The following is a 144179-nucleotide window of genomic DNA, read 5'->3' as shown; positions in this document are numbered from 1 at the left end:
AGGTGTAAAAGGAGGTCGGCTATGATTAGAGGGTAGGTAGAAGAAATAATAAAATAATGAAAAAGGTAGGTAGTGTATGAATTAAGAGATGAATGACATGTGTCATAGGTAGAAAAGGCTAATGAATTAATTAAATAAATAAAGATTTATTTAATTAATAGAAGAAGTGGGATCAATTAAATAAATAAGATATTTATTTAATTTAGGAAAATGATAATTTAAATAAATAAATGTATTTATTTAAATGAGAAATAAGGCTAGAAGAGGATAAATGAATTAATTAAATAAATAAAGATTTATTTAATTAATAGAAGAATTAAGCTCAGATAATTAAATAAATAAAATATTTATTTAATTAGACATGACAATTTTAGGTGTCTACAGTAGGATCAGCAGGTTGAAGAATAGGAGGATTGGCCAAATAATTTTTTAGGTCCTCAAATTCTTGACGATAATCCTCATTCCATTGGAAAGTGATATTCCATTTAAGAAATTGTGTGAAGGGAAAGGTGCGGTCCCCAAGTTGAGAGATGAACCTACGAATAGCTTGGATCTTTCCTTGCAAACTTTTGAGTTGGGAAACATTCTTAGGAGGTGGCATGTTAACAATAGCATCTATCTTCTTCGTATCCACCTCAATGCCATGATGTGAAACTATGAATCCTAATAGTTTTCCACTATCCACACCAAAAACACATTTTTCGGGGATTCAAATGCATGTTGTACTTATGAATTCTCTCAAAGATTTGACAAAGGATCTTAACATGATTTGTATGAAGGACGGATTTGGCTAAGATGTCATCAATGTAATATTATAAGGTCTTATGCATATAGTCATGGAAAATGAGAGTCATAGCATGTTGATAGGTTGTGCCTACGTTTTTCAATCCAAAAGGCATCACAATCCAACAGAACGTACCCCAAGGAGTTCTGAAAGCAGTTTTATATTGATCTTGGGGATTGATGAAGATTTGATTCTATCTTGAGAGACCATCCATAAAGGATAATAAAGAATGCCCTGCTACCGAATCCACTATCATATCGATATTTGGGAGAGGAAAGTCATCCTTTAAAGAGGCCTTGTTTAAATCACAAAAAATATGTACACATCCTAATCTTATTTTCAGCTTTAGCCACAACCACAATATTTGAAATTCATGGGGAATAATCGATAGGACGGATGAATCCAGCATCCAACAATTTTTTAATCTCAGCTTTAACAAGTAATGCCACCTTAGGGTGAATCTTTCGAATCTTCTACTTCACAAGTTTAGCATCAGGAATTAGGACAATGTCATGCATGACAATCTTAGGATCTATGCCAGGCATGTCAGAATATATCCAAGAAAAAACTCAGGGAATTCATGTAACAACTCAACATATTGTTTTTGCTCTTCCTCGTCAAGACATTTCCCTATCTTGATGATCTTATCTTCAACACAACGATCCATCTTGATATCAATGGTGTCATTTATTAGGATATTTCTTTGTTGAGGAGTGTCTTTCAGTTGAGGGAATTCTTTAACTATCTCATCATTATTTATTTCTTTCCCAAAGTAGGCTTACGCATTAGACAATAGGGAAAACTGGGGTTATGGTGAAATGAGGAAGGTTGTCATAAGCTCCCAAGAATTCAACTAAGGAATCATCGGTAGAAAAAACATCCAAAGCGAAGACACAAAAGGGTCACAGTTAATATATTCTGGATATTTTAGCGAGAGAGAAGAAGAAATGACATTAACACTAATAGATGGTCTCTTAGAGGCTTTAGTACACTTGAAAGGATCATAACCAAGCCTAAATGTCATATCACAAAAGTTATTTTCCAAGGGAACTTTAATCCCTTGTTCTTGAGCACCACATCCATTTCCATTATATCCAAACCTAGCCAAGATGTGAAAACCAGGACCATAAAGGTTAGTCATTTCTGAAGAAGAAGGAGGATTTTCAAAAAGTGAAGGATCAAAATCCTCTAGACCAGAAACTAAGGGAGATGAAATCTGAGAAGCCACCTCAAAGTTATTACTCAATGGCCCAGACAAAGTAGATTTCTTTTTAGGTTCTTCTTCTTCTTTCTTCTTTTCGACCTTAGGTTCTCTAGGGGGAATTTTGTATTCCCCTATGAAAGTAGGATTGAAATCAAGGGATCCCCAATCATCTTCTGCAAGAATCTATTTAGGAGAGAAAGTATTATCAATCGTAGAGTCAGGTTGAGAAGATTCTTTCTCAAGAACCTTAGGTCCACTTGAGAATGTATCGGGGATCGATATAGATATAGGAGACAGGTTTGATGAACTAGTCACACTAATCGGAGTAGAAGCTTAAGAGGAACTATCTAAGATAGTTGGGGAAGAATTGATTGAAGAGGATTTAGAACTTGATGTTTGTAAACAAGCCTAAAATCTTGTGTCACCTAACAAGGTGTATCTTGTGTTGTTGTGACTAAACTTGATTTTCCTATACATTATAGAGCAAACAACTTGCATGATATGAATCCAAGGTCTCCCTAGCAATAAGTTGTAGGTCAACTCTCTAGACATAACATGGATAGGAGTAGGTAAAGTAATAGGACCTACCTTAACAGGCAAGGTGATACCTAGTGAAGATTTAGCCACATTATCAAAGCCATGGATAGTGAGAGAATCGGGCTTAATAAGAGATGCATCAACATTGATCTTATGCAGCAAGTTAAAAATACAAACATTAAGGCCATAACCATTATCCACTAATGTTTGTCTTATCGCACTATCATTTATTATATCCACAATCATTAAGGGATCATATTATTGTTGAAATTCACTAGAAGGCAGCTCATCTTGTGTAAACACAATCTGAGCCTTAGGTGATGTAATAGAGTGAATCAAAGAAGCCATATTATTGGATGTCACTGTGGGTGGGACATTCAATGTTTTCAAGGCATCTTGTAGCATTCCATGATGAGTCGAGAAAGTTTGAAGAAAATCCCAAAGGGATATCTTGGTAGGAGTAGCTTTAAGTTGTTCGACAAGATCATATTCCTTACCAAGGGTTTGTGAAATGTGAGGTTCTTGAGGAAGAATGAGTTGAGGATCAGGTAGAGGAGTCAGAACAGCCGAAGGAGGATTAGGTTTCCTATTGTTTCTTATGTTATAGGTATGGGCAACTACATTATAACTATCCTTGGTTAGTTGTCTAGCATAGCTATAAGGACTCTTAGTGGGATTCCTTCCTTGAACTATAATGATAGGTTTGTTTGGAGTGCTAAATGAATCATGACCATATCCACCTTGAACCGTGAAAAGAGGTTGATTCGGAAGAGGTGAAGTTGGATAAGGACAAGCACCTTAGACAACAAAAAGTGGCTTTCTATGTTCATTCACATTGATCATATTGATTAACCTTTTAGATGCATTATTCTTGTTTGAAAGTTTAGGCATGGACATAAATTCATCAAGGGCATCATCCAATAAAGCATGATCGTAGTGATTGAAAGGCTTATCTTTCGACTCAAAATGAGACATAACATCATAGAGGGAATCATGGGAATCAACTATGTTGCTAGATCTAGTGGAGGAGTTGAAAGGAATGTACCCATGAGAGGGATCATTCAACTTATCTTTCTCATCACCACACGAAATGGCATAGTAACAAGGTTGATTAACTTTTCGCAAAATGAGGGTTTAGAAGGTTTAGGGTTCAAAAACTCATCTAGAGCTTCATCTAATTAATCCTTACTAAACTCATAATCAACAAAATTGCATACATCATCAAAAGCATGAACTTCTTGCAAATAGAAATCTGACATTTTGAAATGAAAATTGCATGAAACTTAAACACACAATGCAAGGAAAATGAAAGAAACCTCTCTCTTTTTTTTTTTCTTTTTCTCTTTTTTCCTATTTTTTTTCTTTTATGTTTTGAAAGAAAATGAAATAAACTAGATCTAGATCTAATAATGCAATGCAAATGAAATTGGATTCATGTCAGGCTCACCAAAGATGTGTAGGGGAAAAAGTGAGACTAAGTATGGAAACCCTAATCCCACTCTCATACACACTCATGGAATACGAAAGAGCCTAGGGAGATAACACATGACGAATACTTCTTATGAGAAAGGGAGAGTCGTGGATTACCTCTTAGTTTTTCTATTCCTTTATTGTAAATGAGAGAGAGCAATGATGTACAATGCAATCTAACCTAGAAAGCAAGTAAGAAAGAAAATCCTAATATGAGAATGCAGATCTAAGAACAACTGATATACTGTTGAAAAGTACAGATTAGAAGGCAAAATCAGAGGTGCACCTGTGTTTGAAATCTAAGCAGAAATGTTTGGGACTAGGGTGCCACCCCACTATCCTGATTCTGCAATTCTGGAGTTGCAACTGATAGGAGGGATTCTGAGATCTGCAAAGTATTGTTCCTTCAAGCCCTGCTGACAGAGGGCAGGACCATGGCGCCACGCCACTATCCTGGGCAGGACGAGGGTACCACGCCCCTGTCCTTGACAAATTTCTGCACTTCTAAGACTTCTGGGTGGTGTTGATGCCTTTTCCAAATCTGAAACTTCCTCTGGATGTTTGTTTATGCACCTGCAACCAACCCCAAGGGAGACGTACAAGTCAATCGTCATTCGGTGATCTCCTATTGTTCTTCTACATTTTCAAAAGCCCCAATTGATCAAATGATTCTTGATGAATGTTTGATGGACGAATGTTGAATGTTTGTTGAAGACTTCAAAGATCTAATCTTTTGTTGCAAAGAAGGCTCTAATACTCCAAAAACTTGTTCTTAGATTCTTAGAAGAAAACCTCTTCAAATGAAGAAAGAGAGCTCTTAAGTATGAAACCCTAGATCTTAATTTCATGTTTAGGCCAACCTAGGATTTGAGTTTCTCCTTGATATTTTGGGGTTAAGCATTATTATATCATAGGATTGTGCTCCCGAAATTTCAAGGAAAAAGTCGCAGACCATGTGCATTACTGCCACGGTCCAACCAACTTTTCACCTAATTTTTGGGGTTGTTAGATATGATGATATTAGAGTGCATCCCAAAGTTACAACTGGTTTCAAGATGTTTTGATATGCAAAATTGGGCCTAAATAGTCAAAATAAGACATAATTAGGGTTTATGATTAAATGATTCATTGGAGAAATAAGATGAGAAGGGGCACACTTAGGGTAAAGGGTGTTAGACAGTACAAATAATCGGAAGACAACTGAGAGGGGGTGGTGAATCAGTTGTCTCAGATTATTGGAACCTTAAGCAATTAAAACTTTAATACTAAAATACTTAAACCAAATACCGAAATAGCAGTTAAACCAATTAAGAATAAACAATAATCACATAATAAATACCATCCAAATGACACCAAGATTTATACGTACTTGTAGGAAAGCCAACATCCTAGAGCACATTGCTCATCACAAAAGGAGTCTCGCTAACTACATAGAAATCCTTACTACAATCCAGAAAAAGTGTTTGAACTACAAAGATAGCATCTTCTATGCCTTAGTACACTTTTGGTTAAGCTCAATACCTGAGGACTAAATCCTCTTATATAAACCCAATTTGATCTCCAATGATCAACCAAATCATCTGCCTGCAAGATATTACAGTATTCGCACATTACATATCCTAACACATGATCTACAATGAGATCTTACATCATATATATGCAAACCCTCGACCATAAACAATCAAGACCAAACAATAAACAAAATACATAATTACAAAAAATGTCGGCCTTAGACCAAACAAATAATATCCAACACATAAGACATCTCGGAAACACATCGAGAGGTCCAATCCACATGTAACATTAAGTCGGTCCATAACCTAGATCAACTAGGACCCAATATAGTTCCACAGGCTAAAGCAATGATCTTCGTCTGCCAAGTCTCGAACATGATCACCATCAGCATCGTGAAACTCCACTAGAAGATGCACCAACACCACTTATGCATATCATCAAAGATCTTCATCAAAATATCTATCTGTGAAACCCTCGTCGGAACCATAAGCCAAGCTTCCAAGCAAACAGGATAGCATCTTATCACCAGACCAAAACCAACTGACTAAATATGAACATGAGTATCATGAATATGCCAATTCCATAACCAAACTATACCAGAGCCTACCGGATCATGCCGGATCCAAACCAACCAGAAACTACTCAACCTACCAGAACCAAAAGGGTGTCGGTAAAGTATCCAAACAACTAGTGTTGATGTCAATGACAAAACATCAATGCAACACATAATCAATTCCTCCAAATGGCCAACAATCTCCCCCTTTGGCATTGATGGCAACACTAGATGTGAAAAACATCTAAGTACCAAGAAATTTCAAACAAGTCTCCCCCAATGGAAGACAGTCAACAATCTCCCACATACAGGTGTAGTAATGAAGTTTTGAAACAAAGACCAAACTCCCCCTATGAATAATATCTTTGTAAAGCTCTGAATTATACATATATCTATCCCCCTAATGTATACAACTCCTTAAGATTTTCTTTTTCACATCAATATATCTCCCCCTTTGACATCGATGCTAGAAGTCTGACAAAAATATCAAAGCAAAAAACATAAACAACTAAAACACAAAGCTAACTACTCCCTCTGAGAAGTAGCATCCCCACATCAGTGTTGAAATGAAAAATATCTCTAATAATGCATATTGGATTGATGCCAAACTGCATCAATCAAGTCTCTACCGGAGGGGCAGAAACTCCCAATCTGACTCTAAAGTATTCAAATGATTCCTTAGGCAAATTTTTAGTGAATATATCTGCAATCTGCTCTTTAGTGTTCACATAAACTAGTTTAACTTCATTTGCTTCCACCTTTTCCTTCAAAAAGTTGTTCTTGATAGATATGTGTGGTGTCTTAGAATGAAATACTGAATTCTTTGATATATTAATAGCAGCAGAGTTATCACGGTGAATAACTACCGATCCATCACAATCCACCTTTATATCCTTCAACATTTGCTTCATCCATAAACTTGTGTACAGTTAGTAGCAACAACAACATACTCAACTTCAATAGTAGATAAACAAGTACATGATTTTTTCTTGTTGATCCATGAAATAAGTTTATTTCCAAGAAAGAAAGCTCAACCGGAAGTACTTTTCCGGTCATCAACATCTCCAGGCCAATCCGCATCTGTATATGTACATAATGTAAAGTCATCATCCTTAGGGTACCATAAACCATATTCAGTTGTACCTTGTAAGTATCTAAAAATCCTTTTCACCACACTCTCATGATTTTCTCTAGGATCATTCTGAAATATTGATACAATACAAACAACATTCATTATGTGAGGCCTAGTCTGAGTCAAATAAAGCAGACCTCCAATCATAGATTTGTATCTTGTAGGATTTACCAGTGCAAAAACATCTTTTCTTGTCAATTTCTCACTTGTAACCATAGGAGTACTTACTGGTTTAGATTCTCCCATACCAAATTTCTTCAACAATTCTCTAGCATACTTAGTTTGACAGATGAAAATACCTTTATCAGTTTGAGTAATCTGGAAACCTAAGAAAAAATTCATTTCCCCAATCATAGACATTTCAAATTCTTTCTCCATATTCTTATAAAATTCCATACATAACTTATCTTCACCTCCCAAAATAATGTCATCAACAAATACTTCAATAATCAGTATATCATCATCAGTGATCTTATAATATAAATTATTGTCAGCAATACCCTTAGTAAAATCGAGATTCAAAAGATATTTATCCAACCTTGCATACCAAGCTCTAGGTGCTTGTTTCAATCCATATAAATCTTTCTTTAACCTAAAAACCATGTTTGTATCATTTGATAGTGAAAAACCATCAGGTTGCTCAATATAAACTTCCTCATCAAGACCCCCATTAAAAAATGCACACTTAACATCCATCTGATAAACCTTGTAGTTTTTGTGATCAGCATAAGCAAGAAATAATCTCATAGCTTCAATCCTAGCTACAGGTGCAAAAGTTTCTCCATAATCAATTCCTTCCTTTTGAGAATATCCTTTACAAACCAATCTAGCCTTATTCCTTACAACTTCACCATCCACATTCAATTTATTCCTAAAAAACCATTTAGTTCCAATAACATTCTTATTTTTAGGTCAGGGAACCAAAGTCCATGTGTTATTTTTCTCAATCTAATCTAATTATTCTTCCATAGCTTTCAACTAATATACATCTTTACATGCCTCAATTACTAATGTCAATTCAACTTGAGAAATTAGACATACATCATTAGTTGTCAATCTTCTTCTTGTCATTACTCCATTGTTCTTATCCCCAATGATCTGATCTTCTGAATGATTTAATCTCACATACCTAGGAGTCTTCTGACTCTCTGTTCCTCTTCCTGGTTCTTCAGTTACTATATAATTTTCTAATACTATCGGAGTAACTGGTTCAACACTTTGTTTTAGTAAAGGTGCTACTGGTTCATATATAATCATTTCCTTTGTCGATTCCTTCTCATAAACTCTAATTTGACCTCTATTCAGCTCATCCACTTTGACATTAGCACTTTCCACAATTCTCTGCAATCTCTTGTTATAACATCTATATGCCTTGTTTTCATTAGAATAACCAATAAATATGCCTTCATCATATCTAGGATCAAATTTTTCAATGATATCATCTCTCCTGATATAACATTTACTACCAAAGGTTCTGAAATAGTTAACTGTAGGTATATTTCCAAACCATAACTGATAAGGTGTCTTATCGGTTTCTCCTTTGATATGTACTCTATTGAATGTATAAACCACTGTGCTCAATGCTTCTCTCCAATAGATATGGGGTAGACTAGCTTCCATCATCATTGTTCTAGCAGCATCCAAGATATTTTTGTTCTTCCATTCTACTACTCCATTCTGTTGAGGTGTTCGAGGAGCAGAAAATTGGCTTCTTATACCATGCTTCTCACAAAATTTATTAAACTCACCAGATCTAAATTCTCCACCATGATCTGACCTCAAACATTTAATCTTCAATCATGTCTCAGTTTCCACTTTAGTTTTAAAAAATTTAAACTTTTCAAATGCTTCATATTTTTCCTTAGAAAAGTAACCCACATCATTCTAGAATAATCATCAATGATTAGCATGAAATATCTATCACCTTGAAAACTTTTAACTCTAGCAGGGCCACACAAATCCGTATGAATAAGATCAAGAACAACATTATATTTATCTTGTATACTTCTAAAAGAGGTTCTGACCTGTTCCCCATTTGACATTCTTTACATACCATATTATAGGGCTTCATAATCTTAGGTATATCTCTAACTACCTTAGTTGAACAAATCTTCACGATGCAATCAAAATTCACATGACACAGCCTTTTGTGTCATAGCCTACTCTCATCAATCTATGTAATCAAACATATCTTCTCACCGGAATTCAAATGAAATAAATTACCTTTTGTCTATGTATTGGTTGCAATTTCTAAACCAGATCTGTTAATGATTTTGCATTTTCCATCCTTGAATTGTAATTGAAATCCTGTTAGAAATTAGGATATTAGGATACTAATCATTATAAACAAGATATAAAATAAATGAAATAAGAATCAAACATGCATAAATATAGACATTACACAAGATATACATGGGGAAAACCCTTCCAGGTAAAAAACCCCATAAAACATCATTTTATTAAAACACTTACAAATATAGTCTATCATAAAATAGACTTGAACCTAGGGATACTCCTTCAATACTTCCACATGGCCAATAATACCTCTTGTGCATAGTGATACAACTCCCCATAAAGCTCTAAATTGACAAACCTCTCAAATGAGAGGGAACCTCCTTAAATATAGGAGGAAGGGTGACTTCACTAGTCACACCTTTTCAATAACCCCCATTCATAAATAATTAATAATCCAATGATTATTAGATTGTAATTATTTCAAATGGGATATGCTTATAAAGCATATAATATATAAGGGTTAATAATCTTATATTAGAACATTATATATAAATGTTATAAGGATGTGATCCCTAATAACATTATGTTCTAACACTCCCCCTTAATGTTAATAGGGGATCACATGTCAATTTCCATAAAAGAAAAAATGAAGCACCCTAGTAACATAGGTCTTCTTTGACAGTGATAAACAAGGACACTAATATATGCCAACATCAAGATCATGCATTCTGGACTACATGAAAGTCATCTTGTCACAATTTATAATCCCAGTGTTTTAAAAATGATGCTATAAGGTCTTAAAAATTTATATTGGAGCCACGGTCCCCTCAAATTAGCCTCTCCCTAGGTTCATTACATAGTGCCTGTAGGTCTTAATACAATGCTTTTACAAGTAGAAGATCTACAAGGAGAATAATTTACAATATGCCCATAGGACTTAATACAATGTGCTCGTAGGACTTAAAAAAATCTACCCATAGGTCTTACGATAATGTGCCCATAGGACTTTAAAATAAAGTATTTAGCCACTAGGTGTGTCATTGACATGCACACTCCCCCTCAATGGCATCACCTAAGGCCAAGAATTATTTGAATTTGGAGCATATAATTCCTAAAGGTCTTATGCATATTAGGTCTTACATCTAAAATTTAGTCACTAGGTGGTGTCATGTACACTCCCCCTTAATGGCATCACCTAAAACCAATCATTGCACAGAGGATTTCAAAGTGATGGCTAAAATTCTAATATATAGCATGTGCCCATGGTCTTCAAAGTGTCTTTATTATAGAATGATTTCACTTGAGTGAGGTGCCCATGATCTTCATTTTGATCTTTTGAAATGATATTCTCCAGGAGTAAAGTAACTTCAAGTAAGATGGTACTTTTATATGTATCCAAATGGAACTCTTCCATAAATATTCAAGGCCATATTGATTCATCAGGAGGTAGTACATTCATATTTTGCCCATTTGATTCAAAGACATATAGAAGATAGTTTTCTTATTAAAGTACTGCACCATCCATGTAATAGCACTTGCACCATATGTTTTGAAGGCATAAACTCGCCATAGAAGAAACAATATAGTTAGTAACATAGTAATCAATTAAATTTTATTTTTGGTGCAAAGAAAGAACATAATAGTATGCATTTTCCATTTGCCAAAGATCATATAATATTCCTCATTAATGTAAAATATAGTCCAACAATTGGTAGCAAGGAGATCAACATTAAAAATTAGTTGTCTTGTTTAAAATACAAAATAGACATGCTACTACATATAGTAATGATCCATAGAAAATTTTAGGCAACGGGTGAGCTATCCTTTCTAGGTTTGCTCCCCAGACAGTTTATAAGGGCGATAGCCACCCATTATAAATAGTGTGAAAAATAGATCAAATACAAATTAAAACAATAGATCTCTTTGATCTACAAAAAAATGCTAGTGATAAATTTTTAATTTACTTATGAACTTTAATAGCCTTTATATTTCATAGATAAATATATTATGCTTTATCTATGGATAAATAGATGATCATTGTGATAGTTTGATAGTAGCTCATCAAATATACTACAAGTAGCAATATTCTCAATAGAATCCTCTGAAATATTATTGGGAGATAAATTATGATGTTTCTTCCCTTTGTCTCAGTTAGTGCACTAATGAGTCTTTTGTAATGCAACTTAGAACACTATTGTGCCAATTAATTTGGAAAAATAGTAATTGGCACTCAATGCACCAAACATATTATAGCATTATATGGAAGCATCAACACCGTTAGTTATGAGGTGCTTCCTTCTTTGTTCACGTCTCATCCACAAGTGATTTACAAGAAGATAGCATAAAAATGAAAAAGGGACATTATTATATCTACCCATACTAAATGACAATCAAAATTAATTCTAAAGTGCCTTTATATAGGGAATTATGAAGTATCAACACTTATAATGGATAATCTAGGAAAGTACAAGTCTAGGCCATCTCTTATAACATTGTGAAAGCATCACTCTTAAATCTTAAGGATATTCTTCATATATGCATGTATCTTCAATGATATGATTGACAACAACAACAACCAAAAAAAAAAAAAAAATTACATTAATCATAGACAATGTATTTTTCTTACATTGACCATTTTTAATGATAAGATTATTTACATGTATGTTAAATGTGCAAGTTTGTTGGAGACCTTTAAAATATTTGACAACGTAAAAGAATGAGACATCTCATAGAACACATGGAATTCCTCATGAGATAATCAAACCATTTTTTTATATGTATGTTGCAACCGATGTTTTATTGATAAAAAAATAAACTTTGATGTGCCATAAATAATCAACTCAAACCCTTTCTAAAATTGAAATGAGTTGATAACAAAAAAATATCTTTAATTTTGATGGTTGCTGAAACTCATAGCTTGACAACTAATTATGCTAAATAATCATTAAGATGCATTTGTTCAAACTCTTTGAGTGTGGCTACATAACAATTCATTATTCACTTGCTGGAAGTAAAAACAAAATGTAAATATATTTTATTGAATGCTCCAAGTTTATGTGTATATTCTCAGGAATAAGTTTTGTGCTCTCGTATTTGCCATTTACAGTGTGTGAGGAAGTTTTGCATTGTGGAGTCAAAGTGATTCTATCTCTGCCACTATATTCTTCTTCTTTGGGCGTGGTGATTTGGATATCCCGGACGCCTATATTAATGCAATCGGGATATAGTTGGGCGAATACATAATGATAATTTTAGTAGACGGTGTGACCTTTCTGAAGAGTTCAAAAATGCTCAAGTTTTGAGATTGGCTGCAGGTACTTCCAAGGGCATCAACATATTAAGGCAGCGAGTCCTTTGTGTTAGCGCCTTACCATATGTTGGCCGTGTGGAATAATGTTAAGTGTGGAGATACTCTTGGCATGAGAAGGCGTGGCTTTGTTTATGCCTTGAACTGAGACAAAGGCATGGCTTTGTTTATGGATTGAACTGAGACAAAGGTAATCTTAGTACTATTTACTAATAGGAATTTTGGAAGTGGGAAGTCCCAAGCTAAGGTGCATGTTATTTATATCGCAGCACATGGCAAAATTTTGTTCTAATGTATGATACTCCTAGACATCACTAGTAGCAAATTGAATTTGAATCAGCAAAAATGGTCACTACCTTGTATTTCTAATTATTTCACTATTATTGTTGAATCCTTGCCTCTATCATACAAACCTCTGAGCTATGTGTTGGACATAATTCTGAGTTAAAGAGCAAAATTTTTGGCAAGGTTTCTCTAGGGTTCTTCCAATATGCTAGCAGTCACTGTAGCACAGGAGAGATAAATGTTATGCACTGCCCAGGTTGTGAAGATGGTAGTTGACAATATAACTAAGGCCACAATGTTACATATGTTGAAAAATATTAACTAGTTGTCCCCAGTCAACTAATAAAAGTCAGAAAATGGAAGCCAGGAACATAAAATGTGAGAGGAAGATAGCCATAAGAAATGGCATTGGTAATTTGAATATTCATTTTATTTTTGCACGAATAGAGGTGTTAGAATGATGATGAAAACTGCCAATTATACCATTTTCTCTGTGCAAACTTATTTTGATTTGAGTCTCACAATCTAACATAATGAGTGAGGCAATTAGTTGTTTACTAGGATTCCACATAAGGGCATGCCAACCTATAGAGGCACAAGGTGTCCCATGTCATTTCTTGCTTCTCATCTCCTATAAATTCCACTTAGGAAGGTCGGTATAAATAAGTTGTATATCTATTCGTAGTTGTTAAGTATGGCCAGAAACAGTGCCTCATCAAGTTTGTGGAAGAGAGATCTGTGTAATATCAACAATGAGAATAGAGCATTTCATTTATTATCCCATTGATAGACTTCATATTAGGAAGTTGTGAGAATAGATCGTGACCAATATGTAAGGATTGCAACTTATGCTTTTTATGATAACTAGTTCAATATTAATTGATCATTGTGGTTGGCCCATAACAATGCACTATCAATATTAAAGGATAGTTACCTTTGTGAAAAGGCACATCATTTAGATTTAGATTCTGTATAGGGTTTTGATCTATTAAAGAGAACATACCTCTCAAAAATGTATAAAATCAGTAAGATTGATTGAAACATTAAACTATTTGATATGTGGTGAATTTAAAATGGTTGTGTTCACGTATTTGTTTTGAGATGGTGTAACTCATTTCATGAATTTTTTAATTGATTTAATCTCAAAAATCAATCAAGTGAAGACCTTTTAGCAAGAGAAGAAGTTGTGGGATGGATTTTCCTAAGGTTAGTAATATATATATATATATATATATATATATATATATATATATATATATATATATATATATATATATATATATATATATATATATATATATATATATATATATCATGGAGATATAGTTAGATATAGTATTATTAAATTGTATATATGCACTTTAGATCCTCTTGAAAATAAATCTAGTCTTGTTGGAAAGAATCATGATTAACTAATATCATTTAATTACCTAAGAAGGTGAAAAATGCATTCTAATCTTTCAAATGAATATGCACCTTTCACAAGTCTTAAATTTTTGTGTTAAAATAATTTGATGATACACGTAATTCAAAAAAGTAATTCGGTTTTTTCTACATTATACAAGATGCACATAAATTTTACGTATTCAATATTTCCAAAATTGGAGGAAAGTAAAAAAAAAAAATTAAAACTATTTGTCTATTATTCTCATAGAAAAACTTTCTATTTAAAAAAAAAAAATCACTCTTTACCTCTTGAAGTGCAATCCCAAATGGTAGCTCTTTTTTTTGGATAAGGTGACCTTGTAATCATGCTACTCAACCAATGCAATATATGATGCATCTCTTCCTCAAAAAAATAGCAATAAACAATTATGTCACTTACTTAAATTTGTGGCATGCATTGTAGGAAAATTCATAAGGAGATTTTTCATCAATCTTGACATATTTTTTTAATATAACCTGTAAAAATGATTAGTATAGCCTAACCTGCTCTGATACCATGTTAGAAATTAGGATATTAGGATACTAATCATTATAAACAAGAGATAAAATAAATGAAATAAGAATTAAACATGCATAAATATAGACATTACACAAGATATACATGGGGAAAACCCTTTTGGGTAAAAAACCCCATAAAGCATCATTTTATTAAAACACTTACAAATACAGTCTATCATAAAATAGACTTGAACCTGGGGATACTCCTCCAATACTTCCATATGGCCAATAATACCTCTTGTGCATAGTGATACAACTCACCATAAAGCTCCAAATTGACACACCTCTCAAATGAGAGAGAACCTCCTTAAATATAGGAGGAAGGGTGACTTCACTAGTCACACCTTTTCAATAACCCCATTCATAAATAATTAATAATCTAATAGTTATTAGATTGTAATTATTTCAAGTGGGATATGCTTATAAAGCATATAATATATAGGGTTTTATAACCTTATATTAGAACATTATATATATATGCTACAAGGATGTGATCCCTAATAACATTATGTTCTAACAAATCCCTTATCCACCAATTGTCCTACACTCAAAAGATTACGCCTTAAACGTTGAACATAATAAACATTGTCAATATTTTTCTTACCATCCAATGATAGAGTTCCTTTTCCTTTGATCATACATGCTTTGTCATCTCCAAATCTAACTAGACAGCCATCAAATTCTTGCAAAGATAGAAACTTCCCTTTATCTCTAGTCATATGATGTGAAAAACCACTATCAATTACCCATTCATCCTTGTCTTCAATTGTAGCAGCAAGTTCCTTCTCTTCAGGTACATTCTCTTCCAGTGTCGGAACATCTTCCTTGATAGCCAAGAACACCCATTCCTTCCCATTGTTGGAACCACTAGCAGAGTCTTTTGTCGATCCATCATCAGAATCAGTAATGTCTTCCTCATCTGCTATGTAGCATGATTTGTCTCTATTTTTCCTGTACTTATACTTGTTCTGATATCCAGGGTTAGGTTTAAAATATCTTCTAACTCTTTCTTCAAATCTTCGATTCCTTTCAGGACATCTAGATGCAAAATGACCAATCTTATTACATGCAAAGCATTTAAAAGGTGATTTTCCTTCATACTTACTTCGCACCGGTCCTTTAGGTACTCTTCTAGCAAATAGTGCTTCAAGTTGCTCAAACTCATCATCTTCTCTCTTCATATCATCCAATTCCTTTGCATACAAAGCTTTCCAATCTTGCTTACCAGTTGCTGATGCAGATGCATGAAAAGCAGGTTCAGTCTTCACAGCTCCAAAAGGTCCAAATTCTTCAAGCTCAAAAGTAGATAATTTCCCAACCAAGGTATATATGTTGACAGATGTATTATCCATTGTTCTCAATTCATTAATAGCAGTAGCCTTCATCTTGCAAGCCGGTGTAGGGCTCTCAAAACTTTAGAAACAATTTCATCTTCACTCAGAGTTCCACCACAACATTGAATTCTCATAACAATCTCATTTACCCTTTCCATGAATGCAGTAATCCTTTCATCTTCTTCCATCTTCAGGTTTTCATATCTCACCCGGTAACCATCAAGTTTAGCAATCTTCACTGTAGGTTCACCTTCATTAAGAGTCTCCAACTTATCCCATATAGCCTTTCCAGATGATTTGTTGGTCAATCCCATTATTTGTTGATCAGAAAGTGTGCACAAGAGGACTTCTCTTGCTCTACAATCATTCTCAAGCTCCTTGTCCAAGTTTGTCAGAGGAGGATTTCCAGATGCCGGATTATAACATGTAACACCATTCTATGTGATCTCCCAAATCTCCTTGCCAAGACATCTCAAATGAGTCTCCATATGAATCTTCCATACTGTGTAATTTGTTCCATCAAGCCTAGGGATATCCCTCTGAAAGATAGCTCCAGAAGAACTGGATGAACTTGAGTTGTTAGTCGCCATAGGATCTTCCTCAAGCGGCTAAGCTTTCTACAAAGAGGACCAATGCTCTAATACCAATTGTTAGACAGTTCAAATAACCAGAAGACAACTGAGAAGGGGGGTGAATCAGTTGTCTCAAATTACTGGAACCTTAAGCAATTAAAACTTTAATATCAGAATGCTTAAACCAAATACTGGAATAGCAGTTAAACCAATTAAGCATAAACAATAATCATAGAATAAATACCATCCACATGACACCAAGATTTATACGTGGAAAACCTGGTAAAGGGAAAAACCACGGTGGAAAGCCTACCCATAGTCAAATAATACTTCTGTCGTAAGTATGTGAATTCCAATTGAGGGGCCTACACTTGCAGGAAGGCCAATAGCCTGAGCGCACTGCTCATCACAAAAGGAGTCTCACTGACTACATAGAAATCCAGACTACAATCCAAATTAATAGATTTGTCACCTAACTCTATATTCTCACGCCCACGAAGATGACAAATGTAACAACAATTGAACTAGCCTAACAAAATATGAACTGGTTGATTCTCTGCTTATTTTGCAAGGTGGCAGTTGCCTTCTAATGATTTTCAATGAATAGACAAAAAACTCACATGCTTTTAACCCAAAAGCAAATAGGGAAAGAGCTTTTAACCAGAAAGCTTTATAAAGGCATTCACAATACTAACTACTATTTTTTGAATTTTTCAGATTTTAAAATAAAGCTACTACAAAACACCACTCACGGCTAATATTCTGCAGCAACTAAAATAACAAATCATCTACCATTTCAATATAAATTCACCAATTGACATCCATTTCAAAGAATAGAAAAGCATCCATACACCATAATTCAAAGCTTATAAATATATGAAAAACCACTAGTAGTTCTTCTATATTAAAAATAGCAGACAATCCCATGCATAAAAAATTTTGCTCTAATGAGAAAAACAAAGTTTGACCAAAAGATCTTGATTAGAAATACAGTCTAGATATTTAAAAAATGAAAGATAACGGTTTCTTGAAGGAAACCATTATTTTAAAAGTCTTTAGGCCTTCCCCGACCATCCAATGATCAAGAAAAGTAATTAAAACATAAAACAAGAGACTGCCCCCACCTATTCAGCTCTTGGTTCTTCATCTTAAACAATCTCCCCCTCATGTTCGACATATGTTGCCTCCTGTGCTTTGATCCTTTGCATGTATTCACGGTGCTTGTTCACAGTTGGCTCCATTTTCAGGTCCTCAGGTATAGTGGTGATCTGCAGCCTTGTTCTCCACTTTGCAACCAACCCATCAGTAGCTTCTATATTCTTGTGCATTTCATCCATCTTAGATTCAAAAGTAGAAGCGTGTGTTTGTAGGCTACCCAATATTTTAAAGGATTCCATGGGCATGCTCTGAGGATCTCTAACATTCTTTTGATAATTATCTCTGAATTGGTGTATCATTTCACTGATTTCCAATACATTTTCCTCGAAACTATCCATGAGCTCAACATCCAAAGTGCAGAGATTTTCTTTGATTTTCAGCAAGTCACTTAAGTAATGTCTCAGGGCATTATCAATATCATCAATATAATCACAATAGATCTTCTCTTTCCAATCTAGTGCATCACACCAAATAGGATTAATCTCATTTGGATGTTCAGCTATTTTCTTAATGGTCAATATGGTGTGGCCCAATGACATAAGCTCTGTGACTTCTCTTGAGAGCACAAAGATACTCTCATGTTTTTTCTGACCTGTTGTAGTTTTGTTAACAACTCCTTTCTTTTGTTCCATATATTTACATATAGCACCTTGACCTTAGTGACATAACCTACACCAACACCATACATTTCATCGATCTTATTAGTGGCAACTTTGGCATACCCCAAGTTACCTTTCACTTTCCTTACAGTGTCTGGTTCAATCCCCTGCACCTGTGAGCTCAAAGACTCTCCAATAGTAGAATTTATAAAAGATGAAATGAAATCCTTCAAAGATTATACCTAAGATTGGAGCTCAAGATTCTTCTTCTTTTGTTCATGTGCTCTTTTAATTAATGCATGAACAGAGTAGTCAACACAATAGACGTCCCCCTACAAGGTGGAGGGTCCCATATCTACATGATTGGTCTTATAATCCTTCTCAGTTACATCACTTGCATCCACATTCCCAACAGGATCATAAATCTCTAGGATTTTGTGGTCAAAAGCAAGATCAAAGACAATTCGAGACATCTGTTTAGCTTTCTTAGGCTTACGAGATCTTTGCAATAACAATGTAGTTGTGACAATTTCAATAGAGATAGGGGTCTAAACCTTTCTTTTCTTCTCAACCTTTAACATCAACCAAGTTGGAGAAGCCATCTCAAATTTTGATTCATTATTGGTAATACCAGGGGTGCTTTGCACAAGGGAGGAAGGGATTTCAAGTAGTGCAGAAAAAGACTAATCATCAATGATTTGTTGATATATACCCTCAGAATCAAAGAGGCATGATTTTCCTTTGAGTGTTGTAGCTCGGTCAACTTGTTCGCAAGTGGATTTAAGCCGAGCAGTGGTCTCTTCTGGCTTTTTTCCATCACCACCTAATTGAGATCTTATGCTCAAAGGTTTATTTGTTGACCTGGTTGCTGGTGTTTTAGAAGGGGTGGAAGAAACTATCCCATGCCCTCTGCAAGATGATGATTTTTGACCTTGAGAAGAACTAACATGTTGCTTCCATTTTCCATTTAGTCAATCGGAGGCTCTTCTTAACATCAGAGCAGTATGGACCATCAAGTCTGAAACTTCTTCTTTGGACTAGTCAACTTCCAAAGAGACCGCATTAGCAACAGTATGGTAGTCTGGGTCAATGATGACCTCATCTTCGGTAACATCATCTAAGAAATTGAAGGAAACACCAAGGGTGTGAATTTGTTGCAAGGAGAACCTCATGTAGCTTCTTCTGAACACTTCAGCATCATCTAAACAATCCTCCCAAAAATCTTCAAGCTCAGGACGATGCATGTAACCTTTAGCTCCATATAAATGGTGCCTCACATACCCTTTACAGTAGAAGCTGCCTTTGGTTGATGACAATGAAAAATGAAATTTCTCCAAAAGTGTTCCCATTGCCTTAGTAGCACCATTAGTTTTACAGAAAAAGACACTGGTGGACTATGGAAAGGGATATCCCCTCTTTCCCATATTTTGATACTTCACATTCACAACAGACATCTGGCGGAAGACTTCTAAAAACACAACATAATCAGAGGGAAAACGAGGCAGTTTCAGTAGCTCCTCAAAACCACCAATTAGATAAGATATGAGAATCGGTTGAATTGGGTGAAAAAGCTTCCAAATTTCATCACAAAGTCAGCAGAAACACGAGAAAACTATAAGTCAGGGTTTCCTTCCAATTTTCTGACCAAACTCATTGAGAATGCATCATTGACGCAGGAAAAAGCATGTGTGCTCTTCCGCAGGGTCAGCTAAGGAATTTTTTGATAAACAGGTGTCAAAACAAGGGAAGGGTGATGAAGCTCTAGACCTAGCCAAGCAGACTCTTGACTAGCAAGAATGTAAACAAGATATGAGCACATATGGAAAGCAAGGGACTAGCGGAAATTCCTCAATTGCTCATTCAGGTGAAAACTAATGATAGAGGCCCAATCAATGAAACTTTCGAGAGCACAGATAGTGAGGATGAAATGACACATCCAAAATTTGAAAAACTCAGTAGAATTACTACCCACGACGCGATGCAATAGGACTATGACTTCTGCAACTGCATCTTTAAAATGCATCCTTGTAAGTTTAGTGGGTATTTGAGACTTACCTCCTTTTTATGAATTAAGCCAGTTCATTGCTATACAAATCATGCAGAAGTCACCATGCACGTGAAAGTACTCTTCACCAGCCAACACAGACATGTTGTCAGCCGCTTCTTTTTCAGGGAGACACAAAGCATGAGAAATGCTTTAAGGGTTAATTCGCGCGATCACTCTACCACCTTTCACCCAAATTTCTTGAGTCTCAAGATGATATATCTCAGAGCAAGCAACAACCAAATCTATGCAAGGAACAGCAAATGGAAAACTAGTTACGAAGGCCAAACCACACTACACAATTTTCTCACGGAACGTAGTTCTCTTTCTTGTCTCTAGCTCTTGCAAAAAGGTTTCAAAATTTAATAGCTTTGTCACTGTGTCTTGCACATCCGCCAACTGATTTAGTATTATACCCTGTATGAGCCCAAGCTAGATGATACACTTAGAGAACTCAAAAAAATGGAGGCTAGTTCAAAAATCATTCGCCACCCTGTTCATGTACTTAATTGATGTGACATGCCTTAAATGTCGCATTTACTTTGCCTTTTTAAACGGTGCCTTGATTCGGCTTATTCTTGTTGACAAGGCAAGTAGTGTTAGTACATATAAAACCTGGCACAAAGATGTAGTGTTAGTACATATGAAACCTAGGAAAGATTTGACATGTCGCTTGGTTGGGGAAAGCACCAACTTATGAACCTAAGGTTGGGGCTTGTGAACTTTTTACAACCCGCGATAGAGCGACCAAACACAAGATAGGAGGCGTCGGGTGATCAGGGCTTTTTAGAACTCCCCAACTCCACGACTGACTTAGAAAAGGAGTGTGATGCACGACATGACTTCAGGAAATGACTAACTTCGTGACCAAAGGGGAGCGATTTCAAAATTAAAATAGAGGGGTAACAACTCTTTTGACCTTGAACAACTCTATGGACTATACTTTGGCAAAGATCTCTATGACTACAAATCATGCTACACTATTACTTGTATTAAGACTACCTTCATGGTTGTTTTTGATGCCAATCTAATCTCACAATCTTCATGAATCTTTGATGTCTTTGGTGCTCACTCTATCTTAGGGCTGAGATCTCCTTATACAGTCTTCTTTTGACTATCCCTAAACCACAAAGATGTCTTTTATTGAACAGTCATAACTCCCTTGTATGAACCGTTCTCTTCATGGAAGGGACTTTATCTTGCTTCCTCTCTATCATGTTTGGGTTGAGTTGTACAGGTTGTTGTATGTATCACATCTTTAGCATGGGCACAATGGAGTTTGGGATGCTCTAATATAACGAGATCTTCTCTTCTCTTCTTTGAATGTCTTCATTTGAATTTGTGAATGTCACTATATTGTGATAGTTTTCAAATGATTGCTCTGTATTTACTCCTTGAAATAAATAGAAACCCTCTTAACAGTTACCCATTACCATTCAAAGAACAAATAGAAAGAAAACATACAAAACAAAGTGGAAAGCATTTTGAAGAAATATGAATGCTTTTGATAAGGCAAATGAAGGAAGATAATCACTTCATATAGGGCACAACATATATCATATGAGAATCTGTCTTGAAAATATTTCATGAAGCAATCTGAGGATCTACGATAGCATTCATTGTATCTTTTTGAAGAATCCATGAAAATGCATTAAATAATAAAGGACCACAACAATGCATTAGAACCCGTAAGTTTTTTATTAAAACTCTACCTTCTTTCAAAAAACTCATTGCTATCTATCGTTGATGGCTGAGAACATGGCTATCTTTTTGTTGCTCTACTTCTTAAAATGAATGCAATTTCTCCTCATGTATTTAGAACTTCTTGTTGGTTTGTAAAATCATGGAGAAAAACTTCCAAAACTATTGCTTTCATTTGAGAGTTGTCCATCGTTGGAGGCCATGAAGAACCATTAACATGAAATTAGGGCTTTTCCTCTTTAAACATTCAATTAACTCTTTAAGAAACTTGAACATTTAGTCATTTAACCACGAGTTAGAGCTGATCTTAGGGTTTTTGAAAGGTTTTACAACATTTGGAATTCCCTCCCAAGTGAAAGCTCGTGTGATTTTACATTTCCTTGTTTTTTTTTTGGAAATTTTTTTCCAAGGAATATAATAAAGGCAACTTTGGCATTTGAAATTAAGACCAAGGGCCTTTAACACTTGGAATACATAAATCATATTGACATATAAGAAACTCTTAAAACCAAACACAAACATTTTTTACTTGACTTAACCAAGGGAGTGCCAATGATACTAAACTTAGTCCAGGATAAAAACAAAGTAAAAATGAAAGCCCTTAGATGCAATTTTGACCCAAGGACTAAATTGGATAACAGTATTCTTTAGCAAGATTCAACTAACATAACACCTCTCTCTCTCTCTCTCTCTCTCTCTCTCTCTCTCTCTCTCTCTCTCTCTCTCTCTCTCTCTCTCTCTCTCTCTCTCTCTCTCTCTCTCTCTCTCTCTCTCTCTCTCTCTCTCTCTCTCTCTCTCTCTCTCTCTGCTCCTAGTAAGCATCCCTTACTAGTCCTAGATGACATACCCTTAATTTTCATTGCATACTCCATGTGTATGTGTAGCCTATGTTGATCATGTTTCTTCTTTTATCTTGTTATTTTAGATAGATAAGATCCTAAGTCTTGGGGGCTTGGTGTTTTATTGTCTCTTTGATATCTTGGAGAAAGTATTTATATGTTGTACTTTATTAAGAGTATGAGTGTAAGGTCACACTCCCACTAGAGTGAGGGCTAAATGTAGTGTCATAAATTGTATCCCTCTACAATTTCACACTCATTTTGGGTTCTTTGGTGGTTGTCCCTCATATCTTGATTCATGACTAATTATGTTCAATCCATGGCCAAATTTGGAAGGCCGACACAATCCTAAGCTCACTGACCATGGTTTGGCTCATAAAACCAGGACTATGGTGCTTAGCACCTTAGTCTAACCTTTTCAAGCCCAAATTTAAATCTATAATGGTCGTGAAAATGTAGAGCAAAAAAATGCTCTTCGATGTTAGTCTTCTTCAAAATTTAAACCCAAAATGTGCATTTTCTATATAAATACAACTCCCTCCCCCTCAATTCAATATCTCTCTACAAGCATCCATTCTCTCATCACTCCAATTAAGAAATTCAATTAGGCATCTTCAAGGAATTCGAGAGATCTGAAATCAAGAATTCAAGTTGAGAAATCGTGATAAAGTTTATTTGTTCCTCCACAAATGAAGGCATGCATTAACCCTTATCAAGCAACATCAAGCTTTGTGAATGCTTTAAGGCAAGAAATTTATTTCAAGGGTATCACTTGTCAATTCAACATTTCCTTTCAGTCTTTCAGCCTTTTCCCTACAAGGTAATTTTTTTTCTAATCAGTCATTACTGTAGTGGAGGGTTAATTCCGACTCGGGGTTTTTTCCCTACCGAGTGTAAATTATTTTGTAATCAATCATTACTAGAGTGGAGGTTAATTCCTACTCAAGGTTTGACTTAGGCAAGCCCCTATACAACGTAGCATTGTTCTCTCTTTTATGGTCTGGGATTTAGATCCGACAATAAAAAATTATAGAGTTGTAGAGAGCAAACTAAGATGCACAATTTTGGATTCTGAACAGGAAAAAACACATGGACTAATTTGGTTAGCACACCTATCTAACACTTTTTAGCTAAATTTCAAAGGGAGTAATTTACAAAGCATCCTAATCCAAAATATGATGTTTTAGTTGATGAAGACACCCTCATGACTAAGGCACCTAGCACATCGCTCTAGAATTTTCTAGTGAAAATTTTCTTTTTGTAACTCATTTCCAGTTTTGTTTGTCTGTTTGTGTTGAATCTTGCCAATTTCCTAACATTTTACTTAGTTCTTGCATCATTTCTTATAATAATCATATCTAATCAATTAAATTTAAAAGGGAACAATCAATCAAAGTGCTTAGCTATCCTAAGGGACTAAATTTGAGCCTAATTGGTCATTCTCCAATGAAATAGAAAGGACTTGGAATGATTCCTAGTTTGCATCTTTAATCTAGTGAACAACCATCTTCATTACATTTCAATATGCTTATGTCAAGATGCCCTTCAGCCTTTGAATATTGGTGTTATTTTTCAACATCCAATAGACATAGCCTTCCAAGGTTTAGGGAATGGGATTATCCTTATTTACATAGATGATCTAATTACCTTTTCAAATTCAAAATAAGATCACTTCAATCATTTAGAAAGTGGTTTTGAGAGGTGTCGAGTTTGGGATGTTTTTGAACCCCAAGAAATGTGTTTTCAGAGTCTTACAAGTAAAATTGTTGGGACATGTAGTTTCCAAAGAGGAGATTTCTATTGATCTCGACAAAGTTAAAGCAATAAAAGAGTTGTCCCTACAGATAAACAAGAAGGGAATTCAATATTTCTTGGGAAAATTAACTTCATCGGCCTCTTCATATCATATTTTACAAGATTAACTAGACCAATCAGTTTGATGTTGAAGAAAAATTAACTTTCAAATGGACACATGAGGGTAGAAAAGATTTTGAATGCACAAAGAATGCAATTTCCTCATCTCTGGTACTAGTTAATCTAGATTTTTCTAAATATTTAATCATATACATTTATCGTAGTAAACACAGCTTGGCAATTGTGCTGACACAAAAAATATGATGCTAGAAAAAGTGAACATCCTATTGCTTTTTATTTAAGAACCTTGCAAGCTTATGAGACTAAATATAATTTTGTTGAAAAACAAGCTTTCACAATTGTAAATGGACTCAAGAAATTTAGACATTTAGGGGTCAGGAACAAAACTATGGTATATGTGGACCATTCCAACGTAGGAGAATACATTGTGGGAGATGAAATTACTGAGAAAATAGCAAATGGATCACTAAAATCCTAGAGTATGATGTCAAACTCAAGCTAACCAAATTGATCTACAGTAAAGGACACTACAAGTACTTGGCTCAAGGTTTGCAGCTCTTGATCGGAGAAGCGGATGCATCAAAAGTTGTGTTACTAAACCAAAATGAAGACATGGGCTTATAGATGACTAATAAGATGTGTTTCATGCAAACAGGCTAATATCTTGACCAACTTCCTTTACACAAGAGAAGGTTCTATAGGTTGTAAGGAGTGGGTTATTTTCTGGTATAGAGTGTCTTTTTCAAAGTGAATGTTAATAGTGTGTTACTCAAATGTGTAGAGGAAACTCAAGCCAATAAAATTATCAATGAGATGCATTATGAGACCTCAAATGGTCACTTTTATGCAAACATTACTACAATAAAGATCATGTACGTAGGATATTACTGGTCAACATTATTTTCAAATTGTCACAATAGTAATAAAAAAGTGCCAACAGTGTCATTTTTTGTCGACAAAAGGATGAATTCTTCCATGCCACTTAACTCTATCATGGTAGATCTGTCTTTCACACAATAGGGGTTGTACTTTATTGGGATTATTAATTCTATATAAAGTGTGGTCCATAATTGGATATAAGTACTACTACCAACTACTTCACAAGATGGTTTGAAGTTTTCCCTTTAAAATAGGCAATTGAAGGTGTCATACTCAATTTTTTGGTCCTCCAAGGACTATCATATTTGATAGTGCTAGAGCTCTTCTTGGCTCCAATATTTCTAAGTTTGCACTCAAGAATGGTATTTTCCTAAAAACATCTTCTAATTATTACCCATAGGGGAATGGACTAGTCGAGTCCACAAATAAGAACTTAACCAAGTTGATTAAGATAGTAGGGGTTGGCCATCAAAGCAAATGGCATAAGCACTTGAAAGCGACCCTATGGGCCAATTGCATAACTTCGAAGAAAATTCTTAAGACATCCCTTATGAGTTGGTATATGGGAAGCATGTTATCCTACCAACTTCAATGGAGATTCCCACCCTACAATTGCTAAAGGAATTTGAGATTGAGGAAAACTGAGCAATGCAAGTCAGGCTAGCTAAATTGTTGAACCTTCAAGAATCAAGAGGAATCAAGAGAGGATTCTCATGATGCAATGATAAGTCATCAATAGGTGGTTAAGAAGTGGTTCGATAAAAAGATTTCAAAACTCGGTTTTATAAAAGGAGATCTAATCCTCAAATATGAGGAAAGAGTAGCTAAACTAGGAGGAGCATGCCAAAGTTGATTTCTTGTGTAGAGGCACTTTTTGGGTCATAAATTGCAAGCAGCATAGAGCTTATGAGTTGGCCAATGAAGATGGAAATGTACCTAAAATCCTGGTAAATGGGACCTTCTTAAAACATTTCAAGTAAATGCTCAATAATCTACTTGTACAATAGTTAGCTGGTTTCCCTTTTTGCAAGTTTGTTTACCACTTTTGCTTCAATTAAATGTAGTAAGAACAGGATAAGTGAATAAAGTAATAGTTGGAGTTATCTTTTATTAGCTAATAATTATTTATTTAATTATTAGTCTATTATACTCCATGCTTAAGCTAAACTTAGGAATCTTATAATTCTTTAGGGTTTTCTCCTTTAGGGTTTCGAGTATCCTTTTATAAGGATTCTCTCTTTGTATTTTCATAACAATTGTAATTATTGAATTGCATTCTTGTTGCACAATCAATATGACTCATCTTTTCTGGATCTTTGAATTCTAGCCTCCATAGCTTTTTTGCTTCTCTCCTTTTGTGACAGGTTTGCATGCAAGTGATCTTTGGGAGTTGTAGAGTTGATTTTTCCTCAACTCCAATATGGTATCAGAGCTCCAGATCTGCATGCCCCTGTTCTCTTCATGAGAGTTTTTGGGCCTTGTTCTTCAGATCTGTGTATTCGAGGGTTTGAGCATTTGTTTTTTTTCATTTCTAGGGGTAGTTGATTTTTTGGTACATTTTGGTGCCAAAAGGACCTCACAGTTGGATTCAGAAGGTTGATTCCATGAATTTTGATATATAATTTGCCTATTTTCGGTGACAGGGATGCATGACATGATTTTTTATTGGCATGTTTTTCGAGGCAGGAAAATCCATATGACTGTGCCTGCAAATGCATCAAAAAAATTTCGTCGAAAAAATAAAAATAAAAAATTTTGAGGTGCTTTTTCAAAAACCTTATATCGTCGAAAAGCTCTTTCCAAACTATATCCAGATCTGGAGGTTTGCACTTTTGATTTTGCTTTTTTGATGGTGTTTTTTGCTGTCAAAGCTAGAGGTTCCTTTTTGCATTCCGCGAGACATCACTTGAGCATCCGAACTCCGTTTTTTAAAAACTTTATATTGTTGGAAATTTTGTTATGTGTACTTTCCAGTCATATGAGTGTTCTTTCTAGATTCTGCTCCAGGTATATTTTATTCAATTTTTTGCTTTTCAGCACTCTGGTGAATATCTTGGATGTTTCAGGTCTTGGGATCTCTTTCTTTGAGTAGGATGTCTTGTCTTTGGTTATTCTTTCTATTTCCAGTCTGGTAGCATTTTATTTATACAAATGCACTGAAATAAAGTGCCACCATGCATTGTATACTTGGGATCTTGCACATCTTGTGTCTTATTGTACTTGCACTACTTATAAAATGTCATGGGGGGGTTGATGTTTGCCTTTGTTTGTCATCTACCTTTGTCACGTGAGTGTTCCTTCCACGACATTAGCCTCATGATGTGTGTCAAGTGAGTGTTCCTTCCACGACACTATGTACTTTATCTGCACCTTCGATGTTCCTGGTTCTTTGTCATGCAGTTCTTGTTGGCCGTTCTTTTCAGTGTACCTGTCTCTCTCCCTTTTCAGCATTATGGGGAGGTTTGTCCTGTTGGTTCTAATGCTTCCTTGGTTTGATTGATCAGGTCTTCAAGCTTTGGTGTTTCATGTCATATGTATCTTCGAGTTCAATTGTTTGCCTTTGTTTGCCATCTAATTCGAGTAGTGTCATTTGAGGGCACTCATGCAGATTACAGAGTTCTCTACCTGGTCATGTTCTATTTCAATGGAGGTTCTTTAGATCAGCAATTACTCTTTGATAGTGTTTGCAGCTATTTCATGCTTCAGTGGTGTTCTTCATTCTCTTCTTTTTATTCCTATATTCTGGAACACTCTTGTTTGGAGGCTTCTTAGTCCTTCACTTGAGCTTTCATCTCTTCTTGGAGAGGAGTTTTGTTCCCATAGGGTTTTCTCCTTTTTCTCCACTTTACAGAGATTTTATTATACTTGGGTACCTCATCAGGCCTAGTTGTCGGGGCCCATTGTTGTTTTACTGCATTTTTTTACATGGCTTTTTAGTCCTTAGTTGTTTTTTAGCTACTCTCTAAGTTCATCTTAAGGGTGGGTGTTGGAGTTATTTTTTATTCGCTAATAATTATTTATTTAATTATTAGTCTATTATACTCCATGCTTAAGCTAAACTTAGGAATTTTATAATTCTTTAGGGTTTTCTCCTTTAGGGTTTCGAATATCCTTTTATAAGGATTCTCTCTTTGTATTTTCATAACAACTGTAATTATTGAATTGCATTCTTGTTGCACAATCAATATGACTCCTCTTTTCTAGATCTCTGAATTCTGGCCTCCATAGCTTTTTTGCTTCTCTCCTTTTGTGGCAGGTTCACATGCAGGTGATCTTTAGGAGCTGTAGAGTTGATTTTTCCTCAACTCCAATAGTAATCAATAGTAGCTAGTTTTCCTCTCCTTAGAGCCCCTTTCAAATCATTCATTCTAATGGACACTTAACAACCTAGTCTAATAGAATTAATGGCTTAATCGTGTGAATTGCATGATCCACATTGAATATCTACTAAAATATGTAGCAAAATGGCACTACGAGCTTGGGGAATGTCTCAGCATTAAAAGGACACAATGACTGAGGATTCAACATTAATTAAGAAGATATGTTTTCTTTCTTCTAACTACCTCTTACACCTAGCAGAATAATCATTTAGAACATTTGAGAATTGTAGTGTGTTGAAGAAGCTAGGGACTTTTGCAAATGATTGAAAGAGAGTTTTATCAAAGAAACCAGAGTTTTCGTGGATCAAAGACTTAACATAAAAAGAAAGCCATGAATCCTGCGAAGTCAACCTCAGGAAGTGAGCATACCAAGAGATGAAGGACTCAATCAATAGTAAAGCATTGAGAGTTCACTTTGGATTACCAAGGAAGCAAATCACATGCTTCGGCTCCTTCACAACCCAAGCCACAAGTCCTAAATGTAAGAAGTGTGGGTAAGGTTCGTTGCACAGATTCAACTTTGATTCTAGACTATGCAAAGGGAATTTTTGAGTCTAAATTGGCTAAGAACCCTAAGAATTAGAGAGAAGGTGGTCACGCCCACACACTACCCAAGGTTTTGAACAATGACTATGAATCTTTTGGATTCGAGTTGTGGAGCTCCACTTTAGCTCAGTATATGGTGTCTTTGGTTCATCTATGTTTAGAATTAATAGATGCTTATGTGTAGATGTGTATGATCCTCAAGTTGGTATCATAACTAGGAGGCACCTTAAAGTTGCAATCAATGTCACATTGGTGAGGGAAATGTTGTGGATCCCTCATGACACCAATGAAGATTTTTGAATTATTGAAAAATTGTAAAACGTATGGGATACAAGGATAAACAAATTTAGATTCATAAATTTGGCACTCACACAAGATCCAAAGAATACTAAGTTGCCTCCTCTGTCGATTGCTCTACCAAGTTTTGTATCACATGACATGCAAGATATTTTTTCTATGTTTGCCTTCATTTTTTGGCTTGATAATGATGCAAATGTCGTAACTTTCAATTGGAGGTGGCCTTCCATTTGAAGACTATCAAGAGAGAAAAATCCTATAAAATGGACCTCGCAAAAGTCATAGTAGATAACATTCACCGTCAGTTAATGAATTTCAAGACTGAAGAGGCATTTAGGTATTCATCTTTCTTGTTGCATCTAATGTTATTTTAAAATTCTAAGTTCTTTGCACAACATATAGCCTTGAATGCAACAGAGACGTCCACATACCTACATAGAATTGTTCCTATATCTATGTGAACTCATATTCTTTCAGTAATGCGAAATTACTATGAGTTTTATGAATGCCTTTCAGTAATGCGAGATTACTATGAGTTTCGTGAATGTTTTTTGGCCCCTACATTGATAGACCTTTGATATATCTTCCACACTTGTAGCACAATGACCAGCCCTTCCACTTCACAATCTACCTCCATTCTCTCCAACCATTCTTACTATTCACTCCCCTATACCCATGGAAAAAAAGTTAGTTGCTTTGTAGCAACAAGTGACCATTCCCTACAGATTGCCACAAGGATCTTCCTTTGGGAAAGAATTTATCCAGTCACCAACTCAATTCCACCAGTAAATGGAGACCACAAGGAAGGCCCGTGAGACTTGCCTTGAGAAACAAAGACGAAAATCAAATAAATCCATGGTCATGTCTTGGATGAGGTTCTTGTATGAGCCAGTTCAGTTTTCACTTGTGATTCTGCATATAATGCCCACAATAATAAAGCCTCAAAGAGCATATGAAGTCGGAGGATTTCTCAATTCATGTCGTTGGTTTGAACCTTAGTCAAGAAAGGCCTCAAGACAAGGTTGAATTAATAGAAGACTCATAAATTTGTAATAACAGAATTTCTCAATACTAGTTAGTGCCTAAAGAAGAAAAAGGAGGTCATGCAGGTCAAGAGTACCATGGCCTGCCTCACTGCAAAGAACAAGGTCAAAGATTCTGATATCACCAAGCTGAAAGAAAATCTCCAAGGCTGACTCACAAAGGAGGCTCTAAAGCTTGAGCAAGATCAAAGAGTCAAGTTGCAAAAAGAGATTATAGAAGTTAGAGCTCAGGTTGAAGAGTCAAAGAAGGAGGAGGTTGCTGATCAAAAGCTACAAGAAAGAGTGAATGAAATTACTCAAGTGCATAAGAGTGGGTGAAGCTAAGGATCAACAACAATAGTTACAACAAGAGCTACAGGCAAAGGATCAGGAAATTGCGTAGCTAAAGCAAGAATTGGTAAGGAGCACCCATGTTCTAAATTGCCTCTTGATGCTACAATAACTCTATTCTTCTTTCTAGAAGTGGATCAAGCAAATGGCCTCCATCTTGAAGCCCACACTCAAGTTCATCTTGGATTCTCAATCCTTGAGAATTGAGGTTAGCATGGCAGTGAACCAAACTCTCTCCTTTGTTGCGCGCAGATCGCCAACTCCCAATTGCTTGTGAAAAAATTATACATTGTTTTTTTATGAGACCTTGTAAGCAGCTAGTGTGAGCAATAGAAGGCAAGCAGTCACCAAAGTGAATGAATCCTTAAGCTACAACAAAATGGCCTCGAAAAATAAGGCCAACTTGGATGCATTGGAGCGTGTGGTGAAAGAAATGGACACATCGAACAGTTGATCCAATTAGGCCTCCTTTCCGTGCAGATAATACAATACTTTTGGAGATTCAAATCAGAGAGTTGCTCAAAAATAAATAGAAGGATGAGTGTCTTTCAAGGCCTTAGCCAAGCACCAAGCATACAAGTAAAGACAATCCTACATCCACTCGCATAGCTTGAATACCAGATGCAAGACATGGTCCACAGTTTGAACAGCTTCTCCTTCAAGGAGATTATCAATTTGGACTACATATTTGAAGCCCTAAGAAAGAAAGCTCAACTTTTTGAAGTCGACTAGTCATCCCTACAGCTTGCCCTTATAAAACTATAGTTTCCAAGATGCCATTTTGATCAGTGTTCCCTTTTGCCCTTATGTCTTCTAATACAAAACCAGATATTTTGGGTCCAACATCCACAGTGGAGGTTCCCTATGAGTTGTTACATCTGTAGATAACTTCTACATTTTGTGGATCAATGTTGAAGGCATTGATAGAAACAATGCAAATATTGCAACAAGGTGGGTACCTATTAGAATTAGCTAAGTAAAAGCTATTTTTTAAAGTGAGTCACGCGTTGCTTGGGCGCATGTTCTTTTCATTAAGATGTTCGATCTTCCTTCATGAAGCACTAGCGAGCCACATGGCAACTTCACGCACTAGCGATAAAAGCAAAAGAGAAGAAAGCTTTTGTAAAAGGTTCATTTCGCAATATGTTGTTTGTCACAAGGGTGGGAGTTCTGGAAGCTGCTTGCGGATGGTACATTTTAAAGTTGCGCAATTGGTCGCAATGAGCAAAGGAACTGACAAGTAGGAATAGCACAGAAGGAAGCATAGTGAAACACATTGTAGCACAAGGCTCCTTAGAGCAAATGATGATCTGAAATATTTTCTAAGGTGCACAATTGATTCTTTTTTGCCACAACTTTTATCTGACGCATGCCACCATCAGGGGGAGAGCAACTACTAGTTCAAGTCAACGGAACAGGTTGCATGCCTGTCAATCTCATTCAAGATCAACAACACCTCCAACAAGTTTCAGTTGTGCTTATAATTTCCACCATGACTAGAGATTCATCGGGTCTATAAAATGATTGTTTTCTTTGTAATGGGGCTTCGGGATCTTTTTAATTTTGCTAAGTAAATAGGAGCAATATTTTCCCAACAAGCCTTAGTGGATGCTTCTCGCGAAGGGATTTGAATAGTTTAAAATTGTGCCTTATTGGCCTTTTGTAATTTGTTATGCCACCAATAATGGAGAGTATGTGGTGCGTGTTCATCTAGGAATATTTGTTTTGTGTTTTCTTAGTTTCAAGCTTTTTTAATTCTTAATGTTGCATTATAATCTAGCTTTTTAAATCATGTGTTTGCTCTTTTAAAGTTTCCATGAATTCATCTAACCAATATGAGTTACTTTATGCTATAAGGAATGATAAGTTGGTTTAAACTTTGACGCATCACGTTAGACTAGGATCTAAGTTAATTTTTGTTTCCTCTAAAAGCATTTCTCCCTTTTCTTTCCACCAAAGATTAGAAGAGTCGGCTTCTCTAAAAGTCGAGGTTGTTTCATAGATCGCAGTCCCACATACTCATATCAGAGATCAACAATATCTAAGGAAGCAAATGAATCTACTTGTGTATGACACCAGCAATGGGTCATATGAATGAAAAAAGACTAAAGGTGCTAATAAATCATAAGTTACTTCCAGATTTAAAATCTTTAAACTTGAATTTTGTAAACGTTGCGTCTTTAAGAAGCAATGTAGAGAGAAGTTTAAAACTGATAGTCATACAAGGGTGTTCTAGACTATATTTATTCAGATGTTTGGGGACTATCCCCTACAATTTCTTTTGGGGGTGTATCATCTTTTATGACATTTATAGATGATTACTCTAGAAAGGTATGGGTCTTTGTTTTTAAAAATAAAGTTAATGTGTTCAGTGTAAAATTTTGGTTGAAAAGAGTACTAATGGATCAATTAATTGTTTAAAAACGGATAATGGAGGTGAGTTCGTATCGGAATGTGAAAATTATTGAAGGAAGTTGGGATCAAAAGCCACAAAACTAAATTTTACACACCTTTGCAAAATGGTGTTGTTGAATACATGAATAGGACTCTTCTAGAGAGAGCAAGGAGCATGTTCAATAATATCAAGTTGGAGCAAAAGTTGTGGATAGAAGTAGTTAATACATCATGCTATCTGGTAAACTAATCACCACCAGTTGCAATTGTAAGATTCCCAAAGAAGTATGGACAAGTCATTCTTATGATTATTCAAATTTGAAATTTTTTGGTTGTGATTAATATGGTTTTAATTCTAAGGATTGATGTTGTAAATAAAATATATTTTTGATGGTTACAATGATGGAATTAAAAGATACAAATTGTGGGACCCTACTACTGACAAAATCATCATTAGCATAGATATAGTATTTGATGAATCTTCTCTAATAAAATTAGACATTGTAGAAGTTGATATGAAATAAGAACAAGCACCACAATATCAGCAAGTTCAGTTGGAAAACGTCCATCTATAAAAAATAAGGAACAAGAAGAAGCTTTGTAAAAGCTGAAGATGTGGATGCAAAACATAAACAAGAAAATATGGAAATACCAAAACCATTTCCAAACACATCTATACGAGTCAGAAATCCTTCTTAAAGGTATGATGATTTTGCTTCATCTATTTGATATCTAATGATGGGGAACCAAATTGTTATCAAGAAGCAACAAATGGCACTAAAAGTGCTAAAATGGTAAATAACAATGAAAGAAAAAACGGTTGCCTTGAAGAAGAATAAAACATGGCACTAGTTAGAACTTATGAAGGGTAGGAAAGTTGTTAGTTGCAAGTGGGTCTACAAACTAAAGAAAGGTATTGATGGCAAAAATTGAAAGGAACAAAGAAAGATTGGTGATAAAAGGATTTTCTTGCAAGGTATTGATTTTCATGAATTTTTTACCAATTGCTAGTTTGTTTCTATTCGAGTTATATTAGCATAGTTGAATTACTTGGTCCTGAGTTAGAGCAGCTAGATATTAAAACAAAAAATTTAGATGCAGTTTGGATAAGGAGATACATATAGAACAACTAGAAGGGTTTGTTCAAGACCACAATAGAAAATTTGTTTGCCAACTCATGAAGTCATTGTATAGCCCGAAGCAGTCACCTAGATAATGGTACATGAAATTTGATTCCTTCATGGTGAGACAAAACTTTACAAGAAGTGAGTACGACCATAGTATTTACTTCAAAAGTTTGAAGAATGGTTTATTCACTATCTTGGTGTTTTATGTTGATGATATGCTTGTAACAAGCAAAATCATGGCTAAAATTAGCAAGTTAAAGCTTAGTTAGTTAGGATATTTAATATGAAGGATCTGAGATAACAAAACAAATTTTGGGCATAGAAATACATATAGACATGGCACATGGTAAGCTTTGGTTGTCACAACAGAAATATGTGGAAAAGATCCTCATAAGATTTCATATGCAAAATGTGAAACAGGTAAATATCCCTTTAGCTTCCCATTTTAGGCTTTCTTCAAATTATGTCCTAGTAATAATGAAGAAAATGATTATATGTCTCATGTACCATTATTAATGTGGTAAGAAGTTTAATGTATGTGATGCCATGTACAAGACCGGATATTTCACATACAGTTGGTGTTGTCAGTAGATGCATGGCAAGTTCAAGTAAAGAGCATTAGGTAGCAGTGAAATAGGTGTTTTGGTATCTTAGAAGCACAAGCGATTATTGTACAACCTATAATAGTTGCAGTGATTCAGTGTGTGGTTGTGTTGATTCAGATTTTGCATGTGATTTGGATAAAAAGAGATGTACTTCAAATTATGCCTTTACTCTTGCAAGAAGAGCTATTTGTTGGATGTCAAAGCTTTCCACAACTCAGGCAGAGTATATAGCTGTCTCAAATGCATGTAAAGAGACAATTTGGTTGAAGGGTTTTTTGGGTGAGTCTCAAAAAGTGTAGGACAAAGTGCTTGTATTTTATGATAGTCAAAGTGCTATCCATTTGACTAAAAATCCATCTTATTACAGTAGAACCAAGCATATTGAAATTAAGTATCATTTTATAGGACTAGTTATTGATGGAGATTGAGTAACCCTTGAGCAAGTTCATACACCAAAAAACTGTGTAGGTATGTTTACTAAACTAGTACTGCTAGAAAGCTGAGGTGGAGTTTGGCTTCTCTTGGCTTGCAGAAAAGGTGATGAATGGGCATGGGCAGGTATCAGGTAAATTGTTGTCAAGGTGGAGATAAAACTAGTTTTCTCTAAGTTTGATATTTAAAGACCAGCTTGCAATGGCATATTTAAATATTCCCAGTATAGAAGTAGAACAAATGTAACCAAATCCACATACTACAATGTTTCTTTAGCAGATATTTCCTCTTGTTAGTGGTTAGCTATTTCCTCTTGTTAGTGGTTAGCTTCTATAAAAGGTGCCATGAAATGTAGTTTACATGGCCACTCACAAAAGTAGACCTGAGTCAACTAATAAATTAATAATCAAAAGGTGATATACCGATTACATGTGCACAAGCAAAAAATTGACCCAAATCATATAATATTCTCAAGCAATTAAAAATACAAAGGCAATCTGAAGAGATATATTGTGTTGCTTCCAGAGGAAAACAATATACATTTTAGTTGTTTCCAAGGCAACTGGCCAAAAATGCAGACATATAGGTAATCAAAAAATGAATCCAATCATTTTAGGACACAACAGAATATGGTTGCATTGCTTGAATACTCAAACAACTGTTCATTTAACAGCATGACACCGGCTAATAAGAACATAATTAGAAAGATGTTGAATCTGGTAGCATGTCTTAGGTCCCAAACTTCTCTTACCTATCGAAATAAAAAAAATTTAAAAAAATATCATCTACTTCCCTACAGTCCAAAAACATTATTTCCATTCATTTTATGCATTCTTATTTGAGGTTGTCAGTCCATGTGATGAACAAGAGGACCCAGTCAAAAAAGGCAACCTTAATCCAATGCAACATGGCGCATTTTACAGACAAGCCGAGCAGTTGGTATGTCAAGCTGTCCTAAAGCATCTGATTTTACAAGTTCCCGGAGTTGTTCTCGAGAGGTAGCGAGACAGCTATGAAAAGTAGCTAAAACTGGAGGAGTCGGCTTGGAAAGAGCAGACAACACATTGCAAAGATATTCAATATCTGCTGATAGCTGTTGTGCACCACGATCACTTATTGACTGAATGCCTCGCAACTGCTCAATGTACAGTGCTGTAGCCCCTTCGGCAACCTTTTATAAATTGCAGCATGATTTCAATTAGTAAGCAGTGAGATAACAGAAACAACTAAAAAAATTGTAGAAAATTGACAAAAGAATACCCCCAAATTTACCTTAAACATCCACTCAGTAGCAAAAAATTGGGCTTCATCAGTGTTTGCATCAGCATTAGCATTCAATCCTGTTGTTCCGCTACCCAATGCTAGAGGCTCCAGTTGTTGAGGTAAAGTAAGAAGATATTCACCAATGCTTGTAATGTATGGTTGTGGATAGGCACTAAAACTGGGTAAAGCAAAAGCATTTTCTTCTTCAACTGATGTCCAGATTGCCATTCTAGAGACATCCTTCAGCCTGTGACGAATTTTTAATATTAAAACCTCATACACAAGTTCATTGACAGCATCTGAGAATGCTCCAACCCTTTGAGATGTATGTGGAAGAGCATGAAATCGAGGATCCTTTGCCTGCACAAACAGAGGTTAAGTATCATCACAACCTTATCTAATTTACCACACATTTAATAATTAAGAATGATAGTGCAATAATAGCTCATAAAAGTTGGATCTTATGAGCAGTTTAAGTAAAAACAACATTCAATGTTGAAAGAGAAATAAAATAATTATAGCTGGATGGTACTAAATGTAGAAAAATAAAATTGTCATTTGGTTGGTACTAAAATGGAAAATGCAATACGAGATAAGGAATACAAAACAACATTTTGGTATCACTGAATGGTAAAAATCTTAAGAAGATGCAACAGTACTCTATACCCAACAGAATATCCAGTTAATTTAGAAATTTGACATATTTTCTGATTTCTATCCTCCCCTCACAGAACACCAAAATCCCATCATCTAGTATAATTCATCTATACCCAACTCTGTTGGCAACAAGGAGACTTTAGTTGCCCACTGGATGCTAGAAGGGAGGAGTTTGAAGGGATCGGAAAAGTGGGGCACAAGGAATGCCAAGAACTCAAAATGGCAATCACCGTGGGAGCAAAGCCATTGGAAGTAAAACCTTTCCGATGAAATTTATCAAACCCATGTTTGTTTGGGTCTGTGCTAGTTTAATATAAGGGGCATTACCTTATAAGTATATGCTGTTTAAACTGAGCTTACAAACCCATAAACATGAACAGGAGATGTGTTTGTAAGAAAAGCACCATACCTGAGGAAGCCCTCCACATATCTTCCAGTAAAATTGGCTATATATTACAATGTATCCCCCAAACAACAATTAGTTATCTTAATCAGTTATATCTTTTTAAAACAGAAAGAATCTGTGTTTGATGATATATATTTTATAGCTAGATAGATGGATAGATAAAGATTCTTTTTGCTTTTAAAAAATTGCAATATATATGAAGAGAGAGAGAGAGAGAGAGAGAGAGAGAGAGAGAGAGAGAGAGAGATTTTTACAAGTTTCGCTATACATGACATTAGGATTCAAGTTTAGATGACTGTATAATGCATCGAATTCACTATTCAATGTTAAATGTTCATTTATCCAAGTATAGCAGCAATAAAAATTAAAAAAAATCACACTTGTTGTTTTTAGGCAAATGCTACTGTAGGGGGTAGCTCCCTGTATTAAATTACAAAATAAAGGATACATAATAAGTTCATTACAGATGGTGCAGAAAAAATTCACATTTTCAGCAATAGACATTTTTTTGTTTTACCAAAAAAGAATCACTACTTCTTTTGAACCAAAATAAAAAGAAAATGGGGACGTCTGGACAGCCCAAGAGGATCAAGGAACATCACAGATGTCTCAGGCATGGCCAGATATCCTGACTTGTAGGGCATCTAGAACATGAGTTTCAGGTACAAATCCCCAAAAATCTCAAGGACAGGGGATGTCCTCTGCTGTCCGTGTGTCCCAGATCTATAGGGTTTAAGGAGACGGTGGGATACAGGTCCCCTTGTAACATAGGAAAGAACTATTTTTACAATGATAAAATTCTTTTATTCTCAATTGATTACTAATTTGTAACGATAATATAATGTTACTTGTGAACTTTAATTGTTGATAAATAAAAACAGCTGCACACATGAGTAGATCCTGTAGATTGCTAGTCTAATGCAACCTAATCATATCTTATCCAAGATAGCACCATTCACTACCATCAATGAGTAAAAAGAACCACAAATGAAAATATCATGTGCAATGATAAGAAGAAATTTCAATTCTTAAAATGGACCAATCATGGTTATAATATGTATGTACCACTCTAGCACTTGTTTCTACTTCATTGCACAAATCAACCAGAAGCAGGCAATCCAACATAAAATCACATCCTTATAGAAAACAATTAAAATTATTGGAAAGAGAGACAAAGAAGAAGTACAAGCTGAATAGGTAGCATACGCTCTAAGTCCAACAAATGGATAAGACTGCAGGTATTTTGCATCTTTTGTTCTGTTCTGGAATTAAAAGAATGTCTTATACAAACAAAATTATCAAGAACTAAAGAAGGGAACCAGTAGTCAAAACTGAAGCAATTTTTGATAGATGTAAAACAACCATAGATCTATTATAATCTTTACTGTATAGACTTATGTGTGTAATGAGGTCCAACATTGAAGAGACCACTATATTCAATGCAGTATTCTTTATTACAATACACTTGTAACCAGGCATTTGATAAAAAAGTGTCTAGTCATGCACCTCATTACAAGTTACCAACTTAGCAGACACACAATAGGGCAAAGATCATATTTTGGGTGCAATACAATCCATAGTCAATACAAAAGAAAAACATGGAAAGAAAAGATACCGCTAAATGCAGTAAACATATGGCACAGAAATATGGCATCCTCATAAATCAAGTGTACAGAAAAGTTGTAATCATCCACAAGTGAAATTTTATTCGTCGAGTATAGAATGTAGCATACAATTGACTTTCACATAAATTTTACCAAAAGCATTGATGGTGGTTGTTGAACCATCACAAAAATGAAATTCCAATATAAAACACATTTTGTACTGAATCTCTTGCACAGGAAATATCAAGCAAAAATGATGTAATATAAAAGAGAGTCACAAAAAGAACTTTGTTTTATCTTCTACCTCAAACCATAAAAGCAGATATCTTTGACTGCAACTGTGACCAAAATTTTCCCCACTATTTCACAATATTGTTAGCAATATATCACTGGTGATATCACAACAAATTAGTTTGGTTTTTGTTATATAAGCATTAGATCTACAATATTTTTTAACATTCTTCTCTGGAACTTCTATAAACAGGTTAAACACTTAGAATGGTGTAAGTAGGTGAAGATTTCTAGCTGTCTTTATTGAATAGCAGTTAGATCTGTTGCCAAGGGACTATGGCAGTCGCTGCTGTCATTATTTCAAAAATGGACGTAGTTATCTGCAACTGTGAAGATAGTATAATTGGGTTTGAAAACTTGTAAATGGGGAACGTGACTGTTCTTGTAAATGTGTCATAACCCTAATTCTTTCCCTCTATTTTAAATACATTTTTGATTTAGAAGTGCAAAATAGACTCTAGCAAAAAGAAATTGCAGTAGTTAGTTTTATATAATTATCAAGTTATTTTGAGATACAATTTTAAACTTATTACGATCATTTTATTTGTGATTTAAATATTGTTTGCAATAATACTAAATTAATAATTATATTTGCTAGGAAGAGGTCAAGGTGAGCGAGTTGGAAATTTCCCTTTTGGTGTCGATTTTCCACATTTTTGGAGATAAAATGAAGTGTTAAGCGATGAAGTTGTTTCAAGAAAATTTAAAAAATTGGAAATCTTCCTTCTACATGTCGAATTTCCACTCCTGGAAACTGAGTGCAAAATATGAAGGAATGAAATCTTCCTAGTGGAGATCAATTTTCCACTCTGAAAGGAAATTTTCAAGGCAAAATTTGGTGAAGGTAGAAATCTTCCTTGTGGGGTGCGAATTTCCACCCCTTGTGTTAGTTGATTTTCCACCCTTTGCAAGTAGAGCGAATTATCAAGAATTGAAGGGAAGTAAAGGAGATATCTTCCTCCTAGAGATTGAATTTCATTCTAGGCAAATTTTGCTAGTAAAATAGAACAAAGAAGTTGGAAAAACAAACAAAAACTAATCTTCCTTCTACCTTGCAAATTTCCACTCCTGCCTTCTAGGGGTCGAATTTCCACTCTTCAAGCAAATGATGAGCAATGCAAATCAAAAATGGAACAAGGTCGATCAAAAAACAAGGAAGCAAAATCTTCCTCTTAGGGGTCGATTTTCCACTCCCTCCTACATGACAAATTTCCATCCTTGCTAAGTTGAACGATGAATGGAAGAGGGTATAATTCTAAGGCATGAAAACAAAATCTTCCTTCTCCCAATCGAATTTTCACCCTTTCACTTATAATTCAAACTTAAGCACTACACATTATTTGATTTCAAAATTGCATGGAAGGAGAATGCCGACTTGATAAGGAGGAATGCGAAATTTATTTGCAAAATAAAAAAGTTTTTTAAGACAAAGTCGGCTGGAAGGAAACGATTGAAAGGGTGTGACTCATGTTGTGAGGCATATAAAATGAGGAAAGCGCTACTCATCCAAAAACAATTCAAAATCTGCTAAGCAAATTCGCTTTAAAGAAGAGCATTTCAAATTTGCATCAAGGGAGAAGATCTTCTCAAAATCGCAGCCAGCAAAGAGGAAATTCAAAATTCAATCAAATTTTCCAGCATTGAGATGCGAAGTTGAAATCAAATCATTGAAAGGAAGGAGAGGGCTGATCAAAGATCAAAGCCCAAATCGTTTCTTGCTAGGCAGAGCAACTGAATTTTAGAGCCTAATTCCATCATTCAGATTTAAAATCAGAACTTTATCAAGTATGGAATGCCTGATTTTGGATTAATTTGTGAGGAATTTCATTTTCAAATATTGTCAAGTGCATAATTCCATTCCTGGAATTGTCATTTAAAATGTGAAATTCTGATTTTATTTTAGATTTTATAAGTAGAGATCAAAACTCGAGCAATTCTGGAATTGATAACTTTGAGCATTTTCTTAATCATTATTCGTTTTAAAACCAAGTTTTTGACTTTGACCTTCATACAGGAACATGTCGAGATCGAAGACCAAAGGTAGTGTGAGGAAGATTCAGATGAAGACCGTGCTTAGACGTTTCTTCCCGGAGTCACAAATTTCATCAAGATCAAGGAAAGTTGAGGATACCAACTTGGAACAACTGGATCTAGTCAAGCTCAAGAGGAAAATGTTCGGCACCCAAGATCAAATGCCATCCACATTGGCAAGCAACATGTTTAAGAATGGAATCTACCAAGCCGCCAGTTTCTTGCCAGCAGTTCAATGCAATGAGTTGATGGTTGAATGTGCAAGACATTATGATCCTAAAACATGGACGATAGTGGCACCTAATGGAGTAGTCCTTGCATTCCTCTCGGAAATTCCTCTCGGAAGAAGCAATCAGGGAGACCTTTGGCATTCCTCATTATGATGGGATGTTGAACATAACAAAGCAAGAATCAATGGCATTATTTGAAAAAGCACCTGGAAGATATATGGGCTTTGTTACTTCAGACTTGAGGAGCAGATTGAAGAGACCACAGCAATATGGTGTTCATGCTAAACAGAATCATGGGCAGCCCACAAGGAGCAGTGTTTGAAATGTGGATGTTCTACTATATAGAAGAGATTTCTCTAGGTTTGAAGATGATAAATTGGGCTAAGATGATTAGCGACAACCTAGGTGTACAGTTGAGGAACCTAGAAAGAACAAGAGTATTCTACTTGAGTTCTTATGTGATATAGATGTTGGCCAGGAACATAAGATATAAAGGATTGATACGTAAAGCAGAAGTAGGACTTAAGAGAGGTCAACTCAAGGTGTACAACTACTATCCACACTTGCAATTGCATGCGAAAGAGCATTATAGAAGAGTAAACAATGCATTCTCGATGTGTCTCACTCGTTTACTACAAGGTGGAACACACAACAGGTTATCAAAGGAGGCTACAGCTCTAGTAGAGAAGTTTGGTTCGTGGTTCATCCAGTTTCCAACTTTCAAATACATAAGAATCCAGGGGTGCACATATCATCCGTACAAGCTTCCTAGATACCCGACTAACAAGATGGTGCTACTTGAGGTGGTGAGGCAATCAACCAAGTTTGATTTCATTCAAAAGGGGAAGCATCAACCTGGAATATCCTTTCCTATCTTAGTTGGTAAGATGGTAGAGGCATGTCCTACAGCCCAAGAAGCCAAGACAACCAATACAGAGTTGCAATTTTACCAACTTGATATATACGAGATTAGATCGTGCTTTGATCCCTATCATAGGATTCACAAAGTGGAAAGGAAAAGATACAAGCATAGAGTCGACATAGAGGATTATTGGGCTAAACTCACAAATGAATTTGTAGTTAGAAAAAAGTTGTGGTCCAGGATGTCAATTGATTTCATTCAAAGATGCAATATTTTCCCAGTTCTTGATCAAGTGAAAAATAATGGAGTATGTATTGCCTCAATACGAGCAAGAAAAGGATAAGCCTATCTTAGCACCAACTTGGTCACAACCTAAGCTAACAGATATAAACACATTGATGAAGGATGTGATCGATAATTCAAGATGGTGGATAGATCAACAAATTGACAAGTTGAGAAATCAAGGTGTATCACTTACATATTGCAAGATAGATGATGAGGAGTCTTCTTCCAATGAAGATGAAACAATGAAAAGTAATGAAGAAAGGAATAGTGAAGGAGAAGTTTGAGTTTCCAGAAAAAGGAAGGATACTAATGAAAGTCCTCAAGTAGAGGGAATTTTGGGAAAGTAGGTTGCTAGTGTGGAATCTTGGTGTAAGAAGTCAAGAACAAATGCTACTCAATCAATTATGAACACCTCATCAGTTAGAGAACTCGAAATGAATCAAGAGCAACGAACGCCTTCTTAGGATAGAGCATCTCCGATTTTGGATCATCTTGAAGTAGAAGAGACAATTGTAGTAGAAGATTTGGGAAATCCTAGCCCAAATACAAATGAAGGACAGGATGAAATCACCATTTCGGCCTTGAGAGGAATCAATGAGGATAGCTAGCTAGAGGATGGAATGGAGTTATCCATAGCACCTGATTGGTTGAAGGAAAGAATGAGTAAGAAGGTAGTCTAGGAAGTTCAACCCATTGAGGACATAGATGATTTCTTTGCAAGAATGACAAAGCTAAGGAGCAAAAGAAGGCAAAGAAGTTCTCCCACATCACAAGAGACAACTCAAGATCACACATTCTACATGTGGCAATCCCCATGGTTGATAAGCCAAGAGAGGAGATCACTCCAATGGACTATGTGGTTAAAACACTTGACCTTGGACCTACAACAAAAGAGCAAGAATTCCAAGAGTTAAATGATTTTGTCATGACAATCCAGCAAAGACTCAACAAAACAAAAGAGAAGAAAGATAATTTGGAAGCCGAAAATATGAGATTGAAGGAGTTCATACAACAGTTAATGAAATCAGTGAGGCAAGAAGATGATATGTTTGTCCCACCTATTTCCATTCCGCAGGAATCATTTGAAAGTCTTGAAGTCGTGAGAAGCACAAATCAAGAAGTGAGGAAGTGGATGGAAAATACCTCAAGGCAAGCGGAAGAGTTTCTACAAGGAATTGTTCAAATATATGATGACATAGTATTGTTTGAAGGGAGAGTCCAAAGTATGGAAATTCAGTGGGAAGACCTTCCGATGGCACAAGATAAGACAATTCCTCGTCTCAAGGTGTTGAAGGGGATTCCTATGCAAACATCAATACAAGAAAGTGTGGTTAAAGAAGGAAATATTTATGATTTCAACCATTGGTATAGTTCCTTGATGATGACTAAGGCAACACTTGATAGAGCGAAAGGAGAATTTGAAAAGATAGAAGGATACAATCAAAGATCCTTACATCCTTGGAGGAACTATTAGGCCAAGAAATAAGTGAGGATGATGGTTTGAACTTAACAGAATTGAAGGAGAAGATGAAAGCCACCTATTTTCAGGGGTTAGAGTCCATCAAAGAAAATCAGTTCAATGAAATCCTTTCCTTCATGATTTTCATGAATCATCTCTAGAGACAGCAAGCAAAGTGGGAAAAGATCTTCGAAGCATGCACAAAAGAATTGGACGTGATAGAATTGCAGCTTGATGCCTTTTTGAGTATCGCCATGGATGAGCTTGAATTAATCATGACCAAATTCATTGCACATGGAACCAAAGAAAGAGACAAGGGAAATCGAATTCTACAAGATAGTTTGTTAGATGATAAGGTGTCATCTAATTTTTCTCATTGGCTCTCGCTCCTCATGGTTTTTAATGAGGAGAATATTCCATTTTTAATGCATGGTGTTTTATGATTTTTTGTAAACCCTCATTAGGGCTTAGGTGGTTTAATCTTGGCCATTGATTATGGATCAATCTTTGGAGAATAGGAGCTCTATATAAGCTAGCTCATTTCATTTGTACCTCACAAGAGACTTTGGAGAATTGTTGCTATAGTGCTGCCAAATTGATATAAGACATTGGAGCTTGGTGATTTTATATTGTGTCATAGGGTTTGCCAAATTTTCGGCTTCAAGTTCGAAATTCTGCAAACTTATAAAAAAGGTTTTAAATTCATTAAAATTCGTCTAAAAAATCATGCAGAACAGGGCGACTATAGTTTTATTAAAATATATTTCTGCAAAGCATTGTTTTAGGGTTTTTAATAGCTTTTTCAATGAATAATGCCTCAACCTCGATGTAGCACAATATTTGACTGTTGACAACGAATTTTCTCTCGTTGGCAACTTGGGCACAACAAATCTCTCCATTTGAAAAGCACCAATCACGACGGTGGAGGAACATAGGGTGAGAAAAAAAAGGTTTGCAATTAACGTATGGAACAAGGCATGTTTTTGACCATAGGAAGGCCTCTACACAAAGCCGCATAGCTAACCTTCATCACCACCTCTGCTCAATTCCAAGTCTCCCTAAGAGGTCATCGCCTCATTTGTAGTTTAGGGATTTTTTTTAAAGAATTTCATTAACTTATTTTTATATTTAATTAAATTTTAAGCAATGATTTTGTATCACATTTGTTTCTTCTAATACTTTATTTATATTAATTTTTTATTAGAAGAATAGTATTTGATTTATTTAAATCTAGTATCATTTTAATTTACTTGTTAATCATTTGATTTTTACATGAAATTTAATCTTTTTTATTTTGAAAATAAGTTTTTTTAATTTAGTATTTATATAAATCTACTATGTTTTAGTTTTTATTTTTTAAAATAAAAATAAAAATAACTATGTAATATTTTTTAAAGAATATTTAATATTTTTTAAATTTAAAGTAAAATTAATATATTTTTATTTTATGTTTTTTAAAAATAATTTTACTGATTTTATTTTTTAAGTTAACAATATTAATATTATATTTTTATTTTTATGTTTTTTAAAATACAATTTAGTATTTTTTGGTTCAACTTTGATAACTTTATTATGATTTATAAATGTGTCATCTTTTTATAATGCTTTTAGATCTATTCACCAATGGTAACTATTTTGATAATTTTTTGGATATATTATTTAAATTTTAAAAAAATTAAATTTATTAAAGGCGACTTTAATGTCGAATTTTTCCCCTTGCCAAACTTTATCTGAATTTTATTGTTGCTGAACACGAACTCAAATTCAAACCTTGTGACTTAGATTTTATATGTTTTCTTGGAGTATTTGCATGGTTTTATATCTTCTCAAGTAATTTAAATTTGCTTAAGTTACTTTAGTTGAATGAAAGTTATTGTGGATGATTCATTATGAAACTCATATGTTCATACCATTTACAATTTGTTGATTATAAGTTGTAGCGCACGGTTAGTCTGAACCTTTAAAATAAGCTTAACCTTGATTGCTTCTCACTCATCAATATGCATACCTCTTATGGTGTTGATGATTATTAGTAGTAATTTGAATATCATTAGCTTATCTTAGAAGATCGCACCAGCTCTGCCTAGTTGTCCATTGCATGGAAGAACAAAGCATTGTTGAGTTTCACTAAGTCATTCATCATCTCTTACATTCTACAATAAGATTAGGAATTCTCAAACCTTATTCCTTTTTCGCTTTTTTTATAAGTCATTAGAAGTAGTAAGCAAGAAACATCATTGAAAATCATTCGAAAGAATAATCGGACTCATAGGGCATTTTCCTAGTTTTGAAGTGATCATCTCCTAGGAACAATTACGTAAGTCCCCTTGGATTACTAGCAATCACATCAACCATTGAGTCTATCCACACGCCAAGACCTGACAATATAAATCTTGGAATCATCTCAAGTGATCATTTAACTCAGCATTTGGGAGGATTTTGTTCAAGAGAGGGTACAGTATGTTGAGACATGGACCAGCTAGGACTCGAACCTAGGACCTTCCATACACTGCTGGATTGCTCTGGCCCCTCTTGGACCAGTGTATCGTTGGTCCGGGTGTGGCCTATTTCCAACACCAACACCCCCCCTTAAGCCACACCTGTCGTGTGCTTGGGGCTCCTAGCCTGGACCTGGCTCTGATACCATGTTGAGACATGGACCAGCTAGGACTCAAACCTAGGACCTTCCATATGCTATTGGAGTGCTCTAGCCCCTCTTGGACCAGTCTATCGTTGGTCCAGGTGTGGCTTATTTCCAACACCAACAAAGTATTCAATACTTTATTCTGTGTTCTAAGTGTCAGAAAACACACATCAACAATACTTTTTGTAGTTTGCTGATTGTCAGCTACAGTATAAAGTTATCCCAAACCTAATCATTGTGCTGAGTTCTATTGTGGATACTTGTTCAAGTTGCGTTAGCATTGGATATTTGGATGATGTATTCGCGATGTGAAAATATTCCATTTCCTTAGAAGACAGCATCAAGTTTGTGTAGGTGTTGTCATCATAGCAAAGCAAACCTTGGTTCGCGGGAATTTGTCTATCTAAGTAACATTCATCATCATCATTGATCTTATCAAGAGTAGCGTAGTCTTCCTAAATCCATTTCCCTTTTTATCTTTATTTTCAAAATCAAGTTAGTTTCCATGTTCCAAAGTTCAAGCAAAACGTAATTCCCCTTGTGATTCCAGCAATATCACATCATATATCACCAAGTCTATCCACAATGTAAAGCCAAGACCTGACTGTAGAAACCTTGGAGTTGCCTTATTTTATCACGAAATTTAGCACTTGAGGAGCCTTTGCTCAAGAGGGGATAAAATACTAAGTATTTTATTCTATGTTTGAGGTGCATAAAAAAAACATCAACACTATCGATAAAATTAAAAGACTTGAGAAATTCAAAGTTGAATGATCAAATTTGAGAAGACAGCGAAAAGTCTGAGAAAACATTTAGGGACTTAAAGACTAAGTTGAAGAATATCAATGCATTGAAGATGTGTTGAAAGAGCAGCTAAAGGCAAAAATATCGGAGTATGAAAAACTTGAATCAGAAATTGTTTCCATGAGGAAGGAGCTAGAAAAGACTAAACAACTCAACGGAATCATGAAATTTGACAAGTGTTTGGAAATGTTAGAAGAACTTATTAACTCACAAAGATCACCCTTTGTCAAAAGAGGTTTCGGTTTTGATGGTGAAAGTTCGCAAGCCACAAAGCAATTGGATAGTAAGAATTATGTTGCGGCCCTCAAAAGTTCCAACAAGGAAGTAAGAAAGAAGGTGAGCAAAGAAGAGAATTGTCATACACCCACCATAAGGAAGGTATCAACGCTCAAGAAAATGGTCTTAATAATAAGACTTCACCATTTTCTGCTTTCCTAAACTGTATCAAGCCATAAATACCAGCGACCCATATGCAAATCAACCACAGCGACTAAATTGAAAATGATTAAGGATTGCTACATTAGCATGTGTCACTAACAATGATTAATGAGGTGTGACTACACCAAACAGCCAAAACCTGGGCATTAGCAAGTAAAGCCGGCTACTATTAGAAATACAAATAATAATGGTTATTAGAAGAGCGCCAATTAAGCCCTGGAAAACAAATAAATATTGGCAGAAAAATGAATATCATACAATGTCTAACTAGGCTAAGGATAAAGCAATATTTAAATTAAAATTTCTTTTAGGCCAACTGAGTTAAGGCAGCGGTCAGTTTGAAGAGGCATCTTCATTCAAGAATAAGAAGACCCTTGGTAAACTCACACCCCTACATGTCCCTAAGGGATATAAGAGAAGAGTCTCCCATTGGAGAAGGGGCATCGAATAGGAGAAAGAAAGAAAAATCAAGGAAAAGATCAATCAAGCATCAGCACTCACAAGAGCAGATCAACCCCTAACATGTGCATAAGCAATAAGGCAGATAGAGATCAGATCAGTAAATCATTGTTTACTGTCGGCTGTAGCATTACTATTCAATTGTGGTATGCATAGATATGTGTTTGTTATGTATGCTTGATGTATGGGCTATAATATATGTATAATGATGTATTTAATGAATAATCCTTAATAAATTGATATTGGCAATTATGTGAAATGTCTAGACTCTCAATCTATTTGTCTAATTATTGCAATCAACCATAACAAGGTTAGTAAAGAAGTACAAGGAGAGAGAAACTGTTATGAGGTCCTCTTCTAAGTACACCACCTCATGGTGGCTGGCTAGTGGCTTGCCACATGAGGCCAAGGGGGGCAAGGTGTATCCCGACATCCTATTGTGACTTCCCCACCAATCTCAACAAGGGTTGATTATTGGAATGGATTCAAAGGGATCTCAATCATAGATGGCGAATAAGGTGGCATGCATAGGGAGAGCAGGTACAAGTGTCCTCACTTTGCGCCACCTATCATGTTCCCTTATCCAGGCTGTTATGGTTGAACCCAAACAATTAAAAAATATTATATGATTAAGATGATTGTGAATATGTGTTTTCTAACCCTAATAATAACCGATATTATGTATTCCATTCTTTCAATGATTGCAGGGTTTCAACCAAGATCTATCTTGCTTTATATTCTTCAGGTAAAGGTTAGGGTAATTCCCAAAAGGGGACGTTACAAGAATAAAAAGGAAAAAAGAAAAAGGAAACAAGCAAGATGGAGGATAGCGCCTTACAATCTCAAAGAACCAATCTTAGATGTTCATTCCCTAAAAGAAAGCGACGCACTACCAAGTTCAACTATTCCTTTCATGGCTATTGTTTTTCATGCAATCAATATGGTATTAGAGCATTGGAATGTAGAGTGCACACAAGTAATGACTTTGGAAACTTCAACTCATTTGCTCCTCTAATGGATTATAATATCATATGCTACAAGTATAACAATTTTGGACACGGCTAAGTTCTACAAATGCACTTTCACTGAGCCTCCAAGACAAGATAAGAAAGAAGATGTTTATGACAAGAAGAAGAATGAACCAAACAAAGTTTGGAAAAAGGAGCAAGAGATCAAGGAAAGTTCTATGCTTGTACAAGTTGCACTACATGCTCAAGATGAGAGAAATCAATGGTATGTTGGCAATGGATGCTCAATCCACGTGAATAGCGACAAGAGCAAATTTCTCTCTTTGAAAAAGGTGGATGAAGGAACGGTAAAACTCAGAGACAATGCTACACAAAACATAAAAGGCAAAGGTACACTCGATCGAGACAATGGAAGAACCAAAACTAAAGATGTTTTATATGTAGGACTAAAGTATAATCTACTGAGTGTTGTGTGACGAAGGGCACACCTTTACATTTCATTCCAAAGGATGCAAAATTATGAAAGATGGAAAACTAATAGCTGATGCCTACAAAACATATGGAAATCTCTACATTCTTAATAAGGTCAAAAGTGAAAATTGCTACATGGGGCAAGAAGATGAGAGTTGGCTATGGCACAAGAGGATGGGTCATCTAAACTTTGATAACATTGTAAAGATCAGCAAAAAGCAAGCCATAAGGGACATGCCAAAAACAGCAAAGCCTTCATATACCATTAGCAAACAGTGTCAAAATGGGAAACAAACAAGGACAAGCTTCAAATCGAAGCAATATTCTACATCAAAACATTTGGAATTTGTTTACACTAATTAGTGTGGGCCCACAAGGACAAAAAACTTGCAAGGCGAGTACTATTTCATGTTGTTAATTGATGATTATTCCAGGATGACGTGGGTAGCATTTCTTAAAGAAAAATCTGAAGCAATAGAGAAGTTTAAGGCATTCAAATCCTTAGTAGAAAATGAAACAAGACTGAAGGAAAACGCTTGAAGAATATTGTGTAAGGCATGGGATAAGGAGACAATATTTGGCAGCAAGGACTCCACAGGAATATGTAGTAGTCAAGAGAAAAAATAGAACTATCCAAGGTATGGCAAGAGAAATGCTCAATGAATCCAAGATAGTTGACACTTTTTGGAAAGAAGCAGTTCATAGAGCTGTATACATCTCCAACCAAGCACAAATCAAGGTAAATAACAAGAAAACTCCTTAAGAAATTAGAAGGAAGGGCTGCATCAATAAAGTATTTCAAGGTTTTTGGAAGAAAATGCTACATAAGAAGGGACAATGAAGATCTAGGAAATTCAATTCTAGAAGCGATGAAGGCGTTTTCCTTAGATATTCCACGAGGAAAAAAGCTTACAAGTGTTATAACAAGAAGTTACAAAAAGTTGTTAAAAGTGCAAGCATGAGGGTTAACAAAGAAAGGCATCAAAAGGAAATAGTACAAGAAATTGATTATCATAAGGAATAAAGTTGTAAAGAAGAAGAAATAGAAGAAACTGAAACTGAAGAAGTTAAGCAAGGAAATCCAAAATCATCAAAAGGAAATAGTACAAGAAATTGATTATCATAAGGAAGAAAGTTGTAAAGTAGAAGAAATAGAAGAAACTGAAACTGAAGAAGTTAAGCAAGGAAATCCAAAAGCACCAACCAAAAACCCATATAAATTTGTGATTTGATTATCGGAGGCAAAGACACGGAAACTCAAACAAGAAGAAGACTTGCCAATGCGATAGAACAAGCAAATCTATGTTTGCTTTCCAAAATTGAGCCAAAGAACTTTTTAGAAGCAAGTGAAGACAAACATTGGATCAAGGCTATGGGGGAAGAAATGGATAAAATAGAGAAGAATGAGGCTTGGAAGCTTGTCCCAAGACCTAAGGACAAGAATGTTATTGGAACCAAGTGGATGTTTTAACAAGTTGAATGAAGAAGGGGAAGTCAAAAGTAATAAGGCAACACTTGTCTGCAAAGGATATGCACAAGTTGAAGGAATAGACTTTGAAGAAACATTTGCTCTGGTTGCAAGATTAGAGGCTATCACAATGTTCTTAGCTCTAGCAATTTTCAAAAATTTCAAAGTTTACCAAATGGATGTCAATTCAACCTTTTTGAATGTACTAAAGCAAGCCCCAAGGGCTTGGTATTCAAGGTTAGACAAGTACCTCCAAGAGCAAGGCTTCAAAAAAGGAATAGCAGATAGCAACCTCTATATCAAGAGTGAAGGAAACAAATAACTGATTGATGTGGTATATGTCAGTGACATCATTTTTGGAGGTGACAATGATAAGATGTGCTAGGACTTCACGTCAAATGTGCATAAGGAATTTGAGATGTCAATGTTGGGTGAGCTATTTTCAATTTCTACTTATCAATGAAGATTGTTGTCATTACTTCATTTGTAAATATAGTTGTATTATTGACGTAATTGCTTGAGAATTTTCATTTTTACATATCAGTTGTAATGTCCCCTACCTGATCTATTTAAATATACTAAAATTGATAGATTTTCTTCAATAAGTTATTAACAAGTGCTTGTCTATTTTCCTCATTAGCTGATTAATTTCATTATTCATAGTTCTTAATATAGATATCAAACCTTGCTACTACTTCAGTTTTAAGGGAGAAGGGTTTACATATGTTACCAAAGTGCTTAGAGACCAACTACAATAGGTTCCCTCAAAGTTTACAGATCCAAGCCCTTACCTATCTTGGGTCTATACCCTCAAGGCTTATGGGTCGCCGATCCTCACCCTATCTTGGGACTTAACCTATTGCTTGGATTTAGACTGCCCCTCTTTGGAACATCTCAATCCCATCTTCTTAAATACGGAAAGTAATAACATGATTTAGACTATAAGTATATATATTTCTTATGTATTATGAATATATATATGAAATTAAGTATGACTGTCATACATATTGCAGTCCATATTAGCATTACTATTAATTCTGCATAAGAACATTATTGGGCTTCATATATTAAGCATACTTATTAAGCACATCCCCATGCATACCACCAAGAACACAAATGTTACTGTCTGTAACTTGATAACAATTCTGATCTAATCTGATCAATGGTGATCTTACTAGATGCTTTTGATTCCTTTCCCTTATATCTCTCAATGTGAGGGAGAGGTCACACCTCTTCATCATGTATACCCTTTGGCAAGAGATACACCCTTTCACCATTAGCACCCTTTGAAAGAGTGCAACTCTTCATTATTTCTGCCCTTTGAAAGGGATACAACCTCTCATAATCAGATCTGCACTTATCATTTAAATCAGATCTGCACTTCTCATTTCCAAATTATTCCCCCTCTCAAATGAGGTTCTCTTCTCCCTTTTATATCTCATTGTTGAGGGAGTCACAACCTTTCCTTTCATTTCTTTTGACTTTTCATTAACTTAATTATTTTTTAATTAATCATATTTAATTATATTTAATTATTTTATTTTATACTTTAATTTAATTTTAAATATTTTAATTTTATTATTATCATTTATTATTGAATTTTATTTCAAAGTGGGGACATTACATCAGTTGTTAATAACGTCATACCAATAGAGATTCATGTCATCATTATTGTCTTTTGACATAACTATCCTTCTGTGATTAATCCTCTTATGATGACTAATCAGTAGCATTCTGTCATTATTGTGATCTGTATCACTTTTTACCAGTTCCATGTTCAGTAGCATCGTTATTAGTATTATGATCAAACAATATGGACATCAATACTACTGCCAATAGTATAGTAAATATTGTTAATCAAAATGATTAGTATGAAGCGTTATTATGACAGGACATTGCCATCCTGAAATGCCAGGCATAATCATTGCCACTGCTGTAAACTTATGAGAGAGGTGAAGAGGTTAGGGAGACTGTTGTTGTCAACTGTAGTTACCATTTTCTGTATAGATTAGTCTCTTGGACTTGATAGTTAAAGATAATGGTAAGGTTACCAGGTCATAATTACTTTAGTTATGTTCTTTTGTATGAAGTATTCACTATCATTCTGATAGAGTTGTTTATTAACATTGTTAAAGAGATCTATATTACAATTATCTGTAATCAGCAATCTAAAAATCATTGAGGAAAATACATATTTCAGATTCATGGTGTGCACAGGTTTATTTACACTCTCACTTTTTATGTAATTAGGATGGCTTTAAAATTGAAAAACATCAGTTGTTTCTCATCTTTCTTTTTTTTGGATTTTACTGCATTTTTTGGGTCCCCAATATTTTTCCTAGTTATTTCCTAAGGAATTGAAAATGTCATTATCTTTTGGTATGCAAAGAATTTCCCGAGAAAGATATTTGCTTCTATGCCTCGAACATTCAAAATTGTTTAGCTTTCAAAATAAATGCCTGTTTATTTGACGGCAAAAGCTCCTTTATTTTAAAATTCCATTAAATCATAGTTCATAGACTTCGAGTCAAAGAGTGCTTGGCAAAACAAAAACAATGGACTCAAAGAGTACTTGGCAAAACTCAGTAATTTAAAAAACATTTAGGTTTTTGAAAAAACAAAATTTTAAAAATAAAACAAAAATGTATGCAACAGCCCCAATGGGGTCGAGAGGCAGCCCACATTAAGACCTCCAAAACCACACAGATCTTTATGGCATACACCATTTTCATTATTTCTTATCAGGAAAAAGACAGTTTTTGGAGTGTTTAACCCACATTTTTAATCACAATTTTGACATGGTGCTCGCTGGCACGGCAAGTCAACTGCAAAATCTCGGCAAAAATATTCGGCAAATAAACCTTGTGAGTAGTCACATAGCGAAAAAAGTAGAGAGTACTTACATAGTTTGCAAACCATGCTTTAAATATTAAGCCTGTTATGCAGAAATCGTGGTAAAGTAACTCTATTTATTGTTTTTTGATTATGAGGCGAGCTATGATGTCTATATACACAACATTTAAAATTAAATATTTTCCTGAATATCTGTGAAAAATAGCTATTATAGTGACAACACACTATTTTCATCAATTGGATCCATTTGGCTTCAACCAGTGCCTTCTAAGATGTTTAAAGAACTTCAATATCAACTTGCAACAGAAGTCAATTTAACAGTTTGGAGAAATTGAACTTAGTTTTTAGGTGTAATCAATGTCCTGTTGAATTTGATCAAAATTGAACAGTTCAGGGAAATCAATGTTGTTAACATAAAGAGGAACAGAAAATTCAAGGTTGGGTATGGCATTTTCAAATTTCCAAAATTTTCTCCTGAAGCAGAATTTCTACACTAAATCAGAACTATGAATTCTTTGAGACAAGATCTACAAAGACAAAGGAAGGAACTAAGATCTTATAAGACTGCAAATAACAGTGTATTTACAAAAAAATTAGAGGACTGATTTTTGCACAATTCCTATCTATACTATAGACTGACTTCATCAAACAGTTTGACATTAACCCCAAAATTTCATGATACCATTACTTCCATAGATGAGCTAAAATTAAAGTAAACCCATAGAGTGCATATAAATGCCTAACATGGACTCAGAATTGTCTCATACCTGCTCCAATAGACTAGAAAGCCTTCTGGTTTTTTCCGGTGCATCAATTAAGCGCAAAGCTGCCATATCTAATGTAGCTGTACTGCCCTTGGAGAGTTCTTCACTTCCAGCAACATCTGCACCAAAAATATGAGTTTGACTTATGCTTGCAAGAACATTTGAAATCTGCAGAGAGGTGATTAATCTTGCCAAAGAGGCACGCAAGGAAGCTTCAAAAACAGATGAACGGCTGCTTAGACTATCTGCAACAGTAAGAATCTGTAATGCTCCTTGGACTACTGACCACTCCTCTTCATCTGAAACCATGTCTAACAAGTTTGAGCCATGTAAACCTTCCCTCTTGTCAGGGCCACTTTCTTTTTTGGGACCAATTAAATCACCATGTGCTGATTGATCTACCCCACATACAGATCGCAATGACTTCAATGTTTCATGCAACATTGCTAGATATTGAAGCATTATATCATCTAATGTCCGAATAAGTGCCTCTGCCTCAGAACCACCTGTAAAGCTTATGCACCTCTCAACAGCTGCTTCAAGTAAGACCATAACTTGTGGAACAGATTCTTCCATCCTCCTGACTGTCTCACTAAGTTCAACTCCTTGAGCACCCACACCACGGTGTACAGCTCCTCGCAAATCTAGAGAAGATATCTCAGCTGAAAGGATAGTAAGTTCCAAATCCCCATATCTGCAGCAAACAAGTATTCATAAATCTTCCTAGTAACAACAAAAAAACAAATTGTTCTCAGCTTCCATATAAAACAAAAAAAAAATATAAAGGTTGTTCCAAAAAGTGGATGCACATAATGAACACAAAGACATTTTGACCGTGTCCAAGAATGATGGATGAGGACAAAATTGAGAACAAAAATAGAAGCCTCTAGCTTCTTGCACACAATTTCATTACATCTTTAACTATTTTTACCATTTTCACATGGCATCTGAATTTCTATAGCATATAAAAACCATGGCATACAAAAATGAAGAGGTAAGTACATGCTCCCTCTGTGACCATTTAACAATCCATCTATAGCATCAACTTGCCCAAAAATATGAGATGGAATTTCGAATTCCGGTCTACCAAATGACAAACTCGTATTGCTGTTTGATATTCAAGTAGCGAACAAGAAATAATATATTCAAAAAAATTTGATGCCAAAACAAAATGTTTTATTGTCATTAAATATACAGACAATGACTTCACATTTGCTACATCCATCTAATTGGAAATTCCCATTCTATAGGAAATTAGCAATATATTAATAAATTCTAATATTGAAATTGGTTATAATCTTTAAACACTTCACATAAAGACACATCATGATCTTACTTGATGCTTGTTCCATCATATTTGGAAATAAGGTTTAAATATATATTTGAAATGAAAATTGCGTTAATTAATAATTATAGAAGGCTTACACAGATATTGAAGTTGGAATTTTTAATTTTATGCATTTGACCTGTGCATGTTCTATGTCACCACCTCCATGAATAGTCATTATGCTAATCACCTTACATCATCCCCACTTACACAACAAACACCTCTAAGCATTTTTCCCAGAAAGGGGAAACAAGAGTAAATGTAATTCTCACTCTGGTTTTCTCACTCTCTAGCCTTTTTTGTATTTTTGGAAAGGATTTTGAAACATGTTATGCCTTATAAAACCCCCTTGTTTTACAATTCTCATTCATGGGACTAAACCTAGTCCAACACAATCATTTATATACACTAACTATTCAAGGCTTCCATGGGTATTTAAACTGGAATACAATATTTTGGGTTTTAACACATACGTATTAAGTAATTTCAAGATAGCATCCATGAGTATCATGGAGACAAAGAAAAATTGAGAGACAAAAAACATTTTTTTAATTGTTTTCTAAGAAAACAGGATCATTGAACCAAAAGAGCAGGAGCTTTCCAACAAATGCAGTGCAGTGTCGGGCAAATACAATTGTAAGAGTAATATAATGAATAGGGAATAGGGTTTAGGGTTTAGGTTTTAGGGTTTAAGGTTTAGGGTTTAGTGCTTGAAAAATTAGGGGGTGGTAAAAATACAAATACATATAGTGCTTGAAAAATTAGTTATAAAAAGATGATTTTAAAAATAAGTATAAGAATGACAAATTTACATAATAAACTTTGCCATACTAAGTAAAGTTTAAACTAATAAAAATTAAAAACATGGGAAACATGGCAATTTGGGGGGTTGTCATGTCCCCTCCTTGGTCCTTATATATATATATCCTAATAAAATAATTATTATTAATTATATAATAATTACCAGCAAAATATTATTACTTACATGAAACATAATTTATTATTTATTAATAATCTTAAATTAATATAATATTATTTATTTATTAATAATCCACCTTTTGCACATTCAAATTACTCGATGGTAATAATCAGGCATAGCTATTAATATTAGCTATTAATTAAAGCTGCCAGTTAATAATAACCAAAAGCTCTAGAGATATTATCATTGATGTCAAAGAATTGGCATCTACTTATAGCAGCAAATTTGAAGTAGACTAATGATCAATTACTATATCTGCTTGTAATATATAGAAGACTCAACCTACAGTATATACAGGTCATATTTTATATATATATATCTGAGTATAGAATACATACACATCTTGATGAAGATATATTCTACAGCACATATACACTTTGTTGAAGACTCAGATACATATTCTGAGCACACAGTATATGAATATAATCTGCGATGTATAAATAAATACAGTCCGAGTATTATACACTGATGCATGCGGTAACCCAGACATAGATATATGGTTCTGTGTGACAGCTACGTAGTAAATAATTAATACGTAGTTCACAAAGTTATTCACAACAGCAAATTAAATGACAGTCGACTATATGAATAAATGACCATAATACACAAGCGATATGTCAAAAGTAGTGGTTCTTCTCTACACGGAAAATAAATAGCAGATCATGAATATCGTATTTATAATATGGAAAGAGCAGTCAACGGATATTTTGGAGAGGACCAAGTCATTCTCTAGAGGGTGGGAATTCACGAATTTGTTTAGCATTAACAAATCAATATAATCAAGGCCGATTCCTTAGTAGTAATCAATTCACTTGGGTAAGGTGCGTCTCTTATAAAAGGATGTGTCTTTCTACATAGACACCAAGGTATAAATAACATTTGAAGATCGTAGGGAGAACATATTGGGGAAGGAATATGGGAAACGATGGAATAGATTGAGAATTATCATATCTAGTATGTGCTCATAAAAGGAGGTCAGATTGCATCCCTGTTGATCACCATCAATTAGATCAGACTAGAATTGTTATTAAGTTACATGCAGTAACATACTTGTCCTGAGTGGTATGCATAGAGAATGAGTTTTAAAGTAGGCTTAATATATGCAGCCCAATAATGTCTGCATGCAGAATATGATAATAATCCTAACATAGATTGCAATATGTATAATACTAATATTTAAACTCATAACAATGGCAGACCAGATCTGTTATGCGTCAGATCTGTCTGCCTTTCTCCAGCCACACGATATATTAATAACCAATACTTTTAACCAGTGATAGTATCAATAATTTATAGAATAGGTAATTAGCAAGTACATAAATTATTGGTAATATTATTTAATTCATTTATTTATTTATGTATATATATATTCCAATCAGAATAAGGAATAATATAAGGGTTATAAATATAGATATTGTTATGATATTACTATAATGATTATAATTAATATAAATCTTTTAGAAACTGCTCTGCAGTAACAAATAATAATATACCTAAATATGTAAATGACTTATAAATGAATCAGAATAAGATTAATTATCTAGTATGGTAAATTAGCAAGTATTTGATAGACTAAAGAAAAACAGGATATCACAGATTTGTTTCATGTTAAGATAGACATGACTCTTAATCAAGTTAGTTTAAGTCATAAGTACTTTGAAATAGATTAATTATGATTAAAATAGACCAAACCCTAGTAGGGGACGTTACAAGGGTGGGGTAGGGTGGAGTGGAGTGGGGTGGGGGATGCATCCCCATGGAACACTGATAATAATCATAATATTTAAATTTATTTTGGTCATTCAAAAAGTAAATAAGATAAAATTAAGGACCAAACAAGTTCTAAAATAAAGATTTTACTACATAAAAATAATACTAAATGTATTATTTTAAGTGAAAAATATTTAAATTAATTATTTTTCAGAGTTTTATTCTCACAAGGATAATAATAAAAATAGTTTTCTCTTATCTACTATTTATCTTTATTCTTATAAAAAGAGTTTATATATAATTTTGATTTCTCCATGATGCAAATGGATTGTGGTTTCATATCTAACTACACCACAATAATAATACCAGAAAATTACTGTCTATAAATAGGTAATAAGTTTTGAACAAAGCATCTTGTTTTCTCAACTTTCAGCATACCAAGATCATACCTCTGTTTATAACTTTCGTATGGAGAATAAATGGCCTTCAAAGTATTTGCCAGAACGGCCACATCAGCAACAGAAAACAAGTGGTGGATATTTTTTGCAAAAGCTCCAGTCATATTATGCAATTCAATTAGTGTCTCGATATGCTTTGTTTTAATCTTATTGCTTCTTAAAGTCTCTCCAACTGCCACATCCGATAAACCTGAAAATCATCACAAAAATGTATGTCAAGCCAATTCTAGTAAAAGAAAAAAAGCTATAATTAACAAGTAATCCCAGCAATGAATAAGGTGAGAAAACATTGGATACTAAGATCATTTTTTCTTACTAATCTCTAATTTGGTGAAATCAGATTTCTCTAAAAAGATGTCTCTCCATGATGTTACATCCTTATCGTATTCCAAGTGATAAAGGTGATGTGACTTGGTAACAACTAAAAGTAGCTTAATCTTTTAATTAATACATTACAAGTTTACAACTGAATGAAAAATTGCTTCCTTAAAATAATTCATACTTCTGTTGATTGCACTTAGATGCATTCTTTAATTTAAGAAAGGGATTGGAGCTATTTAAAAAATAAATTCATATCAAATTGGCAAAATGTGTGGACAAATCATAAGGTTACAATATGGAATGAAAAAACCATCCTTACAACAGAAATTTTCCATCTGTCATTGTACCGTCAACAAGAACAACATGAAATTCAGAATGAAGTGATGTAAACTTGAAGTTAATGTGCACCATATTCCAGGCCTAGATAACAGTGCACCTAGTGCAGCTAGATCTTGTACATGATCCAAGTGCATGCAATTTAACTTAACTAGGAAATGCCTAACATCAAGATGAAAGCAACACCACTGCCCACATTACCCTTTAAAGATTGCATGCAATGGCAGTTTTAGATCAACTAGGCCCTCAACAAAGCACATACTTGGAATAGCAATCAACAGGCTAAAGAATTCCAAAAACCTTGAATGAAGTATCATCACAGATTATAGACAAGCCCCTTCATACCTCTCCTAGTTACACATCCCATGCACATAGTCCTGCTATTGCAAATATATAAAATGCTCAAAAGATCTTTGAACACAAAAAACTGAATATCAATAATTAACTAGTGTCACTAGGGAGCTCATACGGAACTAAAATCGCATCCCTGAAAAACAAGGGACTACAGGGTGTTGATGTGTTTTTTAATGAAACCTCGAACACATAATAAAATACTAAGTATTGTATCCTCTCTTGAAGAAGGAAACCTCAAATGCTAAACTTCATGATCAAATAAGGCACCCCGAAGTTTACAATGTGAACAATCGACTTTATGTTAGATAGACTCAGTGAATATGATGTGATATTGTTGGTTAACACAAAGGAACTTACATTTTGATGGAACTAGAATACTAAACTAGCTTGGAAAATAAAGAGACAAAAGGATGAAAGGTTAAGGAAATCTAAGCTAAATCTAAGAATGCAAGAAATGATTGCTGACTTAGTGAAACCAAACCAAGCTTTGTTTCGCCATGAGGAAACAACTACACAAAGATGGTGCAATTTCCTAAGGTTACGCATATGATTTTCATATCACTTATGCACATCAACACCATGAACAACGAGCATAAAGCAATTCAAGTTAAGCTTTCAATTGAGTTCAAACTAACTGTTGATGTGTTTTTTATGCACAATCAAACAGAATAAAATACCAAGGTATCTTATCCTCTCTTGAGCAAAATCTTCCCAAATGCTAAACTATGTGATCAATTGGAAGACTCCAAGGTTCCTAATGTCAGGTCATGGCGTGTGGATAAGCACAGTTGATCGTTGTGATTGTTGTTAATCCAAGGGGCCTTACATATATGCTTCTTAAGAGATGGATATCTTGACTTCAAGGAATGCTTTGTGGATGATATGCAATGAAGCTCTTTCCTATTTACTACTTCTACTTCTAATGGTTGGATAAAAAAATGCAAAAGATGAGGGTTGAGAGAAACTAAGCTATGCCTAAGAATGCAAGAATGAAGGATGACTTTGATGAAACTCAATTAGTCTTTGCTTAGACATGCAAGAACAACTCCACAAAGGCTAATGCGATCTTCTAAGGGTATTAGATAATTTTCAGATTATTATCAAACATAGACACCATAAATCAAATGCATATCAATGATTGAGTAACAATTGAATTAAAGTGCTTTCAGGGATTCCAGTTGACCGCACAAGGCGAATTTGCAATCAACAAACTACTAGTGGTATGGATTAGGAATTTCACCATGAATCGACACAACATACTACCATTCAACTTAAATACTTAAACTAATTCCAAAGCTTGATTTGAGAAGATGAATAACCATGCAAAAGCTTCAAGGATTGAATAGAAACACAACAAATTCAATGTCTTTATTAACCCAATAGCAAAATAGCAACAATTCTTCAAGTCCTGTTATCATCTATTACTCTCTATATCTCTAATATCTCTCTAATGAGTACAAATGAAATGAGTGGGGTTTATAGCACTCCCCAAATACAACAAATGGCCAAGATTGAATGCAGATCAAGGGCCAAGATTTCGCCACCTAAACCCTAATTAGGGTTTGATTCACTCAAAACCTATTTAGATAAACATCATCAAAATATCAGCCAATGGGGAAGTGACATCAATTGGCGCAAATAACGAGAATACATCCTCCAATAAGAAAATGAATTGCCACATAGGATCACATCAAGCTGTCATCTAGAATTTTGTTCCCTTTTTCTTTTCCTTTTTTGGCATATTCAATGAACCTAGTCCTCATACATTCAATCTCAGTTGTCGGAGCTATTGGCAAGTTCATCAATTGCTCTTCTAGATGGATGACTTCTTCAAAAGCAATAACGATGGTAGTATCCCATCCAGGCTCAAGATCTCTTGTTTTGCTAACAAGTACCTGTTGTGACCATTTCACACATCGCCCCATTAAAATGGGGACCCCCTCTTTTTGCTCGTTTTTGCTCGCCTTTCTCTCTGCTTTTTAGGGTTTTGGTTTAGTGTGTCGGGTGTCTGGATTAGGGTCAGGCCTTAGGGTTCCCATTTTAGTGTTTTCAGGCCAGGGTCCAGTTAATCTTGAGAGCTATTGAGCTTCCTCCCGTAGGATGCAATTTTGAATAGGGTGAATTCGTCAGGTGGTCAAGTGAATCTATCTAGTTTCAGTCGGAATTTTGAATGCAAAGTCCAATTTTTGCCTAAGTGTTAAATGATGGATCATGGAATTTTGTCTGATTGAATGATTTTGACCAAATTTTGAAAATTTTAATAATTGATCCCAAGTATTGGAAATGGCTTAATTGTACCTTGTCAAGTGATTAAACCCTTAAAATCATGATATTTTGGCCTGTGGAAGCAAAATCGCTCCTATCCCTCACTGAAGGACCGGAGCTTGTTTCTCAAAATTTTATTGTCCTTGCAGGATCAAGATGATTTTCGGATTGGAAGAGATAAAGGGAGGCATGTTCTTTCCGTTGAATATAATTTGAAGAATTTCGCGAACATGGAAATGTGCCAGGAGCAAAAATCGCTCCTGTCCCTCACTGAAGGACCGGAGCTTAAAATCCAACATTGCCTTGTCCTTGCAAGATTTCAACAATTTCGCGATTTGAGGAGAACCAAGGAGGTACATCCTGTCAGTTGAATATAACTTGGAAATGTCATCATAAGGAAAATTAGACTTAGAAGCAAAATCGCTCCTGTCCCTCTGCCAGGGACCAGGGCGAAATTTGATGTTAGCTCCCGTCCCTCTCCCAGGGACCAGAGCGAATTTCTTTATAGGGCAAAATTTGGGCGAAGATCAAATGAAGATTAAGTTTGAAGCAAGTAAAGAGGGTGTAATGAACCCATTGAAGATAATTTGAAGATTGTAAAACACCGAAGCGAGGCCCATATTTGCCTAGGCGCTCCTGTCCCTCAGTCAGGGACTAGAGCGATTTCTTCCTTAGACAAATTTCTCGCCAAGTTGAGACGAATTCCATGTCAAAGGTGAATGAAAGAGAACATAACGAGCCCATTGAAGATAAATTTGGAAGTTAGCAAAGCACGATTGAGCCTACAAGTGTAAGTTCGCTCCTGTCCCTCAGCCAGGGACCAGGGCGAAATATTAGTTATGTGGCTTTTCCTCCAAGTTTTAAATCACTCCAAGTCAGGGTACAAGGAAGCAATGATGTCTGGAACGCCTCGACAAAGAATGAAGTTACAAAGATCGCCAAAGATGAAGGATTTGCACTATATGCCCAAGTTCGCTCCTGTCCCTCAGTCAGGGACCAGGGCGAAATCTCTAGGTGTGCTTAAGTTTTGAATGTCAATCTCATTTCATACGTTCACAAAGGATCAAAGGACATTGTTTTACATTGTGAAGGCAATTAAGAGTTGATAGGAACAAGGATGAGCCCAAGACATCAAAAATCGCTCCTGTCCTTCAGGCAAGGACCAGGGCGATATTCACTACACTAGCCAGTTCTTTCAAAAATCACGTCAAGGCAAGGACGTACAAGGTTGCACAAGGGCAAAAGTGTTCTTGGGAAGGTGATATGCGAGAAATCAAACGTCAAAAAGTGATCAACTTGAGCAAGGAGACAATATCGCTCTTGTCCTTCAGTCAAGGACCAGGGCGATATTCACTAAATCTATCATTCGTCCCAAAAGATCATGTCAAGCAAGGGTACACAAGATCGAATATGTCATTTGAAAGGTCATGAACGAGAAGTTAAGGTTAAGAGATGACGAGTTTTGGCTAGAACACAAGGATCGCTCCTGTCCCTCACCAAGGGACCAGGGTGAAAATCATTCAAACATCAAATGTGCCTTGTAAAAGACAAGTAAATTATGCGTGCTATGAAGGGATAACGTTGTTACTTGCCTCGTGATGAAGATTGGTGATCGAAGAAACAAGGATCAAGGAGAAACACAAAGTTCGCTCCTATCCCTCACCCAGGGACCAGGGCGATATTGACCTTAAGAGGCATTTATCCACAAAGTTGAGTCAATCAAGCTCGAGGTACCCAACGAAGATGCCAGTTTCCACGTGGAGAAGGTTGTTTTGAACGTAAAAGGCGAGAGAATCAAGGCTAAAATGCTAATTCGCTCCTGTCCCTCTCCTAGGGACCAGAGCGATATGGTTTGTATTTTTCATCTCCCAAATTTTGGCGCTAATAACATTTTTGAATTTTATTAAATGCTAAAATCAATAAAATTTGAATATTCAATTAAAGTTAGCATGTAAAATTTGCGCATGGACATTTAATTAATTATTTTTTGCCTTTAAAAAATCGAATTAATTAAAAACGAAGGCATTAAATGAATTAATTATTATTTTAAATAAAAAGTGGGGTGAGCGCTTAAATTTCAAATCTTATATTTTATAAAGTCGGCCCTTAATTTTATTTAAAATTTGTTTTTAATTACCTTATTTTACCAAGTCGGCCTAGAGGTGAATGAGAGGGTGAGCGCCTATAAAGGGGAGGTAAATTATTTCATTTTCAAATCATCATTCAACCTTCATTTGCATGCGATTTGGAAAAGACAAGGAAGTGCGAAATTATCATTAGAGAGGAGTGCGAATTTCATCAAGGATACAAGGTGCGAACATCATCAAAAGGAGTGCGAAGTTTGGTTGGAGTTGAGCGAACTTGCCATCAAGACATCGAAGACCCCAAAGGTGGCGAAGTTGCCAAGGAGGACGTTCGTTTGAAGGGAATCACGTTGAAATCTTCCAAACTCCGATTTTTGCCTAGGTGAATTTCTTAATTTTGCATTTTAGAGTTAGCTCTCAAGTAAGGTATGGCGATGTGATCCCTTGCCTTAGTTTTGAATTTTGATCGTCATAGCCTTAAATTTTGAATTTTGAAATTTTGAATTTCAGTAGCTCGATCATATTTAGGAAATGATAACTCAAAGACTTATCATGAAGTTTCCTAAATTTAATCTCTAATCTATAGTTATACCTTGCAAAATCTAGTTACTTATTGTGAAATGTTGTGTAGGTGTTACAATGGCGACCCCGAAGGCGGGAGCATCCACCAGTCGTCCAGCTCTTATGAAGGAAGATCAAAAGACCGAAGAACTGGAGACCAAGATCGTGTCTAAGTGGAGCAACATTGGAGATACCAACTTGGGCAACTTCAGTACGAAGAAGTTTCGAGAGGTCCCTTACATTGGCAAGCCATCGCCTGTCGCCAGGAGGATAATCGAAAGTGGCATCATTAAGGCGGCCGGCTTCCCTCCAGCAGTCCAGTGCCATGAGTTGATGATCGAGTGTGCTCGCCATTATGATCCTCAGTCCAAAACGATCGTGTCCAAGGAAGGAGATACTTTTGCTTATCTTTCAGAGGAGGCTATAAGTGAAGCTTTTCACTTACCAGAACATAAAGATATGATTTATAAAAGCTTAGAAGGAGCCAAGTCCATGTACGAAGATGATCCAGATGCTTGCCTAAGCATCATCAACAAGAATTGGTTACTTAAGAGTCGTCCTCGCCTGAGCAAGATCCCGAACACACCACATAGGATCGATTTCCAGGAGGAGTACAGAGATTTGATAACAATGCTCAACCGAGTCACAAGAGCCCCTCAAGCCTTCTATTTCGAGAAGTGGATGTTCTACTTCATCCAAGTGATAGTTCACGGAAAAGGAACAATTCATTGGGCTAGAATGATTAGCCATTGCTTGGACGTACAGTTAAGGAGACTGAAGGCTACCAAGTCTTTCCACATGAGTTCATACGTCATATATGCCTTAATTAGGAGCTTTGAATATGCAGGACTACCTCACAGAGGAGTGATTGGAAGAGGACCCGGTGAGGTCAGAGTTTGTGATTCCTATGTCCACTTGCATCATCCACCAGGAAGTAACTACAAGTTAGTTAATGATACCTTCACGATGAACATCACCAGGACGTTGCAAAGCAGGATTCACAATAGGCTATCACAGGATGCACAAGAGCTAGTAAAGAGGTACGGTGCTTGGTTTATCCAATTTCCGAAATTTACTTATATTAGAGTTCATGGATGTCCTTCACCTCCATACATGTTGCCGAGATATCCGACAGACAGAATAGTGTTACTTGAAGTAACTAGACAGTTGGCAGCTTATGCGAAGGCATTCAGACACAGACATGGAAATGGAGTTCCTGTACCTATCATATTAGGAAATTCAGTTGAGGTATGTCCTAATGCTCTAGCCATGGAATTTGCAACAAGGATGATGTAGACCATTCACCGAGCTATTCAGGTTCTTGAGATTATCCACAACTTGATGATAACGATAGCCGCTTTTGCTCATACTAAAGATGTTATCATTCATGTCTTGCAAGTAATCAGACAAACATCAAGGAAGGTCCTAGCACAGGAAAAGATAATGGATGGAGGACCTCATAGTTTGCTTCAGTGGTCAACTTTACTCCAGATGAAGGAAGTTCTCTTCGAGGACATCAGTACTAGGTGCAATCATGTTGAGGAGGTTATCCACCCGATCCAGGACAGAGTATTTGAGGTACTGCGTACCATTCTTGGCAGGAGGATCGAAGTTGAGACAGATGTGGATTTGTAGGAATTGGAGGATAAAGTCAAAGTCATATTTTGCAAGGATGCTAATGTTATCACAGATGAGCAACGGGACCGGATGTTTGCTACCATGCTCCTGATTGAGAAGACTAAGGAACTTGAACCTGGTTGGGACACTGCTCTTCTCCAGGCATTTGATCAGGTCATCCACTTGGAAGAAAGAATGAAGAATCTTCTCGAGATTCCCATTGCTGAGATCAAAGGAATCGTGTCTAGATTCATTGCATATGCTAAAAAGGAGCATTGGAAAGGGAATAAGATTCTAGATGAGAGGTTATTATAGATGGCATGGCACCTTAATTGTCATTGGTCTATGTCTCCTAGATTTTCGTGCCAAATTTAATAATTGGCTATGCATTTAATGTTGTGCAATAAAAGGGGGACTTTTGTAATAAAACCCTAATTAGGGTTTAGGTGTCATAATCTTGGCCATTGATCTTCTTTCGATCTGGACCGTTCATTGTAATTGAGGATGCTATATATACCCTCATTTCTTTTCATTTTGAAATTAGAACTAGAACTAGAAAAATTAGAGATTAAGGAGAAATTAGAGAGATTAGAAGCAAGTTGTTTTTGTAGCAAGATTGAGCTTTGAGGGAGGAATTTCAAACAATTGTTGTACATGATGGCTTTGAGATCAATGAAATATTGAAGTTATGGTGTTTTGTTGCAATTCTCTTGGTTATCTTCATGGTTGTTCATTTTTCTTGAATCATTCTCAATCAAAGTAGTGTGTTAATTCGAAGGACAAAGTGTTGGACTTGATCTTTGGTAGGATTCGCTTTCCAAACCACTAGCTTCTTGCTGATTGTAGGAACGCCTTGCGTGGTCGACTGGAGATACTTGAATCGCTTAAACCTTCAATCGTTGTTGTATCTTGGATATGTACCTTCGTGGTAGTGTCCTTGATCTTTGATGTATTGAAAAATCATTTATTACCTTAGAAGATCGCATCAATTTCAATTGAGTTGTTAATTTATGGCAATATTGAAGTTGGTAGAATCTCACCAAGCCTTGTCCACATTAAGTCATTCTTAGGGTTAGATTAGATTAGACCTCTCGCAAACCCTACTCTTTTGGCATTTTTTTTTAAAGTTTGTTTAGTTTAGGAAAAATCTTCGGCAACGTAAGGCCCCTTGATGACACAGCAATCACAACGACCACTGGTGCTTATCCACACGTAGAGACCCTACTAAAAAGAACATTGGAGTCATCCTAACTGATCCTTCTTGCGATATCTTCAGCAGTTAGCGACTTTATTCAAGAGAGGATAAGATGCCTTTGGGTATTTTATTCTGTGTATGATTGTGTACAAAATACACGTCAACAGTACCATGAGTGCATGTATATCAACTAACTATTTTTCTGTGATCAACCTATTTGTTCCATGGAAGATGACCTTTACTCTTTCCTCCAACTCAGTGGTGTCTATGTGCATTCTAGGATCTATCTTCTTCTCAAGAATGATTCGTGATACTTCCACGATCTTATCATGAATGAGGTGAATGGTTTCTTCAACTTGATTGTGCCCATTACTGATATCTTCAAAAATGACCTTCCTCATGCGAAGCAAGCTTCCCCAATGTAGAAAGCTCGATGATGGCCCATCCTTCATTATCCCTTCCTTCACCAAAACTTGCCTAGATGTCTTCCTCATTTCTTGCAAGACTGGGATAGTGATGTCTTTAGTGTAGACAAACGTATCAAATGTTTCCATGAGAGCTTGAGTTCTCCCAAGAACCTTTATAACTCTATCAAGTGTCTTCATCATGTCTCTTATGAATCTGTTCGCCATCTTGAAGGATTTGTCTATCCATGCATCCATTAGTTGTGCTGAGTTCCTTATCTTCTCCGCATGATCCATTGATTTTGGAGGAAGCAATGGTGGTGGTGTAACTGATGGATCATGTTGCCTCAATGGTTCCTTGAATTGTTGGGAGTAGTTTCCCCATGCACTAACCTCTCTCTCCAATTTCTTGTTCTTCTCTACTTCCATCCTAAGCATATCATGAACTGTCTTCACTGGATCATTCATATCATCCAAGGCTTGCTCGGTAGCAGGCATACCTAAATCAATAGTTTCCATGTCACATTCTTCCACTGTGATCTCATCTTCAAACTTATCAACCATTGGAGTGGCGATTTGTATCATTCGAGAACTTGTACCATCCCTTATCACTTTGGGCATCTTTGTTGCTTTCTTCTTCTCAGTGATTCCTTGAGTCCAACCTAGGAGACTATCCAAGTCACCTACTGGTTCTTCATCCACTGCTATCACCTCTCTGGCAAGCCTCTCTATAAGCCATACAAGGATAGATGATCTTCCTTCTCCCACTTGTGTTTCCTCAGGTAACTACTCATCTCTAGGAGGGGAAGTTGTCTCATCGTTATCTTCTCCTTCATCTTCATCACTTACTTGAATGTGAGGAGCGGGATCTTCTTGATCTTGTGATAGCTTTCCATTATCTCGCCTTTCACTTTTGTCTTTTTGAACTGTGGATTCCATGTATTCATTCACCTCATGACTCAAACCCTTAACAAGTCCTTGGTTCTCATGGCCTTCATTTGGATTCATTTCCTCTTCATGCCTGGAAGAAGTACTAGAGGGATGACCGGAATTTAACTTATGCCTTTTTCTTGATGATTCCCTTTCTTCGTGATCTTCCTTTCTTTTGGAACCTTTTGAGTGGGTTGATTGAGAAGCGCCTCCACTTCCACTTGCGCTTGCATCTTCTTCATCATCCACTTTTGTTTCTAAGTCAAATGTCAATGGCACATTTTGTTCTTTCAACTTCTGATGCTAGACATCCACCCATTTGCGTGTATAAGTCAAGACTTGCTTCATTAAGTCTTTCAAATCTGTGACTTCCAACTCAACCCAATTGATCTTTATTTCCTTGTCTTCCTTTTCGTAAGTGGGTTGGAGACACTTGCCGCTATCTTGCGCTTGATCAGCCACACTAAGGACATTGAACTTCCGAATGAAGTCAAGAGGTAGCCTAGAATGCATCCTTTTCACTTCAAAATCATTTTGAGCATTCATCCAAAAGCCCTCCAACTGCCATATATGCTTGTATTTCTTCCCAGCAACTCCCCTTATATTATCACGAGGATCAAAGTTATCCCTAGGAGCAAATGTTGTGAGTGAGTAGAGAGATAATTCTTCTTCGGCACTGTCAACTGTGTTGATGTGTTTTTTACGCACATGCGAACACAGAATAAAATACTCAAGAGTATCTTATCCTCTCTTGAACAAAATCTCTCAAATAATGAAGAATAGCTTAAGGATCACTTGAGAAGATTCCAAGGTTCATGAATGTAGGGTCACTACGTGTTGATAAGCTCCGTTGGTTGATGTGATTATGCTGGAATCACAAGGGGACTTACATTTGAATGCCTGAATGCTTGATTTGTTGGAACTTGATCGTCTGATATTTCAATATGGTGATGCTTTTTGATCCTAAACTAACTTGAGTTTGAAAAAAATGGCAAAAGATGAGGGGATGAGAGAGTCTATTCTAATCCTAAGAATGCAGGAAGATGAGTGAATGATTAGATGGAATGTGATGAACCCTTGCTGGTTCAATTCTTTAATCTGCTGTAATTTAATATTTTTTTGTGTTTTTTATTATTAGAGATGGTCTTTCAGAAATAGACAAAAGTTGCGGAAGGGGTTTCTTTAATTTTCAATACATATTGAAAGAATACATGAAATTAGTCAGTTGAAACAAGAAATTGGAGAATTTAGAAACATTCCCAGAGGTCCTTAGCCAATTTATTGAAATTAAAAAGATTCAAACCAGCAACTTACAAAGTTTTGATTTTTATTCTGAAAACAATTCAGATCTGCTCTTATTTAATAATAAGACGCCCAAACAGTAAGAAGATGGCACCAATTAATGAGCAAGCACTATGTTTGGGAAAGAGACTTCCAAACCATAGAAAAATTATCAGCAATAACAGCAAATAGAAAACCTACAACAAAACTGCCCTGTAAGAAGCCAAATCTGCCTCCAATTCGATCCAATTTGACTTTTGAATAAAACCAACCAAGCTACAACAATTCGACTAATCTTTCACAATCTCAAAGCCACTGAATTCTGAATAATGCACGTTCTCCAAAACACGTCAAAACCCTAGCCGCCATAGCCAAGTGCTCAGAAGAAATGTCAAATGCTCAATATCCAATTAATGAAGTCTAATTTCATCTTGGCCGCCTAAATACCCAAATGGTGCGATTTTTAGCATTTAGGGTTTTAAAAATCATAACTTGCTTTTAGGGTTCCCAACTTAACCCTAAAAGGGATGCCCAACTTAGGAGATATGAAATTTTCACTTAAATAAATTTAAGTGATGCACTTTATGATTTTATTTTAATATTTCATTAAAACATTAGTAGCCTGCAAGAACCACTAAAAAATTCATATCTCCCTCATTATCGCTCAGAAACTGGATCCGTCAAAAGTTGGGGCCACAGTTCGCCATGCCAATGAAAATAGGACCATGTCTATTTTTAGCAGTTTTTCCCTAAAAAATAGGAAATCCTCATATGATGTCAGAAACTAATGAAACGAAGACTAGAACTGAACTCAACACTTAACTAGAACAAATAGACTGACTACTCGTCAAGATACTGCATCACTGACCCCCTTATCCATACCCTGTTAGCCTACAAGGGTCCAAAAATAGGCTAACTCCTCAAACCACTGTCTGTGACTAGGATGGGGACATTACATGCAATCCTACTGAACGAGGTCTCACCATCAAACTGAACAATTTGACACAAGCTCAGTGCAATCTTCTAAGGATGTTTCAAAGATGTTCGAATCAATACCATCAACATTGATCACCATTCAAATTAATGCATAAGCAATGAGTGTAGAATGATTCGAAGTTAAGCTCATATCATTTCAGTTGACCACACAAGGCTCACTTACAAGCAGCAAGAGTTTAGTATTATGGACTAGGCGGATTCCACATAAATACATTCAACAAATGCCTCCACTCAATTTAATCGACAAGAAAACAAATTGAGAAGCAAAGACCATGCGAGTTGTTGAAGTAACAAATCAAATTCACCATAACTTCAATGAAATCGATTGTCCTTTACATCAAAGTTTGGCAACAATCTTTGCCTTCTCCTACTCTAACTTATATTCTAATCTAGCTATTCTTCTAAGCTATCTATTATTTTATTCTATTCACTATTAGCTAACTATTCGCTATTCACTATTTGCTAACTATTAACCTTTACAAATGAGAGATTTGAGCTTTATATAGAGAGCTCATTTACAATGAACGGCCAGGATTGAATCTCCATCAATGGCCAAGATTTTACAATGAAACCCTAATTAGGGTTCGTTACAACAAACTCTTCTTAGCCAATGAGAAAATTACATTTAGAGAATGTGGACCAATAGATATTGAGGGTAATTACATCGGAGTTTGTGCCTTCATATATGAGCTTGATTCATTGAACTTGGACACGTTGATATGGACCCCTCGGATTGGTGGAGTAGCAACTGGGATGCCACCTCAATCTTGCACTTTGTAGACTTGATTTGATTCATCATCATGAAGAGATGTTGAGAGATATCTCTTGATACTCAACATTATCCAGTTTTCTTAAAGGGATGATGATGATGAGAAGCAAACTTTAATTAACTCTTCTGAAACTGCCCGCTTCTTCAATCATGCTCGATCTAGGTCTTGTGATGACTTTGGTTGATCCTCCTTTGTTTTTTGACATACTTGATGAATGATGCAACTGGTTGAATGTAGCTCTTCATCGTACTGACTTCAATTCTTGGATTCCTGAAGGGAATTCAAGATTGTAAAACATCCTTCCATCATGTAGGTTATCCTTCCTTTATGCTCTAGTGCCTTGAAGTAGTTGGATGATCTCTTTGCAACTTTTGATCTCCTCATGTCGTCAGGATGTGATGGGGGTCTTGAGATTCTTCCTTTCTAAATACTCTTGTGTTTGATGAAGCTTCTTCTTGAACTTGCATAGTGGTGATAGGAAGTATTTGTCACCGTCAAGTCGTTCCTTCTTCTTTGGTAGCTCATCTTGCCTTGAGGTAGTATCATTTTCCTTACATATCTGCAAAACAAAGCAAGTACAGTATCAAATACATAATGTATGATCTTTACACACTTCCTGTTTTGAATTGATCTCTCACTTTGATTTTGTGATTTTTTAACTAAATCCGATTAAAAGAGGAGTGATTTTAGTCAAAGAACTTGTTGTAGTTGAAGGGAGTTTGCTGTATAGGAGATGAATTCTCTGTTTATATGGTGAATCTGGGCTACTTAGTGGTGAAATTCACTCCCCTTGATGACTGAATCTGCACCTTCAATGCCTAAATTCACTTTAATGCTGACTGATTTTGCTCCTGTATTGACAAAATTCGCTCATATGCTTATGACATTCGTTGACCTGCTGCTGATCTGCTTCATATATTCGCTGCTGGAGAGGAAATTCGTTTTGAATTGATGTCCAAATGATTGTTTGAAAGTCCCCTTATATAGAAGTCTTAGGGCAGAGGACATGTCGCTTGGAATAGGGACCGACCTGATTTTGAAATGAATAAAGTAACAAATTACCTTTCTCATGCTGGCCAACTTCACCTTCTTGCATTTAAATTCGAATTTTGAATTGATTTAGTGTCAAATGTGTATTGAACCTACCTCTTGATGAATTTCGCTTGGAATAGAGGACAGTGTACACACTTTTGGGAAAAATCGCTCCAATTAGGTATGTACATGAAAAATTCGCTCCAAATTTAGAGCAATGTACATGTCCTTGGAAAAAATTCGCTCTTAGATCATGAAGTCGCTCATCTAAGTCAATTTGTGAAGTCACTTATATCCATCAAAATCTGAAGTTCGCTGATATCCTTGCATTTATGAAATTCGCTACAGATTGCTTGCTGATGAAATTCGCTCAAGGGAGAAGGAATGAATTGTTTGATTTGATGTTGAAATGAATATTTTAAACCTTCTCTTATAGGCGATCAAGGTGAGAAGTTGTGTCTTTTCCTATGGAGGCCAACTTTGCTAAATCAAAACAAAATAACAAATTACCTTTGGCCGACCTACATTTTGTTTGATTTCAAATTTTTTGGGGGGCGCTAAAGTCATGCATTAGTTAATTTTTAAAACATCATATGAACTTTGTTCCATTTTGTCAACTCATGAAGTGCATTTCGCTCCTAATCACCAACTCATGAAGTTCACTTAAAATCTCTCAAACATGCAGTTCGCCCAAATTATGAATTCATGAAGTTCACCTTCATAGGGAATTCACTCCATTTTCTTAAATCATGAAATTCACTCTCAACCTCTAACTCATGAAGTGCATTTTGTAAAGTTCGCTCCAAAAGGTGAAGTCATGAAGTAGGAAATTCGCTCCAATTATTGAATTCATGAAGTAGGAAATTCGCTCCAAATGCTGAACTCATGAAGTTCGCTCCAAACTTGCAACTCATGAAGCATGAAATTCGCTCCAAATCTCTCAAACCTAAAATTCGCTCCAATTCCTTAACTCGTGAAGGCTTGAAGATGTAATTTGCTCCAACATCCTTATTCATGAATTTCGCTCCAAAAGTCCAACTCGTGAAGTTCAAGTTCGCTCCAAGAGGTGAAGTCATGAAGTTCGCTCTTGAGTGTTTGATCATGGAGGAGGCTCTTTTTAAATTTCCCTCATTCTCCCACTTTCAACATGAAGAAGTTCGCTCCAAATCTCTCAAGCATGAAGTTCGCTCCAAGGTGGCAAGTCATGAAGTTCGCTCCAAGATGGGAACTCATGAAGTTCGCTCCAAGATGGCAACTCATGAAGTTCACTCCAAGATGGCAAGTCATGAAGTTTGCTCCAAGATGGCAACTCATGAAGTTCACTCCAAAATGGCAAGTCATGAAGTTCGCTCCAAGATGTTAACTCCTGAAGTTCGCTTGTGAATGCTTGAACATGAAGTGAGTGATTCCAAATTCCCTTCATCTCTTTATCTTCCATTTCACTTGTGAAGCCTTGAAGGTGAAATTCACTCCAATACCCCAACTCATGAAGTAGGAAATTCGCTTCAAATGGTGAACTCATGAAGTAGGAAATTCTCTCCAACTTATCAACTCACAAAGCTCGTGTTCTCAAATCCTTCACTTCATTCCTTTATTGCCAACCTCATTTATGAATGCTTGAAAGTGAAATTTGCTCCATATCCTTCAAACATGAAGTTCGCTCCATATCCTTCAAACATGAAGTTCGCTTCAAGTTGTGAAGTCATGAAGTTAAAACCTAGAAAAGACTTAGAGATGAGGCGGATTACAAATGAGCTTATCGATCGTTTCATTGCACAAGAATTCAATCCTTGGAATAATTCATTCAAACGCTCAAACTCATACTTACACCAATTCTCAATCAATGCACTCAAGGGAAAATTCGCTCATCTATCACTCAACATGAAGTGTGGTTTTGAGGCTTGGAGACTAGGGTGAGTTAACATCTAAAATTGCTCATTTGCATATTACCTTGGCTCATTTTCTCGCTTCAGTCTTGTGAGATGAAGACTCTTGGAAACAACCTTGACCTTATATTCCCCTTCAAATGCAAAGGCTAATAGCAAGACACTAACACAACCTAGGAAGCAAGGGAAAAAAGTGGGGGTCCCCATTTGCAATAGGGCGATGTGCGAATACCTCACAACAAGCTGCAAGTAGAGAGGGGCAAACTTCTATCGAATTTCCAAGTGAAATGGGGAAAGCAATGTTGGGCCCATGTTTATGCCTTTGTTCTTTGACATATGCCGCCAACTACCTTACTACCTCAAGTAGCACTACCCTATCTGTCGGATAGTGTGGCAACATATAAGGAGGGGAAGGGCATCCTTGAATCCTTATGTAGGTAAACTTCGGGAATTGAATGAACCAGGCACCAAACTGCTTGATCAATGCTTGTGCTTCCGGAGACAACCGTTGATGAATTCCACCTTGTAAAATCCTTGTGATATGCATGGTGAAGGCATCATTGACTCTTCTATAATGTTGCTTAGTCGGATGGTACAACCGTGTATATGACTCACAAGCCCTTATTTCTCCAGGTCCTCTTCCAACTATGCCTCTATACACCAATCTGGCATACTCATAATTCCTAGCAAGAGAGTATATGACATAGGAGCTCATATAGAATGTCCTAGTGCGGATGAGCCTCCTCAGTTGTGCATCTAGGCTATTGATGATAAGTCTTGCCCAATTGATTGTATCCTTGCTATGGCTGACTGTCTCTATGAAGAAGAACATCCAATTCTCAAAGTAGAAGGCTTGAGGTGCACCTACGATTCAATTGAGTAGAGTGATGAAATCTTTGAATTCATCCTTGAAATCAACTCTATGTAACCTTTCAGGCATCTTGCTCTTGCTAGGTATAATCTTCAATAGCCAATACTTGTTGATGATCCCCAAGCATGTTTCCAGATCATCTTCATAAATTGCCTTAGCTCCTTCTGTGCTTCTATAGATCATGTATTTCGGCTCAAGTAGGTGGAAGGCTTCACTGATAGATGCTTCTGAAAAAGATAGGCAAGCACTCTTCCATCGAGCGCCACTATAGTCCTTGTGTGGGAATCATAGTGCTTGGCACATTCGACCATCAATTCATAACATCGGACGGGGGGAGGGAAGCCAGCCGCCTTGATGATTCCACAGTCCATCATCTTCTTTGCTATCGTTGTGGCCTTGCTTCTATATGATGAGCTTCGGAATCTCTTGAAATCAACTTTTCCAAGATTGGTATCTCCCACGTTGCTCCAACGGGAGGTGATCTTAGTCTCCAGCACTTCACCCTTTTGATCTTCCTTGATAAGTGCCTGACGTGTGCCGGATCCACTAGTTTTTGGCACTGCCATTCTTCACCTAAGAGAGTTGTCTAAGTTAGGGTTATGGTGAAGAGCATGCAAACTATTGATTCAAGGTCTATGAGTATTTAGGAATGATAATGCCTTTAACATCAACTAAGATATATGCAAAGCTTAAGCAAATCTGAAAATGCATGATTTAGTATTACTAATTTCCTTATTTCAGTATGCCTATCTGCACTTTCTTACTGAATTTATGACATGAAAGAGGTCTAATTTTAATAAAAATGATCAAAACACAGCATAAATTAGACCTGCAAATACTTTTCTATCCATATGCTCATTATACCTACCTCTGATTTGGACAATTTTAACCTTGATTGGGTGCTCTTAATCCCAAAAATGTATGATAATGCCTGCAGATTTTGCGGATGCTTGAAGGTGGATAAGTGAATTTGTCTTTCACCTAATCAGATTCGCTCTACTTGTGATGAAATTCACTATCCCTTTTGATGAAATCCGCTGCTTTGTGACTAAATCTGCTCCTTTTAGGATCAAATTCGCTTCCCTTGCTGATTATGATTGCTACTTCTGCTCTTAGAATTCGCTGCTCTGAACTTTAATTCGCTGTTTGGAAGAGGAATATGTTTTTAAATTATGATCAAATGAGTGATTTGTCTTAGCATTTATATGTGTCGGAAGGAAAAGATATGTCCCTTAGGTTATAGGCCGACCTCCAAAGGCTTAAAAAAAAACTTGACATTGTTTCCCTAGATAGCCGACTTGTTTGGCATTCAACACATTTCCTTTTTAAATTCAAATTTTGGCGCCAACGTGTGTTTGCTTATGATGCTGGGCGTGGTTATAGGAAAATCACTCCCTTCCATTGGCAAAGGAAGTGAGCGAAGTAGCCATCCAGCTTGCTCTTTGAAACCATTTCATTCATTCGTCCCTTTTCATCAATTCGAGCCTTAAGGTTTTAGTCTTTATGTGTGTAAACTTCATCAAATTATCTTCAATGTGCACCTTGGAAGCCATTTCACTCCTTTCCATTGGCAAAGGAAGTGGTATCGCTCCCTTCCACTGGCAAAGGAAGTGAGTGAAGGTTCAAAACTACAGCATCATTCCATCAATTTGATCCTTTTAATGAGCAAAGGTGAGGTTCCATGCAAGGTGAAGCATTAGAAATGCTTAAGACTTTGTTCTCCATCCGTTCCAGTTCACTAAATCACCTTCAAGTATGCAAGAGAAGTCATGTCACTCCCTTCCATTGGCAAAGGAAGAGAGCGAAGTTGCACATACTTAGCCAGATTTTGAGATTGCTGATCGAAAATTGAATTCATTGCTTGACAAAAGGCAGCATATGATGATCAAAGGGTGCCTTAGACTTCCTAGAAGGCAAGGGGAAGGAGTTCGCTCCTAGGAAGGAGCAAAGGAAGTGATATCGCTCCTATAAGGGAGCAATGGAAGTTACATTGCTCCAATGAGGGAGCAATGGAAATTTTCATATACTTAACCAAATTTCGCCCTCGCAACCTGCCTCTCAAAGAAGTGCGATTAAACCTCCTAGATGACAAGGAAACTTTATATAATTAGTGAAATTTGATCCAAGGGATTCATCCATCAACTTCCTTTTAATCTTATTCAACTTGACCTCTTCCATTCAATGCTTTGCCACCATAAGCTTCAGATTGATGACGACATTGACCCTACTAACTCAAATTTGCAAGAGATGACATGCTAAAGGACTCTAGGACTTGAAGCAAAGAGGGGGTCCCCATGTTGATGGGGTGATGTTGTGAAATGGTCACAACACTAACCATGAACTACAATTTGCAATTAACAAATTTCAAATGGTATGAACATATAGGCTTCACAATTAATCAGCAATAAGATCTTACATTCAACTAATCAATTTCATATAAACAAATCTAAAACTTGAGAAGTAGAAACCATGCAACATGTTGAAACAACACACAAAAATCCACCATATCTTCAATGAAATCATATATGTATTCCAACATAGCCATGGCAACAATTCCTGGTCTTCTCCTCCTACTCTACTCTAAATCTATTCACTATTAAAACCTTTACAAATGAGAAGGAAAAGCCTTTTGTAGAGTTCTTGAATTACAATGAAGGGCCAAGATTTGGACAACAAAACCCTAATGTGGGTAGTTACAACAACCACCACCTTACATTTAATATTGACCAATGATATAATTACACATTTGGATACATATCTCTTTTGAATATGGACCAAGTGAAAATAGGCATTGTTAAATTGGATTTAGTGCCTTCCACATGTATAGGATCAAGTTCATTGAACTTGGACATGTTGATGTGGCATCGCTTGATTGGTTGATGATGTGTGGGTGCCATCTCAGCATGTACATCTTATAAAGTTTCATCGTTCATCACAAAGAAGTCTTTGAATCTTTATCAATATCTCTTGACTCTCGACATTTCTAGCCTGACTAATTGTGATGGTTTATATTCCCAAATTGCATCATCTTGATCAAGTTCCCAACTTTGATTAACCCTTTTGAAACTATATATTTCCCTGATCACATTTTCATGTACGTGAATCCACCTTGTGATGTCTTTATTTTGCCCTTCCATTCTCATCCTCGGAATCATGAAAATCTTCCTCCTTGGACATTCCTGATCGTGAACTCCTTGATGTAGTTCCTAACTTCATGTTGCAATTGTCTTATGTTTGTGCATCTTGACATCTCCTTGCATTGATTCTCTTGATGTTGTAGCATATTCCATGTAGTTTTCCTCTTTTGCATTGTTGAGTTCCTTCCTTTGATCTTGGATTGAAACCCAATATCATTTTTATGTTTTCATGTTGTCATCTTGAGCATCCTTGATTTTGATATTGGCTTTTTTCACATTGTTGAGATATTTCATCCTTCATTTGTCATCATTCCTCATACATGCTTGCCTTTTCCCTTCATTTGTAGTGTCTTTCCTTGATGCCTTCTCCATTTCTTGAGCTTGAGGTGCTGATGTCCCCCTTTGCATTAGGAAGTTCCCTTTTTCTATTGTTGAACTCACTCTTCAAGCACCTCCTTCCTTTGATCTTGGATTTCCAAGATAGTTGTAGAGTCTTCTTTGTAATCCCTTGAATGTCTTGATTAAGTGTGAATCTTGATGTGGCCTTGAAAGGTCTCTTCATCCTTTGGAATTCCTTGCCTTGTCATCATTGTGGAGTCTTCATCCTTGTATTGTTAAATCTTCTAATTGAATTGCCATGTTGTAGAGCTCCTCATTTCTCACCATTATCTTCCTTAAAATCAATCCTGTAAAAGGAGAAAACCTTGTACCAAGATCATGTATAGAACCCTTTGTTAATTTCACAATTCCTTAAAATAAATGCATTTTAAAATACAATCAGATCACAAAAAAATGAAACTTCAAAACTTTGCCCATTCAATTCATCAATCTAAGCAACACCCCATAAACCCTTACAAAATCCTAGGAATGATATTTCAAACTCAGAATTTTCTTGTTTAAATTCGGGTATGACATCCATAGCCCTTAATATCACATTCTGATTTTTGACTCTTCATCACCCATTTGGTTCCTCTTTTTTTCTTGTATTAAGAAACTGATTTGCTGATTGTACCCCCTTTCTGGTTTTCATCTTCTGGATTGTGGATCAGTCTCTTTATTTTGGAAATTCACCTACTTCTGATCTGATTTGGGATCTTTTCTGCTTGGAAATAGTTTGAATTTGATGGGCTTGCACTAGACTTGTGCTAGACTGCTGTGATTTTCGCTGTCTTTCTGCTGTAGTTAACATGGGAATGCATTGCCATGTTTTGCAAAATGATTTTTTTGGTTTGATTCTTTTATGCCCTCATGCAAACATCTCACTTTAGATAAGGGGTCATCCAAGGGTTTATTACTCTTTTTATTTCCCCTAAAAATTGTCAAACTACTTGCAATTTCAATCAGGTCGGCTAGGTTATCTGCCTTGAGCTGTATTTGATTTTAAAATTCAAACTTCAGGTCAGCCAGCTCTTTACACGTTATACTTTGGAAGGATTTTTTATGTTTTTATCCAGATCGGCCCTCTAAAATCATGGATTTCACCTTGCTTGGACACATATAAATATAGGTTAAGCGCTCTCCCTTAAATCTGATTAATTCACACATATAAATTCACACTTGCATTTGATTAATTCTGCTCTGCTTTTAGGTCTGATTCACACCTAGAATCTACTTGTAATGCAATCTGTTTGAATTGACCTTGAAATGAGGTTTCTGATTTCTCCTTTATAGCACTTGGCATGCTTGAATTTAACACTCCTCCAAATAGGCCGACCCAAGCATAAACCTTTACAATTGTCTTAAATTTTTTAATTTTCCTCATTAAGGCCAACCTATCCAATCTAACACTTCCTGGACGGGTTTAGCATGCTTGTAAGGACAACTTGAGCGGGTTTTCACTTATCCGAGGAATGACGCGGGTTTCCTAAGTATGCAAGGACTAGCCTAGGCGGGTTTGAGGGGTGTTGAAGGACAAATTTCACCACTCAGCGCAAATTCTATGTTTACTAAGGAGAATAAGGGAAAGGTAAGTACATTTCCTTGGATTGCATGGACGTGGGTGCTAGGAGAAGCCAGTTCTGGATTATAGGTCCCATGGGATTATAGGTCCCATGGGACCTATAGTTACAGATTATAGGTCCCATGGGAACTATAGTTCCGGATTGAATGGCACCATCAAAATGATTTCAAAAAAAAAGCTTGAGCACACCTCCAACCAGACTAAGGATTCATTTCAACTAAAGCAAACTTGCAAGAGGAAATCCAAGCCACCTAGGTGATGGAGCTAATGAATGAAGGATACCTAAGCGCTACGAATGGAGCGCTACAAATAGATTAGCAAGGAATTCCAAGTAATGAGTGCAAGAAATGTTAAGCACTATAATCATGCGTACAAGGAATGTGGAGCGCTAAACATGGGTATGCATGGACAAAAATGATCTTGTGAAGAAATTTCAAATGAAATTCGTGGATTTTCTAGGGGAAAATAACTTTGATTTGTGAATCCACGTTGAAATTTTGGAATTCCATACTTTAACTTAGGATTGAACTTTTTGAATTTAGAATTCCACACTTCGCATAAGGAATTGAAAATGAGTTTTGCATTTTTTGACTAGGGAGTTTACAAATTTTTCCCTATTTCCCCTCCCGTCAAGGTCAGAAAATCCGACCTTTCCTTGTCTAGGCATTGAATTTCATCATTTTCCATACTTGATATTTCAAAAATCCTAATTCCTTAACAATTTGTCCTTGACAACACTTTTGCAACATTTTTTGCAATTCTGACAGTTTTGACAACTATTACAAGATTTTACAACTTTGACAATTTTCACAACTTTTTGCAATCTCACTCTTAACAACTCAGTCTTGACACTTGTTCATAGATTTTGGAATGATTGGTGACTTGATCACATCCTTAAGGACAAAACGTTACACTCTAAGTCATTTGAAGGACCGATCAACACACTTCTTTCCCAGGCTGACAACACGAAAAACCTTCTCACAAATGAAGGCTAAAACTACAAAATTATTGCCAAGCTAAACCCAAGCAAAAATATTAAGCTAGAAAGCGAAAAAGTACGGGTCCCCATTTGTAATGGGGCATGTGTGTTTACAACACAACATAGGGGACCTCATCTTTTTATGGGACACACCACAAAAAATGTGAATTCTGTGGAAACCTCCCATATCATATTTCAGAAAATTTCATCCCCAAAATCAAGAGACTTGTCTCCATTGCCAATATAAACTTGACACAGTCAAAGATTTATAAAAGTAAATGAAAAGCCTAATAAAATTTACAATACAAAAAAAAATCATATATATTTAAAAAAGGAAAAAGCTTTTGGAAAATTTGACATTCAAGTCTATAAAAATCTTAATTTCTGCAATATGTCTTTAGCTAGACATTTCAAGCATCACATTGGTACAAAAACTGTAACAATTTCTAGATAAGCAAAAGAAACAATAACATAAATCTGCAGAAATCATTTTGGTCATTAAGGATAACAAGAAAGTTCCGCCTTAGCATTTCAGAATGAAAGAAGTAATCAAGTATATATCACAAAACTCTCCTCTGTGGTCTAGGGGAAAGGATCCAGTAGTTGAGCATGTTCCAATTGTTGTGAGGGTTGTTGATACCTTTTGTTCCAAAAATTGAACAAATAAAACCTATTGTTTGAAACAAAAAATATCAATTTTTGTTAGGAAATGTACCAACAGTTGTTAAGAAATGTACTAATATTGTAAAAAGTAACTAATCAGGTGATGCCACATCAGCTGCACAACTATTGGGGTCTCTTTTGCACGCCTATTGGTCTCACTTTTTTGGGGGGCTGTTTTGGACGCCTTGGCAAAAAGCATGTTGATGTGGCATCATATTTGATGATGTGGCCCTGAAACCTTAGTTATAAGCAGGGGATTTGCCAAGTAAGCTGCTGTAAAAAAATCAGAATGATTTGAAATTTCCAAGTAGAATTTTGAGAAGCGCGAAGTTAGGGTGCACAACTACTGGGTCCTTTCCCCTAATTGAGAAGCAAAAGGATGAGTTGCATTCATCTCATTTAGACAAAAAGAATGTGTTAAAAAAGAAAGAAAATTGGCAACTTAAAAGAAATTGCAAATACTGGATTCAAAAAAGTAGAAGATCAAATGTAGGAATCAGAAAAGTAAATGCAATTCAATTCAATCAAGCTTTGAAGCATTCTGAACATAAGATCGTGCAGGTCATATACATATCTCAGCATAAATATATGCAAAAAAACAATTATCCAGAATAGGCATTGTTTAGACTAATTCCCGCATGCCCTAAATTGCAAATCTACTCAGTCTCATGCCTCTTTATTGCCTTCGTCCTCTACTTTGCCTATTATTGACTTCCAATCAGGGAACTCCTTCAATGGTCCTCCTTGGTCAGTTTGTGCCTTGGTGTTGTGCTTTGCCTCCCCAATTTCTTTGTCATACCCCTAAATTACAAAGAAAAATCATTTTTTTTCTAAGCATGGGGGTCTTTAAGTCAATTGCTGGCCATGGGCGGGTTTTTGAGGTGTCTCTTCTCTTGGTACCATTTCCTTCGTTTCCTTGGTTCCCTTATTCTCCAAATTTTGGATTTTTAGGATTCACCTTTTCCTCCAACTTCTAATCCCGAGGTATCCCTTCACAAGATGCCTTTCCTTTGAATCACCTAAACTATAATGTCCCCTAATCCTAACCTTTGAGATTTTCCTTGCCAATACCCTTTCTCTTCAAATCCGCAGTTCCCTGCACCTCCATGCTTCCTCCTTTTCTATCTCCTACAAGCTTTTCGGATTCTCCTTTCTCATTTGTGTCTCCTTCATTTCCTTGCATTCCCAATCCCCAACTCCCACTTGCCGTCTCCTTGTTTAGATCGAAATCTTCAAGAATTATGTTGGTGTAAATAAATATTCATTTTGGATATTATTACACTTTACTTAAGTTAACTTAGGATAATGCATCTCTTCGTAGTTTGGATTTGAGACACTTAGGGAAGTGTGCACATAGGGATAGAGCTTGTAGGAGAAATTCCACCTTTCGTGGTCTTATTTTGCTGTTACACTCCACATTCGGTGGGTCATCCACCTCTTGTGGAATATTATATTATTTCTCCTACCTACCCCTAGTATTTCTTACCTACCCTTGTTTCTCATTGAGCCACATGTCATAATTGTGTGCTCATACATCCATATGGCCTTGCCTATATAAGCAGGCCTATATTCATTGTATTGGTTAATCCAGTTGATCATTTGCATATTGATGAGAATATAGTTTGTTCTTGTCATTCTATTATCTCTCTTTTTATGCTTTTCATTGTGCCCTTGATCTTGGCAAAATCCTACATGGTTTCAGAGCCTATAGGGCTTCATTGATTAGTTTTTTGGAGACATTTTGGAGGCTTCAATTTTCGGATTTGGGGATCTTCATTTTTGGGGGGCGTCATACAGTGATTTGGACATCATGGTTGAATCCGGGAGGCTGTTTCCATGAATTTCGACTATAAAGTCGACCTATTTTGGTGAGAAAAAAAAAAATTTCCCCATTTTGGCTATTATTGTACGGATTTCGATTTTTTTTTTTCATATTTTCTGAAAATCAAAAAAAAGTTCGAAAAAAAAAAAAAAAAGAGGGGGGCAATCAAAAAAATCTTTTGGAAAAAATCAAAAAAATATATTTTTTGTTGTTTTTTGGGGTCCGCAGACTCCCCCGACCCCGCAGTACCCTACAGGTTGCAAGTTGCAGGGTCGTACCTACGCTGTCGGAGCCTCCCGCCGCGCCTACAACCTCCCGACGGCCCGGCCCTCCGGCGACCTGCAGACTACCGCCGGCCCGGCTCTCCAGCGACCTGCTAGTGTCCCGCCGCCCGTCCCTCCGGCGACACTTCCCTCCTACCGGCGGATCCACACCTGCCACATGGCAGGCGGCCACTGGCCCGCGGTCAACAACCGTCAGCTGCCCAGTCACCGCCACATCAGCAGCCCCGTCAGCTGCCCAGTCACCGCGCCACGTCAGCAGTCCGTACGATACGAACGCCCAATCGGCAAGGAGGTGAAGTTTTCGCGACGGTCATACGGCCGTCAAATTTAAGCCCGCAAATTGCTGACGTCAGCGCCACATCAGCAGACTTTTGAAATTTTTTGACCCCCTCTTCATTGAGCTTTTCAATTTTGCAGTTCAACTTTGAAAGGCCATATCTTGCTCATTTTTGCTCCTTTTTTGGTGCAATTTTTTTTGAAATGGGCTAAAATTCCGTGATCTTCGCAGTGGTGTGGTTATTTTCTGATTTTGGTGCACAGGTTTTTCGGAATTTTCGGATTCTCTCAGCTGTACCTATCCAATCCTCAATTCGGCAACTTCAAAGGCCTCGTTTGAGCTCATACGACCTCCTTTTCAGGTGCCGTTTTTTTTGAAAGTGCATGTTTTTTCGTCTACTTTCATAATCTATGATCAGATTTCAGAGATTTTGAGTGGAAGTTGTACTTTCAGATATTGGTCTTATTTGGCCTATTAGGTACTTGTAAATTGCTTGGATCTTAGTTTAGATCCCTTGCATTATTAGTTTGAGTCTCTTTTGGCCTTATTGCGGCAGTTGTAAAATTGAAATCAGAAGCCCACTTTGCCATTTTCTTTCATTTTTGTTGCAATGAGTCCTCATAAATTTCCACCTTTAACTCCACATAATTATGCATCATGGAAAATTAAAGTATGGAGTAAATTAATGGAAAAGGGTCTCACGCATTACATAGATGGAACAATAGCAGCACCACCTGATCCTAAGGCTGATCCTAATGCTCAGTTAGAATGGCTCACAAAGAATTGCATGGCTCTTGGAAATTTGCGCAAGTATGTATCAGATGACCTAATTTTTCACATTGAGAAGTGTACAACAATCAAAGAGGCTTGGGATATGTTTCAGAAATTGTATGGTCAAGTTGATGAAATCAGAGGCTACAAAATTGACAATGAGCTCACCAACTTGGATCCCAAGAGTTTTGATACAATCCAAGATTATGTCACCAAAGCAAATGAGCTAAGAGCAAAGCTTAAGGATTGTGGAATTGACAAAAAGGATGCTCAGTTGATATTCAACTTGTTGGACAAGCTTGCACCAGAATATGCAGCATTTGTGTCTAGCTTCCAAACTCATCGTTTGACAGTGGGGAGTTCCTATGTTATGCCTTCATTTGATGCTTTCACAGAAATGTTGATATTGGAAGAATCTAAGTTGTTGAACATGGGCCTTCTCAAGTCTTCAAAGTCCAAGGCTTTGGTGGCTAATCAAGGGAATCAAGGAAGTCAAGGCAAAGATTCCAACAAGAAGAAGAAGCACTCTAAGTCTAAGCCACACCAGGAAAAAGGACAATCATCCTCTCCATCACAAGGCGATTTTTCATCCTCTTCCAAGAAAGGGACACCACCTAAGAAGGATAAACCAACTTGTGCATATTGCAAGAAGTATGGTCATGATGAGCATCGATGCCACGCAAAGCAAGTTGATGAGTTAACTAATCTTCTTAAGAAAAACAACATCAACTTGCCATCCGCCTACACCAAGAAGGATTCATCTCCTTCCTCTTCCTCATAGTCTAAGGGAAAAGGGCAAGCATTTGTGGCTACAATAGGTTCTTCACAGCAATGGATACTTGACTCAGGTGCCTCATATCACATGGGTTCTACAAAGGAGCAGTTTTCTTCATTGGAGCCATCAAAGGTACCTCACATTTACATAGGTGATGATACACAAGTAGAGGTTGAAGGAAAAGGTTCAGTTAACATGGATGATGGAACATTTGAGAATGTTCTCTATGTTCTTAACTTGTCTACTAACCTTCTCTCTATCTACCAAATCACTCACTATGGGAATGGGAAAAAGGTTGAGTTTACACCAGATTCAGTTGTGGTAAAGGAACTTGATGATGATGCCTTGGTAGCAGTGGGACAAGTCAATGACAACTCAAGGCTTTATTCATTTTCCCACTTTGTGCCAAGTTCACCTTCTAGGGCCTTGCTTACTCATTCAAATTCAAAAAGTAAGCTATGGCATGAGCGGTTTGGTCACCTTAACTACCGCTATCTTCAGCAACTCAGCACTAAAGACATGGTCACAGGTCTACCTCGAATCAGTTTTTCCGAGGGTGTATGTTCAGGTTGTTCCATGGGCAAGCATCCCAAAGAGAAGTTTGATAAGGGGAAAGCTTGGAGAGCTTTGGAAGTTCTTCAACTTGTTCACAGCGATGTAGCAGGTCCATTTCCAGCACCTTCATTTAGTAAGGCCCGCTATGTCCTCACCTTCATTGATGACTACTCCCGTTTCACTTGGGTCTATTTTCTTATTCATAAGAGTGAAGTATTTGAAAGATTTCAGGACTTCAAGACTCGTGTGGAGAAGCAATCAGGGAAAGTGGTCAAGATTCTTCGCACAGATAATGGAAGGGAATATGTGAACAAAAGACTTGAGGATTTTTGTACATTTGAGGGGATTGATCTTCAGCATTTTGTCGCATACACTCCACAGCAGAACGGGGTTGCAGAACGCAAGAATAGAACTCTCAAAGAAATGGCTAGCTGTATGATACATGCACGTTCTCTTGATCCCGCCTTTTGGGCAGAGGCTATCAGTTGTGGCACACACATCCAGAATCGGGTTCCTCACAAAGCTTTGCAAGGTATTACTCCTTTTGAGGCTTGGGCTGGTAGGAAACCGATTGTGAGACATTTCAAAGTCTTTGGGTGTCCAGCATGGGCTCGCATACCTCCACAAAAACGCAAGGCATTGGAACCTCAGAGTCGACCTTGCATATTCATTGGATATCCTAAGGGTGTTAAGGCATACAGATTGATGGATCCTGAGACACATGAGGTGTTCATTGAGAGAAGTGTTCGCTTTGAGGAAAGCTCTCCTAGCTTAGCCTCTCTACCTCCTCCACCTTCCTCCATTGTGGATAGTGATGTTAGTGATTCAGATGATGAGACTCCTTCAACTCCGACTCGCAGGGTTACACCTCCGCAGGGTCCACTTGCAGTTGAGGAGCCTCGTTCTCCACCTCCACCTAGACCTCGTTGGGCTCGCCAGACACTTGAGTCCGCGGGTTCTCTTGTTGGGGATCCTTCAGATACACGGAGAACTCAATCACAGCATCAGGATCTACTACATGCATTCATTGCTACCGCTTCCGATCCACAGACATTTAGGGAAGCATCAGGGGTTCCTGAGTGGGACCACGCTATGGAGGAAGAGTATAGTTCCTTAATGAGGAACAACACATGGGATTTAGTCCATCTCCCTAAGGGGAGAAAGATGGTTCAATGTAAGTGGATCTATCGGACCAAGTTTGCAGCGGATGGTAGTGTGGATAAGTATAAGGCTCGGCTTGTTGCGAAAGGTTTCTCTCAGGTTGCAAGTGTTGACTATACTGAGACATTTGCACCCGTAGCCAAGATGAACTCCATTCGTTTGACACTTGCTATTGCTGCAGCTCATGGTTGGGCTGTACATCAGATGGATGTGAGGAGTGCTTTTCTTCATGGTGATCTTGATGAGGAGATTTATATGGAGCAGCCACAAGGTTTCATCCAAGATACTTCCTTGGTTTGCAAACTAAGGAAATCTCTCTATGGCCTTAAGCAGGCCCCCAGGGCTTGGTACGCCAAGATGGATTCCTTTCTTCTCTCCGCAGGGTTCACCAGGTGTCATTTCGATCCGAATGTCTACATTTTGCGACAAGATGACTCTCACTTGATACTTGTGCTCTATGTTGATGACTTGATCATTACAGGGAGTACTTCATCCATCATTAGCAGGGTCAAATCTGCTTTGCATGACAGATTTGCTATGACTGACTTGGGTCTTTTGCACTACTTTCTCGGGATAGAGATTTCACAGTCACCTTCTGGGATTACCCTATCGCAGCCCAAGTATGCTCTTGATCTTAAGCCTGCCCCGACTCATTTTCTTTCAGGAGTCAAGCTTGAGGCTCAGTGTTCTTCTCCACCAGTTGATGCCACTTTGTATCGTCAGCTTGTGGGTAATCTCATCTACTTGACTCATACAGGCCCTAATATTTCATTTGCAGTTGGCATGGTTTCCCGCTTCATGCAGGAACCACATGAGCTTCATTGGAAAGCCGCCAAATGCATCCTTCATTACATCCAAGGTACACATCACTATGGGATTCACTATGCAGCAGGCACAGGACTTCGCTTGGTTGGTTACACAGACTCCGATTGGGATGGTGATCTTGATGATCGTGAGTCTACTTCTAGTTACAGTTTTCACCTTAGTTCGGGCCCCATTTGTTGGCAGAGCAAGAAGCAACATGCTATTGCTCTCTCTTCGACTGAGGCTGAGTATCAAGGCGCTGTTAACGCAGCGACTGAGACCATTTGGCTCCAGCAACGGAGTTTGGATTCACCACTCCACAGCCGACAGTTCTACATTGCGACAATCAGAGTGCTATTGCAATCTCGAAGAACCCGGTCCAGCACAAGCAGACCAAACACATCGAGATTCATATGCACTATATCCGAGAGCTCATTCAGGAGCAGGTCATTGATTTGCAGTATTGTCCTATAGCGGAGCAGGTTGCTGACATATTCACCAAACCTTTCACCGAGAGCAAGTTCCAACAGTTGCGAGCTCTCTTGGGGGTGCGAGATGTGTCATTAGGGGGGGTCAGCTGACTTCTCCTTCCTCTCTTATGGGGGGGACTTTTTCCTCTTTGAGGTTTTGTCCTTCTTCTTTGAGAGTCTTTTGTACATTCGTCTCTCTTTTGGAGGGGAGTTTTTTCCCACTGGGTTTTCTCCCTTTCTCCATTTGTGAGAGATTGCTTTGCATAGTTTTGCTTGCATTTGCTTATTGTACATGGGTACCTATCATGGCCTAGTAGCCGGGACCCATCTTGCATTGTTGACTTGAGTCTTCATTCCCCTAAGTTGCACTTAAGGGGGGGTGTTGGTGTAAATAAATATTCATTTTGGATATTATTACACTTTACTTAAGTTAACTTAGGATAATGCATCTCTTCGTAGTTTGGATTTGAGACACTTAGGGAAGTGTGCACATAGGGATAGAGCTTGTAGGAGAAATTCAACCTTTTGTGGTCTTATTTTGCTGTTACACTCCACATTCGGTGGGTCATCCACCTCTTGTGGAATATTATATTATTTCTCCTACCTACCCCTAGTATTTCTTACCTACCCTTGTTTCTCATTGAGCCACATGTCATAATTGTGTGCTCATACATCCATATGGCCTTGCCTATATAAGCAGGCCTATATTCATTGTATTGGTTAATCCAGTTGATCATTTGCATATTGATGAGAATACAGTTTGTTCTTGTCATTCTATTATCTCTCTTTTTATGCTTTTCATTGTGCCCTTGATCTTGGCAAAATCCTACAAATTCAATTAACTTTGTACCGCACATGAGGTAGGCTCGAAGTTCAAATCTCAACATCCTCCTACATTCCCAACTCTCATTTCTAAAGTCTCAATCTTATCTATACCACAAGATTGCAAAACTTCCCAACAATCCTCCTTGATCAATGTCATACCATGGATCCTCAAACCCAAACATCTAATGGGCTTTCAAGTCTTCTTCTTCCTCAACAAGATGGTATCTGCCATCTAATATGTCAAAATCTTGATCCTCGCTTCCCCTTCAAACAACTTCCAAGGCTATGGGTAACAATTGGTTAGAACCCCCACAATGCAAGCCCTCAAGTGGGCCTTCTTACTTTCTTTTGAATATTAGCATGGCACTTAGTATTCCGATTTTCCAACGCTTGGCACCCATTTCCATGTTTATCATGAGCCCTAGGGATTTTTTATGATAACTTACCTTATGCAAAATCTTGTATTGGGATCTTGTTTCCCCAAATCTTGTTGTGTCACCGTTTCTCTTTTCCAAGCCCATGAACCATTTGCTTCCCCTTGTATCCTGGCATCCCTACTCCCTAGTCTCTCTTGCATTCCCCACCGTTCAACGTGTGATGTTGTAAATGTTGTCATTGATGTCAAAGTGTGTTGGTTCAAGAGTGCGATTATTGGAAATATTGTCAGTGATGACTTTGAAGTCAAAGTTCAGGAGATTGTTTGTGATATTGACTTTAATTGGAGGCCAACTCATGGAATTTTATCATTTTGAAAGGGGTGTAATCGGAGGCCAACTCATGGAATTTTATAATTTTGAAAGAGGTATAATTGGAGGCTGATTAAGAAGTTTTATTATTATGATTTAATTTTATAGCACCGACCTATGTGTTTTATGTAATTAATTTCAGTGCCCAAAGGAGTACAAAAACGTGAAACGTGATTGTAAGTATAGTGTGTGAGAAAACATTTTATCATTTGAATAAAGAGCAGAGCAGATATAATGCACGGCATCTTTTGTAAAGTGTGAAAGTGCAAAAAAATATGCTCATCAGTCATTGAAGAAGCAACATCTAGAAAGTGAAATTTTGCAGAGAGATCGATGCCTACTAAAAGAAGAGATTGGTGTCTCTTGCTGAGTTGGTGCTCAATTGTGTGGATTGGTCTATCTTGCTGAGTTGGTCCTCAGTTGTCGGAATTGGTGTCTCCAGTAAGTTGGTGTTTGCAAATTTTGTAAGTGGGGATTGGTGTCTCCAATGAGTTGATGCCTCCAAATATTGTAGGATCCTTTTATTTTTTGTTGTGGCTGGATTTAGATAATAGATCCAAGCAGTCCTTCATTGTGGTTTTCTCACGAAAGGGTTTCCACATAAATCTTGATCGCTTTGTTGTGGTTGTTAAAATTTTACTAAGTGAAATATTATCTTATACTAATTCACTCAACGCCCCCACCCTATGTGTGCTCATCATGTGAAAACCCCAATCCTTACACCACCCTACTTACTCACCTACATTTCCCAAGATGCCATTTGTTTTTGATAGGTTTGGCAGTAGTCAGATCCTTTAGATGAAATGAAGTTGAATAGATTTACTCCTCAGCACCTAGGCTATGAAAGACATATGATGATCATTCCATTTGATCATCGCCATCTAAGATAGAGACAATGGAAGCAAGCATGGAAATTATCATGAGATTGAGATCATTGATGCAATGCAGAGACTTAGACTATGCAAGAAGGCTTTAATAATGACTCGGTACCCTTTCAATTGGCAAGGTGAGTGCTTTTGCTCAAAATTTGGCTAAGTTAAGTCACAGTTAGTGACCCCCCAAAACCCCCACCTGGCCTTAGCTATCATCAGTGACCCCAAGAAAGCCCGAACTTTCTTAGCCGACAATCAGTGACCCCTTGAAAGGCCGAACGTTTTCAGTCAGTGCCTCCTCCAAACTCTAATCTCTCCCTTGCTCAGTCAATGACCCCTCCAAAAAGTCAATGCATCACCAGAAGTCAGATCTACCTTAGCATGTCAATCAGTGACCCCCTAGAAACCCGATCCATCTCAGCCAGTGCCTCACCAAAAGTCCGAACTTTTTAAGCTTGTCCAAATTGGCGATGAGGTATGTTTTGCATGCTTATGCTTGGAGGGCCCCACCTAGGAAGGAGACGAACATTTTTATTCAAATTTAAAAGAAGATGCAAGTCGGCCTTGTCTTGAAAAACTCAATTGTCAAACGTTCAATAGAAACATCAAGTCAGCCTAATGCAATGAAAGGACACCTCTTTACACCTCTATAAAGATTGGATTGATCATTATCATTCCATTTGATCAATCCATGACTTCATCCTTCATATGCAGCGATCTTTCTTCATCAAGTGATAGCGATTTTGATTGAGCTTCAGCACATAGCGATTTTGACAAGGCGAACTCATTCAAGGTCAGCGAACTCCATCAACACAAGCCAAATTCCATTCAGAATCAGCGAATCTCTTATCAGCCAAGTGAATTGACATTCAAGAACAGCGAATTCATCATTGCAAATCAGCGAATTCAATAATAAGATCAGCGATTCTACATCAGTAATCAGACAAACATCATCATTTGATATCAAAAGAACATCAATACAAGGGCAGTTTTTGCCAAATTGAAGTTACCAGTCAGTTTAGAGCTTGTTTGCAGGTCTGAATCAAGTTTTACTTGACCATTTTCATTGAAATCAGACCTTAATGTGATGCTGGTACAGCTTCAGGTTCATTATGTTTAAGAGGTTTCATTCATAAGATGCTTCTTTTATCACATTTTGATCATCTAGCATGCTTAAATGCAATTCATTTCAATTAGATGATTATTTTCAAATTTAGACAAGTCTAGGGTTTGTATCCACACCTAGGGCTTTAGTAATTCAGCGAGATTTCGATGATCTTATATGCTTTTTAGAGGGAATTACTAACCTAGATGCATTTTGGATATTGTAGACATTGAAATCATATCAAAACCCTAACTTAGACGCCTCTTTTAGGTAGAACATGGCAGCCCTGAAGGTAGGAGCAGTCTCAAGGCAAATCCTTGTCAAAGAGGACTCAAGGGGAGTAATGCCTAAAACCAAGATCACATCATTTTGGAACAACATAGGAGATACCAATCTCAAGCAAATCGACATGAAAAAGTTCCAAGGTCCCTTATACACAAGCAAGCCATCCAAATTCTCAAAGAAGATGATTGAGAGCGGGATAGTGAACACAACAAGTTTCCTTCCAGCCATCCAATGCAATGAATTGATAGTTGAATGTGCCAAACATTACAATGCCAACAGCAAAACAGTAGTAGCACCTGATGGTAGAGTACTTGCTTATCTGTCTAAGATATCTATCAATGAAGCCTTCCGCATCCAGGACCACAAAGGCTTGATCTACAAGAACAAAGAAGGAGCGCAAGCAGTCTATGAAGATGATCCCGACAAATGCCTAGGTATAATCAACAAGTATTGGGTATTGAAGATCAGACCCAACTTATCAAAAGTACATAGCCGGCTACACAGAATTGATTTCAAGGAAGAGTTTGGTGATTTGATCACTCTACTAAACCGAGTTACATGAAGTCCTCAAGCATATCAATTTGAGAACTAGATGTTCTATTTCATGGGGACAATATCAAATGGAAAAGAAAGGATCAACTGCGTGAGAATCATAAGCAATAACATCAACATACAATTTAAGAGACTCCAATGCACTAAAACATTCTAGATGAGTTCATATCTCATATATTCACTTGCCAGAGCTCATGAGTACGCAAGATTAATATATAGAGGTCCAATTGGAATGGGAATTGGAGAGATTAAAGAATGCGAATCATATACACAGCTTCACTATCCTAGCAGAGCACATTACAGGAGGGTGAACAATGCTTTCACCATGCACTTGACAAGAACACTACAAGGCGGCTTAAATCAAAGGCTATCCTTGCAAGCAAAAGAGTTAGTAAAGAATTTTGGTGCTTAGTATATTCAGTTTCCCAAGTTCACCTACATAAGAATTCAAGGATGCTCTTGTCCACCCTACATGCTACCATGCTATCCTACTGACAAAATAATATTGCTTGAGTTGGTGAGACAGTTGACCACATATGACAAAGTACAAAAGAATAGACACAAGACAAGGATTTATTTTCCCATCTCAATCGGGCAATCATTAGAAGTGTGTCCATCCCTATAGGCAGCGGAGAAATCAGAAGAAGAATTGAGATCCCACTTCCTTACTCCATAGTTCTCTAGAGAAAAATTTGATCCTTACGACAACATGAGAAGAGCTAACAGAAGGAGACACAAGCATAAGCTACGGTTGGAAGACTACTAGATGAATGCTCAAGATGATTTAGACAAGAAAAAAGATGTGCTCAAGGCTACCCATCAACATCGTCAGGATGTGCAGAGTTTTTGACATCCCAAATCAAGCACAAGATAGAGGAAACGCCTTTAGCAGGTATATGAGCAAAAAAAGACAAAGTGGTGAAGGTCAATTGGATTGATGTAGAGATCACTGATTTGAAAGATTTGATGAAACAAATCTTAGCATACACACGACAATGGGTAGATATCCAAATTCAAAAGTTAAAGATCCAGAATGCATAACAGACTTTCGAGTTAATGGGAGAGACGAAATCATTCGATGAAGATACCGAAAGCACGAGCATGAGTGGAAGTGCCACCCAGTCAGCTCACTCCAAAGGATCAAAGAGAAAGTAAAGTCTCAAAGAAGGATCATCACACAAGAAGCATAAGTCAAATTCAAATCATCCTTCTACTAGTACTACTTCCATACATGATGTAGAGATGAATCAAGTAGTTGATAAAAAGAGTCAACCAATTAGAGAAAACATAGATCGTACAGTGAATGAATCCATGGAGTCTACAGTCCAGAATAGCAGATGCAAGCCATGGAGTCTACAGTCCAGAATAGCAGATGCAAGCCATGGAGTCTACAGTCCAGAATAGCAGATGCAAGAAGACAAAGGAAAGCAACCTCAAGGTCAAGACAATTCAATTCCACATGAGCAAGCTAATAGCAAGGCAGGTGGAGATGAATATGTGGAAATAGAGAATGATGAAGAAGAAGTAACCTCTCCACCCCGAGAAGATCAGCAACTCAAGGAGGTGCAAGTAGGAGAAGAGAAATCTGCTATCCCAGCATGGCTCAAGGAGAGATTAGCAAAGGAAGTCATAGTGATAGAAGACGAGCCTCTAGATGATTTACACAATTTCCTGAACAAAACTCAAGTGACAACAGAGAAGAAGAAGAAGGCTACTAAAATGTCAAAGATAACAAAGGACAGTACAGGATCCCGAGTGATACAAATTGCCACTCCAAGAGTAGACAAGCCTGAAAATGAGATCACAGCAGAAGATTATGACTTGGAGACTATTAACTTAGGTCCCCCTACCACTGAACAGGCAATGGAAGATTTGAATGATACAATGAAGACAGTCCATGATATGTTGAAGTTGGAAGTTGAGAAGAATAAGAAGCTAGAGAAAGAAGTGAAAGCGTTGAGAAGCTACTTGTAACAGTTCAAGGAACCGCTAAGGCAACATGATCCTTCAAGCACATGCCACCACCGTTGCTTCCTAAAATATGAGAAGTTCAGCTCACCTAATGGAGAGTTGGATAAATAGGACTTTCAAGAAGGCGAATACATTTGTGAAGGAGCTAGTAAGGATATTTGATAAAAAAAAATACATGCGTTCTTGAAAGAACTCAGATCCTCACGACAGCTTATGATACTTTCATTTTCAACAAAGATTACGTTATGCTAAGACTACAAGCAATGAAGAATTGAAGAAGTTACCCAAGCAAACTTTGGTGAATGGAGTATTAAAAGATGGACAGTCGCTTGATCCCCGGCAATGGTATAACATGCTCCGAATGAGGAAGGTCATCTTCGATGATATCAACAATGGATGCACCCAAGTAGACAATGCAATAAATGTGATACATGATAAGATTGTGGAGGTAGCCAAAATTATACTTGAGAAGGAGATGAATGAAGGAATTAACATAAATGTTAATCAGCTGATTGAGAGAGTGAAGATCATAATTTTTGGAACAGCTGGATCACCTTCGGAGAAGCAGCTAGATGGCATACACAAATTCATGGTACTTACCAACAATACTAGAGACTTTGGGCCAGGATGGAATAAAACTTTTGCATCTACCTTAGACAAAGTGAGCTTCATGGAAGAACTGTTAAAAAACATCCCTGCCGCTCCAATAACCGAGATTGAATTCATGATGTTCAAATTCGTTGAATTTGCAACAAAAGAGAAGGATAAAGGAAACAAACTTCTAGAAGATAGTTTGTTATGATCCCATGTGGGATCATTTTTCTTATTGGAGGATTTTTCCTCGAAGTTTGTGCTCGATGGATGTCACATTCCCATTGGTTGATATTAAATAATTTGCAATAAGATTAGGTTTTGATGTAACAAACCCTAATTAGGGTTTAGGTGGCAAGATCTTGGCCATTCATTGTATTTGGGAGCACTATATAAGCCCCACTCATTTCATTTGTAAAGGGTTGATTAGAAGAGTTTTGAAGATTTGTTTATCGATGCTCCTAAAGAGGTGTTGGTGACTTATTGTGTTTTGGAGCATTTGCTTGTTTCTTCATCCTTTTATGAGAGAACTTAAAATTTGAAAAGACAAAAAAAGGGTAGAATAGAATTTGCTTTAAGTATTTAGATGAATGAAAGATGCATGTGCATGATTGATAGTGAAGCTCTCATTGTTCATACTACTAGTATTTCGTTGATGGTGAAGTATCTTGCATAGTCGACTAAACTCATTTTAACCAAGCTCAACTTCAATTATTACTCCTTCATTGATATGCCTCATCTTGATGGTATCTATGTTTGTAGTAGTAATTTGAAAATCATAAAGCTATCCCTAGAAGATTGCACTAGCCTTGTGAAGAAGTTTGTTGCATGTCAAAGCAAAGCTTAGTGGAGCTCACTTGAAATTGTCCATTGTCTTGCATTCTTAGCATTAGGATAGCATTCCTAAACCTTAGTCCCTTTTTCACTTTTTTATCAAGACCATTAGTAGTAGTACAAAGAGCAATTTTGTAAAAAATCATTCCTTGAGCTTGAAGAACAATTACGTAAGTCCCTTTGAAGGTACAGCAAACACATCACACCATTGAAGCTATCCAACACGTAAAGACCTAACATTGTAAACCATGGAGTTGTCTCAAGTGATCATTTTTCATGTTCAGCATTTGAGAAGTCTTTGTTCAAGAGACAATAGAGGATTCAATACTTTATTATGTGTTCAATCATGCATGAACATCAACACCATTCATCCCCAAAATTGATTGCAATGGAGAAATACAATCACATAAATCCTACCAAAATCCCATTGGGCACCTCTAGACATAGATTCAATTGCAAACCCATGTAAAGATGAACATGAATTTGGGCCTTTTGAACTCCATAAAATGAAACCCTCGCTGCCACTGATCTTCAAACAAGTATTAGCTACTTCTTTGAGTGTCGGAATAATGTTTTTGCTGCCCTAGGATTTCAAACAACATATCTAAAGAAGATTTTAAAGCAAAGGCATCCTAGTGCACTCAATCCTTTGACTAGTATGTGACTCTTACAAAACCCAACAAGATAAGTTGAATGCAATGTAATTGACTGATATATATACATGAAATATGTAATAATGGTTAATCATTGAGCCAATTTCGTAGCCATGTTATCTTAGGTTGTTCTAGGGCATCAAGTGATGCAAGTTTAGTATGTAAGATGCGATATACTTTTTAAATCATAGGAAGGAGGGTATTCAATGAACATAATGCATGTAGAAGGGTGTGCAAACCTAGTTGTGGATCCTCTCTAGTCACATTTATTGGTATAAATGTCATAAGGAATAGATGAATGTGACAACTTCTAATGAATTGCAAAGCTTTTGTAATAGTTTCCCTTTGTTTCATATGGGTCTTTTGTAATGTCTCTTTTCAAGATCACCTCATATTTTGCCCCAGAATAGAATGATACAGCCCGTAACATAATAATAGTTCTGATCTGATCTTATCGCTGATCTGATTTCTATTTTGGAACTGCTGTTATAGGTGCCACTGCTCAGGATAATTATGTTACTACTCAGATGGTCTGCTGTTGTTTGATCTGATGTCCTTTATATCTTCTCTGAATAGGAATGATAATCCTTGAACTAGAGCCACAATATTTGATAAATATAAAACTGCTGCCTAATATATCCTCTTCTGAGTCTGCAACTCTTATTGATGATGTTCACTTGATTATTCTTATTCTATTCTCTTTATTGATATTTCTTTACTTCTGCTCCATTCATCCCTATGAGTGTGTAGGGTATTCCTAGTACCTTTTGTTAATTCTCTGGGTGCAGATTATATCTGTCAATGTCTGATCTGATTGACTATACATCTGCAACTGTAGTTTCCAGGTTCAAGTCTGCTGTTGCAGATCTCTATCCACGCTATTAAATCATATTATATTTCATCTTGAGTGTGTAGGGTATTCCTAGTACCTTTTGTTAATTCTCTGGGTGCAGATTATATCTGTCAATGTCTGATCTGCTTGATTATACGTCTGCAACTGTAGTTTCCAGGTTCAAGTCTGCTGTTGCAGATCTCTATCCACGCTATTAAATCATATCATATTTCATCTTCTTTAATTCATGATATTTTCATTGTACTCAGATTATCTTAGTTGCAGCCCATGAATGATCACTGCTCTGCTTAATGTCCATGCTGCTCTTCTAAATTTGTTGTAAAATAAGAGTGATCTCTTTTTTAATGGCCCCCCTCTCCCTCCTCTTCCTCTTTCTTTTATACCCACTCATATGTCTCTTCATAAGGGTGGCATCTATTCCCAAGAGGTCAGCTTCTTTCATACACAATTAAAATTTATTTTAATTCTCCATAGATGATGATAGCATTTTAGGGGGTCGGCCTTCAAACAACTTCAATTTATTCTTAATTTTGGAACTCATCAACTAAGGTGCATGTTGTGACGTATTCACACATCAGCCCATTGCGAATGGGAACCCCTACTTTTTGCTTTCTAGTGTTTGTTCTCTTAGTCTTTTGGGTTCCTGGCTTTTAGCCTTTGCATTTTGAGAGTTGTCAGAGGGATCATTGGAATAATAGGTTCTGCTTGAGCTAGGGTGAGACAGTGGATGCTCCAGGTTAGGGTTTCTTTGAAAGTCTTCCTTAGGTCAAATTTTGTTCTTGTTGCTAGGTGATGACTGATCTGAGTTTGAGGAAGTCAATGAAGATTTGTGAGTATCATCTTTGAGGGTTTGGGATTAGTCCAATTGATGAAAGATGAAGCCCTAGGCATGATTTGATGTGAAGCTGACCTATTTATCCTCTGGGAATGCCTTGGACAAGGCCAGACTTGGTGAAATTCGAAGAAAAGGTTAAGGATGTGAGCTAAAACTCAAATTTCGCTCCTGACCCTCCCAAAGGGTCCAAAGCGAAATTTCACAAAAGACCCAAGATTTCACCTAAAGTCGTTGAATGGTTGGATTGATTTGCAAGAATATGGAAGGAAATGTATCAAGGGTTGAATCTAAGGCGAAGTCGCAAGTCAAACTCAAGGTGAATTAAGCCTAGAAGAGGAATTTCGCTCGTGACCCTTCCAAAGGGTCCAGAGCGAATTCCTCCATAAGACATTTTACCTTGCCCCAAAATAAGAACTAACTCATTCCCAGGCATTATTGAAGGCAAAAGCACTTGTTTGGATAAGGAAATGTGGGAGATGAAGTGTAAAATGAGCTCAAGGATGAATTTCGCTCCTGACCCTTCCAAAGGGTCCAGAGCGAAATTCTTGTATGACCTTATTTCCTAACAAAATCTTGAAGTAGAACGCCGGTTTGAGAACAAATTGACTTGATGGTGATTGAAGGAGGCTTGAGAAGTTTTATCCAAGGAAAGGAAGAGAGAAAAGAAGTGTAAAATGAGCTCAACGACGAATTTCACTCCTGACCCTTCCAAAGGGTCTAGAGCGAAATTCCCATAACCTCTATTTTGCTCCTTGTTATGACCAAATTTGTTGACTTCTAAGGCATGTTGGGAAGGCTTTGATGCATATTTGCCTTTGAAAGGTAGTCTAAGGCAATGGAGTGGTGAAAATCAACCTAAAACAAGAATTTCGCTCCTGACCCTTCAAAAGGGTCCAAAACGAAATCCTCAACTTGACCCTCTATTTTGCCTAATGCATCAAAAAGACCTTGTTTTGAGCTAAGTGGATGGCAAATTGACTTGATTATGGTGAGGAGAGATGGGTTTGATCAATTTTGAAGTGAATTGAGGAAAGAACAAGTGTGAAATCAACCCAAAACTTGAATTTCGCTCCTGACCCTTCCAAAGGGTCCAAAGCGAAATTCTCCATAGACACTATTTTCTTCCTTGTTTAGACCAAAATCCTTGTTCCTTGGACATAGTGGGGGCGGATTGACATGTTTTTGCCTTTTGAAGTGATTAAAAGTGAACGAGATGAAGAATTTTGTCTAAAACAAGAATTTCACTCCTGACCCTTCCAAAGGGTCCAAAGCGAAATTCCTCAAAGCACCTATTTTCTCCTTGGGTGAGGTCAAAACCTTGGTTCCTATGGCGTAGATGGAAGTGGAGTGATGTATTCTTGCCTTTTGAGGTGGATTGGAATTAATGAAATGAAGGATCAAGCCTAGAACTTGAATTTCGCTCCTGACCCTTCCAAAGGGTCCAGAGCAAAATTCTCAAAACTTCCTTTGTTCTCCCAATTTCATGTTGAGCCCAAGGTGAATTTAACTTGAAGATACCCCTAGACATCCATTTGACTGAGTTGTGATCGCAAAAAGTGAAAATTTTGAGCTAGAACATGAATTTCAATCCTGACCCTTCCAAAGGGTCTAGAGCGAAATTCTAAATAGGTCCTATCCTTGGTCATGGTCTAGAGCGAATTTCTCCTTTCAAGCCTTCTTGGGGGTCAAACAAGTGTTGCCTTCATGAGAGAGGGATCCAAAGGTAAGAATCAAGGTAAAACAAAGTAAGAGGAAGGAGGAATTCAGCCTAAGGGAATAATTTCGCTCCTGACCCTTCCAAAGGGTCCAGAGCGAATTTCTTCATGAGACACTATACCTTGCTCCAATCTACAAGCTAGCGCATTCCCAAGTAATTTTGAAGGCCAAATGATTTGTTTTGATGACTCAAATGCATGAAGGATGGAGCTAAGTGAAGGAAAACAAGCAAAGGACAAATTTCGCTCCTGACCCTTCCAAGGGGTCCAGAGCGAAATTCTCAAAATCATCTAATTTGCTCATGTATGAGTTCAAGATATGGATTCCTAGGCCTTGGTGGAGAGAAGACTAGTATATACTTGCCTTGAGAAGCAATTTGGAGCAAGGAGGCGGTGTATTGAGTCAAGAGGTGGTGGATTGAGTCTTAATCATAAAAATCGCTCCTGACCCTTCCAAAGGGTCCAGAGCGAAATCCTTTAAAATCCTTATTTTTCACCTTGTTTGAGCTAGGCAAAGGGCTAGTTGTGAGATCGTGATGGGAGTAGGTTTGAGGGTTAAGTCCAAGATTGTGAAATGTTGAAAATAAGGTCTAATTGAGCAAAATAGCAAAAATCGCTCCTCACCCTTCGAAAGGGTTCAAAGTGATTTTCCCTATAGGGCCTGTCCCTAGAGAGGATCCTGAACGAATTTCCCTATAGGGCCTGTCCCTAGAGAGGATCCTGAATGAATTTCCCTATAGGGCCTGTCCCTAGAGAGGATCCTGAACAAATTTCATTCTAATGCCTCCTTATTAATGATTTAAGGTAAGAAATGCAATGTTGGGATAGATATATCATGTGTACTTAATCATCGTTTGGTTTGTTTTGCAGATGGAGGAGGACTTCAAGTGTTCGGGAAAAGCATTGGGAGATTTCAAGTGTTCAAGGATTTCCAAGCTATCCTCAAAGACTCCATTCCACCACACAAAAGAACCACATGATGATAGAGAAGAAGGATCTCACAAGCACTTCAAGGCGAAGTATGCTACTAGAGAAAGAAATGACTTGACCATGTGGAGGCCTCATCAAACACATGGGAGTCAAGGAGGTACATCATTCATCAAGTACATCAAGGACGAAGGAGGATCAACCAAGGTCAATGCAAGGGTACATTGAAGAAGCAGATAGTTTCAGAAGAGTTAATCAAAGTTAGCTTCTCAGCATCATCAAATTGAGATACGAGCAAGTACCAAACAAGGTGGCGTCCCAGTCACCATTCCTCCAGTCAGATAGGTCCACATCAACATGTCCAGATTCAATGTACCTGACTCACTAATGATGGCACAAACTTCGGTGTACCTATCCTTGCTTCCTATTGGTTCTCATGCATTGAATGTAATTTTCTCATTGACTAAAAGGTTTTGTTGTAACAAACCCTAATTAGGGTTTTCATCTTGAAATCCTAGCCATTGATTGTAAATTAATCAGAGCCATTGAAATGTAAATAGCTTTCTATATAAAGCTCTGGCTCTTCATTTGTAAAAGTTAATAGTGAAGGAGTTAGTGAATAGTCAACAGATAGAATAGCAATTAGAGTAGATTAGGAAGAGAAGGCAAGAAATTGTTGCCCTTGATTGTAAATAAACTCCATTTTCATTGAAGCTATGATGAAATGTGTCGTTTATTTGCAATATGCATGGTCTCTTGTTAAATCTTCATTTTAGATGATAGATAATTAGATTGAATGAAAGGAGTTATTGAATGCACTAGCATGGAATCCACTTAATCCAAACCACTAGCCTTTTGTTGACTGTAAGTGCGCCCTGCGTGGTCAACTGGCATAGAACGAGCTTAATCTTGAGTCGTTATGCATCTGTTGTTCATGCATTATCTTGAATGGTGACCAATGTCTGATGGTGTACGATTTGAACATATTCGAAGCATCCCTTAGAAGATCGCATTGAGTTGGTGTTGAATTGTTCAGTCTAATGGTGAGACCCAGCCCAGTAGGACTCCACCTAGTCGTTCATCTACCTTCTTACATTCTAGGTCTTAGATTAGACTCTCTAAACCCTGCACTTTTTTGCTATTTCTTTATTATCCCGATGAGTAGATAGGACTTGAGTTCCAACAAATCAGACGCTCAGGTCATCAAACGTAAGTCCCCTTGTGATTCCAATATTATCACATCAGACCAAATTGAGCTTATCCACACGTAGAGACCCTACTACAAGAACCTTGGAGTTGCCTCAATTGATCCTTAGGCGAAATCTTCAGCATTCGGGGAAACTTTGTTCAAGAGAGGATAAGATACCTTGGTATTTTATTCTATGTTCGCATGTGCATGAAAAACACATCAACAGAATTGGCGCTAGAAGGAGGGCGATCGAGATGAACACTTAAGCAAATGAAATCCGGATTTTATCGGGTCATATTTAGAGGAGTTATCCAAAACTTTTACCCTCTCTTTCACACTCAAGAGATTTGAAGCAGAAGAAAGGTGAGCGAATGCGAACTCTCGAATCCAAGGAAGATCAATGGAAAAGCCATCTTCAACGCTCGACGAAAGTGATACAAAGAAGGAAGGTGATCGTTGGGTCATCAATTGGATTTACGAAAGAAGGAAGCAAGCTGTAACCAATTGAGCTTTCAAGTTGAATCTGAGATATTCAAGATCTCTTTCAAGATCTCTCTTATTCCAGAAAATCAAAAAAAAAGTAAAAAACCAAAAAATCAAAAAAAAAATAGAAAATCCAGAAAAATAAAAAAATAAAAAATAAAAAAAAAAAGATTTCTCAATGGAGCGACAACAGTTTCACGATAAACAACAAGTTTGTTTTCCTCAACTTTGGTGGAGATTGAATGCACAGCTTTATCCACGCAGATTGTCTGAGTTTGCAAGGCTAGGGCAGTGTCGAATCCATGAGACGGATGAACATGGTGAAATGCATTGCTTGAAATACTTATCAAGGATGGAATCGACAGCATAGTGAAAGATCTTCTTTTGTGATGTTCCTAGGCCAGAAGCAGAAGAAGGCAGTTTCATTTCCTTAGAAAACAAAGATCCTCTTTCAAGCTTCTTATGGATGATCGAGAGTCAGCTTATCTTGAATGGTGACCAATGTCTGATGGTGTACGATTTGAACATATTCGAAGGATCCCTTAGAAGATCGCACTGAGTTGGTGTTGAATTGTTCAATCTGATGGTGAGACCCAGCCTAGTAGGACTCCACCTAGTCATTCATTTACCTTCTTACATTCTAGGTTTTAGATTAGACTCTCTAAACCCTACACCTTTTTGCTATTTCTTTATTATCCCGGTGAGTAGATAGGACTTGAGTTCTAGCAAATCAGACGCTCAGGTCATCAAACGTAAGTCCCCTTGTGATTCCAGTATAATCCCATCAGACCAAATTGAGCTTATCCACACATAGAGACCCTACATACAAGAACCTTGGAGTTGCCTCGATTGATCCTTAAGCGAAATCTTCAGCATTCAGGGAAACTTTGTTCAAGAGAGGATAAGATACCTTGGTATTTTATTTTGTGTTCGCATGTGCATGAAAAACACATCAACAGTGCCACATAAGAGTCGGCCCTTGCATTTTAATTACCCATATAAATCTATGATTAGTTTGTTGCGACTTGGGTTTCATGATTGCTGTGAGTAGGGTTTTACCACTGCTGCGATTAGGGTTTCACCACTGCTGCAACTAGGGTTTTGTTGATGTGTTTTTTATGCACATGCGAACACAGAATAAAATAACTTATTCGAATGTTATTCGAATAAATCTTATCCTCTCTTGAACAAAGTTATTCGAATGTTGAAGATTTGCCTAAGGATCAATCAAAATAACTCCAAGGTTCTTATATGTAGGGTCTCTACGTGTGGATAAGCTCAATTTGGTCTGATGTGATTATGCTAGAATCACAAGGGGACTTACATTCGAATGCCTGAGCGTTTGATTTGCTGGAACTCAAGTCCTATCCACTCACCGGGATAATAAAGAAATAACCAAAAGGTGCAGGGTTTAAAGAGTCTAATCTAAGACCTAGAATGTAAGAAGATAGATGAACAACTAGGTGGAGTCCTTCTAGGTTGGGTCTCACCATCAGGTTGAACAATCCAACACCAACTCAGTGCAATCTTCTAAGGGATGCTTCGAATATGTTCAAATCGTTACACCATCAGACATTGATCACCATTCAAGTTAATGCATGAACAATAGACGCATAACAATTCGAGATTAAGCTCATTCAATGCCAGTTTACCACACAAGGCGCACTTACAATCAGTGAGAGGCTAGTGGTTTGGACTAGGTGGATTCAACGCGAGTGCATTCGGTAACTTCCTTCATTCAATCTAATCATCTACCATCTAATATGAAGATTCAACAAGAAACCACGCACATTGCAAAGGGACAACATATTTCACCATATCTTCAATGAAAATGGAATCTTTTACAATTAAGGCAACAATTTCTTGCCTTCTCCTACTCTACTCTAATTGCTATCTTTTCTCTTGAGACTATCTATTGATTATTAACTATTGCTATTAACTATTCTAACCTCTATTAACTAACTATTCACTATTAACCTTTACAAATGAAGAGCCAGAGCTTTATATAGAGAGATCCTTACATTTCAATGGCTCAGATTGATTTACAATCAATGGCTAGGATTACAAGATGAAAACCCTAATTAGGGTTTGTTACAACAAACTCTTCTAGCCAATGATAAAATTACATTCAATGCATGTGAACCAATAGGAAACAGGGGTAGGTACATCGAAGTTTGTGCCTTCGTGCATAAGCGTGATTCACTGAATCTAGACATGTTGAGGTGGAGACTTCTGATTGGAGGAATAGTGACTGGGACGCCACCTTGTCTAGTACTTGCTTAATCATGGAATGTCATATCTCTTGATATTCAATGTGATGATGATGAGAATCTAACTTTGATTAACTCTTTTGAAACTATTTGCTTCTTCAACGTACCCTTGCACTGACCTTGGTTGATCCTCCTTCGTCCTTGATGTACCTGATGAATGGTGTACCCTTTCCTTGAGTCTCTTGTGTTTGATGAAGCCTCCTCTTGATTTTACATAATGGTGGTAGGAAGTCATGGTCAAGTCACCTTCTCTAGTAGCTCATCTTGCCTTGAAATGCTTATAAGATCCTTCTTCTAATATCTTGTGATCTCTTTGAGGATAGTTCTAACACTTGAAGTCCTTTGATTTTAGCAACACCTTGGGTACCTTCTCATGCATCTAAGGCATCCTTAATGTGGATGAAGCTTGAAGAAGTCCTTGTTGTCCTCACGTGATCTTCCTCCAACTTGGTCTTGTTGATCTACAAAACAAACAAAAGATGATTAAGTATAAATAATATATTCATTCTAACATAGCATTTCTTACCTTAAATCATCAACAAGAAGGCACTATAATCAAATTCGCTATGGAGCCTCTCCAAGGACAGGACCTATAATGAAATTCACTCTGGACCCTTTGAGAGGTACAGGAGCAAATTTAGCAATTTCACGTAATTCCCTAATCATAACTCATTCTTCAAGGAATTAGACTTCATAATTGCGCTCCTTCTAGGTATAGACAAGTCATTTGCTCCAAAAATTGCTTAAGAACAGGGGCATTCAAGTGCTAAGGCAAGGTACAAGGTCCATTGAAGAAGTTTGCTCTAGACCCTTTCTAAGGACAGGACCTATAATGAGATTTTCGCTCTGGACCCTTTCTAAGGACAGGACCTATAATGAGATTTTCGCTTTGGACCCTCTCCAAGGACAAGACCTATAATGAGATTTTCGCTCTGGACCCTCTAGAAGGGTTAGGAGCAAATTTTTCATTTTTGCACAAATTCTTCACTTTCTCATCATTTTTCTTTACTTCAATTGTCTCCAAGGCATGATAACATCCTAGTTGAGGTTCCAAGGCATGATAACGTCCTAGTTGAGGTTCCAAGGAATGAAATTAGTCCATATTCGAAGCAAAAGGGAGGGTCTTAGGAAAATTCGCTCCGGACCCTTTGAGAGGGTCAGGAGCAAAATTTGTCATTTAGTCTCAATTTCATCGTTTCCTTTGCTCCAATCCACTTCTCAAGGCAAGTATACATCAATCTTCTCTCAACCATGCCATAGGAACAAAGATCTTGGTCTCAAACAAGGAGTAAATAGGTGTTTTAGGAGAATTCGCTCTAGACCCTTAGGAAGGGTCGGGAGCGAAATTGGTGTTTTAGGCTTAATTCACACCCCTTTTCACTTGGCTTTACCTTAGACTTGACTTTTGAATCCTTTTCTTGCCATGCATGACCACCATTCACTGTCTCTAGTGAGGAAATAGGTCCTTTGGAGGATTTTTCTCTGGACCCTTTGGAAGGGTCAGGAGCTTAGATGAAATTCACTCTATTGGAAGGGTCAAGAGCAAATTTTGCATTCTTGGTCAAATTCCAAACTCTTTCAAGGGCTAAGGGCATTCATCTGGATCTCAAATTCACTTTAAGTCATTAATCCTCTTCCAATCGCCATGGGAACAAGGTTTATGATGTAAATTAGGAGCAAGGAAGGAGATCCCAAGGAAATTCGCTCTGGACCCTTTGGAGGGTCAGGAGCAAATTTTGCTTCTGAAGCTCAAATTCTTATCTTTCCAAGGCTAAGTGCATTCGGCTAGGTTTCAATTCATTCTCAAGGCATAGATAGGTCATCCTCTCCTCAATCATGACTAGAAAGCAAGGTTTGTGGTCTAAACTGGGAGCAAGAGAAGAGTCCAAGGAAATTCGCTCTGGACCCTTTAAGAGGGGCAAGAGCAAATTTTGCAATAATGCTCAAATTCTTGACCTTTTCTCCAAATTTCCAATTCTAAGTTTGACCAAGGTATCTCCAAGGGTGAATTCAAGCTATTTTCCTCCCAATCCATGCCTTAAAGTGAATGTTTTGTCCAAAATAGGAAGGGCAAAGAGAGCTAAGGAAGATTTCACTCCTGTACCCTTGAGAGGGTTAGGAGTGAAATTGAGGTTCTCACTCAAATTCCTCATTGTCCTTGATCAAAAATTTGCTCAACTTAATGTCCAAGGCATCCTTGACTTGACTCAATGGCATAGGTCTCAAAAGGCAAGACTCCTAGCATGATACAATGACTTTCTCAAACTCAATCAAAACTCGACCCTATTAACAAGACCCAAGCCTAACCAAGGGGAGGGTTTCAACAGAGACCCTAACCTGGACCACCTATTGACCCACTTCAAATCAAGCAGACCCTGCTATCCTAATGATCTCTCTGGCAACTCCCTAATGCAAAGATTAAGAGCACAAGCCAAAACAACTAAGCCAAGAAAACCAACCCTAGAAAGCAAAAAGCAGGTGTCCCCATTTGCAATTGGGGCGATGTGTAATTGTTTTGAGGGTTTAAGACAAGGGCATGACATCTTTGCAATGCTGACATGAATTGCTAAGCACATCCAATTACAAGAGGTATTTATCATGATTTGTATTTTTGTACAAATCTAGTTACAATATTGTTCTACAAGTGTATCCTTCTTATTCTTTACAAATTGTGAATTTGTTGCCCAATGGAATAGGAATCAGTTTAGGAGGTGAGAGATCAAACATATTTCATTTGATGTTTTTCATCTTTAGTAACTTAGGATTAGATTAGAGCTCCACATGCTTTCATTATTCAATATTATAACTCAAAGATTAGTCTAAGGGACCACAGCAATTAAGATTGTTAGCGAATCATCGATGCATACACCTTACATTTTTCTATGAAATGTTAAGTACATTCATTTGTAGGAATGTTATAGTGCAGCCATCTTTAAATGCAAATCAAAGATGTGGTTATTGGCTTAATACAAGGCTTCATAAGTAGCTAGCTAGTCTTTGGCCTAATCACAAAACTTGGGGTCAAGTGTAAATTGGGTATAACCCTTGCTGATTTGATCATGTCCATCATCATGTGATATATACTATGTTACCCCGAGTTTCGGGACGGAGTTGGCAAGGGATGACGGGACGTGTTTCTAGGACGGTGATTTTTTTTGCCAATTTTGGGGACAGCTAGGGGATGGCAAAGAGGACGGCTATATAAAACATAGGAAAAGTTTAAATTATGGATCCTGATGATGGATCACGAAGTGTTGAACACTCTTGCATCCTGATGATGGATCATGGAGTGTGATCCGAAACGTTAATGATAAAAATTGCATACACAATCTAATCCAAAACTACTTAAAATTTATATATGGATTGTGGAAATCTAATAGCATTGATTATATAGGGAAGTTTAAAATATGCACATGAAAACATGGATAAAACATGCATATATAGGATAAAGCATGTATACATACATTATAGAACCTTAACATATACCATTTGTGTTCAATTGATGCCCTTGTTTGACCACCAATATTGATGGTATTGATTAGTCTACACTAGCCATTCCCATTGATGTTCATTTCCAGCCCAAGCAAGTGAATTTAAAGGAGTATGTATGGTTTCCAGCTTGAAAAGTACACCACAGTACAGGTCATACCTCTTGCAGACCTGGCGTGATTTGTTGTGTATGATTCCCTGCATTTCTTGGCCCCTTTGTTGCTGTTTGGTGGTGCTAGTGATGTATGTTGCTGCTGGGCAATGTTGGGAGGTGTTCTTTGATGTTTTGGGAAGGTGTTTGATGAATGTTGTAGCTGTTTTGACCTACAAACAGTTGAATATCAGACCTACAATTAAGTTTGAGCTTTGCACAGTGGTTTCCAAACTTGACATTGATCATTCCAACACTTGTTTGCAAGAATTTCATTGTTTCTTTCTAGTTGGAGGATATTTTAATAGTATTCTATTACTATTATGACCTACAACCGCTTCTCTATGCACTACCAGGTTTTGGGTGTTTGTGAAATTGATTACCAAACTGTTGTTCATATTTCTGAGTGCTTTTGTCTATAATTCAGACCTGTTTACCCTTCATATCAGTGAAAAGTCCAATGTTGCAGACCTACAACCCCTTTTTTACACACTCCCAAGTTCTAAGTGTTTCTGAAATTTATTACCAGGCTGCTGTTCATTATATCTAAGTGCTTTTGGCAGTGATTTAGACATGTTTACCCTTCATATCAGTGAAAAATCTAATGTTGCAGACCTATAATCACTTTCATATGCATTACCAAGTTACGGGGGTTTGTGTAATTGAGTTGTGCTTGCTGCCCAGATCTGTTGCAGCACCTATCCCAGTGTTTTCCAGAATTGTTGTTGTAGTTAGAACAGACATATGTAGTTTAATGTGTATGAAATTTAGCAAACACTTGTGCACTATTGCCGAAGTGTGGGGGGGCACAAAAAGAAAAAAAAATTCTTTGAAGCATTTGAGTCTGATTTTTTTCCTCAATGTGCTGGGAAAAGGGGGCAGCTGGCTGTCCCCGGGATGGTTAGGGGACGTCACAGACATCCCCAACCATCCTAGGGACAGGGACATCCCCGACGACTAGGGATGCTGTCCACTTCTTTCGGGACATTTCCTCCTGAAACCCCCTTTTTGAGGGATGCCATGGGGACGTCCCCCAGCCGTCCCTAAAACGTCACTGGAACGGGGACAAGGGATTTAGGCCCAGGGACACGTCCCAGATAACCTTGCGTATATATCATTTTAAAAATACCTATAGGGACACCCCCCCTGAGTCTAACTTAGCCCAAAGTGAAGAGAGCATACCCACTCCCAAGCATCAGTCCTTAGTCATCGTTGATTGGTACTCTATTGATGAGCACGTAGCCTATCATCTCAAAGACAAGAAATCCCTGGCCTTAATGATAGGTTATTACTCTAGGATCGTACAGCTACAAATTTGGGACCAACATGCATGATAGTTGATCAGATAGAGGAGTCTTTGGCTGATTCATTCAATCTCTTAGATCACTGAAAAAAACTCTGCATGATACAAAATTGCATTATCATTATAGAATGCTCTAGTTCCTTTGAGTTCTATTTGTTTCAGCATTCTAACAATTGTTATTGCACTCTCTCTCTCTTCCAAATCACTTTCACAAATAACACATACAAATCTGTTTTACTGTGTTGTTCTCCAGGTACCCACAGACCCTAGATCAAAAAATGTGGGGTTAGATGTGGCACAAAGTCTGCACAAGAGATGAATGTCTTGTAGGAGGGAACGAGCAGAGGGATAGTGTTATAAGGTTGATAAGAAGAAACATAGATGATGGTTAATACTTCGTAATCAAGATGTGCATGGAAACACCTATGACTAGCACAGAGAAACCAGCTTATCTCTTCCTTTAGTACAAGGGCCCCATCATGACAGTCTTTTACACAAGATATCTCTAGGATGTTAATGTACTGGAAGAAAGAAGATCCTACTAACACATTAAGGTGAGTTGAAACGGACCCTTTTAGAGAACAAAAAAAAATTCCATGAGAAATTCGTTGAGAAGTTACTGAAAACAAAATCTAGAAAGAAGATCCTACTAAATCATTAAGGTGAAAATTTCCATGAGAAATTTGTTGAGAAGTTACTGAAAACAAAATACAAGATCAAGCCCCGATTTCCACTCTAAAAACAGTTTTTTCTAAGATAAAAACTACCAACCTAAGCAAAAAGAGCTTTTTATGTCATGAGCAAGAGTCTTATGTATGATTGTGTCACTCAAGCATGGTGGGGAGGAGCAATGTTGAACCAGTTTTGTAATGAAGTCATTGAATGAATAATTACTGAAATTTTGTATTTAGAATCACTAATAAAAATGTGAGTCCAATGTTAAGTTGTTGGACAATGAGAGGATCCAATGTCATGCATAACATATATATTGGCTAGTGTAAATTATTAAAGAGTATATACTCCAGAAAGTCAAGTGCTCTCTGAAACATCTTCCCATGATGCTTACCGACAGCTTGGAATGAAAACCTAATGAAGTAGCTACCTTGCTCTACATATTTATAGCATTTGTCTCAATAGTGTTATTTCATTATTCATACATCAAATCGCAATGTTATTGTTTGAAGCTTGACTCAACTCATAAAGATAATTAGAAATGTTGTAGAACATGTTTTGTCATTTTTGTAAGTGTTGTTTTATGTCAGCTTTATCTAGCTGTCTGTGTTTCACACTCTACTTGATCTGAGCCTTTTGTTCAGCTTGTTCTCTGAGTTCGTATGACTCCAAGTGGCAATATTTTTTCAGTATATTTTTGTTTGCTTGCAATGGCAGAGATGTCTGAAATCTTCTGCTTTTTCAGTTGTTCTGTTTGGGCAGTGTGTTCAGAACAGTTACATTTCATCTTGTCAGGGCAATTACATTGTTTGTGGAAGCCCACGTGGAGTCATGTTTTCAGATTGTTCAGTGTGAATGAGACAAAGCATTTTATATTATGCGGTTGGAATTGATACTTGCCAGTTGCGCAGTGTAAACTGTAACTGTTCTGTTGTTCGCAGGCTTCTGTTTATTCTTTTTTAGTAACTGTCCAACCCTGCTGAAAGGCGTTTTGGTGGTTCTGTGCATGTGTCGATATTTTTCTGTGGGTTGAAGCTGAATTATGAGCGCCCTTTTTTGATAGTATAATTTCAATAAGAAATTTTGGTGGCTTTAGTTTGGAATGCAGCTGGAACCAAATTCGATGCCAAGTCATTTTTATGTGGCGTTTTGTTTTTATTTAAAAGTAGGCTTGCTGTGTTGGTGGATCTTGTCTGTGAATTCGAATCAGTTGGTATCTTTTTCAGAACTGGCAGTATAGCAGAAGTGGTGTGTGTTTTTCTTCATCATTATTCATAAGTCTGAAAAGATGTTTTTTTATTTTTGTCTCTCGAGTGCTGTTTGTTTTTACGGCAGAAATCTTTGGAGATACTTGGTGTGTGGATTGCTGATGATAGTGTCAATTTGCTTAAAAATATACTTCAGATTACATACGAATGTGTGCTGAAGATGGTCAGATAGTTGGAGGCTATTTTCAAGTATTGAGTATTGTGTGGTGGTCTTGGATTGGTTTTCTTTCATGGAGTTCTTTTACGTTACAAAAGGTTGAAGAAAAATAGATCGTCTATGGTAATGCTGAAATACTAATGTCTTTGTGCTGAGTTAAAACATCATGACAATAAGGAATGTGTAATGATAAATCAGTGATATTTTACAGCTGCCTCAGACTGTAAACATTTTTCAGTATGGAAGTGTGAAGTTCCTTGTATTGGCTCAAGGGGAAAATATTTGAAGACCTAAATGAAAGTCTGATTACTGTGTGTAATGCAACATACTTCAGCGTTTTGCAATCAAGTATACAGAGAACTTTACAGATTAAAAGGAGCTGAATCGTAATATCAATTAGTATGACGTTATAGGGGGTTTACTCATTTTCAGAGTAAAACTAAGAGCTTGCATGTACATTCAAATTTCTGAACATGTACTTAGTGTGATTGGGTAGGTGCTCATTAAGGTTGTAGCCTCTATTATGAGTTGGTGCTCATAGTGTGAGTTGTAGCTCACCTTTGAATCAGGGTTGGTGCCCATTTTTAATAGATGTTCTTCTGTGCCGTGGTTTTTTACTCGAAAGGGTTTTCCACGAGATAAATCTTGTGTCTCTGTCCTTGTGCTTTCATTTTCAGTTTAGTTCATAAGTGGTTTAATCTGTGAAAATACCACCCCCCCCCCTCTCAGTATTTTCTGGTTTCTTTTCAAATGTGATTCTACATTTTCTTATTATTATACTTGTAACCAGCATTTTAATTTTGCTAATGTCTGACCTGACCCCAATGATTCTTTTCAGATAGGTTTCCTTGTTCCTAAATCTGTATTGAAAAATGTGACAGATTGATTTTGACCATATCTTATAGAGTACATTATTCTAAAAACATATTATTTTAAAAATAGTTTTGTAATTTTACATATTTGGATTGTCAGTAGTAATGGTGACATGCAATTTTTAGGTTGAAGCTACTTCAACCAATTACTGCCTCCAATGTTCTCAAGGGACAAAGATTGCCACCAGTCGCAATCTATCTTTTGTCATTATTATTGTAACATTCAAAAAAATCATAGATTTCATCATAACATTAAATACAACTAGAGAACTAAAATCATCAATAACATGGACAATGGAATCCACCTACCAAAGAATGTATAAGAAGCCACGATTTTAAGAAGAGTTCAATAAATGTGTATTTCAAACATCAAAAATAATGTTTACATCAGCACTCAGTTTAAGTCTTAATTTTCCATTTTTATGGTACGGTCAATAATTACAGACGTCATCACAGCACTGACCACAAACAACCTTAGAATATGCTCTAAGTGGCATCAACAGAATTTCATTTTGACCATAAGATGAAAATAATCAATAAAAGAAAAAATTCTGTCTAGAATTTATAATAGTTTAATGAAGAATTACATAAAGTCATAAACATCCAGTCAGAACATATAAAAACTGAATATAAGTTGCAATGTTTTGTATGAGCACCTCCCGTTGAACTCCTCATTCCAGATGAGGATTCCCCCATACCAATATCAATACGAGCAACAAAGCTTGCAGAAATTGTAGACATTGTCTCTACCAGCAACTTTGGTACCAATGATTTATATTCTTCTGGAAATGCAGTTATACACCTACATTTAGATTTGCATGAGAATACAAGATTCAGAAGACATTTTAACAAGGGAATTGATACAGCATTTAAAAATTTCAAGCAATAATATATGGTTAAAATTAACATTAGTTTTAAAGTCATAACCCACAAATAAAAACCTCAAAATTCAAGAGAATCTAAAGAAATAAAAATCCCTTAGTATCAAAAGCAGAAGGAACAACTACAGTGAAGAATAAGTTGCAACTTGCACCAAAACATGATTTTCCATACTTTGATTTTCACCTTTAACTTGTTGGCATATGGACACTCCAATGAGACATTGTGTGTGATTGAAGGTTTTGTCATTGATGGCAACCTTGCAATCCTATGGCACCGGCAAGACATTCTACCGGCAAAGCATTATTCAAGCAAGACAGTGCACCGGCATCAGCAAGACCACTTTACACCGGCACCGGCACCGGCACAAAAGAAAAGATGTATACCGGCACAGAGGCCGCCAGGATTTTTGATATGCAATATTTTGTTTATTATTATAAGCCGACTTGGCAAATTGTAAAATGACTCTTGTATATAAAAGAGATCATTGTAGACATTTGAAAAGGGAAGGTAAGGGAGCAATAAAGAAAATTATTAGACAGACCTAATGTGTGAATTATAGGTCAAGGGTATATGTAAAGAACAGAGCAAGAACCGGTACTGAATCTGGCATTGGAGATGCTATTATAAAGCAGTACAGATCATTGGATTAGTATAATCCTTATTGTAAGTCAGTGTGACTTCTCACTGAGCAGTGTGCTCTAGGCAATTGGCCTTCCTGCATGTGCAGGCCCCTATTGTAAGTAATATTCTCTTATTGGCCAATAAGTGAATATTGTGGGTCACAAATCCCACCGAAGTTTTTCCCACACCGGGTTTCCTCGTTAAACATCTTGTGTTATGGTGTTCTTTTCATGTGGATGTCTTTGATTCTGTTTATTACATTAATTCTTGCATACCGGTACACTGTTACTTTATGTTCTGCATGTTCTTAAGAAAATTTGAATACCGGTCAAATACTGATTCACCCCCCCCCCTCTCAGTATCTGTGGGAACCCTAACATAACTGAGCAGGTAATTGAAAAATGAAAATTTCCCTCAAAAACATTAATAGAGCAAAATCACTCAATCCAAACTGTGGGACAATTTTTTGTTGCTTATTCATGTTTTTTAAATTGCATTTCTTGTTCAACCTTGTAATGAACATTGAATACAATTTATTTCAATGTCAAGATTGATAACTCAAGTAAACACTTCTCTATCAAAACTGAAATAGAATTTTGGCTAACACACACACGCGAGATTTGAAAGCTCATGCAAATATCCAGGTTTAGAATTTTCATTTTGAAAATTTATTGCCATGCATGAAATGATAGAAATTTTTACTGAGCATATAGATATTCTATTCTGATAAAGAGGTTATAGATATCACCCATGTACTACACGATGAAGTACTACTCATTACATCAAGAAATACATTTCAGAACATTTTCCACAAAACATTTCACCACGTCTAACATCTCAAATGGTTAATCAACTGCCATTATATATGTGTATCTAGTTAGGCAATCTAGCATGACAAAAAATTATGTTTCTTCCTTCTGAAGAAGGTGTGCCATTAGTGAATTCCTTAAAAATATATTCCCATTTCTGGCTGGATAGAGTACTGACTCTCTCGTCATTCATAGGCAAGTGTAACATTCTATGGTATACTTCAGTATATCAGTCCACATTCATGTTGAAAAGTTGGCAACTCATGGTTCTCCTTAAACAATAATATCTTAAACTATGGAGTACTTTGTTGAAATAAAACTTAAAAGTTTGTGCAGAGCATCCATCAAAATGTCCCCATTCATTATACTGATAACATGGCACCATTGGTATAAATGATTGTTCATCTACTACTTCCTTTTCAATGTTCTGAGACCTTTCCCTTGGATTTTTGTATCCTTCACTCACAAGCATATTAGTATCTAGCAATCTTTCATTTTGATAGCCGTGTTGCTCATTTTTATTCTTTATGTCTAAATTAAACAGGCAATCCTGCAAAGATTGGTCTGAAACATTAGGAATCTCAAAAAAGCTTGCCTTTGGACAATTTTGCTTACTGTGCCCTTCTATAATACACAGCACATCCCAAGTACCTCTTTATAATCTTCATCAGAAATCAAATCTTTCTGATTGAATCAATTTGGTCTTCAAGTTTTAAATTCCTATTAACCAAGCCTTAGTAAAAGAAAGTTGGGTATGGCATCTTTAAGGAGTTCAAGGCAAGTCTAACCTCAAACATTTTGATTTTGAAAAAGAAACGAATCAGGACCCCCAACACAAACCAGCAACATTGTTTCCTGACATTAATGCTCCATATCATAAGTATAAAATATGAATATGTATAAACTTTGGTTTTATAGATTGTATAAATAATGGATAATGTGTTAAACCCTACTGGAATGTTTTCTAATCAGACGATATTTTTTATGGTGGATAACTGTCTAGCTTGATGTGTCACGATATAATTGTCTTTTTCCCTTTTGACAAAAGAAAGTAAACTTTCAAGCATTCACTTAGAACAAACATGATTGAAACCTCGGTAACAGAAGCATCCTCAACCATAGACTGAAAAAATAACCACAACCAAGCTTGCAATACTACATCATTTTCTTTGAATTAATTAGAGAATGGTTTTCAAGGAGTAAAACTCTACCATTTCCATTCTTGATCAAGATTGAGAAGAACCTCATCATAAAATTGAGGTAACCATCTAGTGAATGAAATATGAGTATCATTATTCATGGCACCAATAGTAGTGGACTGGCTATCTCCAAGTTGTTTCTCATTGCCAGCTTTGCCAATCACCATGTTTCCCTTGCCAGAATCAAAATCCTCCCACAGACGACGTAAAGGCTTCATGCGTATCTTTGTATATTGCTGTTCTAGATATTTATATCGACCAATACGGATAAGGATGTGCCGTAAACTTTGGGCAGAATCAACCTGCAATACAGTGTTCAGCCTAAATGATTTGTTCAAATGTTCAAGCTCACAAAGTTATAGCTGACAAAACCAATCTCCATCTCATATGAATTATATTTGCAAAAGCAGAACATTTTAACAAGTATACCCAAAAACAAAGTGAAGATCATGCTGAATATTTTCTTGTATATGTTCAGAATATTTTACAAATTAAACATGGACAAATAGATTTTACGTATAACCTTGCGGTTAGTAAGAGCATCCACCAATCGGGGCTGTACCATTCCCTCCAAGCGATCTTCTAAAACTTCCAACTGTCGTTTTACATTAGCAAACTCTGAAACCTGGAAAAGCAAACCATTAAAGACAATCAATCATGAGATATTCCAGATGTTGAATCAAATCCTATTTTGACTTTTTAATGCATACTTTTTTGCCAATGGATATCATTTCAATTCTTGAAAAATGAGGCCATTACATACTTCACCAACAACAGACAAGCAATGTCTCATATTAGCCAATGTTTCTGCCGCCTGCGCAAGGTCTCCACTTGAAAACACATCTTCAACACTTGCACTCAACTTTGTCAAACCTGCAGCATCCTGTTCTACTTACCAAAAATTGTCACAATGTAGCTGATAATCTTGTTTTCATTCCCACATCAAACTAAGAGGAAAATATTCAACTAAACTTAAAGAAATTAAAAAATAAATAAAAATGTAAGCTACAAACCTTCAATGTCTGAAACGCTGCTTCCATACGCTGTTTGACCCTATCCACTCTAGCAAGTGCTGCTACAGATTCTGCTGATGATCCTTCTGCCTATCATCAAAAAAAATGTGAGGCATGTCGCCTTCAGAAGATATCAATGGCACTCAGAACTACCAATATATAGTTTTCCAAGGAGCATCCAACATGTTTGAATATAATATTCAAAGCTATAGCTGTAAGGAATGATTTTGAGGCAATGCTTCAAACTTTGTCCCAACTTAAAATATCAATTAACTTTGATTGAGGTTTCCCCTAACAATGGAGCGAAAGAAAAACAATGACCACCTGTTAGAAAAGCACACTAACCAAAACCTAAATACCTGCATTTTTTAAAGATAGGATGCACAATAGAAACACACAAACTTCAAAACAAGCATGTTAGGTACATTTGACACATCACTCATTTGAGAACTTGATGATTACAACAAGTGACCTTGAGGCATAGCCAATGTGAAATAAATGCACACCCTTTAAATGTTCACACAAAGTACTATGACAACATTATGTTATGCAGTTGACATAATCCTCACAATGTGATCATTAACATTCCAGCATCCACCCCTTCCACCCTTATCTGAAATTGGTGGATCTAAAACACATTCAATGTAACACAAACAGTACAAAGGCAAGAAAACGTCATGATGACAGTCCCCCTTCATTATAAGCTTTTTGAGACACAACTACTCCCAAAACTTGACGAACTTATTCTCTAGTCTCCACCAATGGCTTGAGGAAGATATCTACCACTTGGTCTTTTGTCACAACAAAGCCAATCTAAATCTTCTGAAGCTCCAAGATTCCACAAGCCTTGTAATATTTGATCTCAATCTGCTCAATCCTTGCATGAAAGATCAGAATCTTGGTGATCTGAAGAGTACTTTGATTGTGATAATATATAGTTAGCACACCTTTCGTCAGATGTATAAGATCTAGCATCTCGCATAACCACATAACTTCACTTCCATGCTTGAGTGAATCCAATGTAATTTGCATCCGTTATTGATTCCGAAACAATAATAAGCTTCTTGGAGGCCCACAACATCAACCTATATGCCAGTATTATGACATAAACCAAAGCAGAACTTATGTCATCAAGATATCCTGCCCAATCTAAATTTGTGTACCAATGAATTATGCATTCACCCCCTCTCTTGTATACTCTGATGATAGTATTTTGCATATATTATCCAAAAATTCTGTGATTCTATTTGAATTGATGTGCATATCATCCAACAAAGAATCTCTTGGGAGAGGACTCTGTGGACTGTGTTTACAATTTTATTTCAAAGATGATTTTGAATGGAAAGGGTTGAAGATGCCATGCTTAGTGAAGGGCGGATGCTCAGTTTGATGAAGAGGGAACAAAGTTGACCTGGCAGTAAGTCAGTTCCAGTATCAAAAATGGCATGAACAAAGTCAAACTGACTTTCCATGCACAAGGGAATAGCAGCTAGCACAGTAAAAGTGGGAGACAGTTAACAAAGCAATACACTGAATATAAACCCAACCGTTAACCTTAATATTTTAAAACCTTCACAGAGAAAGGGTTGAGTAGATTTTGCCATGTGTAGTGATGAAATAGGAAGTACAGGTAAATCAGAGTGTTACCACATAATGGATCCCCAGGATTTATATGACCAACCTACACTCCAATAGTTGGCAATGCCTCAGGTGGTAGTGAAACATAGGACAAGTCATCAGTGCAGAGCACAATGGGTCGACATTAGGGAGGCACAGACCCCAACGCAATAAAATGCCCACAAGAAATCAACAGGGAGTACCAGCACCAACCCCGTTTGCACATCAACACCCAGAGGAAAGAATTAAACCAGGAAAAACTCAAAAGAGGAGAATGATCAATGGAGTTAAGTGGAAATCCTGATGAAAGCCAGGAGGACTCCATGGATAATCCACAGATAGACACATGTATTGCAAACCCAGAAAAGGAAACCAGAACAGGGGAACCAAATTGCAGAGTTTGACAAGATCAAACGAGCTCAAGGACAACAGAATGGTGAAAACACCAGAAAGCCATTCTAGAAAAATTAAGCCAGAGAATGAATGCACAAATGGGTTGGTCGGTAAAGGAGCACCAAGTGTCTATGAAAATGTGACAGAGCAAATGCTATAGGATAAGGAGAAACAAAGGTTAAAAAAAAGGTTAGCCAAAGGCTAGGAATCCCAGTAAAGAAATCCAAAGAGGTGTCCGCTAAGTATGCATGAAGGGAGTTTTCTCAGATAACCATTTAACCTAATTAACCTTGTCCTAACCCAATGCTAGAGCTGTTGGCCAGGAGAATGATACTTATTTCTTGACTGGAACTATGTTTTTGGATTCTAATTTTATGGCTTTGTGGTTTGTCTCTTTGTTTTTGTCTTGAATGGTGTTTTGCAGTTTGAGATTTGCCTTTTTGGATGTATGTAGGTGAGAATTTGATGTCAAATGATTTAATAATTTAAGATGTTTTGATAATGTTGAAGTCTAAGATTTGAAAGGGCCTTGACGAATTATTTGATTTACATTTTTTCTCCATAGACTCTTGGTTTGAGAGTTGCAGCTCTATGATGCTTTTCTGTCTATTGCTTGATTTTGTAAAATACAGGAATCGATTTTGTGATGTATGAAGGGAGGACTAATGAGAACGAAGGAAATGGGAGGATTCTATAGATTCTGATAAAAGGGGATTTAAGTTCCTCAAGGCTATTCATGACATAGGGGAAGAAAAATACGATCAGCTAAGGCCAAGTCAGCTAAGTCCAAGGCTGTAGATTGGTACCTCAGTCAATCTGGCTGGTTGCCTGGCAATGAGGTTAGTGCCTCAAATTTCCTTGATTGTAGCCTAGGATCGTGGTTGATGCCACAAATTATTGGGTTGTTGCCCGCATTTTTTTGCCTGGTTGTTGCACAACTAACCAAGCCACTACCAACTGTTGCTCAATGGATATTGGGTCAATGTGGAATGTCCACTTCTCCTTAGTTCGCAGATATTCACGAGGTTGGCCTATCATTTGACCCTCGTAGGCCAAAGAGATTGATTAGGGGGTCGATTTGGCAGATATTAGTGGCTTCACATTTTATGTCTACATGATTCTATGGTGAGACAAGGAGATTACACGTATGATGTCACATATGCACTTTAATTTTAATGCAATAATATTTTAAAAAGTGCAATTAAATTAATTAAAGTGTAATAAAGGAATATGAGTTGTTAGAGAAGAATCTTCTAGAAGGAACCAATGGATTGGAGGACAAAAGAATAAATAGAGGGGCTTGGTTCATTATTGATCATTGGTTGTTTTGATATCTTCTCTTGTGTAGACTTGTGGAGCCAAGGGTTTCTGCAGACTTGATCATTGAGAACGAAACCTCCCTATGATTTGCATAACTGAGGTGGTGAGAGATCCTCCAAGGGGTTGCAGATGAGAGTGGAGGATAATTTCAGTCCTTCACATTGTGCTCAATAAGTTTCTTGTGCATCTCATGGTAGACTTTGTGGTTTTTCAATCCATCCATATTTATCATATTTGTGCATCGATTCCTATTGGGAAGGATAGGCGATTTTCCTTGAAGACCAATTGAAGGAGGAATTGGGAGATAGCTGGTTGTGTAGCAGATCTGAAACAAATCGAGCTCTATCCTTCATTCCCACGACTTTGCTAATATCACCTTGTTGAAGCAGTACGACCTTCATTTGAGGACAGTGCTAACATTAGAGGCATAAGGCAATTCACTTAGAAGCATTTGGGAAAGAAATAAGAAGATTGTGGGGGTCAAATCAGGTCTGAGAACAAGTTCGAATCAGACCTCCATTACCCACGATTTTGCTCCTATCTACCTATTTAAGCATCGAACTTGGCAAATGGGGACACTGTTGTTGTTGGAGAAGATCAGCGATAAGGTTCAGTGAATCAAAGGAGTCATTGGAGCTGGAAATTAATTGTTATCAGACCATTCTAGTTGCAGCAGGGGCGATTTGCAGAGAAGGTCAATTTGGCTCAAGGGAGGCTCCAAAAATTGGGATATTGATTGCTTCTTCAATCTCAAGGCTAGGCAATTCATATCAGGTTCCTTTGGCATCATATTTCCTTGTATTAATCAGTTATATGCATGTGTCCATGGCTGTCATGTATCTTCAGATTTTCTGAGTAAATCATTGATAATTGCTAAGTGTTTGGGCATTGGTTTGGTCATTGTAAAGAGCACATTTGACTCATAAATAAAGGAGTAAAAGTTTGCATATCATTTGCTCATTGTCTTATGGTTTCATGCCAACTGTTGATAAAATTCTAGTCAGCTGTAGGTGTGTGATTTAGTATTCAAATTTGTGTAATTACGTTGAAAACTAGCTGCACAATCATCCTAGTGGGTTATACTATTGTTTAGTGGTTGTTTGCAAGTCACACTTTGATGAAAAACTTGTGGTTGATGCCTCCAAAACAAGTCTGAAACTTTGTAACAGTCAAACAGCATAACACGCAAGTTAACCTACAGTCTAGAATCCGCATAAACACACAGGTTGACAGCCAATTGTTTGTCAATATTCCTTGCATTCTTAGTCCTACAACTGCAGGGGATATTTCAGTGGTATCAGAGCCAAGATCCTGCCATCCTGTGATTTATTTTGATGAAGTTGTTAGATGAGTAAAAGGGATATCAGATATTATAACAAGGAACAAAGAAGGCAGCAGTATCAAAACCCACAGGTACCTAAAGTTGATACATTTTAAGAAGCTCTGAGAGAAAGAGAAAACAATAGGGCAGCCCCAAACATGGCAGAAGATGACAAGGATGCAAGGATCAAAAGGAAGTTTGACACCATGATCGATATGATGTCACGCCTCCTAGGAAAAATGGAGCAAACACACAATAATCAGCAACCTGATCAAAACCAAAATCATCAAAACAATTTGGGGGAAAATAGTGGTGTTCGTGGGAGTAGTAGCAACAATGATGTGGAAGGTATTGGAAGGGATAGGACAGTCAATCAGTGTGATGCCTTCACTAGAGGATCAGCCTCTACACCCCTCTTTCCCACCTTTACTCCACGAGAACAACCACATCTTGCTGCCCCTGTACCTTATGCAAATGAAGCACAGCAGGCATATTTAGAATATACCACCTTACCTCCTGATTTGAGAGATCAATGGACATTTGATCAGTTCATGAACCAAAGGAGTAGGAGAAATGGCGGAAGAAATGAATATCACACTCCAGCACGAACTGATTATCAGCATACTCTTGGTAAGATTACCATGCCATATTTTGATGGGAGTGACAAGTGTACAGCAAGAGCATGGGTACAGAAGCTAGATAACCACCTGACATTGAGACCGATGCTTGAAGAGGATGCCATCAGATTCGCCACACTACATTTGGAGGGTGCTGCTCATGAGTGGTGGTATCACAGTTTGATCACTCTCGGTCATAATCACATTCCCACTTATGCAGAGTTCACTAACAGGTTGATAGAGCGATTTGATTGCAAAGACCCGGAGTGTACTTCAGAGAGTTGGCACAGCTGAAACAGGTGGGTAATTTGGAAACTTATATCAGTGAATTCCAAAGACTTGCAGAGATGGAGCCTAGCATTTCAGAGAGGAGGTCAGTCATATTATTTATGGAAGGATTGTTGGAGCCCTTGAGAGGTTGGGTTAAGGCATTTGACCCGCCCACCTTGTTGGAGGCCATGAAAAAGGCACACAGCATGGAGCTTGCAGCACCTAGAAGCAAGTTCCCATCTAAGTTCTCTTCAAACAAAGATAGCAAATTTCCTCATAAGAAACCGGAGAAATCAGATTTCAAGAATAAATTTTCTATGGGCAAGAATCAAGAGAGTTTGAATGATTTGAGGAGAAAAAAATTATGTTTTTGGTGTAAGGCACCTTATGCTCCTGGGTATGAATGTCCCTTGAGGCCTAAGGCCAAGGCCAAGCAAATGGAATGGATTTATGAGCATGATGATAATTCTGATTTTTTAGACCAGCACACTGACCATGAGGATAGAGTCAGAAAAAGCTTCAGAAGTGTCAGAAAATGAATCAGAAGTTAAGAGGACTACCATGTGCATTACTTCCTTACATCGTGAAGGCTCTTTCAGAATGCGGGGAGTTATAGCAGGGCAGCGTGTCATCACCCTTTTTGATACAGGTGCAACGCATAATTTCATTGATGAGAAGTTGGTAGCAAGGCGTGGGATTCAGACACAGGAGTTTGAGGGAGTTCGAGTTAGAGTAGCCGATGGTTTTGCACTCACTTGTAACAAGATGATTACCGATCTCCCTATGCGCTTGAGTGATTATGAATTTAAGGCTGACTTCTATGTAGTCAATATGGGAGACATGGATGTGGTGTTTGGTATGACATAGATTCATGCTATTGAGGAGCTTACACTTAATGTGAAAAATATGGAGCTGCGATTTGAAGCAAATGAGAAAAAACATGTGCTCAAGGCAATAACAGATACAAGCTTGCGGATGATCTCCTTCAGGAGGATGGAGAGATTAATTCGCCATGACCAGCTAGAGTGGGCAGCAGAATGTAGAATAATGCCTACACAATTGGAGCAGCAGAAGGTTGATCATGCACCCAATATACAGGACTTGTTGACTAAACACCCCAAGGTGTTTAGTGCTATTCCACCAGGTAGACCTCCTGATAGGGGGATTGAGCATATTATTGAGCTCGAGGAGGGTGCCAAAACCGTCATGATTACACCCTACAAGCATCCAAAGAAAATGAGGGATATAATTGAGAAAACAATTAAGGAGTTGCTGGACATGGGCCACATTCGTCCAAGTAAGTCTCCTTTTGCTTCATCGGTGGTGTTGGTAAAGAAAAAAGATGGTACTCTTCGAATGTGCATAGACTACCGAGCTTTGAATAAGAGGACCATCAAGAACCGATACCCCATTCCACGCATTGATGAGCTGATCGATGAATTACATGGAGCTTGCTTCTTCTCAAAGATTGATTTAAAGTCAAGATATCATCAAATTTGGGTGAGGGAGCAAGAAATAGAAAAGACAGCTTTTCGGTGCCACTGTGGACATTTTGAATTCTTGGTTATGCCCTTCGGCTTAACCAATGCGTCAGCTACCTTTCAGTCCACTATGAATCAGGTATTCCAGCATCAGTTGAGGAGATATGTCCTTGTATTTTTCGATAATATTTTGGTATATAGTAGAACATGGCAGGAGCATCTAGCCCATTTGGATGAAGTGTTGGGTATTTTAAAGAGGGAGTCCAAGTGTGCATTGGGTTTGACATAACTATCAGATCTTGGACACATTGTCAATGCTGAGGAGGTGCGAATGGATTCAGACAAAGTCCGGGCTATTATAGATTGGCCTACTCCAGAGAATCTTACGCAGCTTAGAGGTTTCATGGGTTTATGTGGTTTTTACAGGCGCTTCGTCAAGGGTTCTTCTCAGCAGGCAACACCATTGACAAATTTGACGAAGAAGGTGGCTTTCGTTTGGACTTATCAGGCATAGAAGTGTTTTGAGAAATTCAAACAATTGATGACCACATGTCCAGTATTGGCTGTACCAGATTTTTCTAGGCCATTTGAGCTTCAATGCGATGCATCAGGAGAGGGAATTGGTGCAGTCCTCATGCAAGATAAGCACCCCATTGCTTATGAGAGCAGGAAATTGAGGGGGCCTGAGTGGACCTACAGTATATACGATAAGGAGATGTTGGCCATAATGCACGCATTGGCCAAGTTCAAGCAGTACTTGGTGGGCTCTAAATTCAGCATCAAAACGGATCACAAAAGCTTGAGACATTTCCTTGGGCACTGTGATTTGAATGATCGCCAACGGAAGTGGGTTAATAAGCTGCAGGCGTATGACTTTGACATCACCTATGTCAAAGGGAAAAATAATATTGTTGCTGATGCATTGTCTTGTAGGCCACATTTGAGCGCTATGATTGAGATTACGGAGGATTGGAGGCATTTGATTTCAGCAGAATATGCTAAGGATTCGTGGGCCTCTAGCATCATGGATGGTACAGTACAGGACAGCAGGTACTCCATTGTAAATGATCTCATCATTTACAAAGGGAGGATATTTCTTGTACCAGGATCAAAGATGAAGAACGGGATTTTGAGAGCCTTACACAATTCTCCCATGGCAGGAAATCTCGTTTATTACAAGACATATAAGAAGGTCAGAGAACGATTCACTTGGAAAGGGCTCAAATCCGATGTTCTTCAATATGTCAAAGAGTGTCCTGTTTGTCAACAAAACAAGCAGGAACATACTTATCCAGCAGGACTTCTCCAGCCACTTCCCATTCCTGATAGGAAGTGGGAATGTTTATCGATGGATTTCATTACTGGATTGCCTAGAGTTCACGGCAATGATTGCATTTATGTGGTTGTTGATTGGCTTACGAATTTTGCCCATTTCTTTCCAATCTCGGCTACTTATTCAGCAATGCAGGTTGCAGATATTTTCTTTCGAGAGGTTTTCAGACTTCATGGGTTACCTTGGACAATAGTCAGCGACAGGGACAGCAGATTCATGAGTAACTTTTGGCAAGAGTTGTTCAGACTTAGTGGTACCGAGCTCACTCCTAGTACAAGCTACCACCCACAGACTAATGGTCAGACACAGAATGTAAACAAGTGGGTGGAAGGTTACCTCTGGAATTATATAGCCGGACAGCAGCGGGCATGGGTGAAGTGGTTGCATCTATGTGAGTATTGTTATAGTACTACTTATCACATGTCCATCCACATGACACCATCCATGGATTTGTATGGGTATGATGCGCCCAACTTTCTAGATTTGTTGCTGAGTGATAGTAGAGTGTTGAGTACCAGGGATCTTCAAGAGAGAGTCGGGACATTGTGAGGTCACTAAAGGAGAACATACAGAAGGCACAAAACCAGCAAAAACAATATGCAAACCAGAAGAGAGTTGAGCGATCATTCGATGTAGGTGATATGGTGTGCTTGATGTTGCAGCCATACAAGCAATCCACCCTTAAGAAAAGTGGCGCAGAGAAGTTCAAGCCGCGTTATTATGGGCCATTCAAGATTGTCAGGCGGGTTGGAGAGGTGGCCTATGAGCTAGAGCTGCCGGCAGATGCAAAGGTGCATAATGTTTTTCATGTTTCACACCTTAAAAAGGCGATGGGACGCCATATTACTCCTTCCACAGTGCTACCTCCTCTTGATGAAGAGGGGAAATTGATATTAGTACCTGAGGCCATCATTGATTCCAGGGAGCGTAGATTGAGAAACAGAGTCATCAAGGAATATTTGGTGAAGTGGAGAGATTTGTCGGCTGAGGATGCTACATGGGAGAGAGATGATATGATGAAGCATCCAGCATTGAGATTGCTTGAGGACAAGCAATTTCAGGGACAGCGGACTGTAATGTCCCCTTCTCCTTAGTTCGCAGATATTCACGAGGTTGGCCTATCATTTGACCCTCGTAGGCCAAAGAGATTGATTAGGGGGTCAATTTGGCAGATATTAGTGGCTTCACATTTTATGTCTACATGATTCTATGGTGAGATAAGGAGATTACACGTATGATGTCACATATGCACTTTAATTATAATGTAATAATATTTTAAAAAGTGCAATAAAATTAATTAAAGTGTAATAAAGGAATATGAGTTGTTAGAGAAGAATCTTCTAGAAGGAACCAATCGATTGTAGTAGAAAAGAATAAATAGAGGGGGTTGGTTCATTATTGATCATTGGTTGTTTTGATATCTTCTCTTGTGTAGACTTGTGGAGCCAAGGGTTTCTGCAGACTTGATCATTGGGAACGAAACCTCCCTATGATTTGCATAACTGAGGTGGTGAGAGATCCTCCGAGGGGTTGCAGCTGAGAGTGGAGGATAATTTCAGTCCTTTACATTGTGCTCAATGAGTTTCTTGTGCATCTCATGGTAGACTTTGTGGTTTTTCAGTCCATCCATATTTATCATATTTGTGCATCAATTCCTATTGGGAAGGATAGGCGATTTTCCTTGAAGACCGATTGAAGGAGGAATTGGGAGATAGCTGGTTGTGTAGCAGGTCTGAAACAAATCAAGCTCTATCCTTCATTCCCACCACTTTGCTAATATCACCTTGTTGAAGCAGTAAGACCTTCATTTGAGGACAGCGCTAACATTGGAGGCATAAGGCGATTCACTCAGAAGCATTTGGGAAAAAAATAAGAAGATTGCAGGGGTCAAATCAGGTCTGAGAACAAGTTCGAATCAGACCTCCATTACCCACGATTTTGCTCCTATCTACCTATTTAAGCATCGAACTTGGCAATTGGGGACAGTGCTGTTGTTGGAGAAGATCAGCGATAAGGTTCAGTGAATCAAAAGAGTCATTGGAGCTGGAAATTAATTGTTATCAGACCATTCTAGTTGCAGCAGGGGCGATTTGCAGGGAAGGTAGATTTGGCTCAAGGGAGGCTCCAAAAATTGGGATATTGATTGCATCTTCAATCTCAAGGCTAGGCAATTCATATCAGGTTCCTTTGGCATCAAATTTCCTTGTATTCATCAGTTATATGCATGTGTCCATGGCTGTCATGTATCTTCAGATTTTCTGAGTAAATCATTGATAATTGCTAAGTGTTTGGGCATTGGTTTGGTCATTGTAAAGAGCACATTTGACTCATAAATAAAGGAGTAAAAGTTTGCATATCATTTGCTCATTGTCTTATGGTTTCATGCCAACTATTTGATAAAATTCCAGTCAGCTGTAGGTGTGTGATTTAGTATTCAAATTTGTGTAGTTATGTTGAAAACTAGCTGCACAATCATCCAAGTGGGTTATACTATTGTTTAGTGGTTGTTTGCAAGTCACACTTTGATGAAAAACTTGTGGTTGATGCCTCCAAAACAAGTCTGAAACTCTGTAACAGTCAAACAGCATGACACCCAAGTTATCCTGCAGTCTAGAATCCACATAACACACAGGTTGACAGCCAATTGTTTGTCAATATTCCTTGCATTCTTAGTCCTACAACTGCAGGAGATATTTGACAATGCCTTGCAAAAAGGTTGTGCATCCACATTTTAAGTTGTTGCCCATTCATTAATTTAGCCTCTTGGGTTGTTGTGCAGATGTATTCCTGTAAGAGCTGCCTAATGCGAGTTGCAAAGGAGAGGAAAAATCCTAGCTAGTGGCCATTTGTAAAGGAGGAAGTTATTTGAGTTGGAGCTCATGATTTGTAATGTGAAGCTGGGTTGGGACCCATGGTCTAGACTCTAGAGTATGAAGTTGGAATGGTGCTAATTTTGAAAGATTAACTGGGTTCCTGCCTGCACATGGTGTTTTTGGGGTTTGTGCCCATTGGAAATGATGAAATGAATATCTAACATGAACGCTTTTCACCTACCTAGTGAATTTCTGACAATTGTTAATTATTTTCAATGTTTCCTTAGGCTGTCACTTGGTGAATTGTTGAGTTTATTGGTGACTGCCATTGTTAATACTCGGTTGGTCCCGTAGATTCACTTTACTTATATCGCATAATTGATTCTTTATCTCAGATTGTATCCTTGGGCATGAGATTGGAGACCATTTACAAATTGTTCCAACTAAAGTTAAGACTATTACTAATTGGCCCATATAATGAGTGTTGTAGGAATGAAGAGCTTTAATTGATGCAGTTTGGTACAGGAAGAAATTCATTCCTTTTTATCCACAATAGCAATACCTTTGCATGCCATTGCAACAACAAGCGAGATAGTATAGTGGGGTAAGGTAAATATGGTGCTTCTGATTCTTTAAAATAGTAAGATAGCATATCAGGGTAAGAAATATATTATTGCAACAACTGGTAAGATAATATATGATTGCAACAAGTACTAAGATAGTATGATATTGCAACGAGTAGTAAGATATTATATTGGGGTAAGGTACATATGAGCTTTTGATTCTTTGAAGTGTAAAATCAGCCATGCACAGTGCTTACTCTTCCTAATTTACTGCTCTCATTTTAAGACAAAACAGATGTAAGTGAGTATGCCACGGGGACAGATTTATTGCAACAACGTAGGCCAATCTATTATCATCCAGAGGTGTTTTGTAAACTTGATAGGAGAATACCCTATTCATGACAATGAAATATATGTACTTGTACAAGAAATTAAGAAATGAAAACAATGAAACGTTACTTGTTGGGTAAGGCAACAATATTAATGAGAACAAAAAAAATTGAGATGCTACAATTCAATGAGATTTCTTCAACAGTTCTATTTAGTGATCAAATACAAATATTATGGCAAATATGATGCCTATGCCACCAATTACAAAGCGAATTTCAAATTTATTTTTTTCTTAGACAACAGTTTCTCAACTTGGGCCTTTCATAAAAAGAGCTCATGAGGAAGCATGTGCTAACGATCGAAATATTCGAGGCACATACCAACATTTGAAGAAAACGGACAAGGTGTTGAAGACAATACTGATTTCTAACTCAAAGATGAACTACTAGACAGGGTGAACAAACTATAGTGTCACAAGGGGAACGACTTCTAATTATGAGGGAAGCACACAATTCATAAGTTTCAGGCCATTTTGACGTTGGGTAAACCGTGACTCGTTTGCAAAAGCGTGCGTATGGTCTCAAAATCTAAGATGAATGTAAATTATATTGCACAAACAAGCCTAAGGTTAGAAAAGAAGGATCACACAGGGCTCCGGCTCTACCTATGCCTGCTAGACCATGGAAAAGCATCTGTATAGAGATTGTGGGAGGTATGCCTTTGTCGAGGCATGGACATCGCTACTTGTATGTTATTGTAGAATCTAGATACATTTAGCAAGCTGTGTGGTTTAAATCTATGTAAGAAGACAATGAAAGGGCATCAAGTTACTGAGTAATTCTTTATTTTTGTTTGGGTACATTTTTGTTTACTTAAGCCTATTGCATCGAACGGGGATTCATGACTCTCGGAGTAGTTTTAGACCACCGTGAAATAAGATGGATAACAAAAAATCAAGAAACGTACACCATTCTATACTCAGACAAATGAGCTAACAGAAATTGAAAATATAACCTTTGCACAGCTGATAAGGGGCTACAACAAGAAGCATCCAAAAATATGGCATGTCATTGGCGTACATTCAACAATCTTTTGAAATGAGAAATTTTCAAATCTACATTTATTTAAAAGAAAATGTAGGAACCTTTTTGAGCTTGTTAAGGATTCCAGAAACGGCAGATCTCAGAACAAGGGCGTCGTCCCTGAGGCGAATAACATCCCTCGATGCGCGTGGCACCCTCAGCAGTGAAGAAGCGCTCTGTTCGTCCAACGAAGCCGCAATTTCTTCCGACGCAGCCTGCAATTTCATCTCCAAATCTCCTAGATACTTTTCAACCGCTTCTTCCGGATGCCGCGCCTTGCACGCTCCATTTATCCACTTCTTTGCATCGAATTTCCCGTCTGAGAAGCTGCTCAAGTCCACCATCATCTTGCCTTAAATTTCAATTCACGTCGAGCCGCTCTCTCCTTAAGATTTATACTCATTTACCAGAGCCAGATGTGCAGGGATCATATTATGCAGGGTAGTCTGCACATTTTGATTTCTGTAAAGAATCGGTAGTCATTCTTGTACCATCCAAACGAGTTCTCTTGTGCCAGTCGCATCCAACTGTTGTGTTCAAGCGTATAGATCCCTCTGCTACTGCTCATACGGCATTGTATGTTTCCTTTCTCTTTTAAATTAGTCCGGGTGATTATGGTGCACGCGAGACCTCCTTTCTTCTTCCAAAATACTAATTGGATTGTTTAGTGGGTTGAGTTAGCTTTAGGGAGATCATAATTTAACTTATAAATTAAAATAGTATTTTTATTTAAATATTGTGTTTTTTAAGGTTATATAGCAATTGTTGCTTAATTATTTTCAGCGGTTCAACCATCATATAGAATAGAAATTTGAGAGGAAAAATTTTATAATTTTTTTTTAATTTTCTTATTTAATAATTTTTTATTTTTTTTAAAAAAATTATTATTATTATTGGTTCATATTGTAAATAGTCATTGTAAAACATTAAATTATATTAATTTTATTATTTTTACTAGTTCAATCAATCATCAAACAAAATTAAAATTTTGAGCAAAAATTACATAATTTATAATATGTAATATTACAGTGTTTACACCCCGGTTTATGGGACTAGTCAAGTTGATCCCTCCACTAACCTAAGAGTAAATGTCCAATGGAGCCAATTGGATGAGGGTTGGATCAATGTAAACTTTGATGGGCTTCCAGAGGAAATTTAGACCCGTCAAGGGTAATTTGTGTTCTTAGAAACCACAAGGGAAGTATCTTAGCAATCAAAGTTGAAAAATTACCAATGAGAAAGAATACTGAAGTAGAAATAAAATTAGCTTAGATTGGGATCCCCTATGCATTAGAATGGGGTTCAAGAGACTTTGCCTAGAAGAAGACTCGATGATACTATTAATGCAATTTGGTGCAAGGATTCACCAAATTATAAGCTAAAAAAGCTCCCACCATGGATTTGGCAAGAATTGTCCTAATTGGATGATTTCAAACTCTCTCACATATTCTGAGAGGGAAACATGGAAGCAAACAGGCTAGCAAATGTGTCAATTGATATGATGATGGACCGTCTTGGGTCTGCCATGATGAGATCAGAATAGTGGAGAAGGCATCCAATGACAGGGCATTTATTTTTGAGGTGAGGGAGTCTTTAAATAGGGATAGACGTCGTGGCAATAAATGGCTTTAACTACCTTGAGGAGTCAAGAGAAGGCATTACTTGCAATGGACATGTCAATTTTCTTAGGACCTACATAGAGGTAGATAGCATTCCATGGATGGGTGAAGAACCCGTGTTAGACAAAGATTTTCAATATCATGAAGTTGGAGGTGATGGGGGCCATTAAGGGGATCCTAGGGATGATCTTCCTATCCTCAACTTACCAATTTAGGGTTAACATTGATATTGCTTCTCTTTTCAGAGTCTTGTTACTATAGGCTCATGATTAATGTAGAAGTTGGTGAGGGCAACATGATGCGTGGATATGCAATATTGACTTGACATGGTAGTCACTTGGCTCAAGATTTGCTTAGTTGAAGGGGTTTGGTCATGGCTCACCCTCCCTTATGAATGGCCCATGGATACCCCTTTTAATCTGGCAAAATGGATGAAGAAGAAGACAATTGACAGTTGCAAGTGAGCAGAAACATTATGCTCCTAAGGAGATTATGAGTGCCTTGAGGGTGGTGGGCAAACCTATAACCTTGGCCCTCCCTATGGCATCAACAAGACTAGAAATAATGGAGGAGGTGGTGGATAATATTGGTTTGATGGAGTGGATATTTTATGCAATGCAATCACTTTTTGGCTTTTTTGGCTTGTTGTTGATGTAAATTTGTTTATGTATTTTGAGTATGGCCCCCTTAGTGCCAAATTAATGTATCGAAAAAATATTATAGTCTTTATGTAGTGCTTGTAGGAAAACTACGTTGTTGAAGTACAAGGTTATCTTATGACGTAGTTAATATAGGCTGCAAAAATATCATCTAAAGCTACAAAAATATTATCAAAAAATTAAGTCGACTCACTAAAGGAGAGAGGTGGGGCTTGAAGCAACAAGTCAAAGGGGTACATTATTTGAACGTTACTCCAACATGGGACATGGATGATGGTTATCAATGGTTTTTAATCTAAATAATGCATGTTTCTCACCCTTACTTTCATATTTTCTTCTTGATACCTCATGATGAGCATGTGCGGTGAATCTAGAATACAATAGATTTTTCTATCCATTAAATCTGCTTTGATTTGCCACTCTATTCAAGTGGTGGAAAAAATACAAAATTGGTTTTTTCTCTCGCCATCTAATTTTTTTTGTATTGTTTCACTTCACTTTAGTTATTGTAGCAGATGATTTTGGTTGTTCAATCATGTGCTTCACTTAAGCTCCAAGTTTTGAACTAGATGTAAATATGTGGAATTTTTGAGGTTAAGATGTTTGGGTACAATTAAAAAGTAGGATCTCTTTGATCTATTAGAAATTTAAATGGGAATCGTCTTTGGAACAATTATGTGAAACCCTAACCTATCATTTTTTCTTTCAAAATTTTAAAGATTCTCGTTAGAGCACCTCTAGGAGTAATGCATCACTATTTCCTTACATGTCGACTATAGTAATGTTCAATCTTTTTGTTTGTTTTAACTAGCTCTTTACTAATTAAGTAGATAAAATATTTTTGTAATAAGAAGCAAAATCATCCAACTTGATGCATTGTTGTATCACATAATGATAAGACTTATAAATTTGTTATGTTGGATATTTGTTTCACCCATAATTGTTCTATGCAAAAAATTGAATTCTTGGAGTCTAATTCCCTCTTATAATTGTAAAAATGATTTGTTGGAAAGCTTATAATAATTATACACAAATCTCAATGTTTAGTTTAAAGTAAATTCCACTTATTCTTGATAAAGACATTTAACATATGTCAAATTGATATTTTTCAATTAGACAATCCTATTGGAATAATTTATAACAGTTCCACAAGGTTATGCTATAACAAGCTAGATAGCAATAGGTTCCAAGAACGTGTCTATGATGATTTTAAGATAGGGAAAACAATATAATATAACAGTCCAAACGAGCAATTTTAAGGTATGTGTCGTAGACAAAAAATAAACTTTAATTTTTGTTATTTCCTTCTCCTCAACAAACTTGAGATAAGGGATGGAGGGCTTGTGCTCCTAAAACATTATACTAGTGGTTATTAGCCCAAACATACTTGTTAGCAAGTAGTGATCAGTCATCATGATCTTACCTTGTAAAACAAAATCGTCTAGGACTCATTTATTTCATTTTTCATCAACAAGGTCATGTGTCTGATACGGATATATAAGAACAAACTAGGTCTAGAAAATTATTATGTCTAAATATAAATTAGTAATATATTCTCATACAGATTATGCTTGCTCGAACTATTTAAATATAGTATAATTTATACAAGCATAGAATAGGGGTACGTAGATTAAATCAAACAACCCTTTTATAGCAGATTTAAATATCTTGATATGTGAATATTTATAAATGTTTAAGCTCTTCTAGGAAATTAAAGTAATATATATTCTAACTATAGTGCCATAAAATTGTGACCCTAGCAATTTTAACCACATTTGAGGTCCTCACCTTGGCGACAACATCTTCCTTCCCTACTGGGACTTCTCTCTGCATTTCCACCTTGAACCTCTCCTTGTTAAAGCCCTAAGATGACCTCAAGACCCTGTCCGGACCCCAAGATAGGGTAGGACAAGGGAGTGGCACCCCTGTCCCCCCTAGGATAGGGGCATGGTGCCCCTATCCCCCCCTCTTGGGTGGTCCCAAGATAGGTCCCTCTGGTCCTATCTACATTTCGGGATTCTGAACTTCCCCGATGTCGGCCTTTGGTGAATTGATCCTCTGAGGCATGTATAAAAGGGAGTTAGTCCTCTCATTTGGATACATGAAGGGGCGATACAAAAGAGACAAAGGAAGAAATATACACAATAGGCGAAATTCAGGCATTCAAGTCTTCAAACATCCATCAAGTATTCTTCTCCATGTGTCTTCTTCATTTATCCATTGGAGCAACATTTACAACATTCATTTGCAAGCATATGTGTGTGTTAGGGTTTTGTCATGTTACATGCAATTCCATACAACATTTGTGACTATATTCAAGAAGCAAAGCAACCATTATCAACAAATTGCAGATTTACAAGGTATACATTTCCATTGTTTACATTCAAGCATTTGCAATTACTTTCTTTCAAGGTTGATTCCTCAACCGGGGTTTGACCGAGGCAAACCCCTATCCACAACCCTTCTTCCCCTCTTTTTTGTGTGTAGGTTGTAGGTGTGCAACTATAATTGTAGGTTTGGGCTTCATTTGTAGAGATGGAGAAACCCTTTTCGTTTCGTGGATTTTTTTGAGGACCATGGACACTTCAGCACGATCCCGACAACTTTTCCTCAAATTCACAGGGCAGATCCATACCAATCTAGATATCTCATATCCAAAGTTACAATGTGATCCCGAACCGGTAGCCCCTCATTTCACTCATTTTATCTTTATTTTCTACATAGTCAACAAGTCAACTTTCTCATTTACAAAAGAGGGTAAATCACACTTCAACCCTTGCAATCCACTTGGAATTCACATCCTTGTTTCCCTTGGATTTGGATCTAGTGGATTCAAGCCCCTCTTTTGAATGTAAAGTCTTTCCAAGTGAAAATCATCCTAGTGGATTTCTTTTTCTCTCCTAGGTGGGGAGTCACTAGGATCTACTTTTCCACTTTACATTTTGGTGGACCCGACGTCTTACACATTAATTCTAAATTCTCATTATTAGATCTGATTAAGTGCAATTTGAATTTCAAATTTTCTTTTCCATGTTTGATCTATTTGCAAATTTTAGTGGTTAATTGCATTGAAACCCTAATTTTTCATTTTGTGAACATTAAGCTTGTGAAGTGCAAAATTTTAATTGCTTGTTTTAGATATGGTTTTTATTTCAGAATTGCAATTCAAATATGCCTTGTTATTCTGAAAATTCAGTGGTTAAACAACAAAACCCTAATTTTTAAAATTCTTTTATTTTCGACCTTTGACTACCAATTTGATCGATCTACATATCTCCAAATCAGCTATTTTTTTTGGATTCTGCAATAAAATCATAATATCTATCATCCCTGAAAAATTTCAAAAAAAGTTGGTCAGACCATGTGCATTTTCAACACAGTCCCTGGCTTTTTTCCCAAAATTTCGAGAGACGGAATTGACTGTATTTTTCTACTTAAATCCAGAAAATTGGCATACTATATCAATTTTAACACCTCCTAAGGTCGAACACAAATTCAAATTTTCAATTAATTTTCATAAAAAGGGCCTAATTTTAGATCTTCTTTTCCAGCAAATTAAGATTTTAAATAAGACTTTCAATGGAAATTAATAAATTGGATTTACTTGCTCTTTCGAATATGATCACATTGCTTTTTGCATATATTTACTACAATCATGTGTCAAATAAGAGTTTCTTTCATTTCTTGTTGCTTCTCTTTATTCATAGCACTTGGTCATATTGTGTTGTTAGGATTTCCAAATTATTTTCTTTTCAATTAGATCTCAAAGCTTTCTTGTATCATTTATGTTGCATTATGGTGACGATGTTAACAAAATGCATTTCCTATTTTAATCACCTTAAGGCTTTTGTAGATCCTAAACCTAAAGATCCTAACCCTTGTACCTCTCCTAGGGTATCTTATGTCGATGAGATGAGACCTAATGCTTTAACCAATTATCTCTTTAAACAAGTGCAAGCATTGGAAAGTGACAAGGACCCATCTTCTTCTACACATACCCTTGAGTAAGGGGGCAAAACCAAAACATTAACATTCTTACATCTTTAGATCCTCCTTATTCTCCTAAGACCTATCTTCAACATCAAAGTATATGTAGGGAGGAGGATGTCATGCATTTTATTCATGATCTTTCCTCTCACATAGAAATAACTAAAAATGAGCTTCTAGATGATGAATATGTTCATCCCCAATCCCCCACAAAGGATAATCTTGATAAAGGAAAAGAGAGTGTCATTTCACATGATACTCCTTCATTTACAAATCCTTTTCTTCCCCCATACACATCAGATTTCAAAGAAATTCATGATCTTGTTCCTCCATCTAGTCAATTGCAACATTCTTATAGTCGTGGCTTTCATATCATCACAAAACAAGGTTTTAAAGGACACATAATTGGGAAATTTGAGCAAGGAATTCATGTCCCTATAAATCTTCCTACACACACTACTACAAAAGGCCTAGGAAATAATGCTCCTCTTTCTACAGATGAACTCCTTAGGCTCCAAAATTTTGAAAATTATCTTTAAAAACAACAAATCAAAAGAACCCGCAAGAATGCTTCTTCTTCAAAACGTCCTTTTTGTTCATTTCATCAAACCCATGACCATAATGCTGATGATTACCCTAATTTTCTAAAATGTATTCAAGATGGCATAAACAGTGGCAAAATTAGAAATGTGGATGATAAACCTCCTTCTACTCACTCGTCTCCTTTATGTCAAGACGATATCTATCATCCTGAAAGACTAGTTGCATGAATCTATTGGAAATTGAAATATGATAGGAACATTTCCTTTCCTCCTCAAAACAAAAATCTTAAGCAAGTGAAAGGTATTGAATATTGAATTTTTCATTATTCACATTCACATTCTCTTGGTAAATGTTATGCATATAAGAAATTTGTTCAAAAGCAATATGACCTTGCATGAATTTCTCTTACAATAGATCTAGTTGTCTTCCTTGACATCAAAATAGTGCCTTAGCACTTCTTTTTTTCTTCATGTTGCTCCTCACCCTTATCACATAAATAGTCAACTTAGTTGGGAGCTTTTTATCATTTGTGGCGGTGTTGTTTCAACTTTACATACTTCGGGGCAGCAACATGAAGTTCATTTTTCCTCATTCTTTCTTGGTGCATTATACATTATTAGATCTCTTTTCTAGCATAATAATCATTCCTATGTGAGCATATAATTGTTCTTTGGTTTTTATCTTTGCTAAAGAGCAGTTTCTTTAATGAGTAGTGATATTTTTCTCTTTCCTTCATTCTCTTGGAAACTTACCTCTTCTACGGTCTCAATTATTAGCAAGCAGGATATGCCCCTTGGCATGGAATGATCTCTTGAGAAGTATGTATCCCTTCCTTGCGAGGATTTGTTCCACTAGGAAGGTATATCTTTTTCAATACTCACCATTAGAAGATGTGTAATGTTTGTCTTTGTCTTCCTCACTTTTGGGGTAAGTATTTTCCCTCATTTTTCGCATGTATCATTATTTCCTTTAGGGGCTGCATTTTTCATATGTAATTATCATTTCTTACAATGGTATTTTTTTATGATTAATCCCCCTTGGGGAATATGTGATGTTTTTTCTCTCTTTATTTCAAAGATTACCACTTCTTGAGATGTGTATTTTACATATACTAATGTATTTCCTCCCATACATTCATGAAAGTACATTGTGCATTTGCTTATGTTTAATCTCTCTCTAGAAGATTGTGTAAGCTCTTCTCATTGTCCCTACACTTCGCGGGCAATGATCTCTCTCTCTCTCTCTCTCTCTCTCTCTCTCTCTCTCTCTCTCTCTCTCTCTCTCTCTCTCTCTCTCTCTCTCTCTCTCTCTCTCTCTCTCTCTCTCAGGATCCACTCTTTCCTATGTTGTGGATAGTGTGAGTTGTGGATAGTGTGAGTTTTATTACTTGATGTCATCTCTTGTGTGGAATTGTTGTTGTTCACTCAAAGGTTCTCTCTTATACAATAGGTGTAATTCCTTGACTACAATCTCTATCACACTTGGTAATATGCATCTATAATAAATTCACCTATCCCCATTGGGATAAAAGTGAGTCATCCTTCATTAAGAATCCCTTCCACCTAGCAATAGGAGGAAGGATTGAATTCTTGTTCTCTTTTGCGCTTCATTCTAGAAGATGTTATATTTGTCTAAGACAACTCCTCTTGGGGGTAGATGTCTTTTGAACAAAGATCTCTTCTCCTCCAAGGATCTTTGTTACACTTACAACAAGATATCTCTTTTCAACTATCTTATCCTACATCGAAGAGTAGTCCCTCTCTTGCTTGGATTTATGACATTTCATAGTGGATATCTTTTGTGTGATGAAGGTAGGTATCCTTGTTCTACTTTCCTTAAGATATCAACATCAACCTATGTTGACATCTTAAGGGGGGGGCACCCACACCGCTCCTTTGTACTATACTTATCTTGTGCATTGTACAGTGGGACATTCTTGGAACCAGAGGGTAGCCTCTTAGAGCAAGATGTCCTCACTTTTTCCTTGTACAATAGGTCATCCTCAGAACTAGAGCACAAACTCTTAGAGTGAGGTGATGTTGTTTTTTCTCTTGTATAGTGGGTTATTCTCAGAACTAGAGCACAGACTCTTAGAGAGAGATGACGCCACTTTTCTCTTATGCAGGGTGATTATTCTCAGAACCAGAGCATAGACTCTTAGAGTGAGATATCACGCCTTTTTGACTCTTGTACTATGCATACAAGTTGTAGTGTACTCAGGCATAGACTCCTATGAGGCACTTCGAACCTCACTTGCACACACACACACACTTAAGGTTGGGTAGAACTAATGGTGTTCTCACTCTCCTCCCTTACATGGATCACCCAGATAAACTTTGGGGGCTATATTTCCATGTTCTTCTCTCCATGGATCACCTAGTTTTAGGGGCGAGATGTCCATGGTTCTCTTTGTTCGCCTTTCTTCCCATGGATCACCAAAGTGTGTATTCATGTCCTCTCTCTTCTTCCTCTCATGAACCCATAGTTTTACTATTGATGGTCCATCGATGATATAAGCTTTCTGTTTCATGTGATGGCATTTGTCTGTGTTTCAATTAGTTGTTGATACATCTAAGTATTGGGGCCTCTTCGGCTAATTGGTTTGTGGTCTTGTGTCTTGTCTTTGTTGTGTGTCTTTTGCTCTTTGTTTTGTTTTGTGTGTCTTGTTCCTCTTTGTTTTGTGTGTTCTTGCATATGTTTGAGTGAGTTAAGATCCTAAGATTGGGGGATTTTGTTCCTCAAGATTGGTGACATCTTATGCTCCTTGTAATCTCGCTTTGCATCTCTCATCTTCATTTCTATTTATTCTACTTTACCGGCAGTACTGCCGTAAGCCATACTCCCGCTAAAGTGGGGGCTAAATTTAGTGTCATAAAATTGTGACCCTAGCAATTTTAACCATATTTGAGGTCCTCACCTTGGCGACAACATCTTCCTTCACAATTGGGACTTCTCTCTGCATTTCCACCTTGAACCTCTCCTTGTTAAAGCTCTGAGATGACCTTAGGACCTTGTCTGGACCCCAAGATAGGGTAGGACAAGGGCGTGGCAGCTCTGTCCCCTCTAGGACAAGGGTGCGGTGCCCATGTCCCCCCCCTTTGGGTGGTCCCAAGATAGGTCCCTCCAGTCCCATCTCCATTTCAGGATTCCGAACTTCCCTGATGTCGACCTTTGGTGAATTGAACTTCTGAGGCATGTATAAAAGGGAGTTGGTCCTCTCATTTGGATACATGAAGTGATGATACAAAATAGACAAAGGAAGAAATATACACAATAGGCAAAGTTCAAGCATTCGAGTCATCAAGCATCCATCAAGTCTTCTTCTCCATGTGTCTTCTTCATTTATCCATTGGAGAAACATTTCCAACACTAATTTGCAAGCATGTGTGTGTGTTAGCATTTTGTCATGTTACATTCCATTGCATACAACATTTATGATTACATTCAAGATGCAAAGCAACCATTATCAACAAATTGCAGATCTACAAGGTATATATTTCCATTGTTTACATTCAAGAATTTTCAATTACTTTCTTTCAAGGTTGATTCCTCAACCGGGGTTTGACTGAGGCAAACCCCTATCCACAACCCCTCTTCCCCTCTTTTGTGTGTGTGTAGGTTTTAGGTGCATAGTTGTAATTGCAGGTTTGTGCTTCATTTGTAGAGATGGAGAAACCCTTTTCGTTTCGCGGATTTTTCGGAGGACCATGGACACTTTCAACACAGTTGCAACAACTTTTCCTCAAATTCACAAGGCAGATCCTGTTAGTCCCAACCAGTGCTAAGAGGGGAGGGGTGAATCAACACTATATCGGTTTTTACCAAAACTAACCTTAATCAAAGTTTATATTCAAACTTAACACTTATCAGTATAAGCAACATTAATAAGAAACATGCACACATAAAATCAAACACACATGACTACCAAGATTTATCACGTGGAAACCCAAATGAGAGAAAACCACGATGTGAATAG

At 37.0% G+C, this 144179-nt stretch overlaps 1 protein-coding gene across 2 annotated transcripts; it reads right to left on the bottom strand.

Annotated features, from left to right (window-relative positions):
* Nucleotides 1-36599: 36599 nt before the first annotated feature.
* On the bottom strand, nucleotides 36600-134045 carry LOC131050173 (conserved oligomeric Golgi complex subunit 7). 2 transcript variants are annotated; one of them, XM_057984358.2, is made up of 10 exons: nucleotides 133458-134045; nucleotides 120256-120345; nucleotides 120006-120125; nucleotides 119766-119867; nucleotides 119255-119544; nucleotides 116430-116533; nucleotides 60544-60742; nucleotides 56082-56772; nucleotides 37394-37744; nucleotides 36600-37292 (listed from the first exon to the last, which is right to left on the bottom strand). In XM_057984358.2, exons 1-10 carry the CDS (start codon nucleotides 133740-133742, stop codon nucleotides 37014-37016), a joined length of 2511 nt encoding a protein of 836 aa, XP_057840341.2. In that variant the 5' UTR covers nucleotides 133743-134045; the 3' UTR covers nucleotides 36600-37013. The 2 variants fall into 2 exon arrangements, with proteins under 2 accessions (XP_057840341.2, XP_057840340.2); XM_057984357.2 differs by having other exon boundaries at nucleotides 116388-116533; nucleotides 133458-134044.
* Between the last annotated feature and the right edge of the window lie 10134 nt (nucleotides 134046-144179).

The sequence above is a fragment of the Cryptomeria japonica genome, chromosome 1 (assembly GCF_030272615.1).
Source record: "Cryptomeria japonica chromosome 1, Sugi_1.0, whole genome shotgun sequence".
Taxonomy (NCBI): domain Eukaryota; kingdom Viridiplantae; phylum Streptophyta; class Pinopsida; order Cupressales; family Cupressaceae; genus Cryptomeria; species Cryptomeria japonica.
Note: the sequence above shows the minus strand (reverse complement) of the source record. Positions and strands in the feature narration are given on the sequence as shown.

Coding starts and splice junctions, on each gene's coding strand:
- LOC131050173 (XM_057984357.2), bottom strand. CDS start 133,742: ATGATGGTGGACTTGAGCAGCTTCTCAGACGGGAAATTCGATGCAAAG. Junction 119,868..120,005: donor GCTTGTCTGTTGTTGGTGAA/GTATGTAATGGC, acceptor TTGCTTTTCCAG/GTTTCAGAGTTTGCTAATGT. Junction 56,773..60,543: donor TACGAAAGTTATAAACAGAG/GTATGATCTTGG, acceptor TGTTTGCTGCAG/ATATGGGGATTTGGAACTTA.